Genomic DNA, 144179 nt, shown 5'->3' on the forward strand with positions numbered 1-144179 from the left:
ACATAAACACATACATAACCCCCGGAAAGTGCGGAAATGCCAACGCAGTAAAAAAAAAAAATCTTGCAGAACCCAGCTCAGGATGAATGCCCGTGCGATTAGCATTGGAACCATTCCTCGACATACTTTATGGTAACCGCCCAAACGCGAAATGTATGAGACGGGCTGCTCTCTCGTGCTCCCCACAGAATACGCTGCGCCAAGTAGCACCTCTGCTGTGAAGTCCCCGCATGAACCGTGTGCGAATATATATGTAAACAAGATTGTCTGAATATATATGACGCGGGTGCGACTCCGGCCAGCACCGGAAAATTCGAACTATATATTTTTTTGTCATTGAAGAGTGGCATATACACATGGTTCATACGCAATGACCCAAACTTGCATCAAAGACGTTCGTTGAAGAGCTGGCCATATCCAGTTACCCTTAGTTAGTGACCCAAGGCGGCGTCAAAAGACATTCATTAAACAGCGGCACCTACCTTGCGGCACATGCACATACCCAGAGCGCAGACCCATTGACCCATTTTCTATACATCTATCCAATGGTCGACATGTTCATCGGTTCGGCAACACTAGTGGATGACACTGCACCGTAGTGGATGGCAGTGTAGCTATATAGTTTCACATATCAGTGAACATTGATCCAAGTAGGAGTAACAAAGGGATTTACGGAAGAGCGCCACGTAAGCAGTGGGCACATATCGAGCAACACAAGTTGCCGTGAAACGGGTAAACCGATGAACGACACAAGCGCGCTATCACACGCCCGCGACCGGCCTCACAAACTGGTTACGAACCCGGTTCTCTCATCATAGCAGCCCGATGCCCTAACCATAGGACCATGGACTACCCACTTAACAAAGCTGGCGGGAAAACGATTAGAGGCATCAACAGACAGACAGGAAGCCCTCGGAAAGTCCGGGAAGTATTCTAAGAAAGCCGCATTAAAATAATCGCGAACTTATCTGGAAGGATATCTTCGCAACTGCGGCATGCTGCGCTTAGCCTACCTGATTTGACTTCGAGCAATACAGCCACGAAGTCATCGCAATATGCCAAACCCGTTTCTTTTCTCCGATAGTGTAGTATCGGTTCAAGACGCGTGTTGTGGTCCATATATTTTCACCCCTTCAGAAGTAGGGAACAGGCGTGACCTTTAAGTTGAATCGCCTCTGCCATCGTTAAGGCATTCGCGCAGTTCTGGAGCAGACCGTTCAGGAATGGCGGGAAACTTCGATAAGCGAGAATGCATGAAACTTCGTTTTCTTCACAAGCCGGCAGTAATCGACGAGACAGATTTCGAGCACATGCAATGCTTCGTGCCAGGCCGCCTCGGCGGAAGCACCATACCCGGACGCTGATTGCGTCGTTATACCGGGAAGATCGCAGAGCGCCCGCGAAATGCCTCGATATAACGCAACATGCCGCGAGCCAAAGAATGAGCGCTGTTGGACATAACGGCGGCGCTTCACGATAATGGGCGTCTTCCGCGATATCAAAGAGCTGCTCGGGAGGCGATGGATCCCCTGAGCGTTATTTTAACGTTGAGTACACAATAACAATGCAACAACAACAAGGGACGTGATGGTCATTGCCTGGCTTGGAATAATGTGACGTGTTTGTGCGAGCCCATGTATAAGAGTGGCCTCTTTGTGTCCAGATTGAAGGAGAATCTTACAATGTTGACTTGTGAAGCAACTAAAGTAGCAAGCGAGGGTTCGCATTGTGTGAAGGCGCCGTTCCTCTGTCTGTCAGATTTATCATTCTAGATCTAGAATGTGTTCATGCATGTGAATGACATCCTTGCGTTTAGTGGCGTCATTTTCGTCCTTTTTTTTTCTCTCTTCTTGTTTCTTCTTGTACGTTTAAGTTAACTCGTTTATTAACAACCATAATTTTCAGCTCGTTCTCAGTAGATCGTGTAGGAGTGCAAGAGTCGCTAAGCACGCGAGGCCGCGGGATGAAATCCCGGCCACGACGGCCGCATTTCGATGGGGGCGAAATGCAAATACGGCCGTGTCCCGTGCATTGGCGGCCCGTTAAAGATCTCCTTGTGGTTAAAATTAATCCGGAGTGCCCCCCTACGGCATGCCTCATAAACAAATCGTGGTTTTGGCCCGTAAAACCCCAGAATTCAATTGAAGGAGTACAAGAGTCACTGTAAGGCGTTGAGTACCTCCATGAGCTCTTTATGAGCCAAGGCGGAGCTTGTATTACTAGGCAGTCGCTTAAGCCTTTGGTCCTGTATCACGTGGCTTAACTACAAATAAGGAACCAGCGATCGTTAACAGGACAAAAAAAAAAAAAAGAAAAACATCCGCGACAAGCTTGTACGGTGCCACATATTGGAGAAGTTGCATGGATGTTGAGTTTGCTTCCCCGCATAGCGAAATTTGTGGAAGGTGGTGGATTTCAGATCCTGCTCGAGGTTTCGGTACTGCCATCGGGTCACTATCATTTGCTAACCCGCACGAGCTGTGGTCCCATCGGGTGCGTTGTCCACATAACTTAATCTCTAATTCTTGCACGCATGCTGAGACGTGGCCGGATATCTCTTTTCTAGACGCCGGTAATGTTATCGATTGATAACTATATGAAAATGCATTGAATCTAGGCTTAGGAGTAGAGTAAACTAAGCGAGTTGATACGTGTCCATGTTATACTTTTCCGCGGCAAAATCATCCTACATGTGTTTGCTTCAGTGACGTCGACCAATTTTCCAGAGAAATAAGTGAGGCACACCACATAGAAAACGGACGACTTGGGTGCATCAGGCCTGAATATTGCATAAAAAAGAGATATGATTTCTAGACGAGAAGGTATACCAATCCGTCCATGCGTATTTGTTTATTTACTTTCCGGCAAATACTGTTCATTTTTCGTTTGTGCCTTTGTAACGCCAGTTATACCCTCCCCTTGAAAGAAATTGTGGGCAATATTCAAGTGCGTTCAGTTGATAACATTCAGGTTCGTGTGGTCTCCCTTCCGGCCTTGCTTAACTTTTGCACTGAAACGTTAAACATTAATTATTGAAGCAATAGCTCTGCCGCGAACTGAGGTTTAGGTCGTGCACTCGAGAGTCCTGAAAAGTACAACTAATAATATCATTAAAAACACAGATTGTGAGCACGAAAATTGATTGTGACCCCCCCCCCCCCCCCCCTCTTCTGACAGAAAGAAAGAAAAAAAAAAACACGCACATAAAAGAAAGCTTACGCTGTAACATTGTCTATAACGAAATATCCTTAGTTTACCAAACGAAAACAGGATGAAATCTCTCCAGCTGCCGTCGCTAAATTAGCAGCACTTCCCTGCCCCCAGCTGGTGCTGGCCTGTTCGAGACGGCCACTACCACCGACCACGAAAGAATAGTGCACAATATCGCCCACATAAATTGCAGCACCTACGTCCACGTAACTTTATGGTTCGAACGTCCGTGAAGAAACCCACTTTGAAAGAGTGGATAGGCCGTTTCTCTTTTAAACGCACCTGCATATTTTTTTTAGAACGTTTAGCCTCTTTCTTGGCAGCAGCAAGGCGGATTCTCCTGGCGAACGCCAGTGCCCAATTCCAACGACGCCTCCGTGAGGGCATCAACAGCGGCCTCCTCTAAGCAATCACAGGCTTCTTTCGCAAGGTCAAAGGACTGGCCACGGTACGAGGCTCTCGTGTCCAACAGCGCCCGATACGCGGAGGCAATGCGTCGGTAGATTTGATCGCTGAGGGCTCTTCACCGAACAGTCGCCAGCGGCTGCTTCTCCGAACGTCCGCTCAACGTAGGCGTACGCGCGGCGGACCATTGCCAGATCAGTAAAAACGAGCGTTTGGATGTGGCAGACTGATTGAGAGAGATAAAAGTCGCCGGGATCCTTTTGAATCTTGTATGTGGATTGAGACGAGGAAAACATTGGTTATCTTGTTCCTTGGAGCAGGGCGAGCTTTAAAGCACTGGGTATTTTCACACTGCCTTTTCTTTTGAAACTGTATGCTTTACGAGATTAGGTTTGTTGAAAATGAATCCTATCGTAAGGCTTTCCTTTCACCCAGTGGGGGTAGCAAACCAGAAACTCGCCTCTGATTAAGCTACCTGCCTTTCCTCTCTCTCTTTCTCTCGTATTCTATGATAGGGCTTTCCTGTCAATCAGTGGTGCCTTGCGGTGGTTACGTTTTGCCAACATGGTCATCTACTGCAGGACGAAATGCTCTTCTAGCAATCTGTATTGCCGCTATCTTTTCTCTTTATTTTTGTGCCAGCCGACCTTGTCACACGAAACAATAAGCCACGCAAGACGGAGTCGGCTTCATTTGGAGCAGCGCGGTCGGAAACGCAACACAGCGCTGATTCTCAGCTAAAGGTTCCATTTGAAATGAAGACGGACAAGGGATAACGTAATTAAAAATGTGTCGCATAAAAATATTCGAGGCTTTGTTAGGTGGCGAGTAAACGCTGGGCAGGAGATTGTATGCCAACGCGTGCGCGACGCTCAAAGAAATAAGCAATTACACTCGAATGTCGCAACGACGAAATGACGCGTATAACGAAGGACTGAGTATGTCCCGGCTGAATTTCCATCCTTCATGTGTACTGCAAACGCCTCTACAACGAAGACCGCTACAACGAATTCATCTGCGCAACGAATGAATTTGGGTGCCCCCACGACTGATCTGTCGCTTTACAGCGAACACCACGCAGCGGTACCACTCTGCCCTGCGCAGACGCTACTCGGCTGAGCTCTGCGCAAACAGCAGCGCTATAGCGACGCACTTGACGAGCGTTAAAATGCCAGCGTGCTAGTGTTAGTCCTGCTGTATTAATGCAAAAGCATTATAAATGTGTGTACCATGAGATAGAAAAACCGGCGTTGTCCTCAGCGAGTGCTACTAAAAATTATCATCAGCATATGAATTAAGGTGCATTAAAGTTTGTTCAAATTAGAGCAATGTGGATTAAGGTAGATCAACGTGGATTAAGGTTGGCCCATAATAGAGCAAGGTTGATTAAGGTCGATAAAGGTAGAGTTGTGAAGGACACGTGACAATGTATGACGTCACGTATCATGGACGTAACTAATTAATTAGAGAAGTCGTAAGGCATTCACATTCAAATCGCGTAGGAATACTTAAGTGACTGTCAATTTTTGCTTCAGGAAATGCTCAACTCGTACACTGCTTGGTAATAGCAGTCATGGGTGCGGCGGCCGACGAATACGTCGCAGTTGATGATGTCCGAGATGATCGAGATGATCGGTTGATGACCGACGACGTTCTCAAAACCTTCTAGTGCGGAAAGGACGCGAAGGTCAACGAAGGCAACAATGATAAGGAAGCTTTAAACGAACATAAAATTTTGACGGCCTGAAAGATGAAGCTGCGTTCGATGATCTACAGCTTTGCCTGGCTTCGCTCTCCCATTTCGCCGAATAGCATGCCGCGAACCTCGGTGAAATGTGACCGTCCGCAGTCGCACAATCCGCCAGACAAAGCATGCGCAAAAAATAAAAAGATTGTTTCACTAAGTATCCCTAGAATTCATGTTAAATAAAGGTTTTCTGTTGTTTAACGCGTTTGGACATGCTCTACTTTAAGCGGTACGGTGCGCGATGTTTGCAAAGAAGTGACTTGTATAAAGAGGAATGTTGGACGTCCGACGCACTTCGTTTAAAGGCGTTTGACTATAAATAAATAAATAAGTCCAGTCGGCAGTGTAAAGCCAGCACGCCAGTAATAACATCAATTACTAGTACTCATTACTACGACTACTAATGATTCAACCAACTATATTTTTTCCGGCGCAATTTTGCACTTAAACACTCGTGCTGATGAAGAACTTCAATCATGCAACAATCGAATGAGATTCGCGCTCACAACAGCGCAACATTATGCAGCGCCTTGTTTTACCCTGTAATTCCTAAATTACATGCATTTCCATGTGAAGGAAAATTGGCAGAATTTGTTGAGCGTTATTTCCAGCCTTGCGAGATCATTTATACAAAAAGAATGCAATGAAATGTTATTTGAGTCATACCCTGATTAGTATAGTAAATGAATTAGTAGTTGGTTTGCTGAACTATCCACAACTGGGAAATTCACTCCAGCATATAAAAAAAAGTGAGCTTTTGAGTTAACCTCCGTTCTAATTATGATCAAACTAGCCCTCATCAAGATGTTAGTCACGTTACTTTGCTTTAAGCTTCCCGCGCATGAATCAGAATTTTTGCGGCATCAAACTCAGCGTAGCAGACATGATACATTTCGCATCACAGGGTGACATTACATGTATGAATGCTTAAACATACTGGAGTGCATAGACCGCCTCGCTTGGACTTTATAGTTAGTCATTATGCCGTACGTTTCTAATTTTCCTAAGGTACAAACACGTCACTTGGTTCTGTTGAGTTTGATCCAAATTTAAAGCGACTCGGCACTAAAATTTTCGAGCAGCCAGCCAAGCCTGCCTAGCGCCCCGAGAAAAGTTACGTTTGGCGCCAAGTGTTTGTGGCGCCATCTCTCAGTAGTGATGAAAATTGCTCAGGCAAAATTTCTCCGAGGACTACTAGGTGGCACTAACTATGCGGGAAAACGCGACTGACGAAACTAAACACTTGATTTGTTTTCTTTAATATAAATATAGGTTGAAAAACACTGTGCAGAAAGCTAGGGCAAGGTATTCCTAATACTGGCTTAAAAGACTCTTATATAGATCAGAGAGAGAAAGAAAGAGAGAAAAATATGAAATGTTTTCATTTCCCTTGCGCTATTTACTGGAAGACACTAACAGGTACGAAACGAATACTGGTTGTAAAGAGGACATGAAATGACACGGGTGAGCGCGAACTTCGTGTCCATTTACACACCGACTAACCCAATTCATCGCTCTTCTATACGAAATGTTTCCACGACAAGTGCACTCGATGCGAAGGACGCACTCTTTGTCTCACCACTCTGTCTGATGTTTTCTAAAGCATGTAGCAATGAGCTTGTCTAAGATATTTCAGACTGAAGCTGGCTACTTTCGTTTCTTTTATTTCTTGCAGGTGAAGTTATAGAAACACATTGTATCTATCCTGCTGCGGACTGTTCCATCACCAGCCAAGGTGTTTCTAAGCTGCAATGAGAAGTGGCGTGCGCGGACTATTTTGACGGTTACCACGTGACTATTGGAGGAATCTGGGTGCAAGGCGTTTATAAAGAACCTCGGGTACACGTTAAAGACGTTCGCACAAAGCTGGCCTTGACACGCAACATCACTGCGGAAATTTAAGTGAACGGTGTCGTGGACGTGACAAAGCACGGCGTGATGTAGTTAGCCTGGATTGGTGAAAGGTCCAAGTTTGAGGTGAACTATATACAAGGTGTAGAACAAAAACAACATGCAAATGAGCGTACAGAAGGAGGATAGAAAGCAGAAGGCTGTAGCAAAGTCTCAATCAACTGTTATGGAGTAATTGCTAAAACACCGCGAGAATGATAATATACTTTTTTTTTCAAGAGTCAAGTTTATTAAGTTCATAGCAAAAAGGCAACGTACAGATAAATATACTGAAGGAGGTCCGACGGCACTAGGCTGCAGGGGGACCTTCTGTTCAAGGTTACAAGTGTAGTGGCTAAAGTAAAACAGCATTATAACAGTAGTAAACGTAGTTGAATTAGAACAGGAAAATAAAAGTAGATAAATATAAAATACCGAAACGAAAACTCTAAACAATCAACATTATTCTGAAGAGATGAACATAAACCTAATAATTACCCGCCGCGGTGGCTCAATCAGCTAATGCCGTTGCGCTGCTGAGCACGATCGAGGTCACGGGATCGAATCCCGGCCGCGGCGGCCGCATTTCGATGGAGGCGAAATGCAAAAACGCCCGTGTGCTTGCGTTGTAGTGCACGTTAAAGAACCCCAGGTGGTCAAAATTAATCCGGAGCCCTCCACTACGGCGTGCCTCATAATCAGAACTGGTTTGGCACGTAAAACCACAGAAAGAAGAAGCAGAAGAAACCTAATAATTCAGTAAGTAAGAAAACAATTCTTCCTTAAAACTACCAAGTGATGAGCAGTGTTTGAGATAAGTTGGTAGAGTGTTCCAAATAGATAAAGCAGAAAAATATGCGGTATGTCGACCATAATTAGCCCGTATTACAGGTAGTAAAAAAATTCCATCTGACACAAATCTAGTATTACTAGTGTTAAGAAGATAAACAGCACGAAATACACTTGATGGTATAAGATGATTAAATGACTTGAACAGGATAATGCGAGATGGTACTTAAATAGACTAGCAATCGAGAGCATATCACAACTATGAAGCAACGAAGAGACACTGCTGAGATATGAACTGAACGTTATTATTCTAATGGCTTGATTTTGTATGCGCTGTATTGGGATAAATGAGTTAGGTAAGTATTGCCCCATGTCGTGATACAATAGTTCACGTGACTGTGAATAAAGGCATAGTATAGTGCAATTAAGGTCGGAGTGTTAAAATGACGACGTGCTCTGATTAAGACTCTGACGCCATAAGCTAGTTTTATTCGTAAGTGCGCAACGTGTAATTAGCGTATTTTAAAGTGACATCAAGAATAACACCCAGGAAGGTAGCAATCGTTAACGGGAGCAACTAGCATGTCATTAAGTTTGATCGTAGGGTAATGTAAAGGAACCTTTGATTTGAATGGAAAATCATGAACTTATAGTATTAGAAGGATTAATACTGAGAGAGTTACATCGGCACCAGGTTAAAATGTTGTTTAGGTCTGTGTTTAGTTTTACAGTCAAAAGTGGATGGATTCGTCAGATAGACTTAATGATATTAGAACGACAAAATGAAAGCAGAAACGGGGGAAAATACGAGAACTATAAACAATGAATAATATCCTAAAACGACCAGTGGGGACAGTGGAACTTAATAATTCAGGAATTACGGTAGAAAACATATCGGGATGACTGTCACCGTTAATGCTCTCAGCATTGAAACAATGTAGCGTCACACCGTATTGCCACCGCCGAAACGCGCCATGGATACGCGTAGTGCATCGCCTATAGAGGCGCCACTGATGGCCACCTAGCGGGCGTTTTCGAAAGTACGTTCAGAATGCAATAGCCAACCCTTTGCAGCAAGGAGGGATGAAGTTTGCAGCTGAGATTTCCCTTTTGTTCAGGTGCCAGGACGCTACTTCAGCGGTGCCAGCTGCAGGAAAGGAGCGGGCCTCTGTGAGAGCGGTGTGTACACGATGTTACCGGCGTTTGGGAAAACAACCCAGTTCGTATACGTGTCAGGCGCGTCCCGTGTTAAGTAGTCGCTTCGTTGTGTTGACTAACTGCGATTCCTAGATCATTTTGTATTGTTACCTTTGCCGTAATACTGTTTCCGTACCTCGATAATAAGCACTCGTCGTTAGTGCAGACGTATATCTGAAACGACTTACACGACGAGATGGCTACACACATCGCAGCCATCTTGCCAACGGTGAATACACGTGACATCGCCGAAATGCTGCCGTCAAAGTGGCCTCAATAAGATTAATTCGGAATGTTTTAATGAGAATGCATACACTTAGCCAGCGAAGTTACCAACCGCACGGGTGAAGAAAGGCGTTAGTTGGCCCCTAGTGACCTGCTTGGAAACGTACAAAGCTAAATACTATTGAGTTTGTTTTTTCAATGCGACAGCTGGACGGTGCGTTGCCACTGGCACAAACCGATGGACCCAAGTCGACGTCGTACAACTTCACTGAAGAGTGTCACATAACCCGTGATCGTGAACTATCTTAAGAACACTAAACGCATAATGAGTATGAAAACAGTGCTGTTCAAGTGCACCATGTGATGAACAGCGTTCACTGGAAGGTGCTAGAGTGTTCCAAATAGATAAAGAGGGAAATTACGGGGCATGTCGTCTCTACATGATCAGCTCATATACTATACGCACTAAATATTTTCTATTTGTCGCAAGTATAGTAGCATTAGCATCAAAAAGAACAACACTGCAAATTACACTTGAATGTGTAAGGTGATTCACAGACGAGAATGCGTTAGTGGCACGGCGATGTTTCAGCTACATAGGAATGGGCAGTATATAAAGACCGAGTCAACAACAAAGCTCTGCTTCTATAAGAACTGAAACTTTGTGTGTTTACGTTCGTATGTGTGTTTCAACTTTGTGAGTTTCAATTGTGGACCTAATTTTGTGTGTGCTGCATATAAGGTGCGTTAATTGCACTTTTGCAATACCAATAACGTTAAGTCTCACAATGAATGTACCGACTTGGAGAAGCAAGAAACCAAGCTGGGACGAAAGGCCGGTGGCGACACCATCTCGACTCTTCGGGCCCCGGCTCCCTAGTGACGTCACAAATTTTGGCAGCGTCTCCTCAACGCAAGGATCCGTGCATAAATGAAAATTGGATTGCATTAACAAAAATCAAAGGCTGATTTAGGAAGTTTTTAAGCAGTGCGACAGTTGCCAATCAGGTTCAGCGTGATTAACCTCCTGCCTTTCCCTTAATTGTGAAGTTTCTCTCTCCTGAGAAACTTGTTTACACGAGAAGAGCCCAAATACGCAAAAGTGTGGTGAAAAGTGCTGCATCGTTTTAAAAGCCGAAGTATTCCTTTGAATTTTCTCGCTAGCGACGAACGTTTCCCCGCCATATAAACGAAAATACAACTTTAGAAACATTTAGCACGGCTAGCTAAATTACTAATGTTCTTTGCTGTGCCTTTGTTCAGAAATGCAAAGGACTCTGCACTTGGACAGAACGCGGTAGCTGTGTGTCTTAAACGTTTCAAACGCGTCAGTGCCTGCGAGTAATGATTTGGAAAAAAAAAAGCTCACAAGCTGCTCTCCTTTTGTGGCATATTCAGCGCCGCCTTGTAGCCCTCGGAGAAATATCGCCTAATCAATTCTCATAGCAGCCGAGAGATGGCGCCGTCAACCTTGGCGCCATAAAGCCCCTTTATGGCGCCAAACGTAGCTTTCTTGGGGCACTAGGTTGCTAGTGTTATTTTACTGCGACGTACTTTAAGTTAGGCTCAATATATACGAAATAACACAGATAATTTTGAACACAACTAAGTGACGCGACAGTCACGCCAATATCTATAAATGTACGCCGAAGTCGCCAGGGGGCGATAAAGATTAAAGTAGTAAGCACAAGGCTTTGCCCAGCCGTTTGGATTCTCGGTGAGCGCGTTCGCTCCAATGAACGATTTATGCAGAGAGAACGCGCGCAGCGGCGTTCCACATGAATATGAGCGACTCGTTAAAGGTGTGTTGTAACTACTGGGCAAGAAAGGCAGGTGTCATCATGCGCTCCGCATGAGTGCCAACGGGCGAAGGATGGAAATGACATGGTCAATTTGAAAACGCTGCGTTCTCGCCCTGAAGGAATCCGGAACAAGTAGAGGAGCGAATAAAACATATAAATGCCTTTTAACAATGATGATATTGCCTCAGGAGAGAGCAAATGTTGTGTAATGAAGTGAGCGTTTGGTTCATGCAGGTGCATTTTTTTTTGCCACTCGCCCCTCTTTCCATTCCCCTTCTCCCTTCCCCAAGCGCAGGGTAGCCAACCGGACTTTTGACTGGTTAACATCCCTGCCTCCCTTATATATACGCATGCTAAGATCACCTGATATTGCAAGAAGACAGAGAGAGACAATAATATATTGAAATGATGGCTAGAGGCCTATTCGGGTAAGAGTGTAAGGGGAAAGAAGCTAAGTACGGGGGCTCATTATGGAAGTTTCACACGCGAAGCTCCATAATGAGTTAAGTGTTCCTTTGACGCGAGCCCGTCGCCGGACACAGCTTTCGAACTCGCACCAACTGGTGCAGCGATTTGGGCCGCTATAACGTAAAGCTATTCCAATCTGTTTCTATTCCATTTGTGCCACTGGCCCTCCACGATTGGTCAAGCAATTTTTGGGCTACCCCCACTTCGCTTGTCTGTTACACGACGTCACTAAAACCGCGAAAGCTCCCTCCTAATGTGATGTGTACACACTGATTATGCATGATTAGGCCGACCAAACAAAAAAATTATTATTTTCGATTCTACACCTTTTCGCCATTAGCCCTCCGCTATTGGTAAACATTTTTCGAGCTGCGCCCACTTCGCCTAACATCTCAAGACTGCGAAAGCTATCCGCGTCAAAATGACGTGTCTTAAGATGCCTTATTATGCCGAAAAGAAGTATGTTTTATTCGAAATATCCGAAGATTGCCCTGTTCTGTAAGGAATAAAAATTCGACAGATACACTAAAGACTGCTTACTTGTGGGAATGCGAAAACATTACAGGCCCTTTGGTGAAATGTTCTTCGATTTATGTTTTCGACATGCATTAGAGTTCTTTCTGCTGATCCGGTGTGCATGCGATTCAGTGTGTGTGGGCATTTTTTGTGTTCCTTTGTTTATTCTTAATGATTCATCAGAATCATTCTCTAGCAAACCAAGCCTGATCAAAAGCGAGAAATTGGCAAGTTGATAAGGAAGCATGGCTAATTCGGAGCGCAAACTACTGGAACACGGGCTAAGGCAAAAGAAAAAGACAGGACACAGCGCTCAAGTCAAGACACAAGCCAAGACTGGTCCGCATCACGCAGATGCCTACTGGAGTTGACTCTACTTAATTTTTTTTTTTTGATAATCGCTCCGATCGATCGCTGACATGGGTTTTACACAATAAGATGGTATGCAATGCTCTTCATAGAAGCAGCAGGTCAAAATACAAAACACGTGTAAGCTGGTGTCGACACATTTTCACCAAACGTTGGATGAGAAGTCAGTCTTTAATAGCACGTATTGTCGAAGTACAAATGACCCAATCTAGCAGAACAACCACCACAGAAGGAATACGTGTTTGATTCTAGACCGTATAGTGTAATAACACTGGGGGCTAGCGAGCCATGATTTATAGCCTCACCGAACCTTCTCACCAAACTGTGCAGTCAGCGCCTCGTAAAATAGAGTGCTACATTTGTCTCAGTGAAGGAAGTTCATGTCCGGCCACAGGTTGGCGATGTCGTTGCCTTCGGTTTTTCTCCTGAACTTCGCGTTCAGACGTTTGAGGTGTTTTTGAGAGAAATGGTTCTTCCAGTCTCCCACAATTCTCTTCCGGACGTAGTTGATGCTGTTGGCCGCGTCCTCGCCACCTGAATGAATTCCGCGATGAAATTGCCGGAATCCCTCGAACTCCGGACCTTGGAATTCGAAGCTGTCGCGAAAGAAATCGCGGATCATGTCGTTGGTGTATTACTTCATTTCGTCCACGCTAGTGTATTTCACGACGTCGCCGAGCCTCTTCCGGTCGTCTTTAAGGAGATTCGCTTCGTATTTCTCTCCCATAAAGCGAGCGATCTTCAGTATAACGTCCTCGGGGTTGCGTTTGAGGTCCTCGTAAACAACGAAAAGAACGTTGGGGTTCCGGCTTCGCTCATACCAGTCCTTGTAAAAAGTGAAGTAGTTGCCGCTGTTCGCGTAGCCGCTCATCAAATTCTCGAAGGTGTCCTCGAAGATGCCGTTCTAATGGTACCCGTAGAATGTGCACCAATGATAATGAAGCGAAACGATGACGTCACGCGGGTTGCAGACCACCGCAATGTATTTGGCTTCGGTGCTGTATTTGACTAGCTGAGTGGGAAGATGGGTCTTGATCGCTCCGGGCTTCTTCATCCACTGCTCGCACTCGGCAGAGGATCGTGGCGCTCGACAGAGAAATAGAAGACCATGCGAATCGGCTATCTCAGCAGCAGTGGGAAGCCACGTGCACTCTAATGGACAGACAGTTCGGAATGTGCAAAACTTGGAACATACTCCGACGCCTCCTCGACACAGAAGGCACAAAAACAACCCAAAGACAAAACCTGCAACGGATACTACAAAACCACGGAGGTACAGAGGCAGAACTCCTGCGAGAGCTACGCAAGATATACGTTGGAGATGCAACAAAGACACGACTACCAGAGTACCAAGGGAACGATAACGTCGACCTCGACGCCCCCATAACGGAGGCAGAGATTCGATACGAACTCGGACGACTCAATCCGAAGTCGGCCCCAGGTCCCGACGGTGTAACAAGTAAAGTACTGCGAAACTTAGACGACGAATCCATCAACGCTCTCACAAAGTACATAAACGAATGTTGGGAGAAGGGGACCATATCCCAGCAATGGAAAACCGCCCAGATAAAATTGATACCTAAACCTGGCAAAAAGCCACACAAAGAAAATTTGAGGCCAATCTCATTGACGTCCTGCATCGGAAAGCTAATGGAAAAAGTGGTTCTAACGCGTCTCGGCAAATACATGGACGATCACGGGCTACACCCACACTCCATGATCGGCTTTAGACCAAAACTCTCGACGCAAGACGTCATGCTGCAATTAAAGAACCAAATCATGGACGCTGAAACACACACCCTGGATACAAAAGCCATCCTGGGTCTCGACTTACAGGAAGCGTTTGATAGCGTGACCCACGAGGGCATATTGAGCAACTTGCAAAACCTCGACATAGGCCAAAGAGCATACGACTACGTGAAAGATTTCCTTGCTAACCGTAAAGCCATAATCACAGTCGGGGACGAGAAATCCGAAGAAATAGAATTAGGCAATAAGGGAACACCACAAGGCTCAGTGCTTTCCTCCGTTCCTATTTAACGAGGCGATGCTCGGCCTGCCCACAGAACTGGAACGCATCGAAGGACTTCAGCACAGTCTGTATGCGGACGACATCACCCTATGGGTGACGGGCGGAAGCGATGGCCACATAGAAGAGATTTTACAGCAAGCAGTCAATACGGTAGAGCGATACGTGGAGAACAAGGGCCTAAAATGTTCTCCCCAAAAAATCGGAGCTACTACTCTACAGACCTACAAGCAGAGGACGTAAGCGCAATCAAGAGCGGCCCAGCATCACAATCTCGGTGGGGGGTCATCCAATTCCCCAGGTACAACACCTTAGAATACTGGGACTCCGAATATCTGAAAATAGTCATAACGGAGAAGCAATAAGAGTACTGGATAACAGCACCAAGCAAACCATCAGGTTGATTCGAAGAATCGCCAACAAGAACTACGGTATGAAGGAACACAACCTAGTGCGGCTCATCCAAGCATTCGTCGTCAGCCGCATAGTGTATGTGACCCCATACCTCAAGTTACACGTGGCAGAAAAACAAAAGGTAGAGTGCATCATCAAAAAGGCATATAAACAAGCCCTCGGCCTACCGATCACCACGTCTAACGAGAAGTTCGAAGCGTTGGGAATGCACAACACGCTAGACGAGCTCAATGAGACTCATATACAATCGCACAATACGAAAGAGTGGCGCAACCTCGGTATCAGGTACGCTGGACAAAGCGAGGATAAATACGACATCCCAAGAGAAATCAGAGAGCGCTTCATCATAGCCCCATTACACAGAAACATGCACCCCGACAACACCGAGAGCGGAGGAATGCAAGAGCGAAAGCACTGCATAAGAAGTTTCCAAACGATGCGTACGTGGTCTATGTAGACGCGGCGGAATATGCAGATGGTCGACACATGGCAGTGGTGGCCTCAAATAAAGCGGGCCACTCGCTTGCCAGCGGCACCATTAAAACAGGAAAATCGGAAATCCCGGAAGAAGCCGCCATGGCGCTGGCGCTCGCCTCCACAACGGCCAGCGTCATAATCACTGATTCGAAAAGTGCGCTTCATAACTTCGCTAAGGGAAGGGTCTCGAAAGAGGCGCTAAGGAACATGAGTATCTTTCGCGGGGAGCGTGACGTTCATGTCGTATGGACGCCCGCCCACTCCTCCCTCCCGGGCAACGAAACCGCACACATCCTAGCTCCAGAGTTAGCGAGCCGAGCAGGAGCAGAAACAACGCGGGGCGCGAGTGTGGAGAAAGACCGCATGGTCACTTACAATGAAATCGCCAAACACTCCAGATTAGGGAGGCAGCGTTACCCTCCACCACACTCCTCATTAAATAAACACCAGGTGAAAGCATGGCGCCTACTACAAACACCTTCCCAAACCCGATCGCTTTTATTCATTGCTATCCAGAGCTCTACTCAGATAAATGGAAAGACTGCAATCAGCGGGCGGACCTCAGACACATAATCTGGGCTTGTCCCGACATAGTGGAGTGGTCAAACAACACATATACGAACGCGGAGCAGTGGGAGACCGCGCTGCTCAGCTCAGACAGCGAGCACCAACTGAAAGTCATCAGGCAAGCCGAAGATGCCGCTAGGACCCAAGGGCTCCTGGCCGCCATCTAAGGGAAAACTCCTCTTACACTTGCCGTTTTCAATAAAAGTGGTTTCTCTCTCTGTGTGGGAGTGCCCAGCACAGTAGAAACACATTAACACCACGACCCTCTCGTCAAGGTTGCGTGAGGCTCTGTGGAGCTCCGCCTTCGACGACCAAACCTGGGCGATCCAGTTAGGCCCGGGCATAATAAAGTGCTGGTTGTGTAATAAAAGTTTATTCCTCCTCCTGTAAACTTTTTAAACTGTTTAAGATAATCGTTGTGCGTGCTCACAGAAGGATCTGCTTACCAGTTCATCAATTATATAAGAATGAGCGCTTGCTGACGTTTTGTACAAATCCGATCAGTAAATTAATAAAGCATACTCTTGCTTTTCAGTATGATACATTTTCGGGTTGGCTTTCTCCGAAAAGCAAAGAACAGAGGAGACGTCCGAACCACTGAAGCGTGCATTGGGCCGCACTCGGAGCTTCCAGAGGAACGGGCTTTATTTAGGAGGCAGTTATACATGACCGGACGTCTCTTATAAGACGCCTCAATCAAACGCGCCGCGCGATGCCAGAGAGTAGGAAACAAAGACGATGTGCGCACAGGGCGACCTTGAATCGGTATCGCAAGGGTGCAGCTCTACCATGAAGATCATGATAGAGACATGCAAAACAACAGCATGCTCCCCCCTCACCCCCCCCCCCCCCCCCCCCCCCCCCCCCCGCGCACATGACTAGGCTCGGAAAGCCGAGCCGAAGAAACCATAAGTTTTCTTTCAATTTTTTTTTAATTTCGCAGTGAACACGGCTGTTAGAGTAAGGTTAAGAGGGGCCAACTCCGACTTCTCTATTAAATTGATAAATGTAAAATTCCTAAATACTCCCTTTATACAACCCATAAATAATTTTGAGTGAAGTTTGTTGCCATTTCAGCGAGAAATCTAAATTCCACCTACAGTCGTAAACAGTTTTACTACGATTACAATATATAGAAACTTGAGGCGAATTTTCAGTCATTGTATCGATGTTTCGTATGAAGTACAAGTGCGATAAGGTAGCCCACACGTGCCGTGTAACGCAGGTGCGAGGGAAAGCGTGATAAGGTGAGCCGAGAAGGATGGTGGCTTGATGCGCGTTCAAGGTCACGTCATGAAGCGCACGATGAGGGAGGAAAGTGAGCGACTCCTCCTCTAGCCGGCCATGGCTACGCGCAGCTGTACCCGCAGCTGAGCGCATAGGTAGTGTGTGCTAGAAACATTGCACGGGCAGCACGCGCGCGTTTGCGCTGCGGCGGGTGCAATGTTTGGGGCGAGGCAATGCGGCTGTTGGTGGCGTTATGCACGCTGTCTTGTCGAGCGCTTAGTGTTGGAGGATTCGAAAACGCGGTGAAGCGAGATGCATCACGAAGCGCTCACTCGCCGCTGCCGCCGGTCTCCATCGCGCAAGCGGTGTGACACGGAGTGCTCACGGTCATCGAGTGAGATATGGTCATGTTTGCCTGGGCGTGCGTGACACCGTGCTTGGCAATTTAACTATTAACCGAATGCTTACTCCATTTCACACGGCCTATAAAGCTATGACCCTGAGTTCAAGTAGTTGTCTAATACGTTAATATCGCTATCAGTGCTCCACTTTACGGGCGAGACATTGACATATTATTATTTAAACATAACACGGCGCATGGTGTGTTTCACAGTATGAGGCTTTTAAAATAAGAAGAAAAAACAAAGAATAAGCAAGTAAGCCGAAACGCGATGCGACGTCTCAACCTGCTTTGTACTGCTGGCGTGATGACCTTAGCACACGACGACGTGGCAGTCGTAGCCGCCCATGTAGACCTCTTCCTGCGCATGTTGCCGCTTGTACCACGAGGAAAATAGCAGCCCTTCGTGATGCCATTCACCTCCTACTTAAGTAACAGAACCGTACCGAACATTGTGGCGACGATATTATTACGTGTAGCTGGCTGCGTTGCCGCTCATCATTCTAGCGTAGACTTTCACTTCTCTCCTGTCGTGGTAATGGGGAGGCCGCGTTTACGGGGGTATGAGTCATTGCTTAAGGGGATATGAGCCGTTCATTGTCTCACGTAACGGATAGATTTAATTTTGAAGCAATTTAATTTCGAACACTCATAACCGGTAATATGGCGGGCGAATGCGGCTAACCACTCCGCCGAGCAAACTCGAGAAATCGAACGCATGCGACAACGGCGGAATGCGGGCATATACCGTTTGTGACGTCATTCTCTTCGTCGCAGCCGAATGTGTGTGTAACATCATTAATACCTAGAAAAACGTAACCAATATTTGAGGAATAGTTTAATGAACCGTCGGGATTAACCCAGTCATAAACATCGGGGCCACACGTTTCAGCTTCGCTGGTTAACCATCTGTACGCAGTGCTCGGGCGGTGATTTTTCATTAAGCTTAGCCATATAAAGCTTCGGTTTAAAATTACGTCAGAATCCATCCAACGATAACTGTCGACGGTAATGCTATTACCATTCGAGTAATGTAGTGGCACACCTCCTCGCTGAAGTCACGTTTATTTGCGCTGGGATGCTCGGCGCGCTCGTGCCAAAGTCACGCAGTCCGTCGCCGTTGTCATCTTCTTATTTTTATTTGCGATTCGACGCACCATGCTCGCGTCGTCACGCGCACTTGACACATGACAGATGGGCTCGGCTGGAATTTTTTGCTACGTGTAAGGAGAATGATTGAGTGCGCCTGCACCGTCTTCATTAGTCTTCTTCTCCTATAGCACTCCATTTCTTCTCGTGTTTAGAAGATGGCGCTGGCGCCGTCTTGTTTTCTTCCCTGGATAGATTGACGCTATTAATTGTGTAGCCCAAATATGAATTTGAGAAATGACGAAGAAATCGAGCAGTAAGAAGCAAAATGCATGTTTCAATGGAGACCAGTGGGTGCGTAGGTAAGAGGATCAAGAAAAGCCGAGTCTTTCCAGTTCACCGGCAACTCAAAATTTCTTACTTTTTCCGCACCCTAGAATTTTCATTTCTAGGTTTAAACTCCTGGATTAGTAATTCCCCCATCTTTATCTGTCCCTCTTAACCGCTCTATTAATTTCCAATCCAATGCGGGTATGCGCCACGACCATTCTGGTCAACAGCAACAACAACAATAACAGCAGCAACAACCGGGTGGCAGAACTTCGTCAAATGATTACGAATCGCACTTTTACTTCTCGAAAGGAGATTGCGCGCTTGGACTTGTTCACTCCAACAAACACCGCAGGAAGCCGCTTAAGGCTTACTTCGCAATACAGTCGAGTGCCTCCACAACTAGCGCCTCTACAACGAAAGGACCCGTATAACGAAGGAACAATTCTGCCCCGGTTCTATTTTGAGCTGGGCAGTGCGCGATCTCTGAAACGAAGTTACCTGTATAATGAATGACTTCGGAGGCCCCAAGCGCTTCGTTATAAAGGCGTTGGACTGTATATTTGACCAGCTATCACATATGTGCTTCAGTTACGGGCGAAACTGTATTTTTGTAATACATCTCGCGTGGGGCACACGATTTCAAATGGTTGCACAGGACTGACGGGCCGAACAGTTATTCGCCGTGAATTCTGCCAGTTCAACAATCCATCTGTTCCACAATATATCCGGTGAACAAGCATCCGCAGTCTACCAGAATGACGTCACTCTCTGCGGAAGTATCACGTTGCATCGCATTTGCTGTCGTTACTCAGGAATTATGGTGCTCTGCTGAGCACGATCCGTTATCGGCTGTGTCCCGAGAAACCTCTCTGTAACGCTGAAGATTAGTGTGCAAACATGCGTGTGCGCGATGGGCGATGCGTACAGTGTTCTTACTTGTACAAGACTGGTTCTTGCTCAGAACACATGGCTGGGGCAGCCAAGGTATCTTCTGGATTTAGTAGTCTATGTGGCTAGCCTGCGGAGGGAGCGTCACAACTTCAAAGCCTGGATGGTCGTCACGACAGGTTGGCTACACCATGTTACGTGTTTAACAACAAACCCAATTCACGACGTTTTGAGAGCATACGCAGTGGCCCTGTCGGTGCCACGACAACACAAGTCCTCGGTGCTCTCTTTTTGCACTCGTCTTCAAGGCAACATTGTGGGGGATGGCAAGGACAATACGTTTGGACTGATTTCGCCTGCGATTGTGAAGGGAAAGCTCGGGGCATGTCTGCTCAACCGCACTCATGTTCTGGAATTCCTTGTTCTCACCTTCCTGCCTCTTGATCTCGAGGGGTAAGGGGGGATTGTCATGGTGCAAACACAACACACTTCTTACCATGGCTGTAAAGCCCGCACATGCTACATACTGCCAGCATGCTTTGCGGCAGCCGTGGCGTAGTGATACTATTCGTGAAATCCGTTTATTTGTTTGGTTAGAACTGCTTTCCCTTGAGAACCATTTGCTGAAAATGAATGTCGCACAAACAGAAGTCCCCTCCTTGCCACTGCGTGTTAGTATACTGCAGACAGATATTACTGCGACAATAAAGACAAAATACACTTCACATTCAAACGTGCGCGTGTATCGAAAGGGCTTGATCGCTCGCAAGAGACGAACAAGCTCATTCATAGCTGCACTTTATTTCTGAGTTTCCTAGGTCTGCGAGGCCCGCAGGGGCCGTCGCTGCAGTTCCACGACGTGAACTTATGCGGCACCCTGCGAAGTGCTCTACAGAATTGGTTTAGAATATTAGAAAGTGACCTGAACTTGAAGAGACCTGAACAAAATAGGCATGGAATGAAGAGTGTCATATAACAGTGGCAACCGTAGGGTACAGACGTCCTGAGAAATGTGTTCTTCCTAGACGCTCGTGGGACCAGTTCGGAAATCACAGCCATTTATCATTAGACACAAAGGGTTAGCCAGCGCCTATACCGAAGCGTAATGACTAGAGAAAAGGCTCTTGCCGAAGCCGCAAGAATAAAACGCAGAAAAATGTGAAGAAATTGCAGCTGCTGCTACAACTTCGTCCTCGTTGAGACGCGCACAAGGAAGCGCATTTCGCGGGCCCTTTCCATCTGTGCCAAACCATGCGTGGCAAAGAGTCACTCATTCGGTCGTAAGCAAACTGCGGAGAGGCGGACTGGTCTCCTCTCGCTGGAACCCATTAACGGTGGTTTGGGACACCATTATTCAAATGCGCCCCGATACGGCCCTTCTATCACCACGGCCGCCGAATTCCGCTTCTTTCTATTCCCTTCCACGAATACAGCGCCAACTTGGCGGCACGAAACCCTTATGTGATTCAGCCCCCGCTCTTGCCTGTAGCCTTGCGTGGCGAGGCAGCTGCTATAAGGCTCCAAGCATGAAACCATTTGTTTCACCACCTTGCACTCGGGCTTTTGTCGACAAGGATCAGAAAAAAATAGAAAAGGGAATGAAGAAAAGGAGCAGCGACTGTTTGCGCTCCGCCTGGTGACACAATCTTTACGGTGTCGAGACCCGGCGTTGCGGAAGTTTTATACCTCTTCCTTTTTTTTTTGTCATTGAGATGAAGCTGGATGGGTGGCCTTTCCTGTAATTTCGTATAAAAAGCAGGTGAGAAAGCAGACTATAGGCCACAGGGACGGACACTGCTTTCGTTCTACTTCTCGCCTCTGCGAACCAAGCGCCGTCGGTTACTTTGCCTGCAACTCCGTGGATAAAGTGTCTTACTTGCCGCAATCAAAATGAGGAATCAAGTTGTGACCGTGATCGTGGTGCTATGTTTCACATGCGCGGCTGTGGACGCCAACGGTGAGTGGCTGCGCACAGTTTGGGCAGCTTAGGATTCACTGCAGAGTGCCGCATGTGTGTCCCAGTATATTTCTGTCACAGTAAACGTGCACTATGCCAGTTTACATATACATACGGCTACAGTAAACCTTACAGTGTCTTTGGATGGTTTGTTCCTAACTCATGCATCTGGCGCGCCAAAGAACTACACATTTCACATGTCAGGAACGACACGGACCAACAGTTTGGGAACTTCTAGTTTAACCACTGGCACAGGAAGAAAATGGCAACAATTACTGAGCAGTGAAGATGGGCATCCAAGCAAAGATAAACTTTGAGCACTGCTTGTACAAGAGTTCACTCGCTGGTGTGACCAGAGTCGGTAACTGATGCGAAGGGGCACATGACACTTAAAATTTCTTAGCGTAGTCATTTACTCTGCTGTAGACCCGGTGTGATTTTCTAACTTGTTACGAACCGTTCCTTACCATAAATGCACCATGTGCGGAAACGACATTGTTCACAAAACAACGAACGGATTATTAAACGTAACAGCAGGCAGAATGACAAGATAGAGTAACTTCCACAATTTCTCGATATCACTGCTTATACATATCAAGTGCTTTTAGCTCAGTAGCTGCAAAATTAGTGTTATTGAGAACCTAACGATCCATGTCTTAACATTTTACTACCTCTTGTAGAGGGTAGCACGACCATCTCTTGAAGTACCGCAACGTATAATGACCGGAAACGTGGTACGGCATTTGTACGCATACTTTTGTCATGGCTAACGTCATTCAGTCGAACTGCAGTGAAAGTGCGGTAAGCTGTGTATTTATTAGTACTAATGGCCAATCTCTGCAAAATAAACATGTTTGAAAAGTACAGTGGATGACAAGCGAATGTTCTTATTTCAACAACTTGTGAGCAAGAAATAATTTTCTGTTTGACCCGTTTATTCACATTCTACGCCGTTGTCTAAATGACACTGCACTAGCGAACAGAATGGCCAGGCAGCTTGTCAACCATGGTCGAACAAGGCACCTTGTCTTCGTGATGTAGAAAAATTACTTCCTCTCGTCCAACCTCGTTTCCTCGCTATCACAACTAATATACTTCCCGTTTTCTGACCATTTCGACTTCACTTGTTCTAATTTATGCACCCACTTATTCTCCTTCTCCTTTGTGGATGGGAGAGAATTGGCTATGGACCGATGCCAGGGAACGCAGTTCTGGCCCTGACAAAAAAAGTCATAGGCCTGCGCGGCACACGCAGCACAGTCACAGAGTAAGCTGGTTGAGCGGCGCAAGAGTAGCTCCAATTTCGGCACCACGCACAACAGGATCTTCGCGGAAAAGTGTTTTCGCCTCGATTTTCACGAGAACGATCTGAACTGTCAGCCCGGCGTCGACGGCGAGCTGCGGCTTGTAATGCACTCTGCACAGCAGTCTGCTGAGCCCGATGACGCCTGGTTGTAGCCGCGCACGTAGCTATACGTTTCGCTCCTTCAGCAGGGGTTCGCTCCTTGCGAGGAGACGTCATAACGTGTACCGAAGAGGTACCCAGAATACGTGGTGCACATCTAACATCAGGATAGTGTTGATTGCGCGCCTCGTCTGAATCGCATCTCGTCGTCTGCGCTAGCGCGCGCGGCGGTTGCAGGTACTTTAACTAGATGGCGCCACCATACTGGCAGGGGCTCGAGTCGTCTGCGCCTTCGCGCCGCGCATTTAAGGGGAATATTTCTGCTGCGTGAGAGCAAGCGCTTGCGTGGATCAGTGGTAAAGTATCCGACTCCCACGCAGCGGGCCTGGGCTCGATCCCGGCGGAGAGAGGGCACCTTTTTTCGCATTTCCGGCGATAGCGGTTACGGCCCAACGCCGGCGGCGGCATCATTGCGAACCGAAACGGCTATTGGAATGAGCCGATAACAGCTTACGCTGTAAAATAAGTTCTCTTGTCGATAAACGCTTGCTCTAGTGCGATTCCTTGTTCGACCACATTGATCCCTTGAAGTAGCCGTGTTCCCGTGATCCACTATCATGCTCAGAAGCAAGGCAGCCATGCAAAATTCAAAGCAGTTGACCATTAGTACTTCTATAGCTACAGACGACTTCGTAGCTGCCTTGGCTATGATACAACAGCAATTGATAGTGCGAACATGTCTCGACGACTTCAACGATGATATCGCTCGCTGAAAAGAAAGTCCAATTGAGTGGCGAGGGTACTACGACACAATGGCAAGAGTGCAGAGCACGTGATTTGGAATTGTACCTATTTCTGAAAGTCCATAAACGCCGTAACATGCACATCAAATCGGAATCATATTTACTATTTTTCATGTGCCGAAATTCCGGAGTCCCAGCCTGAGCAGAGGATCACAATTATTTGGTTTTACTAGGATCCCATTGAAAAACACGCAAGGTCCATTTTGATTTTTAGGAACTGGGCATTATACGTGACAGCTTCTTTTTACTTTAGGAATAGCCAGACTAAAAGGAACCATTCGAGTGAGTGAATGTGTGATTGAGAGGGAAACCCGACTGAACGATGACTGCAACCTCGAAGTCTTTCCATGTCGCGTAGCTCTGTTGATATCCACAACTTCGCGTAGCTTCCTATTACGCGATATCCAGCTGATGCCAACACAAAATTTCTAGCAGAGCAACATAAATATGGTGAGGATCAGTGACTAGACTTCAACGGAGACTTGACAGTAATGTGGAAGATGCCAAGTGTTCACCAGTGCCCATAGTTGTGTGACAGGTTTTCGTGTTTCAAGGGTATACGCAACTGGATATAAGGGACGTCTTAGAATTATCGCTTACGTCCGCCAAGCCTGAAACAGTGTCCGCGATGGCACGATTCTTTTCGCACTCCATGCGGGACCCTGTTGCTTCAATTACTGATCACATTTAGTCTTCACACAGATAAGGAAAAGCAACGTCGCAGACAACTAGAAGCGAACAAGAAATATACAGCATAGATGCAATGAACACTGTGCCCGGACATGGTATCAAATCAAACTCATCATGAACAGCGAAGTCACTTATCGTATTAGTTTAGCAGATCGTGATTGTTAACATCTCGAAGACACTCACCGGCTATCAGAGACGCCCAAATAGGGGTCCGGATTGATACACTCTTTAAGTGTACACAAACCACCATATACTATGTCACTGAAATCACGAAAAAAAAAGGCGTGAGGATATCTCTGACAAAGTACACATACTACTAATGCTTCTTTTCTTTTTACATACAGATATTGCATGCATGAATGTGTAGATATCTTATACCCCCGTCACACCGGACACGTTTGATCAAAAGGACGATGCTTTCCCGTCCACGTTTTTTCGTGCATAGCAAAAAAAGAGGGTATGCAAATTAGATCGCGATCAAGCGTATATGCACTTTAGATCGCGATCGAGCCCAATCGGGGTCGATCGCGATCGCAAGTGCCCCGTGTGACACCGCCATTGCTTGCCTTTGTGCGTGTTCGCCTTCTGGTGTCTGTAGTTTAGTTTGTTTTGTCGAAGATGAACGGGTGCGCGGAGCTTACCAAACGTTCTTCTCGGCTCTAGCTGCGGTGGAGGCCGTCCTCGAGCAACTCAAGTCTCTGGTGCAAGACTTCGTACCCGACAAAGCCAAGGCGCAGCAGTACATGGAGAAGATCGACACCGCGCGCGAGTGCCTCTCCATCGCCAAGGGAATAAACCCGGACGTCATTAAGCAAGTAGGTACTTGTCAGTATCTCGAAAACAAACAAACAAGCAAACACAAACAAGCAAGAAAACATGCACGCATACATGCACCCGCACACTCGCTGACACTTCCTCTTGTTTTGACTAAAAAAAAAAAAATCAAACCCTTCCGATCTCATGTTTTTCTCGTTCATAGCAAAGGGGCTACTTGGCGACGACCTCCTAGATGAGTCGAGATCGTCATTGTGATTCATAACTTAACGCCTTAAATTATATTGCCTTTGGCTTCGAAGGAGTGTAATTGATTACACAACTGCAGTTTCAACTCTTATTGCACAATCAAGAGCTGTTATTTGTTGCGAAACAGCAGAGCACCGACGACAGTCCAGTGATTATACACTGGAGGTCCTGCGCCGACGCGTTTTTGGCACATTACTCGATATGGCCATACTGAGAGTTTCCAAAGCTGTAAAAAAATTTGCTAACATGTAGAATATGAATAATTGTAGAAGGAAGGCACGGAATATCGAATCATAAACTGCTTAGTACGCTGTTGTTCTGCAAACAGAAAAATATACACAGAGAAAACATGGTAACAAAATTCAAGTAATTTTTTACTCCGATTACACGCAATGCTTTCTTAAAATCAGGTCACCTGGGTAGATTGCAAATTAGCAGAAAGCGACAAGCCACCCAACTGGCCGCAGTGTTTGCAACCGCCTCTCGAAGTGGCCAGTAGACAGCAATGCTTAGTCCTTTTCCAAAGGCAGTAAAGGTGAGATAACCATGGTAAACTTGTGTTAAAATGCAGTTAAATAGTCCATGGAAATCAATACAACATTCTCGAATCGAGTGCAGCGATTTGCAATGGAAGTGATCAATTCGCATACGAAATTTCGAATTTCCGGACAGTCCTGCCATCTGCTTTTCAATTTTGTTCTTCCAGTTATCCTATCAGTACCTACTAGAAATTAGTTTATCTTCATGTTTTAATAACTGCTATAAATGCAGTATGAATTTACTTATAACTATACCATCCCTCCGTGGATAATGAAGCATTGGTTGACTATTCATGGTAATAAACCGACGAAAGGCATACTGCTGAAAGGCCAAAGTGCGCATTCATATTCAAAAACGCGCCTTTTGGAAGTCACTCCAGATGTCCGTACAAGAATGCGGGAAAACAGAATAGTGTCTGCCGGAGCTCGTTGGATGAAGATTGCACGAAAAAGAGTTCCAGCAAGAAGCAATAACATGGACAGCAAGCAAGACGGCATACGACACACTGCTGGAATTCGGGGCGCGTAGCTGTCACTGGAAATGGGATTCTGCTTTGCGGACGCATCGACTAATTCCTCAACTCTAACGATGAAGTGCAGTAGTAACATTCCTTTTTCTTGCCTACTGCCTTTGCGTGTCTTCCATAGAATCATTCACTGCTGCCCGCTATAGGAGCTCCGGTTGGCGATCTTCCAAATTTGCACATCGTCTTAAGTGCCGGATAGGGGACCCCGTTAATACACCACTGCATACTGTTGCGTGCACGGTTTCCTCCGTTTGCTGGGTGTTGATATGCGTATACTCAGTGCTGTTGATACCGACTTCTCTTATCCACAGTTTGCTGATGGCATCATTCCGACGGTCATGGAATGCGGCGGCAAGCACATGGGCATCGCAGACACTACAGAAAGAGAGGCCGCGGTGAGTTAACTCCATCCCTACTTCAGTCCTTTATTATTTCAACTCAGAGAATAATTCACAAATGAAAATTAAAAAAAAAACACCAAGAACGAGTAGAAGAGCGGTTGAATGTGTGCTGTTTACAGATCACGGTCAGGCAGTGCTGGTGCCACATTTTCTATGTGCTTAGATAGGTCATTCTCATTTTGCGTGCTTTGACATGGAAGAACGTTAAAAAAGTGCTGCTACAACTTTGTATCAGTATTTGCTTTAACTTTGTCGCCTTCGTATGCAATGCAGCAAAATTGACTTGTTTGAAGTACTCACCGCATTAATTAAGAAGGACACGCGACATGAAATAGTCAGGGCGTGCTGTCACGGGAAAAGACTTTATTGCTGCAGGAAATATCTACTAAAGACATTACTGTAACATTGCCTGTACAAACAAGCAGGTCTTTTGGGTTATTCTTTATCGCCGACCGAAAGTCATCACTTCAAAGGATCGGGATTATTGTATGAACGCAACGGAAGCGAACAAAACTTAATCTTATAGCAAACTTATAGCAAACTTAATCGATAATGTAAATGGCAGAGCAGCCCAAACTACTGATACCTATCATTGTATTGCGTTGCTCATGGCGAATACTTAAATAACTTGCAGATGAAGAGCTGCTTCCAGGAGAAGGCGAACAAATTTAAGGTAAGTTCCACATCCTTCCTTTAAGGCAGCATCAGATAGATGATGCCGTGTAACAATACTTGTCAAATGTCAACTTGCAGTTCGGTTAATCAGCTTCCATCGCCTTCACATCTCAAGCCAAGGGATTTCAAGAAAACTACTCAGCTAGCTTTTAGTAATTAACGACCAGAAAAATCTGGGCAAGCTGCGGAACACGGGCACTCACACAATGACCAGCGCGTGAGTTGTGTGCGAATATGTAACAGAGAGTTTATATTATCAGTGTGTTTTTCAAAAATAAGTTTTATGGCAAGAAAATAGCTGCAGTGTCATAGTTCTAAAAAAAGACGGATTGATTAGGATCGGCGGGGTTTTTGCATGCAACTGCGTCGAAATTTGTTTTCTATGTACTGTACACTACGCACGAAGTCGAGGGATCAAATCCAGGCTGACGCAGCCTCATTTTGAGGGGAGGCGAAATGCAAAAACGCCAGTGTATCTTGCATAGCGTGGACGTTAAAGAACCCCAGGTGATCAGAATTATTCGGGAGTTCCCTACTACGGCATGCCTTACAATCAGATCGTGGTTTTTGGCATGCAAAACCGCAGAATTGAATCAATTAGGCTATGTACGCTGAAAACTCGGGAATGCCATAATAAGCTGATCGTACATAAAACGCGAGGAAACTAAGGCAACGTTTTCAGTTCACATTTATACACGGTAAATACTCGCACAATAGAAACCACCGCCTGACACTAAAACAGCCACTGAACCAGGCATCCCCTAAGTGCAATCGTAAGGCGGCAAACACAGCTTGGCAAACATTTTCCTTGTCGATTTGCTGCAGCAGGTGCTGAAACGCGCCGACAGCAACACATGTGAGCTACTCCGTCTGGATGGCTGAGCATAGTCATGCTTGACTGCGAGATAATGGCAGGTGTTGTACGCCCTGCAATGCCCCCCTTCGACATTATGTATGAAAGTCCTATCGTTTTACGCGCTAACTTCGAAGAAATAGCGCGGACTTCATAAACAATACTTATGAAATCTGTAAGAATTGTTGAGCACATGTATGGAACGCAAATTGAAATATTGTAACACAATATGAAATGTTTCGATCACTATAGGGCGGTGGCTCCTCCATATCATATACTTATGCTAAAGGTGCACTGGGAAAGTACAAATGTAACACTAGTCCAAACAAACAAGCGTGACAGCTATGACAACTGCACAGTGAGCAAACTACGTCGCAAAATTGGCTATTTATTTATTCAGCGATTGCATATTCTCGAGTATTTACTCATAGTTCGCACGGCGCATTCATGTATACCTTCTTTATTTGAATCAGCTCGGATTGCATATACAAAAGAAGGGATCGCGAACACTTGCTGAAAAAGACGAGCCTTCCAGCATCAGCTATCTAAAACAAAAATGGGGAAACGCACTCACGTTCAGCGCTATACAGGGTGCGTCGACATCAAATAGTCTTAATGAAACGATTGTACGTTACATTTTATTTCTTCTCACCTCAGGAATCCAGCGGAATGTCACCTGACGACATCAAGATGTTCGACGATACCGGAGTGAGTAATCCTGGTTATTGCCGGTCGCGCCGCTGTCTCGCGACACGCTATCACTGTAAAATATATTTACACCCTTAAATGTAAATGATGGTGTAAATCTTTCAGTAACTCACACCCTTAGATCAAAAAAGGATGTAAGGGTTTGAGTTAGACACATTTACACCCTTATTCACTTCAAGGTTGTACACGGATTTTAGATACAGCCGTTTAAAGAAAGTGCTGTGTGCCTTACCAGGGCTGAGAGCTTCGTTGTTTTTCGAACAGTAGGGAGCCGTCTTGCATGTCTTTTTAATAGTGCTATTCGACGCTGCTGAGAAGCGACGCGTATATTTCGGCAAGCTACACACCGACTGGGCGAGAGACCGCTCGTATAGAATAACAATACATTGGGATCCCAGACTCTACTTCAAGAGTGACGAAAAGCTGCTAAATTCGTGCTGCGCGTCTTCGAAATGGCTGGATTGTGTGACTGCCTTAGGATGCACTGTATGAGCTAGCTGTGCGTAGCTTCTTGTAACTTTGCTTTATTTATTTTTTTATTTCTTACTGTTCTTGCTTAACCGTTTCCCTGCATCAGGGTGTGTTTGGAAACCAAGCGTAACTTGGCCTTTTGTTTTCTTCTGCTCTTTTGTAGCCAAGACTTCGTGGTTAGTTAAAAATATTGTCAAAGTCACGGAAAGGTGCACCATATCTCCGCTGAGGCTGAAATATGCGATGATCCCACGCCAGGTCACTGGTTCGATTCCATGCCGCGGAGGCCGCATTTCGACGAGAGGGGTAATGCAAAAAAAAAAGCAGAGAAAAAAAAAAAGCGGTAATGTTTCGCGTTTCGTGAGTACGTTCGGACACCTCCACGACGGCGTCTCTCATCAGCCACCGTGGAGCTTCGGTAGTCCAAAATCCACAATTAATTTAATTTTTAAACATGCGCCTAGTGTCGACGAAAGTAAAAAGAAAAGAAAGCTAGGTGCCGGTATTCCAGACTAGAAAGGCGATGTGAAAAAAAAACAAAAAGAAACACACCAGGTACTTCGTTCTTATAGGTGTGAGTCAAATGAGCCTTCACGAAGCTCTATTTCGTCAAGAAGCCTATAGCAATATAGAATATTGCTGGGGACATATTCTGCGGCGCCCACTTCGGCGATACTACCGCCTTCGCATGACGTAGTGCTCAACCAGCCAATCAGCTCATCTTATTTGGATCAACCCGCCAATCAGTGCGCGCCTGACGGCCGAGGCGATACTATGGCCTCATAACCAGACCTGGTTTTGGCACCTAAAACCCCAGAAAGAAGAAGATACTACCGCCGAAAGTGATCGTCGCAGAATACGTCCTCTGCTTGCGGAATTGTAAGTCGTGTCCGCATGCTACAACGTGCTTGTGATTTTGAGCTCATTTCGCAAAATACTTGTTTCGTTTTTCAGGCTTGCATCCAACAAAAAGTGCAAATGTGAGTTTGGTCGGCCGAGAAGCTGTGAAGCACTCTAGAGTCCTGTCTAAACCGGCAGTACGGAGCAGCACTTCGTTGTTGTGGGCACCTGTACTAGAAGAAAATAAAATATGAATCAAATCAATTCATTGGTGTCTCAGGATGATGCATGTAGTATATACCAGGTTTTTTTAGACTAAACGGGACTTTTACAAGAATGCCTGCGGCAGATTGCGCATTTATAATCATTCACTGAATTATTCGAAGAGGCAGACGTGACTTGCACAGTAAATCGAAATACATAAGTGACTACTTGACAGAGTTTACTAATTAAGATTGTAACTAATTAATTTACGGGAGGTACTTCAATTTACGTGTTGTAAATTTCGAAGGCATATATACTTCGAAGGAATTCAGAGGATGACACCGGTTTTGAGATACGTGTCGTCAAAGTTGCGGCAGTAAATGCACTGTTGTTCTACTTGCTTTTTTATCAAAACGTTGTTTTATGAATTGAAGCACGCAAGTCATCGGAACACCCGCCGTGGTTGCTTAATGGCTGTTGTGTTGCGAAGTCGCGGGATCAAATCCCGGCCAGGGCAGGCCGCACTTCGATGGGGGCGAAATGCGAGAACACCCGTGGACTTACATTTAGGTGCACCTTAAAGAACCCCAGGTGGTCCAAAACATTCTGGAGTCAGCCACAACCGCGTGCCTCATAATCAGATCGTTGCTTTGGCACGTAAAATCACACAATAAATTTTTAAAAAATTCGTCGGCCCTTCCACTCCGTGAAGATTGATGATAAGCGAAGCTTGTCCCTTTGTATACCTAACCGTCCCCTTTGCCATCAACTTTATGTTTACTGGAATGTGCCCTTGTTCTTCATCCTGCCTTAGAATCTGCTCATTCATTCATATTTGTGTCGCTGTTCGTCGGAGTGGATCACACTGATGCGGGACATGTTGTTGTCGAAACACAAACGCTTGCGTTCGATGTCTCGAGTTTGCTCGGACGGCGTGGTTAGCAGCATCCGCCCACCATTGCTGCTTGCGATTCTTCAAAATTAAATATTGCTTTCAAATTAAATCTGTCCTTCAGGTAAGACAATGAATGGCTCATACCCCCTTAAGCAATGGCTCATACCACCGTAAACGCGGCCTCCCCATTACGACGACAGAAGAGAAGTGAAATTCTAGGCTGGAATGATGAGCGGCAACGGAGCCAGCTGTGGAAGAAGACGACGACGCTTGAGCCGTTGCTGATGATGATAGTTTTTTGCGTACATGGACGCCACCGAAATCTGTACCTTATAATAGGCTTCCCTTGAAAAGTAAGTGATCGGAACACCAATGTATTTGATGGCACATTTTGGAAATTATTATCTCGAAAGTGGTACCATCCTTAGAATTCTTTCCAAGTGGATAGCTCTGTGAACTCGCCGGTTGCAATTACAATATGATTTCATAACGCATTGCGACTCGGAAATGACTGACAAGCTGTGTTAAAAAATTGGCAGTAGCTCGCTACCAAATTGCAAATTACTGAATGAGAATTATATGTAAATCCAACCAACACGGTCATGAATCTACTCGAAAGGGTATCATCCTTAAAATCGTAAAACGTGAAAAAATGGCTCTAAAGCTTTCGAGTAATAGACAAGACGGCACCAGCGCAACTAAATTCGTATTCGATTTGGTGATATCTTTATTTGATGGGCATTAAATTTGGTTTTATGCGTCAAAGAGAACCGCGTAGCTTTTACATATAAGCCGCAGCTAGCATGCTTCCACTTCGGCTACGCACAATGTTTTGCACTTTGATTCGTAAATGCACTGATCAGCTACATTGCGCTATCAAATAAGGAACAGCAAGCTCTGGAAGAAGCGACGAAATAGTCTTCTTGCATTGAGGTTGCATTGAGCAAACTCGAGATTTCAGCGCTCGAACAAATCAAAACTGTTATTCCTACTTGCATCACTGAGTCAAAATACAAGAAGAACACACTAGATGGGTAAATTAGGCTTGTTACTATTCATTTCTTCTTCTGAGAAAAAGTGAGCAGAATTGAAGAACATCCCCCTGGGAATCTTAATCCAAAAATTACTGCAATGATGTGCAGCGATCGGGCAGCAATTGTAATGGGAAGCGAGCATAATGTCCTTGCAGACCAGCGCGCAATTAAAGAACGTGGCAACGCCTGCGCTATCGGTAATCATCGCGTTCAAGTAAATGCTTGCTGGAGGTTCACCGCAGCGGCCGTGTTTATTCGGCCAGTGTACTATCGGCGTCGAATGAAACTTCAGTTAAAAGAAAGGAAAATATAGCAGTATAGGGTGGCCTTCGTCACGCAGTGTGGTAAAACCGGATGTGCGCGCCTGTCAGTGGTGATGACTTGACGGCGCACTATATACCTTCAGTTATGCATCAGCCACGCCACGCGCTCCGCTGTTCGCATTTCATTTGACGCCGATTTGCGACGTCATTTGACGTCGATTTGTGCCTGCCGCTCTACGAGACACGCAGTGCCAACATGACCAAACCTTCATTCTTTCCCGATTGCTACGATTTGCCGCTAATCGCGAGGAGCTCTGGTTACAAAGCGGATCATATTGAATCGGCGCTCTGCTCACGAATAAACGTTCCTCATATAAGGCTAGCTATGACTGTTATTTAGAGCGTATGTTACCGTGTGGGACCGCATAGGCTCAGGTGCTAAAGTTATAACACCATGAGCACCGTTTTATCATTCCTTAAGTTCCCAGCGCGTTTGTGCGGTCGAATGAGCCATTGGTGCAGGGAACAGGCGTGCTACGTGTCAGACGACAAAAAGGACAGCGTAGACTATGTTAGAAACTGTAGTTGAAAAGGCGCGTTGTAAAAGGGGTGAAAAATTGTCCGTGCCATAGCAACCTGCGCACGGATGACAAAAGTTAATGCAGCCAAATACCTCGAAAGTAGGAGTATTCACCTAAGTATTGCTTCCGGTGTATGTCTTCAATGAGCCTGCGCTATTCTCACAGAAAAGCCTATGTTAACCGTATATAAGCTATTGAAGAATCTAAGTATTTAGGACGAGCGCAATTATTCCGTAAGGAAGCACGCATATGTCCACGAAGTGTACGTGTTTGAAGAGTGCGCATGTTTTGTTTGCCTCATAGTGTATGTACCTAATTACACAGCGTGAAAATTTTGGTCAAGCGACAACGCACGGCTTTTTCTGCTGAACAATTGCTCTAACTGAATAAGCTACAAAGCGAATGTCCTGTTCTTGAAGAATATGACATCGCTTAAGATCCGCGCTACCAGCTGCCCAAAAAATTTGCAACTAGGTGCGAATCATAGTGTGTCCGCAATGTAGGCATCTAGTGCGTCCCTGACTGTGGCCAAGTAGTGCAGCCGTCATTAGTGGATAACCTAGCTGTAGGCATTGATGGTTACATACGCAACGAAATTCTATAACAGGCCTGAATTGAAAAAAAAATGCATGCAAAATGACTACGTTTCGAAAACTTCAGTGCAGCAAATATGTTTACTTTCACATCGAGGAGGTCGCTGAACAGACTTGCCTTCGATGCTCACGGCAGACTCGCCGCTGAAAACACACGAAGCTCGAACTCCCACTCCTTTACGCACGTGCATCGACTTGAACTGCTGCAACGACAACGGCTGTGGTTACAAAGTTCTAGAAAGAAGGCCTTCGGCTAGCGACCGTTTTGGAGTACAAACGGACATCGCAACTGTGGCGGCATGCCACGCTTCAGCCCTCTGACGCACAAATAGGAAAGAGGGCTACGTGTGGTAAGATCCAGCATCTCAAATGTGTATCGCTTGGGTGATCACAAGAGAAACCGTAACTTCGGATAACAATTGCAAGACTGATTGGTAATAAACTTGCGCCATCTACGCGGAGAGGACTTTGCGCTGGCTTTTCCAGGAAATCGGCGAACAAAATAGACACCCGAACCACTGGAGCGTGTATTGGGTTCCATTCGAAGCTTTTAGGAAAAAGGATCTTTATTTAGTAGGCGATTATATATAGCTGACCATGTCATGTGAACACACAGGAAACAGCGCCAGAGTGCATAGAAAATTGCATTCGGCCGGTTTTGCAAGGGTACAATTCTTCAGAATGACTCTTTCAACCAAGTGCTGCAAAACGACAGCAATGGCTGTTAGGAATGCAGAGCGTAGTAATAGACATAACCAGCTCAGACATCCTTGCAGTGTGATCGTGACGTCACTACAGAGAGGACTGCGTCGTTTCGGACAGCATTTTGCGGCGTAAGCTTGACGTCGTGTAGCTACGACACGGGCATTTCTGTCGCAATGGCATGAAACTTAGTCATTGGGACGTCACTTGAGGTTTTGGACAGTTCTTTTTTCGAACTGTGGACACGTTTTTCAGGTATTTTATGCGTTGTTGAAGTGCCAAGGAACATATACCAATAAAAATATGTTTGATTGTATCAAGTGAATCCCCTGCCATATTTTGTGCGCTTTGTTGAGTACGTCAAGAGACATAAATGTTCAGCAGGTGAACACAAATGTCAGTGATTGGATTATTTTATAGCCACTGTAGCCGGATCCCGATCCTACCCAGGAATTTTGAACATTGCCCCCGGGGAAGTTTAACTTCAACGCAATGCACCAGCATATAACTCATGGGGTCACAGTTTTAAAAATGATATTTCACATGGTCTTCCGAATTTCAGAAACTTCGAATTGGCAACGTCGAGAGGGTACGCCTTTCTAATAATATGCGTATTTACGGTACTTATTCGTAACTTTCTCGCTGCTTTATAGTAGTATATTAATCCTTACCAGAACACTGTTAAAACTGAGAAAAAGCGTTACGTCTAAATACTGTAAACACGTATGTTAATAAAGCAATGTACCGTCTTGGTGTTGCTAACTGAAAGTTGTTGAAATTCGGGTGTTCTTCTGAAGTATGATCTTTTGAAAATGCTGCCCAATGATTTACGCTGGTGCCCTGCGGTGAAGTTTGAGAGTTAGCCGAAGGGGCAATGTCAGAAATTCCCGGACATGTGGCGACTACAGCGCGTTTGATCATACTTTTCAGTGCATGGTAAATATCCCAAGCCTTTCTTTTATTTCATGCAAAATGTAGGGTAGTGGCGGCGCTCATATTCCAAATACAATTTTTGGACAGAAATGTCGATGGAATGACGCTTTCAAGAGAAGAATATCAGATGCGTAAACGCTCGGTATTTGATTGATTAATTACTAGTTTATTATGGATTTATTTTGTCTGTAGGTGTGCTGGTGGAATCTGTACAAGCGAGTGTGTCCTTTTATTTGTGCGGCCTATTGCGTCACATTACGACACAGGCGTCGAGCTTCTGTTCGCCAGGAAGGGTAATTTTCTTGGCGAGAACTCCTACTTTGATGCTTCATCACCCCCAAGAAGCATTATTTGCTAAGCAGAGGCAATATTTCCGCCACGACTGAAGAGTTAGTTCTCTGGATTAATTTATCCTTACCGAAGACACCGCATCAGAATATTGGACATGACACCGAGAACGTTACCGAGGGCACGGAGTCTATTGATGAAGCAGTGCCTGTTTTGTACATTCGCATCATTCATGCCAGATTTTCAGGCGCTTGTAGTTCTCGTTAATAATCAGCCGCTTGGAAATGAACGTTCAAGAATTTTCTTGAAACGGACTCCGATCTGTATCTTCAAAGGTCGCTCCGAAATTCGTTGAACTATAAATATCCAAAATGTAATCTGCAATTGACACTCTTGAGAAACCGAGGCATCTTGAAAATATTTACTTGTAGTGCACATGTGTTCGAACAGCTCATAGTTATTCACTAGTGACCATGACGAGTGCTGAGTTCGCTGTTAGTCACAATGCCATCATCTTCGGAGGTGGTGGTGAAAGCATTTATTAGGCCATGGAAGGACAGGAGGTACGCTTGGACCAGCCCGTAAGGGACTGGTCCTTACAAATAATAGGTGGAGGTCCCTAGTTGGGGACCCCAGTGGCGGTAGCCGCAGCCCGGGCAGGTCTGACTAAGGCTTGTTGGGCCTGTAAGTCATGGCAGCCGAGCAGGGTCGCCTCGGAAAATGCAGAACCCTTTTACAAGCCAAGCTTGTCTATGTCTAGCCTGAACGTCTGTGTCTGTTCACAGAAACTATCATCATCAGCAACGGCTCGAGCCAACGTTACTAGAGTAACGTTGCTTCGAGCATCATCGTCTTCTTCTACAGCTGGCTCCGTTGCCGCTCATCATTCCAGCGTAGAATTTCACTTTTCTGTCGTCGTAATGGGGAGGCTGCGTATACGGGGGTACGAGCCATTGCTTAAGGTGGTACGAACCATTGATTGTCTTACGCAATAGACCGATTTAATTTTGAAGCAATTTAATTTCGAAGAATCGCAAGCGGCAATGCTGCTATAGCCCCGCCGCCGACGAGCAAACACGAGACATCGAACGCAAGCGTTTGTGGTTCGACAACTACTTGTCCCTCATCAATGTGATCCGCTTCGACGAACAGCGACACAATGCCTTGTAAGTGCTGAATTAAGATTATACGCTACTTGTGGAGAAGACCTTGGTGAATTTAGAGTTTGCGGTACGTGTAAGGAGTATTTATTCAAGGGAAAAACTGCCTGTGTTCTGCACTGTGAGCGGGTACGTATACCCGCTATTTGCTGTGATGGTGATAAGCTTCACTTATCCATCTGCACGGAGGGGAAGGGCCGACAATTTTTTTTTATTGAGATAAACATAAACAGATGAGTTGTCGCCATTTGCTGGCGATGGGTGCCCCTTTTCGGTTGATTGATAAGACAGGCTAAAAAAGAAAATAAATATAAATGCTTCATTTGGTAATCTTTTAAGAAAAAGGAGGAGATAACTAAAAAGAAGCGTTCAAGAACAAGCATGAAAGATACATGGTTTTCGCGCGCCCTCATTGAAATGCTGTGCCTCTCAGTTGTGACCATATGATTAACACCTCAAAATAAGGCTTTCTAGTTATCAAAAAGACAACTATGATAACGACGTTTCATTGCTACTTCTATATAAGCATTGCACGGCTGCGAAATTCGCTCTAAAGTTCGTCCGAAAAAAAATTTGAGGACACTTTTCGCTTAGGACGCGATATATTCTATTGACTCCTAGCTTCCCGACGCTGCAGCTTTTGCAAAATGACCGGGAAACGCTGGCCCCGAATTTTATGACGAAGGCGAGCTTCCTTAAAACGCGGCCTTTGCGTGGACCGATCTTGGAGATAATTTGCTGTTTACTTCACATTTTTAATATTTCAGTCTGAAGATTTAACATAATTAAAGCATGCGCTGTGGGTGTTTTGTTTCAAATTTGTTTGTGGGTTGTCATCGCAAATTCCGAGGAATGTTGTAAACAAATTAGACGCAGCAAATATGATGTGGAATTTAAATTTTTAGATAATTTGCTTTTTGCAGGATTGCCAAGATCCGCAAATTGTTGTAAACAACCCGGCAACTACACGCTCAGCGACGCCTATATTTTGCATTAATTAGAGTCAAGGAATTCCATTTTAGGACGCAAAAAGTCATTCATGTACAACCGTAATGTAAACCGCGTTTACATTACGGTTGTAATGGGAAACCATAATGTAGTGTGGGCTCCGGACGTGGCACGGACAGTGAAACAATTTTATTACTTGCGAGAGCATATAGCCTACACCACGGCTAACGCTTAAACACTCTCCTTACACACTCATAATTGCGCTGCCTTCTTTTGTTCCTTTTATTAAATCAGTATATCTCAGGTACGCTAATGAGCCGCTAGTGGGTGCATTTCCAGTTAATATGTGGCAGCAATTCGTGCTCAATTGGAAACTAACTTCTGCACAAAAAGCAAGAAAAGTGTGCAAATTGCTTTTTCGGGCCATGAAAAAGACACGTCCACTTCTCGACGAAACGTTGTATCCGGCTTTCACCTTGTTCTCGTCGTCTTGAATCTCCCACATTCCCCATGTTTTACGGGCTTGTGGCACATTTTGTTATAAACTTTCATCTGCGCCCACATAGATTTACTGCGCATTCTGTACAAAGAGCGCTAGCTAAGGTTGGTTGGAACGGATACAAGATTGCTTAACTCCACAGGATATATTATCCGCGCGGTGATCCAACACGGGCTTTGAAATCTAGATAGTGTGAAAAATTAGACCGTTGCGTGACTTTGTAGCGCGAAAAGCGTGTGCCAATGCATACACTACGCGAGTCCTATGCTACTTTGTGTGGTAACATGTGGCAATATACGCTAACATTGTGGCCCTTCCCGGGATGATTCACCGTGCTGTTCAGCAGGTGGTTTGTAATTCTTAGCGTTGCCAGGGAAATAACGTCGGTCACGATGTCACTTCGTGCCAGTCCCGACTTCATGGCGTCGTGGCAAAAAAAAAAAAAAAAAAAAAAAAAAAAACATGCTCCTTCATTGCTGAAAGCACGGCCGGATCTGGCGCAATCAAATATGTACCGTGACTGTACAAGCTCGATGCGGAAATTTATCCTGCTATTTTGAAGGGATGGCGAATACGTATACGTTTGTACTTGACGGTACGAGCAAGAAACAGATGTCTGTATTGTATAGGGTTGTCCTACTCGTTGATCAACAAAAAGAAATTTCCGCCGTCATTACAGCCGGCCGGCTGCGCACAGGGCAACATGCCTTTATTTGACGCTGTTTTTTTTAATTGGTTTTGTTTATATGCATTGCAGAAAATGTAACGAACGAAAAAAAAAAGCTACGTGATCATCGATACTCACTGGGCTGACTGACCGAAAGAAGCGAAGAGTGGGTAAATGATTAAAAAAAACAAAAAAAAACCGATCCCTTTCTTTGGCCCAGAGAATTCTGTTGAATAACTGCGGCCTTACGTCTAGGTTTAAATCCTGTTTTATGCCTACGTTCTGTGTGGAGTAAATCTCTTTTAAGAGTCTAATTATACATCAAACGACAGCTTTAACGGCAAACGCTCTGAACCACCTTACTCAAAAAGCACGAGTTAATTCATTCCCTTCTATGAATGCAGAGTACCGTATTTAGGCCACGTGTCATATCAGAAAATTATGGCATATTCGACTGGATCCTACGGCGCTGCGACAATAGTTTGGCGCGATATGGCAACCTCTTAAGGAATCCTGCTCGAGCCGAAAGTTCAGCTGCTCTCAGAGTGATCGGAGAAGCCACGGGACCATAATTCTGCCCAATCGTGGTCGCGCTCCCAGCTTAGAGGTGAAATCGCCTATGAGGGCACAGAGCTACAGCATGCCACTCGTACTAAAACAGAAAAATATGCTCCGGGTGCTAGCATACCCACAAATTTCAGACATTTCCCCGTCAGCATTAAGCGAAACTTCACGGCATTGCACCAGCGTAACTGAATAGGCAACAGTTCTCCAGAACGTATATTTAAGAATATCGGCAGAACAGGCGGGAATATCCACCACCACACTGCAAGCTTAGTAGAGAAGAAGCCGTCATACTACGCAGACTTGAGATTGGCAATTACATCCACGGCACTCAACTACGCGCGATCTGCCCCTCAACATATACAAGAGACTGCCAATTCTGTAATACGCCAAACCCCCTTTACCACATGGTCTGGGAATGTGCAAAGAACCCGCGCACAACGCCCATCCAAGCACCAGCAGAAGACCAGTGGGAGGCCCAGCTGACAAGCCCAAGACCTGAGGACCAGCTACGGCTGGTGTACAGGTCCACAGCCACATGGAATATGGTGGCCGCCCCATACGAGCGTTAAAAGCTTGGGGTCCATAATGCCATTTATTCACTCACTCACTCGCCGAATTTCAGCGAGTTTCAACCAACAGTGCCGAGATGGTACACCCTTCTAAGAACTTATATATATGCGGTACTTAGTCATAGCATGCGTGCTTAACCGCCGTGGTTGCTTAGTGGCTATGGTGTTGGGCTGCTAAGCACGAGGTCGCGGGATCGAATTTTCGCCACGGCGGCCGCATTTCGATGGGGGCGAAATGCGAAAACACCCGTGTACTTTGATTTAGGTGCACGTTAAAAAACCCCAGGTGGCCGAAATTTCCGGAGTCCCCCACTACGGCGTGCCTCATAATCAGAACTGGTTTTGGCACGTAAAACCCATAATTTAATTTAACATGCCTGCTGTGTTAAAACAGTGTCTTATTCAAGGAAGAACGGTGAAGTGGCACGACAGGAGCAAATAGTTTTGTACACTCAAGGCAGAGGGCACTTTCGCTTGAATACGCGACAAATTTAAGCCGTAAAGCGATTTATTGGAGCTGGCGTAGGAAAGGCAATGGCGGAGCGAGTGTGATTCACTCTGTATGCACGCTCAGGTTTTTGAGCGCCAGCAGGCAGCGGGAGAGCTATGCAAACAAATGTTTCACATTGAAGGGCTCTGGAAAGCGTAACTGACGCGGAAAAAGAACGCATATGATACCGACCTTATGGCGCCCAGCCTTTCATGATGTTGCCATTGTGATCAGTTGCCTGGCGTCTGGCCCCGTGAGCGAGGTTCTTTACTAACACACAAACGCAGACACGCACATGCAGACGCACACATGCAGACGCAGACGCACACACGCGCACACGCACACACACACACACACACACACACACACACACACACACACACACACACACACACACACACACACACACACACACACGCACGCACGCACGCACGCACGCACACAGAGACACGCACGCACGCACACACACACGCACAGACGCGCAGACGCGCACACACATATACACACACTTGTACGCACGCCTGTAGGCTCGCACACGATCACCCATGTTCGCACACACTCACACGAGCACATGCATGCATGCATGCAAAAATTGTACGCATACAAGCACACATCCACACGCGCGTAATCCGACACACATACGACGCACCCACAATACACGCGTGCACGCGTGCACGTACGCATATTCATGCAAGTACGCAGAAACACGAGAGTCCACAAAAAAAAGAAACACCTGCACATGTGTTCATACGCGTATCATTATTTCCCCCTACCTGCAATAAGCCTCTCAAAAGCTGCGCGCAGAAGCAAACTGAATGACACTCGTTCTGCCATAACCATTCCAACGCCAGCTGTAATAAACGACATTACGGTTTAAATTGGCACGTCATCTTCAAGTGTTCACCGCCCATCTCTGATCAAAACAGTGATTTAACGCAAAACAAATTATAACGGCCAAGTGCTGTAAATGCATACGTTGTCAGAAGGGAGTACGTGCTCGGCGCTGTTGGTTGAAACTTGTCGACACTCGACCGATATTTTGAAACGCATTCTCTTGAACATTGTGGGCATTCAGTTACGGCGGTGCATTGCCTTGAAGTTCCACAGAATGTCGAAGGGGCAATGCCCAACATTCCTGGACATGATATTGAACAGCCGAACTTAAAGCGCGCCGCCGGAGCGCGCGAATACGACCCGTCGCATATACCATTTATTTCTGCACGGATGATGCATGGTTGAAGTACGTTTGAACACCTTTTCTAACTTTTTTTCCATGGGTAGCAGTGGTGCCATCGCGTGGATGTTCATTCAAGACTGAGTAGTTGGAAAAGGCCTTTGAAAAGCGGTATCTTGTGCGGCGGGAAACGCGAGTTTCCTCAACGATCTCGAATTCCTCCAGAATTGCCTACTTGGTTATTACCGACTTCATCGTTGATATTAAAACATTCTGGGCATGCATATAGAGCAGCGGAACGAGCATAGAAGTCGCTCATGGTGCTACAGTTTCACGAAGAAACGAATGAAACAAGAACCAGTAAGTACGACAACGTTGAACCGCTATTACGACTTCACCCTCGCTGAGGCCCGCACAAGGAAGTGCATCTTGCAAACTCTTTCCACGTGAACCAAACCATGCGTGGCAAAGCGTAACTCTTTCTTCCTAAGAGCACGGGCAGAAATGGACCGGTCTCGTCTCGGGGAAGCTACTAATATTTGTGCAGGACAGCCTTCTTCAATTGAGCCCCGACAGGGCCCATTATTTCGCCGTCATTACGAAATCATTCGCTTTCTAATTAGCGAGATCTTTCGGGAGTAGTACACCCTACGTGAGTCAGTCAACCTACGCGTTTGCTAAGCCTACAGCTCTGTCAAGCAGCTGTTGTTTGCCGCCGACCATGCGCCATTTTATTTAGTCATCCTCCCTGCAGCTTATGTAAGAGAGGAGCAACCATGTAAGAGAGAAGGAAATCATAAAAAAAGACGTAGAGGAAAGGATGACTGTCAGAACTCGGTTTTGTGACATAACAGGTCTTGTGACATGTTATTGAGAGGGAGGCTTACAGAAATTTGTTTCATTTTTTTTTGTTGGAGCAAACAGTACCTGAATCAGCTACTTTCCTCCTATGCCATATAAGTACAGGTGGTAACGCACACCAGACCACACAGGTGGAAGCCTCCCACAACCCACACCATTGTAGCTCCTCAGCATCTATAGTCGCTGCAAGCCAAGTTGCGGAGTAGGCTCTTGTGTTGTTCTGCAGGGAAACACTCTCCTTCTCCTAAAAGAACATGAAGCACCAAGTTGCGGCAGTCTTTCTGATACTCTGCTTCACCTCTGCCGCGGTGAACGCGAATGGTGAGTACTGCATTGCTCGTTTACGTTTACGATGCTGAGTACAGCATCGTGCACATTGGGTAGTATTTCACTATTTATCACCAGAGCTCTGCATAGCGCCGTCGAGATATTCGTGAATATGAAAAGAATATCAAAGAATTTGAAAAAGAAAACATAATAAATCATATTAGATAAATCCCGAATGTCTACTACAAGGTCCCTACACATGTTCAAACCAACGGGAGGCCGTAGATTTATGATATGATGCATTGGCACGAGCATGATTGGCTGCATTAGTCGCATATATCTCTCTTCTCGTATTCGACTGCTTCAATATTTGGAATGGGACTTGTTATTCTGTATATGTATGCGCGGGGGCTTTAACATTTGCCACCTGGATTTACCGACTGTCGAGCTTCTTTAGGAGCTACCATGCCTTTTATTTCTGCGATAATACATAGAGCAAAATATGGTCCAAACTAACACGGAAGAACACCGGATATTTTCGTACAGCGTATAAAACCTTAAAGTCAAAACAAAGAAGAAGCGCTGTTGCATCAAACGACTACGACCAACCGCAAGTCCACGAGCAGTACGACTGAATACAAAGCACGTAACGACGCTGAAGCAGGAGGCCCGGGCACGTGATCCAACGTTACACATCATTCAGGCGTTGGCGGAAGGTGGCGCCACGGTATGTCCCAGCCACCAATACTGAGGTGGTTGATGGGAAGTGACAGAAAAGTTTTCATATTACAGGCAGCGCAGTAAGTTGGCTGAAACAATGACGTGAAATTTCACATATATATCCCGTATTTTTGCGACGAATGGCTCAGATTAATAAATATACTAGATACGATATGAAATGGTGCTTTACCGACCAAGCTTAATAACAGCAACAGATGTCAGAATTAGAGCGATAAATCGCCAATACGCTGATTATCAAAATTTTACTAAGCAACTCTCAATTAATGACTCTAAAGTACATGGTGCAATTGCAGTCATCGAGCACTGAAAGCATAACATGTTGCTAGAAGCTTTGAAAGGTTATGCTACGTACGAGAAATAACTACTCTTAACCTGCCCCAAGATGCATCGGTGTTTCAGCTGATACGTTCGCACTCTGTGGAAACATGACATAGGTGAAATCTTATTGGAGTAGCAATGCATTTAATTCTACATTAAGATCCTTGCGAGTTCCAGAGAAGTTATAGTTTTGTTTATTTATTGTGAATCGGTGGTAGGTGAGACTTAAAGAGCACCGCTTCGAGAAAAATCCTGCAAGTGTGTACCAATATATCTGATGAAACACCGTTTCTGAAGCAGTTCTATGCATAACCGAAGCGACGCAGTTCTTATTCTAGTGCTATAGGCACCGCTGCCAACACTGCATTGTTGCATGCTTTTGACATTTTTTTTTCAACACTTAAGACGAGCGATAATTGACACTATAAAATCACTTTGCGCCGTTAAAATGTTCTTTAAAAACTCCGATTTTATTCATTTGGCAGCGAAAGCTCGAATAGACTAGCAGATAAAATACAGGCAAGAGTTCCAGATTTCTAATTTTGCGCCGAAATCTTAGCGCCGGTACGTCAGACTGACGACACAGATTTCAAAATATTTGCTAGTTTATCAGTGGTTTTTGGTGCAAGAAGAGTTATCGAAACTTGCTAGATTGAGGCTTTTGTTCCAACAAGATGCGATGTGATTCTTCTTTATCCATATACGATTATAGCCTAATATAGGCCTTTTCTAAATTCATTACGTAACGGGGAGTAGGTTCAGAATCTTCAGGAAGGCGTCACTCGGCACCCTTTTTTAATTTTGGCAAGCAGCCACGAATTGTTTGCCCACTCTAATTAACTTAAACAAGCAATAAAAGAAGCTGAAAATAAGCAGTAAAATGTGGTTGTATGCAATTGGTATCTAATTTCGAGTGGACCCCAGCTGACTAGAATATCTTTCAGGTTCGAAGAGCCGGTGCACTGAGTTTTTTGGAGTGGAGCATGTTTGTTATTCTTCGGTAGTCATCGACTGTAAGCTTTCACACATGAACATTTCTGGCGCACAAGCCATGCAAACGCAAAAAAAATAATGAAAGCGTAAATGAACCATGAAGATCCAGCGCAATATTGGAATCTAAATGGCGTTAAGTTTTTTTTTTTTTTGCATTAGCGAGATAGCACTTGCAGCGGATCACACGAGCAAAGCCTCGTCGCCTGTAGCTGTAGACTATGTATATTGCTTCTCGAGGGAATAACTCTGATGAGAGGTTTATGCACACAGAAGTGCACGAGAGGTAACAAAATACATATAAAGCTTCCATACCGCTTGTATCAAAGTGTCACATACCGATTCTGTGAGATCGGCCAAGAATTGACACATACCCTGCTGGCACGTATACTCAGTTACCCAAGTTGACGTGTAATACCAGTGGGCGGAAGAGGAAAACAATGTTTCGGTCAAAACAGCAGCAAAAGAAAGCCGCGCATTTCTCGAGCAGCGTTCTTACATTTCGCAAGGTACACGCAGTAGCAATGCATGCCTGCCATCTGCTGAACATTATCGGCTGACAGTGCTGCGTGCACTGTCAGCGGTTGCGCGACCACCTGTTGTGCGACTGTCCTCAGTATGAAAAATATGTACAATTGTTCTCCTACACATTACGAGAACCAAACGACCGCGCTTTGTTTAGAGACAACATTAAATAAAAAATGACTAACGCCGTTCCCTGACACACAAGGTGCTAGAACGTCTTTTAGCATCAATGGGCTTGTGCGATTGCGTTTGACCACATCGCCCTTTCATTTTGCGTGTGCGTATTCAGAACACCCTCTCGCTTCCTCTCTCATGTTAAAGCGAAGCTTTCTTTCTGAGTTTCAGGCACTTTTTCGCATGTATATCTGGCCTCTGAGGCCGAACACGTTTAACGGGATGACGCCATCTAAGCGAAGTAGTTTACGAGTTACCGTTTCGAGCATAGAGTTTCATACAATAATTACTAGAGGGAACTGTGGCACTAGCCACTAGGGCAGCCGCAAGCAGGTAAATTTATCCAGCATGGGATTGATGTTTAGTACATAGATTTGCGTGAACTTCGTCCTTTTGGGCATCAGACGGCCTTGTGACATTGCAAGCGCATCATATTTAACAAAGTACGATGTTATAGATAATTAATTAAACATTAATATAACTAGGACTCGAACACACAATCTCTAGCACAAAAGCCTGATAATGAAACCATCATGCCCCGAACAAACGTATCGACAAGCGGCATAGAACAGCTTTCCTAGCAGGCATGGCAGCGCGTTGAGACGCTTGGCGCATTTCGATCCGCAGTTGCACTAGAGGAACCCGACGCATCAGAAACACCACGAGTGCGACACGACACTATGGACAGCACTGAAAATTTAAACAGATAACATATATGATGTACGGTATGTAAAGATGTGTATATAATATCCAGCCTCTATATAATTCATTGCAAGCGAAATCATTTCCTCGTATAACATGCTGCTCTAATACTGATATTGATACCTCGAAAACCACACTTCATATAGACACACACACACTTTTCATAAGCCAATCATGCCAAGAATGTTTCGCGTTACGTACAGGGTCGTTCAGTGTAAGAGGAAACGCCTCATTAGTGTCCAAGTTGGTATAATTTTAACATAACCTGCTCCTTGTCGGGGGAAATGCGCTGAATACGACGCCTGGCGATGATACCGATAAAGGAAAATAATTGTTTTTTTTTATTTGTGCTGAACATCAACTGCTATAGGCTCTTGAATACTAATGAGGTGTTTCCCCTAAAAGTGGCGGGCCCTGTAGATGTGAACTAGAGTTGAGTCTGTTTTTCTATTAAATTCGCCACCTTTGTAGGGTAGCCACTTGTGTGCTTTTCCGGTTAACCTTCTTGCCTTCCTCTGTGCACATTATTTCTCTCTGTCTCGAATGCAGAAGCCGTGGACGCCGTCGTCGAGCAACTGAAGAACTTGGTGCGACAGTATGTGAAGGACCAGGCCAAGGCCGATGAGTATCTGAGCAAGATCGACAGCGCGAGCGAGTGTCTCTCAGTCGCGAAGGACATGAACCCTGAAATCATCAATCGAGTAAGTACACTGCCACCTCGGGCGGTGGCATTTGCAGCGATTCCTACAAGTCGCCGTTGTTTTTTTAACGCGATAGCGTTAAGGGCCTCGTGTCGTAGAAAATCCGGCGTTGGTGTCGGCGTGGATGTCGGCGTCCTTGGCGGAGAAAATCATCCCGAACCACCCCGACCGCGCAGGCTCTCCACATGGTGCAAGGTGTTAGTGAACAAAAATTGAATTTCTCACAGTGAAATCCGCCAGAAAAACGGTAAAGTACGATTAACCACAACCTACAGACATGGTGGCGGCGGACTGTTATTTGAATGTACGAGAAAACATAATTCTGTTACGACTAAACTCAAACACAAACCCCTTTTGCCAGCATTTCTGCCATACCAACAGCGGCGCGCTCGGGTAGGCTACTCGCGAAAATCTTATCCAGATGGCGCTCGCATCTTTGGCAGATCAAATTGAGACTTGGCCTGCCTAATGCGTTTTCAGTACGCACGCGCGTCGGGGCAATAGCAAACAATTAATAAAGTAATAAAAAAAAGATTCTAGGGCCTTCACATTTTAATATAAGATGACTTATATTACCCCTATAAAACATCTTCCCAGCAATGCATGTTTGTTTAAAAGTCAAGCCGACTTTAAGGGGGTTGGTGTAAGCTTGGTCTTTGTAAGCTGGCTTTCCCACGTTCTGTATTGCAGTGAAGCCTACTCAAAGAAAAATGCAATGCCTACGGGGATTGATTACGCTGTCGCGTTCCACCCTTAAAGGCGAAGCTTAAGCGTCCTCCATTTTTTCTGCTACGCGCTTGAGATGAGTGAACCATGTGGCTAACGCAATGGTGAACTTGGAAACACTTCGAAAAGGCTATTCACTACCCTCCTAAAAAGAGCTCATGCAATTGGGACCCATGAAGACATTCCTCAATCAGGTGGCGTTGTAGCAAGTATCATATGAATGCAGCACAAGCAAGGAGTCCTCTGTTTCGAAAAATTTCAGCAACATTTATCTCTATACGGAGTAGGAAGCTGTACACTGCGTGGTTACAACTTTCCAGCCGTCACTTAATAAAATCTATCTATCTATCTATCTATCTATCTATCTATCTATCTATCTATCTATCTATCTATCTATCTATCTATCTATCTATCTATCTATCTATCTATCTATCTATCTATCTATCTATCTATCTATCTATCGATCGATCGATTGATCGTGTGTATCGACAACATGTATCGACAACATGTATCGACAACATGTATCGACAACATGTGTGTATGCATTCACTGCCCCCTCCTATGCTCCTGTCTGACGTGTTTTGCTGATCGTTGAGTGACTTACTCAAAATGGCTTCATTTACGTACAGTTTGCCAAGGGCGTCATTCCGACAGCCATTGCATGCGGTGGTGAACATATCAGCATCGAGGACCCGCAGCAAAGGGCCACTGCGGTGAGTACGAGGCTTGGAACCAATTATTTTTTTAAACCTCACAGAAGCTCTCGTCGTCAGAAACGACTTACTTGTGAGAAAGCTCGCATCTTACACCTTATCTTTAATGCTGATCTATCATTTCCTTTTCGCCTGTGGAACCATTATTCTTATCCTGCCGTAAGCGTCGCCATTAAACCACATCTTCAGAAGAGCTTTCAATATTTAGCTCTTGCTTCTTCGATTTAACTCAGCCACTGCCTGAGTAACGTACAAAGAAGTCCAATCCACTTATAACAGGCGGGATGTGGATATGTGAGTAAAAAAAAACAAACAAAAAACGCAAAAAAACGTTCTAGGCACATTTATTGAATGTGATACCGGTAACTTTGGGTCGACAATATAACTCATTTTTTGCATTGATACAGAGGTGTCAGAAGCGTTTTAAAGTTGAGCTAGTCGATATGAATTCGTTGTAGCTAAACAACGTAAGGTAACAATACGTACACGGTAAAGATGGGACAATGCAAGGCGCTGACCTTCGACTGAAGTGAGCTGGCAAATACACAAATGTACATTCTGGATATCACCGTTATCGCACAAAAACATAAACACGAGACAAAGAAGAAATCATGTCTTGATTCCAGCGAAGCCACCTCCTTAGGCTAAAACATGATCGAAGCCTGGATTACGCACCCGCATTGAGTCACCCGCATTAATAATATTAATACACCCGCATTAATAGTATTAATACACCCGCATTAATAATATCATCAGCCCTAAATGAAATTCAGGGTTTGATGGAATCTCGTCTGGTGGGGAAGAGGCATATTGACAAAAAAAAAAAACACCGACTAAGAAAAAAAATATTAGTGAAAAAACGGGTGGATCCTCAGTCCAGGACTCCAGTGGCCACCGGCACGCACCAGGCCTGGTTGAGGAAGTTCAATTGAGTGTCCAGGTCAGTCCGGGTTAGGATGGCTGCCCAAGGCTCCCTAAATAAATTTTGTCTAATTGGTTTGAATTTGAATTTTGGGGCCGTGATTTGCCTTCCGCGTCACTTCAGACAAAGATGGCCTCCCCCCACACCGGCGGCATTGGTTGGCATATCTGATTGGCCAGAATGGCATGCCCACCACCTCGGGTATGGGTAGGTGTTTATCAGGATTTTTCTGTATAGCCGAACCTCATCCACTGTTAATTGCGGGTCTGGCGCAGCGAGTTCTTGTAGGGAACGACGTTGTTGTTCTAAGACTTCGCACGCTAGTATTTTCTTCTTGTTTTCGGTTGCGATGTCTTTCTTTGCTCGCATTGACGCCTAGCGATTGAAAGCGTCTGCCCCTGCGTTGCCGGTGACACCAATATGCCCGTGCGTAATTCAAAGTGATGTTCTTGTCTTAATCGACCACCCAAGACGTTAAGGGCGATGCCGAGGATTATTCTGTGGAGGAAGAGTCGGCAGGCCACCTGGTAGTCCGTGAGGACTGTAGGCGGGTCTGCCTTCAGCCTCTCGTGTCTTTCTCGCCAGGGCTACTGCAGCCGCCTCCGCTGTGCTGCTACAGGCCGTGCGGACAGAAGCTGTTGTCAGGTTTCTTGGTCTCCAAGCAGCCACGATTACATGTCACCTAATGTCGCGTGCTGCGTCTGCGTATATTGTATCGGCGTTATTGTCGAATCGTTTATCTAATTGTTGGGCTCGGGCTTTACGCCGGAGTTCATGAAGTGTTTGGCGATTTTTGGGAAGATAGGGGAGATTTTGAGTTTTTCTCGAATCTTCCTTGGTATGTGTACCAGTTCGGTGCAGCAGTATTGTAGGTTTATCGGGTATCCCAGCTCCTCTGGGACCCTCCTGTCGGCCTGTGACATATTTAGGCGTCCTCGCTGTGTGTCCATTATGATTGCTCTATGTTCTTTAAAGGTATTGTACACCGCGAGAGCATCAAGTCTCTGTGGATTTGGAATCTCCATGGAAAATCTAGAAATAAATAATTTAGGGAGAAAGTATGCTCTTATTAGATTATAACATTTGTCTTGTTTCAACGCTTTTCATATTTCATCGTTGTCTAACGCCTACAACGTCGTCAAATAATGTAATTTCGTCGATTAATGGCAACGCAAATTGATAAAGCAGAAACTGGCCACACACTAGACATACCGAAGAACAAGCCTAATGGATTGAAGCATTAGGTAGTACTGGGGATGAAAAAATGGGACTAGCTGACTTAAATTACCTTAATTTTCAGATAAAGGACTGCTTGCTGGAGAAGGCGAACCAGTTTAAGGTAAGTTCATTTTCTCTTGCAAGCACACCTGTCCTGAGATGCTTGATAAATGAATTCGTTAGCTTTGAACGACCCTTACATTTGGCATTCCAACCTGTTAGGTCACGTTTACGAGCAAATGCATGATTTGAATAGACTATTGCGCGTAAAGCAATAGGAGGCGGTGAAGTTGGCTTCTCCCTAGAAATTATTGCAATGTGGAGAAGCCAGCTTGACAAAGTCGTCGCGAGCGCATAAAGCACGCACGCACGCTCTCGAAGAGCGTCAATGAAAGGAGCATGTCACCAGTAAATTGCACCAGCATTTCACCAGCATGTCACCGTCACTCGACTTAATTACGCCTGACGGCTGGATCAATGCATGCACTGCGTGAGAAACACAGGCCGCCTGAAACGTACGACATGCCGTTGAAGAGCTAACAAAACAGAGATCATGCGTTGTAGTGAAATGCGGAATAGAAGTGCTATTGCTTTTCCACATTCTCTCTATAAAATTTCCTTGGAAGAAATAGAGAAGCCGCAGTGATCCTGTAAGGAGGAACCAGAAAAAGATGACAAAACAAAAACATTTGTTTGCAACATGAAAGACTTCAACAGGGCGGGAGAAGCATGTTAACGATCGAAAGCGTCCGTCAAAGAAACAGCAGTTTAGAAGAATTCCAGACGACGCTGCTTTTTGTTAAAAAAATGCGATAGAAGCTTGGAATGTCACTTCTCCAATAAGCAATAAAACGACACACAGAGAGAAAGAGAGAAATGTCAGCCATTAAGATTTGAGAGTTCCAACTGTGTGAGAAGCAGATTCGGGTTCGTTCGAGCACAAGAGAATGCGTTGACACTGAATGTTTCAACGCAAGAACTGTAGTTTCACTACATTTTATTTCATTCTAAACGCAGGAATCCAGTGGAATGACTCCAGATGAAAAGAAGATGTTCGACGATGCTTCAGTGAGTTATCAGCCTGGATTATCACGTCAGCGCTTTCAAAGCTCATTCATAACATTTAGTGTGTTTCATTAATTATGCTAACGAAGATGAGAAATTTACATTTACTGGAAGTTTTCCGTGTATTTCGTTCTTCTCAGTAGCCCGCTTCCAGTCCCAGAGACACGCACCCGGAAACAGATGGCGTGACTGTCGAAAACCGAGCAGACAGTTAGTAAAGCACACCAAATATTTAGCAGTGACGAAAGTGATATCAAGCTGCAACGAAAGTAAATGAAAGAAACAGCGTCAGAAATTCAGATAGATGTTCATTTTGAGACCAAAAAGAGAAGAAAAATAATGAGGAAACAGGCGCCAATGACACTTTTGCCGTAAATGTGAGCATAATAAGGCTTCGTTAAACACTGTTACAAGAAAAGCAGGACCTACACCACAGCAAAAAAAAAAAAAAATGGCATGTTAATAGTCTTCGTCAGCACTTCATAGCAGAATATGCAGCAAAAATAATCTACAATGTGAGACTAACATTACCTCCGCGTTTTATTTACAAACTGTTTTGAAGAGAGACTCCCTTCATGCATAAAGATATATGCCCGATGACGTCGTTTTATTGTGATAGCAATTATATGGACACTCCAAGCGCATTTTTGCCGTCGTCGTCGTCGTCGCCGTGAGGCTCGGTATAAAGTCCAACGCCGATAAAATTCTCGCCGCTCGCCGTACGTTGTGTGCGGGAGTGAAAGCGTGCGAGGGTGAGCCGGCAACCGCAGCTTAATCTCGCGCACGCGTGAAAGGAAGGCGGCCGGAAACAGGCGCGGTATTAGTTTGCGGGCGAGGTACGGGGAGGAGGCGACGGAGACGGTGGGGTGGTGCGTTCTGCTCTTGCCGCTGCTGCTCACGGAGCTGCCGCGTGGGTGCCTTTCTTGAAAGCTATCTGCGATGTGGCTGAAGTGTGCGCCCACGCGGGCCTCATCTTCAAAGCGATCTGCGATGGGTACAAAGTGCATGCGCCGAGTGCCGGTAGCTTCTTATGCGCTGTGCTTTCGACGTTTAGTTCGCATTGACGCGAGAGCCAGCACGAAGGTCAATTTGCTCGCTGCCGCTGGCAGCGCTTTCTCACTCCAACGTTTTGACGAGTTTCCGCGGTCATCGAGCGATACGTGTTCATGCTTACCTTTGCGCGCGTGACACCGTGCTTGTTAGTTTAGTTAGTAAGAGAATATTTACAACTTTATACGACCGATAAACCTACTATCCTTACTTCGTATAGCTGTCTACTAATTTGCTATCGCAATCGATGCTTCACCTTTCGGACGAAACTGCGACTTTAAAACACCCTTGAGAAACTGCTGGAGGGACTACTTATACTGTGTTTAAGTGTCTTGGAAGAAGTATTTAACAAAGACAGCAGACTAGTGCTTTTTTTCGAGACTCACATCCCAATTTCCTGCGGAGTTGTTTCTTTTTAGCAGTTCTACAAAGAACTTCCGTTGCCTGTAAGCGAACCACACGTCTAATACGCTGTCCTCATAGGAATCACCACTTTGAAAATCCGTCCGCGAATTACACTTTTATATTTTAAATATATTACTTACAATGGCTGTTATTGAGAGACACACGTTTCTCTTCAGGTGCTGACTTACCAAAACCGTTCACGTCATTTTTCCTAAAGTTGATCTCGGTACCATATAAAGCTCTGCCAGTGCAGCGGGCTAAATTCTGCGCTGTTCATAAAACACATCTATAGCTCCCCAGAACAGCAACATAAGTAATTTATAGTAAAGGCCGTGATTAACCCACATATTTTGAACTTTCCGTACTCATCCGGCATCATATTCGACTCATATTAAGCAAAACTGCCTCACTTAGATCACCGAGGACACCGGGGACATGTAACGCGAATCTCGCATAACGAATGAAGATAGTGAAGATAAAAACAAAAAACGTCGGTTCAGTAACTACTTGCAGTCAATATTTACGCAAGAAACTGTAAAGTTACGTAACTTTCCGGTTCCCCCCCCCCCCTCACTCACACATACAAACTTACACCGAATGTGAACTCGGTGTCATGTACAGTTCTTTTAAGACTCTCAGAAACATTGCAGATAACAGCCGTTTGACACTCTTCAACGCTTGAATAAGCTGTTTTCTACAAAGGCTGTAACGAACCTGCGCAGACAGCACGCTTATCGTACACCACACACAACATACTTTCTACCTCAACCCACTCTAAACGTCCCTGGCATAGTTCACTAAGGAGGCGGGAGAAACCAGTTACACACGTCGTATGACTAATGAAAATTGGAAAAAAACCGAGAACTGAGTAATTATTTCCAAATGACATGACTAATCTACACGCTTGTAAATTCCGTTACGCCTCAGAAATAGCATGACCGTAAATTCCTCTGAATACTAAATTGCTGTCGATTTTGGTCCTCCCAGGGCAGGAGGGAAACTTCGTAAGCGTTTCATATATCGTAGGCCATAAACGAGGATCTAGAAATTTTGCATTACACGATTAAAAACCCACACAATTTATAATATAAGAGCGTATATCCCCCAATATTTGCCACAATTACTCAAAACATAAATTTCGTGGGTAATCTAATTACCTTGTTTGAATTATGTTCTCAGTATACCTTGAAAACAGTCATACAACGTTTTTGAGCACTTTTAGTCACACTAGCTAATAGCTTCGCTTGTAAAACTTCTAAGTGCGTCATATTAAACCGATTTAGCAGAAAGTATCTTCAATTCGCGTAGAAATTGCAGTGAAAGCGGAGCTTAGAGGAAGTAGGAGATTTCTTTTATGTTGTATGGAAAATGTTGCTAGATCCGGGGGGGGGGGGGGGGGAGGCATTGAAAGTAGGCTGGTGATGAAATTAGCAGCAAGTCGGTGGTAATCTTAAGCAATGTTATTTGGCAGTTTAGTAAGGAATTCCTGCATTGGAAAGGCACTGCTCCATTCCATGTGCATGCCATCACGCTACGGCTTACTCTTCGGACTTTTGCATCTCTTCTTTTGTTTTCCAGGCTTGCATCCAAAAGGTGGCTGAAGGCGTAGTTTAGTCTGACCAGAAACTGAGCAGAACTGCAGAAGTACAGCAGACCGTAATAGACCGGAGCGCTTCGACGCGCCTTTGCCACATGTCGAACAAAATAAAATTCGAAGAAAAAAACTATGAGCTGAAGCGCTCACTTCTTCCGCTCAATCCTTTGTTCACGCAAAACACACTTTGAAACATGTTCAACTGACACCCAAAACACCACCGACGTTCGCAGATGGAAGATTCCAGTGATTAGCCGTGGCAGAACGCGGAATGCCCCTGATGCCAACGTTACAAGGCGACTTGTTTTCAAGTCCCCTGGTCGTAACGAATGTCCCAGTGTGGTAAAAAGCCGGCCTTGTCGTAACGTTGACATCAGCGACGTTGCTTATTATGCTGTATACAGTACTACAGTACACAGTACTAACACTACGGTACTACAGTACTACAGTACTAATGTACAGTACTAGAAAACATGAAACTGGCCCAAGTTCTTACCAATTGAGGACTGCGGAAATGAGCGTTTTAGTGTTGAGGTTGTCGATCTATATAACAGCTCGAAAGGACACAAACGTTTGTTTCCCAGGCAGCACGCCAAGGCTGGCCCAAACGTGGGCATATCACTGCAAACACCGGCACATACATTGGCCCGCTACCGACCGCGTAAACCAACTCTACAATGAACTAATGCCGGCTTGCCATCAGTGCTCCTAGCGTGGATCGCGACTGGCAGCGCCAGTATGGGCGAGTAGCTGGCACGGCAGTGCTTAGCCATTTTAGTGGCCCACCTTGTCCACTGGCTGCGCCAGTATTAGCCAATACACAACTCCGCCGTTTTCAGCCAACTTAACGCCACGCCTTACCGACTGACGTGGCAGTATTGGCAGATTGAAAAAATATATTCGCGATGCGATTTTTTGCATGATTCAAGATTGTAGAAATGCGAGCTGAAATTTCGCATGGTAGCGGCGATCCCCCATGCAATGATCTACTAAACGTTTCCCAAACAACGATACTTAGTTTCTTTATTACAGCGGAGCTGTTGAAACGCTAGGTTCTGGCTGTTTGTGTGCGTAGGCCAAAAAGATGGTGGCCAGCCCAGAGCTCTCGGCCAGCCGATCCCGGTGATAAAAACGGTGATAAAAGCGTATCACCGGGTATGCCCCAGCTGCGTTTCATCAGAAGTGTTATAACGTATTGTGATAAAAAATATCGTAATAAGAAAATTAAAACCGGAGTACATACTTTTTTAGTATGGATTGCGGTTTGACGTCACGGGCTCTATAGGCAAGCCACATAACCTTATCTCAGTTCCCTTCCGCCCGTTCAATGGATAGGCCGCGGGCTGTGAGGACTGCGGAGGAACAGGGCGCCTAAGAACACCGTCGGGAGCAGAAGCGGGAATGTGCGTGCCACAGGCAACTAAAAAAAAAGAAGAAAGTTCATGACGTCTTGAGGTCCGGACAGGTCCTGTGTTCACAAATGCGAAAAATGCTAGGCTGTGCCTTATATACGTAATTGATGGCGCAAGGAACTGGTGTGTATGTCGGGTAGATTCCCACGTGTCCAACTAAGCGGCGTTATAGAGATAGCCGAAGGGGCAATGTCAAATATCCCTGGACACGTGGGGACTACAACACGCGTGATCGGATTTGACAGTGCATGTTAAGTATCTAACTATTTTTGAATTTTATGTGAAGTGTAGGGCAAAGGCGGCCCTCACATTTCAAATACAGTTTTTGGACAAGAAAAGTTGATGAAATGACTCTTTCAAGAGAAGATTATCAGGTACCTAAACGCTCGGTAATTGATTGATTGATTATTAGTTTATTATGGATTTTTTGTCTGTATATGTGCTTGTGGAATCAGTGCAAGCGAGTGTATCCTTGTATTTGTGCGGCCTAATGTCGTGCCAGTGGGATCGGCTGACCACGAGGTGATTGAGTCACATTAGGACACAGGCGTCGAGCTTGTGTCCGCCAGAAAGCGTAACGTTCTTGGCGACACCTCCTGCGTTGCTACTTTAGCGCTCTTATGAAGCATTATTTGCTAAATGCGGTTGAAGCCCCGATGGAAGAGCTTGTTCACTGGGCATTTACCCTTACAGAACACACCACGTCGGCATATTGGGCATGATACCTAGAACGCTGAGAAGGACACGGAGTCTATAGATTAAGCCCTGCCTGTTTTGCATATTCCGCATTATTCATGCTAGGCGTTCAGGTGCTTGTAGTTTTCGTTAATAATCAGCCGCTCGGAAATAAACGTACAAGAATTTTGTTGAAACCGACTCCGAACTGTACCTTTAAAGGTCACTCCGAAATTTGATTGTGGAATTACAAATATTATCCGAGAAGTAAACCGCAATTGATACTCTTTAGATACCAAGAAATTTTGAAAATATCTCACTTGTAGTGTGTCGAACAGCGCATCGATATTCACTCTTGACCGTGATGAATGCGGTGTTCACTGTTCGTCACAATGTTATCTTCGGAGAACACAAAACCCTTTTCTTTTTTGAGATAAAAATAAACAGGGGAGTTCTTGTCCCAGTTTGCTGGCGATGGCTACCCCTTTTCGCTTGATCGATAAGCTAGGCTAAAATATAAAGTAAACATAAATGCTTGCATTAGGTAATGCTTAAAAAAAGAAAGAAGGAAATGAAACGAAAAAAGAAACGTCTAATACACTAAGAGTGAAGGAACATTTTTTTATTTTTTATTTTTTTTTTTGCTACGACGCTCCCCCATTGAAGTGGTATGCGTATCCCGTTCTGGCCAAGTCTATAGAATCCTACCAGCCGTGGTAATGCCTCAAAATAAAATTCCTAATTACCATCAAGAACACGGTGACTAACAACGTTTCAGTAGTTTTGTATACTTCTATATAAGTCACTTCTGATAGCGCACGCGCTGGGAAATTGATCATTGTTCGTAAAGTGCGCTCAAAAGAGAAGAGTTGTAACACGGACAACTGAAAGTTTGTTTTCACACCACAGTATGTGACCATTAGTACGGGTTCTCATCTTTTATTCTTGACAGTTATAAAATCTGTTAACTGAGTGGGCGTTTTTTCGGGTACCTTGTACGTGAAATAGCTAGTTCACCGTTTTGATGCGAAAGTGTCAAACGGCTCATTGAGTGAAACAGCCGGCGGCGTCTGTACCAGCGAAACTTCCCATTGGGCGCGACGCCACGTCATCGGAGGATCCCTGCTGCGGAGGAGAGTGGGCGAAAGGGAACACTTGCCACCGCTGCGCTGCGTGAGGGGAGAGGGCATAGCCGCGACGCCACGTCACCCTCGCTCTCGGAAGCCTCTGTTATCCGCGCGTCCTTTAACCGCGCAAGCTCTCGCCTGCGTTTTAAATGCACCTCTGCAAGGCCAAATCAAAACAGGCTCGCTTACCCACGAGGAGTTCATAACTCGAAGGACCGCTCAGCGGTGCTCGATTGGACGTTAATGCTTTCGCATTCGCAACTCCGAAAAAGTGCTTAGGTGTGCTCGCACTTTTTTTTCGTACATAAAGTATTTTAGAGTTGAAGTGATGGCGCCAACATCGTCCATGTGCACTTTCGTTTACCTACTATCTCCTCCGAGATTTTCATCGCCCGTGGGAGCCCTTAAGATACCGCAGGCCGTGTCGTGAGCTACGCGTTTTGTGCTAGACACGCCAGGGAGCGCGCACAATACCGCCGGCGAATTAGGCGAGGTCTGAAGTGGCAAAGGGTAAAAGAGACATGTAAGGAGCGTTTATGGATTAGCGGCACACGGCAGGGCAAAACGACGTGGCTGGGAATAGCTTACCTATGGACAGGTAGTGATAGCAGAGAAAAAAAATAAGGAATTGGTTGATTTGATTAAAAGCTATATTAATGAGTTCAAGAAATTGGGCCAGGTGATATTCGTGGGAGATATGAACGTGCACATGGACGATTTAGACGGATATACTGATTACAACGGTTATCTAGTGCTGGATCTGTGTGATGAACAGAACCTCATAGTAGTTAACAGGGAGAATAAGTGCCAGGGACAGGTAACGTGGCAATGCGGAAACAGGCAGTCATGTATCGACTACGCCTGAGTCTCAGAAATGGTCTACGAACAACTAGACCAAATGGTAATAGATGAAAATGGAAAACATTGCCTGGGTAGCGATCATAGACGTTTAGCATTAAAGTTTGGGAGAGATACCAGAGCAGAACACGAACCAATAGCCTCAGAATTTTTAAAAATGAATAGCAAATAATAGAGATTGCAAAAAACACAGAGAAGAAAATTGAAGCTTTTCCTACAGCACTCTGCGAATATAAGGAACTGTTAGACATTATGCAGCCGGAAATAAGGCAGACACAGCAAAACAATTGTTGGATTGGAAAAAGGAAATCACGTAATTGGTGGAACAAGGAAATAAAGCAAGCTATATATAAGCGTAAACAGGCGTCTAGGAATAATATGGAAGCCAAAGAGTTGGAATTACACGAAGAAGAGATGCTCCTTAGATGGCACACATACCGATAAATGAAAAGGGTGGCTAGTGAACTCGTGCAAGAGAAAATTAAATGCGCAAGTGAACGTTGGGTGCATAACATTCACAAAAGAGACTAAGGCGCCCCAAAAAGATTCTGCAACCATTTAAAAGCACTCGGAGCTCAAACTAAAAACTCGCAAACGCTATAAGGGACGAAGACGGTCACATCTAGGAAGGAGACGATGCGCTGCGGTACATCAAAGACGTTATTAGGGATAACCTCGGCACGAGAAAAAGCGAGGTTCACACAACCGATCCAGCGACAGCAGAGAGGCCCGACAGATCAAAATTTAGCATAGAAAGCTTTTATTGGAAAAAGGCAGCCGAAAATGTCCCTAACAACATTGCAGCAGGACCCGATGAAATCCCAATACAGCTAATCAAAAACCTCGGCCCAAAAAGCAAGGCACTGCTGACTAATGCCATAGAGTAAGTAATGAGAGCGAAGAAAATTCCGGTTGGATGGCCCGAAAGCAAGATGAACCTCATCTACAAAGGCAAAGGAGACAAGGATAAGACGAGCTCGTACAGGTCAGTTACAGTAACGTCGGTGATATACAGGGTGTCCCAGCTATCACGCAGCACGATTAAAAAAAAAAAGATGAACGGGTTTACGCGAAGCAAACCTAGTGTGTATTGTTTCCAGTACAGTGGAGTTGCCGCCAGTATTTTTTTTCGTTACTGAGATTTAATTAGGTAATTGTAATTAATTATGTAACTCGAGAAGTACTGTCATAATTATCAAAGTGTCAATGAGAAAGTTGTAGAGCAACATGAAAAACTACCGATACAGCTTTCTGTTGCTCAATACGTGCTACATAAAAGTGTTTTTCCGAGCGTGAAAGAAGCCCGCAAATGCACGCAAGGTGCCTCGAGCGGCCAGTCGCGCGGCAATTCTGCGTGTATTCGCGGGCTTCCTTCACACTGGGAAGGTGAAAAAGGTAATGAAATGGTGAGAATTCCCCAAGGATTGAAGCTAGAATGTCCTCTGTCTCCATTGTTGTTCGCTATTTATGTTAAGGGTATAGAATGATGACTGGAAAACAGCGAATTAGGGTTTAATTTATCCTACATGCGTAATGGACAAATGGTGCAACAGAAGGTCCCTTGACTGATGTAAGCAGATGACATAGTGCTACCAGCGGACAATAAAAAAGATTTACAGATACTTGCGAATATCTGCGGCAACGCAGCGACAAATCTAGGCCTTAAGTTTAGCACAGAGAAATCAGAAATTATGATCTTTAATGAACAGTCGAGTAATTACGTGGTGTGAATTCAACAGCAAGTAATACCCATAGTCAAGCAATATAAGTACCTCGACGTATACATAAACGAAGGAAAGACTTACTCAATCAACCAAAAAGATAACCTGAAACTAAAGGGGAAGCGGAATGCAGCAATAATGAAACACAGAGCACTGTGGGGCCACAATAAGTATGAGGTGGTGCGTATAATCTGGAAAGGAGTAATGGTGCCAGCGCTAACATTCGCAAATGCCATTCTGCGCTTAAAATCAGATATCTTGTCGGGTTTGGAAGTTAACTAAAGATCAGTAGGCCGGTTGGCTTTGGGAGCCCACGGTCATACCACAAATGAGGCAGTGCAGGGTGACATCGGTTGGGCCTCTTTTGAAGTCAGAGAAGCACAGAGCAAAATTAGTTTTGAAGAAAGGCTCAGGTACATGGATGAAAATAAATGGGCGGCTAAAGTGCACAAGTATCTCTACATGAAAAGCGTGGACACAGAATGGAGGAAGAGGTCAAGGAAGTTGGCAACCAAGTACAGGATAATCGAAACTGTAAATAGATAACCCGGGGTCATCAGAAAGAAAGTGAGAGAAATAGAGACCGTGAATTGGATGCAAAGAATGGAAACGAAAAGGACAATGGAGATTTACAAGAATGAGAAGAAATTAGAAGGGAAAATCTCTACGATAACACAAAGGGCAGTACCTTGTTATTTGAGGCTCCAGCCGGTTGCCTAAGAACCAAAACATACCGGCGCAAATATTGGAACTATATGAGGCATGTGCATGCTGCAGTAAAGATCCGGAGACCACTCAGCCCATACTAATGGGGTGCGAAGGGATTCACCCAGCGAGAACCGTAGGTAACGTACAACTTCCAGAAGCGCTTAGGTTTAAAGTGTCAGGAAACATCAACCGATCAGCCGTAGAGATAAGCAAGAAACGATTAGAGTATTGGTGGAAAAAAAGCAGGGAAGAGATTGATACGACCTGATCTCTTAAAATCATAGGTAGCGGCACAAAGTAGATTCTGGAAAAAAAGAGATTAATGAGAGGTGTACAAAAATTTTAGATAATGAACATCTATAGTATACCTGATTAAATCAAGCAGGCTAGGTGACTATTTGTCACCACCACGTTTCAAAGGGGATGCCATTGAATCATCATCATCATCATCATCATCAACGGACGCCATCTACCGCGCATCACGTGGTGTGTGCAAGACGACTGTATGAATGTGACGTCTGTAATGCGACGTCTGAAATGCGACTTCTGAAATCATAATGTGCAGTGGCCTCCCGCACATTGTGGGGACCGCGTACCAATTTTGTCACTTGTGAAAATACCTAGCCCAAACCACAGCTAATGTTTAAACACTCACTCGTATCTGCCCTTCCTGTATTTATTATTATTATTATTATTATTATTATTATTATTATTATTATTATTATTATTATTATTATTATTATTATTAAATTGGTACCTCGGACGTACATTTCTGAGCCGCTAGTGGGTATTCTACCTTAACTTCCAACAGCAATTTATGCTCAACTGGAAACAAAAAAAGTGTGCATCAATCTCTTTTTCTGCCTTGTGGCACAGTTTTTTATACACTTTTCTTTTTGCCCTAATAGATATACTGCGTATCCGGTACAAAGAGTCAGCTAAGGTGATTCGGGCGGATATAATATTCCTTAACTCCACGTGATATATTGTCCACGCGGAGATACAACACGGGTTTTGAAGTCTAGATCGTCTCATAAATTAGACCAGTGCGTGGTTTGTACCGCGGAACACAAGTGGCAATACGCACACAATGCGACTCCTACGCTACTTTGCATGGCAACGTGCGGCAATACGCTAACTTCGTGGCCCTTCCCGGGATGATTCACCACGCCGTTTAGCAGGTGGTTTATAATTCCGAGCGCTGGCAGGGAAATAACGTCGGTGGTGATATCACCTCGTGTCGGTCCCGACTTCATGGCGTGGTAAATAACGTGCACCTTCATTGCTGAAAACGCGGCCGGATCTGGCGCAAGTTAACATATACCTTGACTTGGCAAACTGGATGTGGTAATTTTTCCTGCTGTTTGAAGTGATGGCGAATACGCATACATTTGAACTTCATGGCTCGAGGAAAAAACAGATGTATCGATTGTATAGGATTGTCGTACTCGTTGATTAACACAAGCAACTACCAACATCGATACTGCAGGCCGGCTGCACACAGGGCAACATGTCTTTATTTTATGTTTTTTTAATAGATTTTGTGTGTATGTATTACAGAAAATTCCACGAATGAAAAAAAAGTTACGTGCCCATAAATCCTGATTGGACAGACTGACCAAAAGAATCGAAGAGTGGCTATCATTAAAAAAGTCGCAGTTTCGTCCGAAAGGCGAAGCATCAATTGCGATAGCAAATTAGTAGAGAGCTATACAGAGTAAGGATAGTAGTTTTTATCGGCTGCATAAACTTGGATACGTTCGCTTACTAACTGAATTAGCAAGCATGCTGTCAGCGCTCATAAGCAAACATGAATATATCACGCTCGATAACCGCAGACAACCACTGTCAAAACGCTGGCGTGAGCAAGCGCAGCGCCAGCAGCGGGCGAAGGTTCGTGCGATCTATCGCTTCAACAAAATGAGCGACAAAAGCATAGCGCATACAAAGGTAGGAGCCGTGTTCAGATCGCTTTCAAGATACGGTGCGCATGACCGTCCGTCACCGTGCAAAGTACACGTACGAATTGCTCGCATCGCAAAAGCCGCACTCCCTCCTTCCCGTGCTGCCTTCCCGCCTTCCTCCTTTCGCGTGGGAGATTGACCCGCCAGTTCCCCTTGCGCCCGGTCGCAAGATACGCAGTTGGTGCCGCTGCTAAACGTCACCTCCACTCCCTCCTTCCCATCACCCCCAGCGGCCTTTCGCACGACGGAAGATGTCGCGTTTGCTCTCCGCCGTGCGTTCGCTCTCCGTGAAAGCGCGCGTCCCTCGCGCGTTTTCCCTCGCACATACAGCATACGGCGGGTGGCGGTGACTATCGATGACGGCGATGACGGAATCTCACGGCGACGACGACGACTACGACGGTGACGGCGATGGCAGAAATCCGCTTGGAATATTCATGTAATTGCTATCGCAATAAAAAGGAAAACAAACCAAAACAAACAAACACGATATGTTTCTTCCGGCCAAAGAATTCTGCTGAATAGTTGCGGTCTGACGTCGGGTTTATATCCCTCATTAGGCGTACGTTCCATGTGGAGTTAGTATATTTTGGGGGACTAATCATAAAAGGGACAAGAAAGGACAGGTTTAGCCCTAAACAACGGTGAACTTTCCGAACCAACTTGCTCAAAAAGATGCCTCTCCATCCCTGCTCTGCGAAAGTGTATGTCCAGCGACGCTGTGGAAAACCGCCACTACTACTGTTGAGGGGCGTATTCGTAAATACGAAATCATTACATGGAGCGAAAATCCGACGTTTTAACATACGATGGTACCAAAACTCAGGTGACGAAGTGGTGACGTCACGTTTGAGACGACGTCGAAACGTGAATACGTCATCACCTTAAACGTCCCGTGATGAAGTAAAAAATTATGGGGTTTTACGTGCCATAACCACGATCTGATTATGAGGCACGCTGTAGTGGGGGGTCTCCGGAAATTTGGACGACCTGAGGTTCTTTAACCTGCTTCTAAATCTAAGTACACGGGTGTCGCTGATGACATCGTCACGTCAAACGTTACGTTACGTGGTAACGGCATCATCAAGTGATGGTGTCACCTGATGACGTCATGTTTGAAGCGGTGGCGAACACGCATACATTTAAACTTCATGGCTCGAGGAAAAAACAGATGTATCGATTGTATAGGATTGTCGTACTCGTTGATTAACACAAGCAACTACCAACATCGATACTGCAGGCCGGCTGCACACAGGGCAACATGTCTTTATTTTATGTTTTTTAATAGATTTTGTGTGTATGCATTACAGAAAATTCCACGAATGAAAAAAAAGTTCAAACAGAGCAGCAAACAATGCGCTTCCCGCTTCTTTGCACAGTCTCCAGGATGGGCCTACTTTCTTGTGTGAGCATGTGCACCCGGACACGAAAAATCCCGACAAACTAGAGGCTAACAGCTTCGCTTGCAAAGCACGAGTTTATTCATTCCGTGCTATGAATGCAGATTACCGTACTTAGCCCACGTGTGACACGAGACAATTATGGCACATTTGACTGGCTCCCACAATGGTGCGCTGGAGTCAAAAGTTCACCTTCAGAATTCTTCCCGATCTTGGTCGCACTCCCAGCAAGGAGGTGAAAGCGCCGGAGCTGGAGCACGGAACCCATAACAGAAAGAACGTTTGCTCCGGGTGCTCCCATACCCAGAAATCTTGGACATTGCCCCGTCAGCATTCGGCGAAACTTCACGGCAATGCACCAACGTAACTGAATTGGCACAGTTTTTAAGAAACTGTATTTCGAAATATCGGCCGAGTTTTTTCGAGTTCCAACCTACATTTCCGAGAGGGAACTTCTTTCTAACAACTTATGCTTTTACGTCACTTAGTCGTAGCATGTGTGCTGTGTTAAAGCATTGTTTTAGTCAAGGATGAGCAGTGAAGTCGCACAACAGAAGCAAATCGTTTTGCACCCTCCAGGCTGAGGGCACATTGGCTTGAAGAGGACGCGCCAAATTTGAACCGTAAAGTGATTTATTGGAGCTGGCGTAGGAACGGCAATGTCGAAGCCAGTGTCGTTCACTCTGTATGTACGTGCAGGTTCTTGAGCGCCAGCAGGGAGAGGGTGAACTACAGGAACAAATGTTTCACATTTCAAGGCTCTTGAAGGCGTAGCTGACGCGGAAAAAGAACGCATATGATGTCAACCTCACGTCGCCCAACCTTTCAGGATGTCGCCATTGTGATCAGTTGCCTGGCCTCTGTCCCCGTGAGCTTGGTTCTATTGCGGCGCACATTGGCACGTACGCACGAAACACACTCGACTCAGACCTGACCCCCCCCCCCCCCCCCCCCCTTCGACTCACGCACCCACACAGGTACGTAAACAGACACATACACGCCTGTAAGCTCACAGACGATCACCCATGTTCGCACACATTCAAACGTGCGCACACATGCACGCAAAAAATTGTACGCATGCACATACGCATCTACACGAGACACATACGATGCACCCACAAAGCACGCGTGCACGCAAATCCAAGCAAGCAGGAACATTCAAGCCGTCACAAACGCGTGCGCACCTGCGTCCATACGCATATCGCCCTTGCTCTCTCCCTCCTACATACCTCTCAAAAGCTGCGGGCGCAAGTGAACATAATGACACTCGTTCTGGCCTAACCATTGCAACGCCAGCTATAATAAATCAGTTTACGGATAAAATTGGCACGTCTTCTTCAAGTTAATGCGCTCTCTGCGCGTAAGGTGGAAAGCTATTTCCTCCTGTCATCCCTAAATCACTGGCTTTCTAATTCACGTGCTACTTCGGGAATAGTACATCCTATGCGAGTCAGCTAGCCTCCGCCTTCGCTAAGCCATATAGCTCTGTCAATCAGCTGTCATTTGTCGCCGCCCACGCACCAATTTATTTAGTCGCCCAGTCAGCAGCTTATCTAAGAGAAGAGCAACCGCTTCCCAGAAGAAATCATAAAAACAAAAACAAAAATGGAGGAAATGATGAAACTAAGAACTCAGTCTTGTGACAGAACAATCTTTGTGGTATTGAGAGCGAGCCTTCCAGAACATTGTGTTTGATTTTTGGGGGAGCGAACGCACGTGAATCAGCGGCCTTGCACCTGCGTCACATTAGTGCAAGTGGTAACGCCCACCAGACCACGCAGGTGGAAGCTAATTACGCGCTATTTCGTTAACTGGCTAGAAGAGTCCGCTTCGCGGAAAGCACACCATCGTTGCTTCTCAACATCCATAGTCGCTGCTAGCGAAGTTGGTCAGTGGGCTCTTGGGCTGTTCTGCGGAGAAACACTCTCCTTCGCCCAAAGGAACATGAAGCACCAAGTTGTGGCAGTCTTTCTGGTACTCTGCTTCACCTCTGCCGTGGTGAACGCGAATGGTGAGTACAGAATGGTGAGAAACACAAAAATACAACGCAATATTTGAACTAAGGGACGTCAAGCTTTGTTTTGTTAGCGAGATAGTAGCGGAAAAATACGAGCAAAGCCTCGAATGGTGAGTACAGCTTCGCTCATTTACGTATATTAGGGTTGGGTACAACATCGTGCACATTCCGTTGTATTTTGCTACTTAACACGTGTACTCTGCATTACGCCGTCGAGATATTCGTGCAAGTGAAAACATAACAAAAAAGTATAACGAAAAATATAAAATACACATGTTCAAGTCTACCCTAAAACTAATATAAAGGAATGATTTCGTGTCTCACCCCCAGGGACAGATTGATTGACGGAGTTTTTTTTTTTTCTCGCGCCTGCTACTTGTCAAAGTTAATTTTTAAGCAGATGGGAACAAGGCATATCCAAAGTCTTACGAAACTCTAAGTAGAGTTAGAAATGAGCAAGCAGCGTGCTTCGTGGCAGCATGAAAGTAAGGTCAGCATTGAAGTCGCAATTGCTCCTCGTACTATAGTCGGTGACAACTGAAGAACTACAGATATGCTCGACCCACAAGAACGCTGTACACCTGCGCTTCCCGTCTGAAAGAGGGCCGAACCAGCTGGAGGCCACGCGCAGCTTAGTGACATTGCTCGTGTAATGTAAAGGCTGGGTAATTAGACAATAAAGCTCGTTGTTTCAAGCTAAGAAAATAACTATGGCTAGCACGGATATTAGGATCGCCCATAAATTTGCCCTTGACATTCAAGATTTATCCTGAAACCAATGAGATAACGAGATATCTGCACAAAAAGAAAACACCTGTTTTATATACCCAATGCCGCTTGATGTTAGGTATGTTAGCTTGAAAAAGGCAATAAAAAGCAGGAAATGAGCAATAAAAATTCGTTGCGTGTAATTCGCATATTATTGTGAGTGGACCCCAGCTGGCTAGGTTCTCTTAAGATTTTAAGGGCTGGAGCACTGCATTTTTGTAGGTGGAGCATGCTTTTTTATTCTTCCTTTGTCACCGACTATGAGTTTACATACATGAGCATGTACGGCGTACAAGCCACGGCAAAGAAAAAAAAAAAGAACTTAACCTTGCAATCGGTCGCGCTACGCTTGAAACAGCGAAGCTGGGCGATCGTAGCCCAGCATTTTCCGGAAGTGTGCGCGAACTTTTCATCTTATTACTCATGACGATGATAATTTCTTTTCGCGCGTCTCGGACTTACAGCCGTCACTGCGCGTTGCATAGCGCAGCTTGCAACACCGACACCGCGTTGCAATGCCAACACCGCGTTCCACCACGTTGCAATGTCGACAACGCGTTCCAGCAGACCCGCTCCGTGAATGCGTCTCTCTCTCTCTCTCGCTCTCATTTTCTTTATCTCTCTCCCGAGCATAGCGCGCAAAACCTCTTCTCCTCACAGAGCACGACTGCGTGCGAACGCTCCAGCTGTGGACGAAGACGGCGACGCTCGAACGCAATCATATGGTTTGCACTTCACTTTAATTTTGTCTTTAATTTATGAATATGCCCTCTCAAAATTTCTCTTGGCATTGAGTTGACTATTGCTTTGCGTTAAATGCTTGCCTTTACCCACATTTGGTATTTTGTTTGACGCACATTTCAAATAATCTAATGTGGCGAATCCCCACTGTCGGTACGAGCCATGTTTTGAGGCAACAACAACAACGACAACAACAAAACATAAATGCATGTCCTGCAAGCGTGGTTGTATAGCGGTTATGAAGCTCGCATTGTAACTGTGGGCCCGCGGGTTCGCATCCCGCCTCGGCATTAAAGTTTATTTTCTTTTGCTTCTTTCTTCATTGCTGCTGATGATAACTTCTTGGTGGGCACCACAAATTCCGGCTGCCTTAAACAGCTTTGCTGGCAAAAAAAAGAAAGGGGAAAAGAAACACAAAGATCCAACGCAATATTTGAACTATGTGACATCAAGTTTTGTTGTGTTAGCGAGATAGTAGCGGATCATACGAGCAAAGAAAGCCTCGCCACCAGTAGCTGTAGGCGATGCATATTGCTTGTCGAGTGAATAATTCTGATGAGAGGTTTATGCACATAAAAGTGCCCGAGAGGTATTCAAATACATGTGAGGGTTCCATACCTCTTGTATCAGAGTGGCACATACCGATTCTGTGAGATCGGCCAAGAATCGAGACATACCCGGTTATTGTCGTGCCGTGTAATACCAGTAGGCGGCAGAGGAGGACATCAAAACAGCATTAAAAGAAGCCGCGCATTTTTCAAACAGCGTTTTTACATTTCGCAAGTCACACGCAAAATCAATGAATGCCTAGCATCTGCCGAACATAATTGACTGAAAGTGTTGCGTTCACTGTCAGCGGTTGCACGACCACCAGTTGGGCGGCGGTTCTAAGTTTGGAAAATACAGACAATCGTTCTTCTACACATTACGAGAACCAAACGACCGCCCTTTATTTAGAGACAAAATTAAAAAAAAAAAACATAACACGCCGTTCTTTGGCAGTCAAGGCGCTAAAACGTCTTTTAGCCTCAACGGGCTTGTGCAATCGTGTTTGACCACGTCGCCCTTTCGTTCTGCGTGTGCGTATTCAGAAAACCCTCTCGCTCCCTCTCGAAGTGTACTTTTCCGGTTAACCTTCTTGCCTTCCTCTGTGCATCTTCTTTCCCTGTCTCGAATGCAGCTGCAGTGGACGCGGTCATCGAGCAACTGAAGGACTTTGTGCGACACTTTGAAAAGGACCAGGACAAGGCCCAGGAGACGCTGAGCAAGATCGACAGAGCGAGAGAGTGTCTCTCAGCCGCTAAAGACATCAACCCTGACATCATCAATCGAGTCAGTACACTGGTACCTCGGCCGGTGGCCATGCCAACAATTCTAACTAGCCGTGATGTTTTTTTACTGCTACACGCTTTAGCTGAGCCTTCGCCGTGAACCATGTGGCTAGCGCAATGGCGAACTTGGACACACTTCAAAAAATGCTATTCACTAGTCTCCTATAAAGACTTCACATGCATGCGGGCCCCATAAAGGCTTTCCTCAATCAGGGCGCATTGTAGCGAGTATTACATGAGTTAAGCACAAGCAATGAGTCCCCTGTTTCGAAAAATTTCAGCAAGTAGTTTCTCCATGTGGAGTAGGAAGCTATAGAGTAAGCTCAGTCTTCATCTATCTATCTATCTATCTATCTATCTATCTATCTATCTATCTATCTATCTATCTATCTATCTATCTATCTATCTATCTATCTATCTATCTATCTATCTATCTATCTATCTATCTATCTATCTATCTATCTATCTATCTATCCATCTATCTATCTATCTATCTATCTATCTACTAGATAACATGTGTCTATGCACTCACTACCCACTCCTATGTTGCTGCCTGAAGTGATTTCCTGATCATTGGCGTCGTTTACGTCCAGGTTGCCAACGGCGTCATTCAGACACTCATGGAGTGCGGTGGCAAACATATCAGCAGCGAGGACCCTCAGGAAAGGAAAACTGTGGTGAGTACGAGTTGAGAAACAGATTTTTTTTAACCTCACAGAAGTGTTCGTCGTCAGAAACGACTAACTTGTGAGAAAGTACACATCTTACATCTTATTTGTAATGCTGATCTATTATTTAGTTTGCGCCCTTGGAACCGTCATTTCTAACCTGCTGTAAGAACTATCATTAAACCAGATGTTGAGCTGGCTTTCTATATTAAGCTCTTGTTTCTTCTATTTAACTCAGCCACTGTCTGAGTAACGTACAAAGAACTCCAATCCACTGAGAACGTGCGGGGTGTGGACACGAAGTCTCGAAAAATCCGCCGTGGTTGCTTACTGGCTATGGTGTTGGGCTGCTAAGCTTGAGTTCGCGGGATTTAAGTCGGGCTGCGGCGGCCGCAGTTCGATGGGGACGAAATGCGAAAACACCCGTGTACTCAGATTTAGGCGCACATTAAAGAACCCCAGGTGGTCTAAATTATTCTGGGGTCCACCGCTACGGCGTGCTCATAATCATATTGTGGTTTTTCAAGTAAATCCCCATAATATATAAGAAGTCTAGAAAAGCTTACCGGTAACATTTACTGAACGTGACACCAGTAACTTTGAGTCGACCATATAACTAATTTTTCGGATTGATAAAGTGGTGGCCGAAGTGTTGAAATTTGATCTGCTCGATATGAATTAATTGTAGGTAAACAAGGCAAGCAACCAAGACATACACGGGAGAGATGGGGCAAGAAAAGGCGCTGACGTTCGGGTAATTTAACTGGCAGATGCACATATAAGCAGGATGTCGCCGTTATCACACAAAAACAATCGAAACATCAAGCGAAAAACGAAAACTCGCGTCTTATCCATCTGAGCCACCTCCTTAGGTTAGAACATGATCCAAGCCTAGATGACGCACCCATCGCCCACTTTGATAACATGAGAACCTATAAATGGAATCCAGGGTTTGATGGAATCCCGTCTGATCGGGAAGAGGCATGTTGAAAAAAAGAACACCGACAAAGACAGACAGACAGACAGACAGACAGACAGACAGACAAGACAAGACAAGACAGACAGACAGACAGACAGACAGACAGACAGACAGACAGACAGACAGACAGACAGACAGACAGACAGACAGACAGACAGACAGACAGACAGACAGACAGACAGACAGACAGACAAGACAGACAAGACAGACAAGACAAGACAAGACAAGACAGACAGACAGACAGACAGACAGACAGACAGACAGACAGACAGACAGACAGACAGACAGACAGACAGACAGACAGACAGACAGACAGACAGACAAGACAAGACAAGACAAGACAAGACAGACAGACAGACAGACAGACAGACAGACAGACAGACAGACAGACAGAGAGACAGACAGACAGACAGACAGACAGACAGATAGACAGACAGACAGACAGACAGACAGACAGACAGACAGACAGACAGACAGACAGACAGACAGACAGACAGACAGACAGACAGACAGACAGACAGACAGACAGACAGACAGACAGACAGACAGACAGACAGACAAAACTTTACAAAGAACCGACCAAGAAAAAAAATTACAGTGACGTTTCACTTCGTGAACGCAGCTTACGCGCATGCGCATGGACGCCGCGAACATGCACAGCGAGCACCACGGCGTCGAAGCACAAACGGACAGGGCGCGAACGTGGCGATTCTCTTCTCCAACTGCAGGTGCCTTCCTCCTCCGGCACTCCCTTCCCTCGCGCCTTCAACATGATGTCGCCGATTTCACAGATGGGCCAGCTACGCTTGCGCGTAAAAAAAAGAAAAAAAACATCTTGTGAAAACCTTAAAAAAAAAAACGGCGTGGGAGCCTTGTTTACAATCGATGACACCATCAATTTCTTGATTATCTAATTTTGGGATAGCTGAGTAATCTAGTGAGAATAGTGAGAATAAGCACGCTCTCACTAGATCACAAAACTTGCCCTGTTTTCATTTCTTTTCGGATGTTTAATTAATGCCTAACGCATGCAGCGTCGTCAAATAACGTTATTTCTTCGATCAATGGCCACGCAAAGTGATAACGCACCAATTGACCACACAGTATGTTCGCCAAAGAACAACCCTATGGATTGAAGCATTAGGTAGTACAGGGGAAAAAAGGGTCTAGCTGATTTGAATTACTCAATTTTTCAGATAAAGAACTGCTTGCTGGAGAAGGCGAACAAATTTGAGGTAAGTTCATTTCGTAAAAGAATGAATAGTTGGGCGAGTTGGTACGGTAACATATTCTTGGTTTAAGCGCGAAAGAAACATGGATGGTGGAAGAAGACAGGACAAGCGCTAACTCACAACTAAACGTTTACTGGAAAGAACAAGATATATAAGTGGTTGCAAAAACCGTAGCAAATTACATGGTCCCACTGCTTCTCATCTAGCCTCGCACTGTTTTACGTACGGTTGTGCGCCATTGTTTGAGGACACAAAAGTCCATTCTAGACACAAATGTCAAACTACAGGCGAAATAATTGAGGCATTTAACATAAAAAGACTAGGAGAAACTTGTGTTAGCCAGCCATCCATATTATTGTCAGAAGGTGGATTTCAATATTGGCTTCAGCCCGTGCGGCAGTGCGAAGTAGTGCTTTTTCTTGTTTGAATTTTCCGGCTTCACTATTTTCTGACTTGTTTTATCTGTTCACTGTTATCCTTTAGACCATGTGATGTTTCTATGCTACGGTTCTTGCAATCACTTTTATGTCTTCTTCCACCGTCCATGTTTCTTTCGCGCTTAAGCCAAGAATAAGTTCATTTTCTCTTACGAGCACACCTGTCACCGAGATGCTTGATAAACGAATTCGCGAATTTCGAACTTGCAATATGATTAGCTCACTAACCTTATACCTGCGCAAAGAGACTACAAGAAGCGTAGCCACTATGCTGTTTATTGTTATGTTTTCTTTACAATAGAAGTCGGTCTCGACATTATGATCAAGCGGCCGACGTCACTAACGGACCAGTGGGCTCGTTCTGTTTAACGGAAAGCTACAATTCCAAGTCTTACGCAGCTACAGGTTGTGAAGCGAAACTTTCTTTATGAAGCCTCGCGCAGTTTCCTAACCGTGGCTGCTGAGTGCTGATGTTGTTTTGCCAAAAATGGCTGCGGCTTAGCTCAGCTAACCCTGGATATGCAAAGCGAAAGCTTGGTGTAGCCTGGTTAGGTCTTGGTTTCACTTGGTTAATCTTTTATTTAGCTGTAATTATTATACATAGGTATAATATATTCATCGTAAAGCCAGGTATAAATTATAAGCCGACAAGTCCAAGCGTTTTCCGATCCGAACGGCTCGCTCTTCCTCAGTCTCCGACTCTAGCTTCATGCGCTTGGCATTCTGGACCCTGTCCAGTGAAGCAGCTCGCCGGGCGATATCTGCGGGGTGGTCATACGCCGCTTGCCGAGGACGGCTCAAAGCCTCCCGCTCCTGCGAAACGCTCAGAGAAGACGGCCCGGCCTCGTTCTCATCCATGGCCAAGCTCGCACTGACTAGGCGAGCGCGGCGCTCCACTTAGCCAGGCGCTCGGCGAGTCACGTGGTCAGGCGGCGACCCAGCTGCGGAGAGCGCATGCGCCAAGCTGGCGGCGGCGGCTAGCGCACGCGGCGGCGGCGGAACTCGGCGCGACGGGTTTCGTGATGCGTTGCCAAGGCTATGGCGCAGCTGTGGTCAAATGAAGCTCAAATTGCTGGCGGGGGCGAAGCTCGGCTCGACAAGGTTAGTAAAGCTTTCGCTTTAATACCTCATAGTTAGACAAAAATTATTTAGGTGTCCGATGGATCGGGCCTCGGTCCACGAGCACAGCACCCCGATGCTTTAACCACTACAGACACTAGGCCGCAATCGCGCGTATTCTTCTATCGTGCGAATATCAATAAGTTTTTCGTGATGATCATCACGTGTGTCTCGTGGGATGGCACGGATGCGCATGCGCACCTGCCCGCGCGCCATGTTTGTTTACGCCACAGCCGCTGGGATGAGATGACCAAATGCATAGCGATTCGTTAACCGATTCGCGAAAGCTTCTATAGATTCAAAGATGCGCGTTTGATCTGCGTTAGCATAAGCTATCTTGCAGCCGGAAAGACCTTACAGAACGTCCAACTTGGAACACGCGTGTCGACGTCTGCGAAGGTCTCATGGCGGCTTGCGCGTCCTTATATGCATTCGCTTACGACGGCGCGAACAGTTGACACTCTAACGCGTTAGGTCACGTTTACATGGAAATGATTTCGGTGAACAGGCCATCGCGCGTAAAGCAGTAGAAGCCGGTGAAGTTGGCTTCTCCCCACAAAGGAATGCAATGTGGTGAAGCCTGTTTGGCAACGTCGTCACGAGCGCATCAAGCATGCACGCACGCCCTTGAAGAGCGTCGAAAGGAGCTTGTGATCAGCCAAGTATATTCGATTTAATTACGCGTGACGGCTGGATCAATGCATGCACTGCACAAGAAACGTACTATATGCCGTTGAAGAGCTAACAAAGCAGGGCACGGGCATTGTCGTGAGATACGGGATGGAAGTTCTATTGATTTTCCGATCTCTTTTATAAAATTCCGTGAACGTAATACAGAAGCCTCGGGGATTCTGTAAGAAGAAACCAGAAAAATATTAGAAAACAAGAGAATTAGTTTGAAGCATGAAGGCCTTCAATAGGACGGGATTAGCATATTAATGACCGAAAGCGTCCGACAAAGAAACAGCAGTTTAGAAGAATACCATAGGAAGCTGCTTTAGGTGAAGACCAAGAATGTGATAAAAGCTTGGCACGTCACTTTCTGTAGCAATAACATTATTATCTGAGAATCTCTCCTAATTCAATTAGTAGGTAGTAAATCTAGTGACTACAAAGTGCATGGTTTGTTTAAACAATAAAACGACAGCGAGAGAGATAAGCCATTCAGCTTAGAGAGTTCTTACTGCGTAAGAAACAGGCTCCGTGTTCGTTCCAGCCGAGGAGAGTGCATTGACGCTGAATGCCTGAACAGAAGAATTGCAGTTTTGAATTCCTGAACCGAAGAATTGCAGTTTAACCGCATTTCAGCTGATTCTCAACGCAGGAATCCAGTGGAATGACTCCAGAAGACAGCAAGATGTTCAACGATGCTTTGGTGAGTGACCTGCCTGAATCATCACGTCAGCACTTTCAAAGCCCAAGCATTACAATTGGTGTGCTTCATTATGCTAACGAAGATGAGCAGTTTATAATTATTGAACGTTTCTTCCTGTATTTCGCTCTTCCCAGTAGTGCGCTTCCCACCCCAGAGACATGCGCCCGGAAGAAGATGGCCTGATTGTCAAAACCCAAGCAGAAAATAATAATGGCGCACCAAATGTTTAGTGGTGACGAAAGCTATTTCTAGCTGCAACGAAAGTAAATGAAAGAACAACGCCAGCCATTCAGATAGATGTTAATTTCGGGACACAAAAAAATTAAGTTTTTTCGATGTGTGTAGGAATAGTATTTTGGAAAGCAGTGCTTTGAGAAAGTAGGAGACTTTCTGATAATGTATGGGAAATGTTACTAGATCGGGGATTTGGGGAGGGGGGTTGGCAAATTAAGATAGGACGCTGATAAAGTTAGCAGGAAGTCGGTAGGAACCCTAAGGAATGTTAAGAGGCATTTTAGTAACGAATTCGTTCATTCGAAACGCACTGCTCCATTTAGTGTGCATGCCGTCAGGCTACGACATACTCATGCATATCTCCTTTGCATATCATGCATATCTCATGCATATCTCTCATGAATATCTACTTTGCACATCTCCTTTTGTTTTCCAGGCTTGCATCCAAAAGGTAGCTGAAGATTAGTTTAGTCGGAACCGAAAGTGAGCAGAGCTGAAGAACTGCAGGAGACCGTAGTAGACCGGAGCGCCTCGAGGAACCTTTTCCACGTGTCGAACAAAATAAACTTCTCAGAAAAAGACAATAAATTGAAGTGTTCCCTTTTTGCGCATGATGCTTTGTCCACGTAAAACACACTTTGAAACACATTTAGCCTACATCCAAATCAAAAGAGAGGTTATCAGAAAGAAGTTTGAAGTGATTAAGAGTGGTAGAATAAGGAATGTCACTGATAGATCTGCACGGGCCGGTTTTTCAGGCCCCGGGCCGGCCCGAGCCCAAAAGTACCATGCGTTGGCACGCCCGGGCCCGGCCCAGAGATAATAAACCTGGCCCGGACCTAGCGCAGACCCGAACGATTCCTGCCCGGCCCGACCCGATCCGGCACGGCCCGGTTCTGTTCAACCCATTAGCCATTGAGTCTATACGAAGCTAGGTCAAATTCTCGGTTATTGTGAAGATACTGTCATGTGATCAACGGGCGTCGGGCGTCTTCAAGCTGCATCAAACCTGATAGCTATTTGCCCTGCGTCCCATATTGCTGGCTACTTTAACGGTGAGAGAAATAAACATTTCATTTCATTTCATTGCTAGCCGACCCCGCACAGATTACTATGCGAATATTTGATATGAAGACATACATATACAATGAACAGTATGGAAAAAAGGGATGGAGCGGGCTGGCAACAGCCACCGGGAGTTGCACAACGCCTCCTTACATTTGGGTAGGAAAATATAGAAAAGTGCATCTGTTGGTCACCATGCTAATGCTTTAAAGTGTGGTATGAACGGTCGTACTACATTTTCTAAATAGTTGTGCGCGAATAGACTATAAGCAAGGCGTAGGTGACTTAAATGCGCTGGTATATTGGCTTTCAGGAATAGCATGATACACAGAAACTTGAAGTTCTTAACGCGATAACGTTAAGGGCCCCGTGTCACAGAAAATCCGGCGCCGGTGTGCGATGTCGGCGTCGGTGGCGGAGAAAATCATCCCGAACCAGCCCAACCACGCAGGACCTACACAAGGTGCAAGGTTTTGGTGAACAAAAATTCAATTTCTCCCACTGAGATCCGTCAGAAAAACAGTAAAGTACGACTTAACCACAACCTGCAGACATGGCGGCGTCGGAATGTAATTTGAACGTACGAGAAAACATTATTATGTTACGAGGAAACACAAAGACAAACCCCTCTTCCAGCATTTCTACCAGTCCTACAGCCGCGCGCTCGGGTAGTTTCACTAGCGAAAATGATATCCAGATATAGCTCGCATCCTCGGCAGGTCAAATTGGGACTTCGCCTGCCTGATGCGTTTTGGACGCGCGCGCGCGTTGGGGCAATAGCAAACAATTAATGAAATGATGAAAAGGTGCTTATAATACATAATAATAAATAAATAATAGAAAGAATCACCAATTTATTAAACATAATTTATTAAAAATTTATTATTCATATTAAACACACACTAGAGGCTAACAGCTTCGCTTGCAAAGCACGAGTTTATTCATTCCGTGCTATGAATGCAGATTACCGTACTTAGCCTACGTGTGACACGAGAAAATTATGCCACATTTGACTGGCTCCCACGGCGTTGCGAGAATGGTGCGCTATGAAAGCCGCTTAAGAAAGCGTGCTGGAGTCGAAAGTTCACCTTCAGAATTCCTCGCGATTTTGGTCGCACTCCCAGCTGGGAGGTGAAAGCGCCGGAGCTGGAGCACGGAACCCGTAACAGAAAACAAGTTTGCTCCGGGTGCTCCCATACCCAGAAATCTTGGACATTGCCCCGTCAGCATTCGGCGAAACTTCACGGCAATGCACCAACGTAACTGAATTGGCGCAGTTTTTAAGAAACTGTATTTCGAAATACCGGCCGAGTTTCATCAAGTTCCTAACTACATTTCACCCGCCGTGGTTGCTCAGTGGGTGTGGTGTCGGGCTGCTGAGCACGAGGTCGCGGGATCGAATCCCGGCCACGGCGGCCGCATTTCTATGGGGGCGAAATGCGAAAACACCCATGTACTTAGATTTAGGTGCAACTGAATTGGCACAGTTTTTAAGAAACTGTATTTCGAAGTACCGGCCGAGTTTTAAGTTCCAACCTACATTTCCGAGTGGGAACTTCCTTCTATCAACTTATGCATTTACGTCACTTCGTCGTAACATGTGTGCTGTGTTAAAGCGTTGTTTAAGTTAAGGATGACCGGTGCAGTCACACGACAGGAGCTAATCGTTTTGCACCCTTCGGGCAGAAGGCACATTGCCTTGATGAAGACGTGCCAAACTTGAACCGTAAAGCCATTTATTGGAGCTGGCGTGGGAACGGCAATGTCGGAGCCAGTGTCGTTCACTCTGTATGTACGCGCAGGTTCATGAGCACCAGCAGGGAGGGGGTGAACTACACGAACAAATGTTTCTCATTTGAAGGCTCTTGGAAGCGTAGCTGACACGGAAAAAGAACGCATATGATGTCGACCTCACGGCACCCAGCCTTTTAGGATGTTGCCATTGTGATCAGTTGCCTGGCCTCTGTCCCCGCGAGCTAGGTTCTTTACGGTGCACATTGGCACGTACGCACGAAACACACCCACTCAGACCCGACCTCCCCCTCCCTCCATTCACACGCCCACACAAGTACACAGACAGGTACACAATTGCACGCACGCATGTATGCTCACACACGATCACCCCTGTTCGTTCACACTCATGCACGCAAAAATTGTACGCATGCAAATACGCATCGACACGCACGCACACACGCACACCGACACACATGAGATGCACCCACAAAACATGCGTGCACTCAGATGCAAGCACGCAGCAACACCCAAGCCGTCACAAACGCGCGTGCAGCTGCGTCCATGCGCATATCACCCTTCCTCCCTCCCTCCTACATACCTTTCAAAAGCTGCGCGCGCAAGCAAACATAATGACACTGGTTCTGACGTGACCGTTGCAACGCCAACTGTAATAAATCAGTTTACGGATAAAACTGGCGCGTCTTCTTAAAGTTAATGTGGTCTCTGCTCGGAAGGTGGAAAGCCATTTCCTCCTGTCATCTATAAATCATTCGCTTTCTAATTCACGAGCTCCTTCGGGAATCGTACATCCTATGCGAGTCAGCTAGCCTCCGCCTTTGCTAAGCCATATAGCTCTGTTATGCAGCTGTCGTTCGTCTCCGCCCATGCACCAATTTATTCAGTCGCCCTGTCGGCAGCTTATGTAAGAGAAGAGCAACTGCTTCACAGAAGGAAATCCTAAAAACAAAAAATAGAGGAAATGATGAAACCGAGAACTCAGTCTTGTGACAGAACAATCTTTATGGTATTGAGAGCGAGCCTTCCAGATCTTCGCGCTTGATTTTTTTTTTTTTTTTTTGAGCGAACGCACGTGAATCAGCGGCTTTGCAGATGCGTCATATAAGTAGAAGTGGTAACACACACCAGACCACGCAGGTGGAAGCAAAATCCCGCACTAGTGCGTTAACTCGCTGGAAGAGTTCGCTTCGCGGAACGCACACCATTGTAGCTCCTCAACATCCATAGTCGCTGCTAGCGAAGCTGCGCAGTGGGCTCTTGCGTTGTTCTGCAGATAACACTCTCCTTCGCCGAAAAGATCATGAAGCACCAAGTTGTGGCTGTCTTTCTGATACTCTGCTTCACCTCTGCCGCGGTGAACGCGAATGGTGAGTACAGCATTGCTCGTTTACGGATATTACGGTTAGGTACAACATCGCGCATATTTCGTTCTATTTTGCAACTTATCACGTGCACTCTGCATTGCGCCGTCGAGATATTCGTGCAAGTGAAAATACAACAAAAAGTGAAGCGAAAAATATAAAATATAGCTGTAATCTCGAATGGCTACGACAAGGTTCCTACAAATGTTCAAGTCTATCCTGAACCGAAATATTGTTACGGGCTTATTTACAGTTAGAACGTTGTAGCTCAGTGGCCAGGGTAACACCATCTACCGAGCTCCGAGACACTTCAACCTCCTCTTCACCAACCAACGTCAGTTTGTCCACAGCGGTAGAAAATCGTACGTGACATTAACCCCCGGCGGCAGAAGCATCGTCTCGATGCTTCTTAGGGTGTCGAACCAGTGTGCGAGTTATAGAGCTTTAGTCGCGAAACATGCAAGTTATCAGTTTGTGTGTGTGTGTGTGTGTGTGGGGGGGGGGGGGGGGTAGAAGACTTCAAAGTCACATTAGATATCTCATATGTGAGGCTGGTGATTTGGCGACGAACTCGGTATGGTCCGTCGTATCGCGGCAGCAGTTTTTCGCAAAGTCTGACGTGACGGGAGGGTAACCAAAGCAGGACATGGGACCCAGGGCTGAAATGAGCATCCCGACGACGACTGTCGTAACAGTGCTTCTGGATAGTCTGAGATGCCAGAAGATGGTCACGGGCAATACGACGTGCTGTGGCCGCGCGAACAACGGCGTCGTGAGCATAGAACATGGTAGTGTTGGCCTCAGAAGGGAGCAGCGAGTCAAGAGGCAGGAGTGGGTCACGGCCATATAGTAGATAGAACGGGGAATAACCAGTAATATCGTGACACGACAAATTGTATGCAAACGTCACGAAAGATAAGGTGCAGTCCCAATCCCGGTGATCATCAGACACGTACATGGAGAGCATGTCCGTGAGCGTACGGTTGAGACGCTCGGGAAGTCCGTTTGTCCGTGGGTGGTAAGCCGTCGTGAACTTGTGGGACGTTGAGCAAGAGCGAAGAAGATTGTCGACAACCTTAGAAAGAAAACAGCGGCCTCTATCAGTGAGTAGCTGACGTGGGGCACCATGATGTAGGATCACTTTATGGAGGAGAAAATCAGCCACATCAGTTGCGCAGCTCGTAGGGAGGGACCGCGTTATGGCATAACGCGTGGTATAGTCCGTCGCAATGGCCACCCACTTGTTGCCCGAGGATGAGGTTGGAAATGGGCCAAGGAGGTCCTGGTCGACGCGGAAAAATGGTTCGGGTGTTGCATGTAACCCCCCCCCCCCCCCCCCCTCACGCGTCCAGCCTCACCAGTCCAACGTGTTCCTTCCGTGCTCTGTTCACATTGTCATTACAATTCAGGAAGTGGCTTGAGGTCGAATATTTCTGATTAATAAAAACACTCTATTCAGCGTTTTACTCAAAGTAATTTAAGAGTGAATGAATAAATACAAGACAGTGATAAACTTTGTCATCATCCTTGGTGTCATTATATTATTATAATTATTAAGCATTTCATTTGCTCTTGCATTCCGCTGGCTAAAGCAAAAATGAAAAGTGATTGCTCCCCCCCCCCCAACCACACTACAAAAATTGAACTAGTTTAACTAGTTAAATAAATGAATTGGAGGACGTGTATCCCAGTAGCGCATCCAGAGATCCTGGGTGCGCTACTGGGATACAGATCCTGTGTGCGCTACTGGGATACACGTCCTTTTTGGTAATCTTATTGAGGTGACGGTAATCGATACAAAATCTCTAGGTATTGTCCTTTTTTTAACCAAAACGACAGGTGAAGCCCACGGACTGCAGGAAGGCTCGATAATATCTTTGGAGAGCATTTTGTCCACCTCCGTTTGGATGACCTGGCGTTCAGCCGCTGACACACGGTAGAGCCTCCGATGTATAGGAGGAGCGTCACCACTGAGGATGGGATGGGTGACGACACGGGTGCGACCTAGCGGGCGATTTCCAAAATCAAAGATGTGTTCATAGGACATCAGAATGCGGCGAAGGGCATCGGCGTAAGCAGGTCGTAGGTCAGTAGCTATCATTGGCGTAAACTTGTCATTGCGTGAAGTAGGAGGGTCGGAAGCTGCAGCAGTGTCGAACCGTGGTTCGGGCGTAAGAGCAGCTACTCCACAGTCTTCCAAGGGGGACAGCACAGCGAGAGATACACCCTCAGGAAGCACTTGCAGACACGAACCAAAGTTCAGAAGGGGAAGCCACGCTCGCTTGTTGACAAGAGTTACAATTGAGCTTGGTATTGCTATTTGACATGCCAGGAGGACGTCGCAAAGTGGGGACACCACGTAAGGACTATCTCGAACTGGTGGAGAAGGTGACATGAGGACGTAGGTGGCAGCATCAGGTTGCAGTCGAACAAATTCAGTAGAACGAAGTCGGGACTTATGGTCATCGGTCGGGTCGACAAAGTAATGGGGCAGTTTTAGGCGAAGGGTGCCGGTAGCACACTGAATAAGTGCTGATTGAGCAGTCAGGAAGTCGGTTCCAAGAATCACTCCGTGGGGACACTGGGCCGGTACAGTGAACAGGACTAACACGGGACGGCCGGCAATGGTAGCACGGGAGGCGCACATTGCCATGACGGCTGTTGTACTGCCAATAGTTACTCGGACGGCAGGCGACTCGGCAGGTGTCAGGACTTTACGGAGACGGCTACGAAGATCTGATCACATAACCGACACATGCGCGCCAGTATCGATGAGGGCTTGAATGGGTACATCATCAACAAAAATTTCGACAAGGTTTGGTCGAGCAGCATGGGTCAGCAGAGGCATTGCAGTCCAGTCGTCAACGAAGCCTCACCTCCGGGGTCTGCATTGTTTAGTTTCCCGAGAAGCGGCCCGCGTAGGACGGGGACGAGGGACGTTGAGGTGTAGGCGAACGCGACTGACGGCGTTGCGGCGAGGGCGAGCGGCTAGTGGTGTTTCCCCGAGAGGAAAGGTCGGCATGGTATGGTTCAGAAAGGGGCGACAGAGACCGAGAGTCTCGGTCGAAGCGGCGATCAGCATATGGTCGAGGCGAGGAGTACCAGCGGCTACTACGGCAGTGGCGGGAGATGTGACCGACCCTGGAGCAAGCAAAGCAAATTGGCCTGTCATCCGGTGTTCGCCACTCAGAGGGGTTCCGATATCGATTCGGGAACGACTGGCGAGGTGCAGCAGAGGCAACGACAGGAGCGGTAGGGGTGGGACGTGGGCGGATGGCAGGCTAGATGTCCATGTTTGCAATTTCTTGGCGGACAACAGCTTAAATGAGCGAGATGGTGATGTCGTGCGTATGGGGACAGTGATAACTTGGAGCCATAGCATCAAGCTCGCGACGGATTACCTGTGTGAAGCTTGGCGTGGTAGGCGGATGTGATGCCGGAAGGTTGTTGCAGGAGGAAGTGGCAGCCGTATTCGGAAGTCGGTCGAAGCGTTCTCCGATGTGTTTGCTCTTCGCTGGCTCAAAATTCCGGCATTCCTTTATGATGGACTCAACCGTTAAGCAGTTCCTGCAAAACAGGAGGTTGAACGCATCGTCCGCGATGTCCTTCAAGATGTGTCCAACCCTATCGGCCTCCGGCATGTCCGCGTCCGCTTTACGGCAAAGGGCCAGAACGTCTTGAATATACGCGACGTACGATTCGATTGGTATCTGGGCACGAGATGCTAGCCCTTGCTTGGCCTCCATTTGACGTCTCAGAGGTCTTCCGAAAATATCGCGTAGCTTTTCCTTGAAGGAGTCCCAGCTTGTAATATCGGTTTCATGCGTCTCGCACCATGCCTTCACGGTTCCTCCCAAGTAAAAGATCACGTTGGCCAGCAAGTGTGGCATTCCACTTGTTGTGCTTACCGACGCACTCATACGACGTCAGTCAGTCTTCGACGTCGACCTTGCCAGTGCCAGTGAAGATTCCCGGGTGACGTAGCTGGGTTAGTACCACTTCCTCTGGAGTCTGAGCGGCGGAGGCAGTGTCAGTAGTCATAACAGCGAAACCGATGCGACGCCCGCTGCGAAGATCCAGGACCGGCTTGTGGTGAGGTTAACCCGCACCTCCACCAAAATGTTACGGGGAGAAAATATATGTATTTAAAATATATACAGTTAGAAGGTTGTAGCTCAGTGGCCAGGGTAACACCATCTACCGAGCTCCGAGACACTTCAACCTCCGCTTAACCAACCAACGTCATTTTGTCTACAGCGGTACAAACTCGTACGTGACAATAGTGTGTTTTAGCTGAGCGCTTGCTGGCCGCTCCGCTCAGACCCGGCATATGCTAGCAAATTCCACACAACCGCTTAGCGGGAACGCTAGTGCGCTTGCTCACAACGCTCATACCGTGAGCGGAACGAAGATCGCATCCCTCGCTCCGCTACAAAGCCGACTGAGCGGGGCGTGACAGCGTGTCTACTTGGCCTCTTCGCCGTTTTGCAGCCGAGTTGATAGCGCGTCGGTCGCGTCTCGGCAAGACGCGCTTATCAAATGCGAAATCTACGCAGTTCCCAGCAGTATCTCAGAGCGTGAAATCTGAGCGTAGGCGGCGCTCTGCTAAAACTGTCTAATATAAAGGAACGATTTTGCGTCTCAACCCCAGGGACTCATTGATTGATGGAGTTTTTAACGCGATAGCGTCAAGGACCCCGTGTCGCAGAAAATCCGGCGTCGCTTTTATCAGAGTGGTACATACCGATTCTGTGAGATCGGCCAAGAATCGACACATACCGAGTTAGTACGTATGCTCAGTGACTCAAGTTGTCGTGTAATACCAGTGGGCGGAAGAGGAGAACAATGTTTCGGTCAAAACAGCATTAAAAGAAGCCGCACATTTCTCAAACAGCGTTTTTACATTTCGCGAGACACACGCAAAACCAATGCATGCCTAGCATCTGCTGAACATTATTGGCTGAAAGTGTTGCGTTCACTGTCAGCGGTTTTACGACTGTTCTAAGGTTGTAAAATACAGACAATTGTTGTTCTGCATATTATACGAGAACCAAACGACCACCCTTTATTTAGAGACAACATTAAAAGAAAACAGCACGCCGTTCCTTGGCAAACAAGGCGCTAAAACGTCTTTTAGCCTCAACGGGCTTTTGCAATCGCGTTTAACCACGTCACCCTTTCATTTTGCGTGAGCGTATTCAGAAAACCCTCTCGTTCGCTCTCGAAGTGTACTTTTCCGGTTAACCTTCTTGCCTTACCTCTGTGCACCTTCTTTCCCTGCCTCGAATATAGCTGCAGTGGACGCCGTCATCGAAGAACTGAAGGACTTTGTGCGACACTTTGAGAAGGACCAAGCCAAGGTCCAGGAGGCTCTGAGCAAGATCGACAGAGCGAGCGAGTGTCTCTCAGCCGCGAAGGACATCAACCCTGACATCATCAATCAAGTCAGTACACTGGTACCTCGGCCAGTGGCCATGCCAGCCATTCTAACTAGCCGCGATATTTCTTACTGCTGCACGCTTTAAATGATTCTTCGCCGTAAACCACATTGCTAGTGCAATAGGGAACGCGGAAACACTTCGAAAATGCTATTCACTAGTCTCTTATAAAGACTTTTCGAGCACGTGGGCCCCATAAAGACTTTTCTCAGTCAGGAGGCATTGTAGCGAGTATTATATAAGTGCAGCACAAGCAAGGAGTCCTCTGTTTCGAAACTTTTCAGCAAGTATTTTCTCCATGCGGAGTAGGAGGCTATAGAGAACACTCAGTCTTCATCTATCTATCTATCTATCTATCTATCTATCTATCTATCTATCTATCTATCTATCTATCTATCTATCTATCTATCTATCTATCTATCTATCTATCTATCTATCTATCTATCTATCTATCTATCTATCTATCTATCTATCTATCTATCTATCTATCTATCTACTAGATAACATGCTTCTATACACTCAATACCCTCTCCTATGTTGCTGCGTGAAGTGATTTGCTGATCATTTAGCGACATACTCAAATGGCGTCGTTTACGTCCAGCTTGCCAAGGGTGTCATTCAGACACTCATGGAGTGCGGTGGCAAATATATCAGCATCGAGGACCCTCAGGAAAGGGCTACTGCGGTGAGTACGAGCTGAGAAACAGATTTTTTTAAAACCTCACAGAAGTGTTCGTAGTCAGAAATGACTAACTTGTGAGAAAGCACACATCTTACATCTTATCTGTAATGCTGATCTATCATTTCGTTTGCGACCTTGGAACCGTTATTTTTAACCTGCTGGAAGCACTATCATTAAACGACATCTTGAGACTGGCTTTCTATATTTAGCTCTTGTTTCTTCTATTTAACTCAGCCACTGTCTGAGTAACCTACAAAGAAGTCCAATCCACTGAGAACATGCGGGATGTGGACGCAAAGTCTAGAAAAACCCGCCATGGTTGCTTACTGGCTATGGTGCTGGGCTGCTAAGGTCGAGTTCGCGGGATCCAATTCCGGCCACAGCGGCCGCATTTCGATGGGGACGAAATGTGAGAACACCCATGTACTTAGATTTAGGTGCACATTAAACAACACCAGGTGGCCCAAATAATCAGGTCGTGCTTTTGGAACCTAAAACCCCATAATATATGAGACGTCTAGAAAAGCTTTCCGGGCACATTTACAGAGCGTGACACAAGTAACTCTGAGTCAACCATGCAACAAATTTTGCGGATTGGTAAAGTGGTGGCAGAAGTGTTGAACGTTGACCTAGTCGATGTGAATTCATTGTAGCTAAACAAGACAAGGAAACAAGACATACACGTGAAAGGTGGGACAAGGCGCTGACGTTCAGTTAATTTAACCGGCACATCCACGTGTAAGCAGTATATCACCGTTACCACACGAAAACATAAGAAACATCAAGCGAAAAACGAGATCTAGTGCCTCATACAGCTAAGCCCTCTCCTTAGGTTAGAACATGATCGAAGCCTAGATGAGGTACTGATCGCCCGCTTTCATAATATAAGCTTTAAATGAAACCCAGGGTTTCACGGAATCCCGTCTGGTCGGGAAGAGGCATGTTGAGAAAAAAGAAAACGCCGACCAAGGTGAAAAAAAGTTACAGTGACGTTTCACTTTGTGAACTCGGGTTACGCGCAGGCGTATGGACGACGCGAACATGCACAGCGAGCACCACGGCGTGGAAGCACAAACGGGAAGGGCTCGAACGCAGTCGCTACATTGATCTCGATGGTGCGACACCTGGTGTGCGACAGGGAAAACGCAAATTGCTACACATGCAAAGAGGAGACGATGCGAACATCCACAGTGAGCACCGCGGTGTCGAAGCACAAACGGGAAGGGCGCAAACGCGGCGATTCTCTCCTCCACCTCCAGGCGCCTTCCTCCTCCGGCACTCGCTTCCCTCGCGGCTTCAAACATATCTCGCTGATTTCATAGATAGGCCAGCTACGCCTACGCGTAAATAAAAAGAAACATTTTGTGAAAACCCATAAGACGATTTAAATCGGCTTCCACAAGGCAGCCTTTTTCACAATCGATGATCTCATCAGTTTTGTTATTAACTAATTTAAGGATAATTTAGTAATTTAGTGAGAAGAGTGAGAATAAGCATGCTCTCACTAGATTACAACACCTTTCTTGTTTTCATTTTTTCTGACGTTTTATTATTGCCTAACGCATGCAGCGTCGTCACATAACGTTATTTCTTCGATCAATGGCCACGCAAAGTGAAAAAGCAACAATTGACCGCAAAGTATGTTCGCCAAAGAACAAGCTTAATGGATTGAATCATTAGGTAGTACTGGGGAAAAGAGTTTAGCTGATTTGAATTATTCTAATTTTCAGACAAAGAACTGCTTGCTGGATAAGGCGAACAACTTTAAGGTAAGTTCATTGTCTCTTACAAGCACACCTGTCAAGAGATGCTTGATAAACGATTTCTCGAATTTCGAACTTGCAGTACGATTAGCTAAGTAACCTTACCTGCGCAAAGGGACTGCAAGAAACGTAATCGCTGTACTGTTTATCATTATGTTTTCTTAGCAATAAAAGTCCTTCTCGACATTATGATCAAGCGTCCGACGTCAATAACGAACCAGAAAAGCTAGAATTGCAAGTCTTACGCAGCTACAGGTTTTGAAGCGAAACTTCCTTTATGAAGCCTCGCGCAGTTTCCTAACCATGGCTGCTGGGTGCTGATGTTGTTTTGCCAAAAAATGACTGCGGCTTAGCTCAGCTAACCCTGGATATGCAAAGCGAAAGCTTGGTTTAGCCTGGTTAACTCTTGGTTTCAGTTGGTTAACCTTTGATCTAGCTGCAGTTATTATACTTAGGTATACCTTCATCGTTAAGCCAGATATAAACTATAAGCCGTCAAGTCCAAGCGTTTTGCGATCCGAACGGCTCGCTCTTCCTGAGTCTCCGACGCTAGCTTCACGCGCTTGGCATTCTGGACCCTCTCCAGTGGAGCAGCTCGCCGGGCGATATCCGCGGGGTGGTCAGACGCCACTTGCCAACCACGGCAGACGCCACTTGCCTGAGCGTTTCGCGAGAGCCTCCCGCTCTCGCGAAACGCTCAGTGAAGATGGCCCTGGCCTCGCTCTCATCCATGGCCAAGCTCGCACTGACTAGGCGAGTGCGGCGCTCCGTCTTAGCCAGGCGTGCGGTGAGTCACGTGGTCAGGCGGCGACCCAGCTGCGGAGAGCGCATGCGCCAAGCAGGCGGCGGCGGCTAGCGCACGTGGCGGCGGCGGAACTCGGCACGACGAGTCACGTGATGCGTTGCCAAGGCTATGGCGCAGCTGCGGTCAAATGAAGGTCAAATTGGTGGCGACGGCGAAGCTCGGCTCGACTAGGTTAGTAAAGCTTTCGCTTTAATATCTCTTACTTAGACAAAAATTATTTACGTGCCCGATGGATCGGACCTCGGTCCACCACCACAGCACCCCGATGCTCTAACCACTACAGACAGACACGAGGCCGCAATCGCGCGTATTCTTCGATCGCGCGAAAACCAACTAGCTTTTTGCGATGATCGCCGCATGTGTCTTGCGGGGTGGCACGAACGCGCAAGCGCACCTGCCCGCGCGCCATGTTTGTTTACATTAAAGACGCAGAGATGAAACGGGCAAATGCATAGCATTTGCTTAACCGATTCGCGAATGCTTCTGCTTTACATAGATTCAAAGATGCGCGTTTGATCTGCGTTTGCATAAGCTATCTTGCAGCCGTAAAGACCTTACAGAACGTCCAACTTGGAACACGCGTGTCGACGTCTGCGAAGGTCTCGTGGCGGCTGGCGCGCCTTATATGCATTCGCTTACGACGGCGCGAACAGTTGGCACTCTAACGCGTTAGGTCACGTTTACGTGGAAATGATTTCGGTGAACAGGCCATCGCGCGCAAAGCAGTAGAAGCCGGTGAAGTTGGCTTCTCCCCACAAATGAATGCAATGTGGTGAAGCCTGTTTGGCAACGTCGTCGCGAGCGCATCAAGCACGCACGCACGCTCTTGAAGAGTGTCGGAAGGTGCTTGTGACCAGTAAAGTATATTCGATTGAATTACACTTGACGGCTGGGTCAGTGCATGCACTGCGCAAGACACGTACTATATCCCGTTGAAGAGCTAACAAAGCAGTGCATGTGCATTGTCGTGAAATATGGGTCGGAAGTTGTATTGATTTTCCGAATTTTTAAAAATAAAATTCAGTGAAAGAAATACAGAAGCCTCAGGGATTCTGTAAGAATCAACCAGAAAAATATTAGAAAACAAGAGAATTAGTTTCAAGCATGAAGGCCTTCAATAGGACGGGATTACGATATTAATGATCGAAAGCTTCCGACAAAGAAACAGCAGTTTAGAAGAATACCACACGACGCTGCCTTAGGTCAAGACGAAGAATGTGATAAAAGCTTGGCACGTCGCTTTCTGTAGCAATAACAGTAATTAGTACGTAGTAAATCTAATGACTGCAAAGTACATGGTTCGTTTAAACAATAAAACGACGGAGAGAGAGAGAGAGAGAGATAAGCCATTCAGCTTAGAGAGTTCTTACTGCGTAAGAAACATATTCCGTGTTCGTTCCAGCCAAAGAGAGTGCGTTGACGTTCAATGCCTCAGCGGAAAAATTGCAGTTAACCCCATTTCATCTCATTCTAAACGCAGGAATCCAGTGGAATGACTCCAGAAGAAATCAAGATGTTCGACGATGCTTTAGTGAGTTACCTGCCTGAATCATCACGTCAGCACTTTGAATGCTCACGCATTACAATTGATGTGCTTCATTATGCTATCGAAGATGAGCAGTTTATAATTATTGACACTTCTTTCCTGTATTTCGCTCTTCCCAGCAGTGCGCTCACCACCCCAAACACATGCGCTCGGAAGCAGATGACGTGATTGTCAAAACCGAAGCAGACAATTAGAAAGGCGCACCAAATCTTTAGTGGTGACGAAAGCAATTTCTAGCTGCAACGAAAGTAAATGAAAAAAAAAAAAAACGTCAGACATTGAGATAGATCTCCATTTCGGGACGCAAAAAAAGGAAAAGTTTCGATGTGTGTAGAAATAGTAGCGAAAGCAGTGCTTTGAGAAAGTAGAATTCTTTATAATGTATAGGAAATGTTACTAGATCGGGGGGGGGGGGGGGGGGCAAATTAAGATAGGGCGCTGTGAAAGTTAGCAGGAAGTCGGTAGGAACTCTAAGCAACGTTAAGAGGCACGTTAGTAAGGAATTCCTGCATTCGGAAACGCACTGCTCCATTTAGTGTGCATGCCGTCAGGCTACGACATACTCATGCATATCTCCTTTGCATATCATGCATATCTCATGCATATCTCTCCTGCTTATCTACTTTGCATATCTACTTTTCTTTTCCAGACTTGCATCCAAAAGGTAGCTGAAGAGTAGTTTAGTTGGAACCGAAACTGAAAAGAGCTGAAGAACTGCAGGAGACCGTAGTAGACCGAAGCGCCTCGACGCACCTTTTCCACGTGTCGAACAAAATAAACTTCGCAGAAAAAGACAATAAATTGAAGCGTTCCCTTCTTCCGCACGATGATTTTTCCCCGCAAAACACACTTTGAAACACATTGAGTAGCCTACATCCAAACCAAAAGAGAGGTTAGCAGAAACAAGCTTCAAGTGTTTAAGGGTGGTAGAACCAGGAATGCCACTGATAGATCACTACACAGGCCGGTTTTTCTGGCCCGGGCCCGAGCCCGAAAATACCATGTGTTGGCACGCCCGGCCCGGCCGGGAGATAATAAACCTGGCCCGGACCCAGCCCAGACCCGAAATATTCCTGCCCGGACTGACCCGACCCGGCACGGCCCGGCTCTGTTCGACCCATTAGCCATTGAGTCTATACGAAGCTAGGTCTAATTCTCTGTTATTGTGAAGAAACCCTCATGTGATCAACAGGCGCCGGGCGTCTTCAAGCTGCATCAAACCAGCTGTTTTCCCTGCGTCCCATATTGGTGGCAACTTTAACGGTGAGAGAAATAAACATTTCATTTAATTTCATTGCTAGCCGACCCCGCACAGATTATTATTCGAATATTTGGTATGAATACATACATGTACAATGAACAGTTAGGAAAAAAGGGAGGGATCAGGCAACGCCTCCTTTCATTTAGGGAGGAAGATATAGAAACGTGCATCCATTGGTCACCATTCTAATGGTTTGAAGTGTAGTATGAAGCGCCGTACTACATTTTCTAAATCGTTGTGCGCCAATATACTAAAAGGAAGGCGTAGGAGATTTAAGTGCGCTGGTCTGTTGGCTTTCAGTAATACCATGATACACGGCCACTTGAAGCTTTTTATTAAAATAGCAATTATACAAGGTGTTTCATAGAACACTTTCAAAAATTCTTAAAGGTTGCCTCTGGGAGAAAGCACAATTCTAGTTAATGCGCTGGTCTACTCGACGAGGTGGACATTACTTGCACAAGAAATTGAAATGCATAACGGAATAATTATCAAAAAGTAACTAATTAAGTTTTTAAACTAATTACCTGATAGCCCATATTGCTATTTACAAATTGTAGCCGTGGAGTTCGCAAGGCGAATCCACTTGCAACGAATTCTCGGGTTGACACCAGTTTCGAGATATCAATTCCCGAACTTTGCGGAGGAATGCAATGGCGTTCCAGTTAGTTTCTTAACAAAACGTCGTTTTATGCATTGAAGCGCAAAAGTAAATGGAACGCCAATGCATTTCTCCGCAAAGTTCGGGAATTAATATCTCGAAACTTGTGTCATCCTGAGAATTCGTTCCCCGTGGACCCGCCTTGCGAACTCCACGGCTACAATTTGTAAATTGAAATATGGGCCATTAGGTAATTAGTTAAAAACAGAATTATTACATTTTTGTTAATTAGTCGATTATGCATTTCATTTTTGGGGGGCAAGTAATGTCCGCCTCTTCCAGTAGACCAGCTCATTAACTAGAATTGGGCTATCTACTACAGGTAACCTTAAATAAATTTTGAAAGTGTTCGCTGAAACACCCTGTATAGGACACTCCAAGCGCATTTCTGCCGTCGGCGTGGTCGTGGTCGTGGACGTCGCTTTGAGGTTCCGTATAAAGTCCGAACACGGAAACATCGTCAACGCGCATCGTGCGCTGTATGTGCGAGTGAAAGCTTGCGAGGGTCAATAGACTTTCCCACAAACCGACAGACACCACTGACCTAAAATTTACATAGGGCTGCAGTTTTTATATTGTTCAGTTTTATGGAGTTGCAAATAGCATTTCCGGGCCTAAGCCGGGACCGACTGAGGCCCGGGCTCGGGTCCTCCTAGGCCAGAGCCGGGCCCGACACGCGGGCCGGGGCTTTTGGTCAAGCCTGGGGCCGTTCAGTTCTCTGGACCCCGATGCCAACAATACAACAAGGGGACTTGTTCTCGTAGCGTTGGCTTCAGCAACATTCCTTATTATGCTGACAGAAATATAGAGTACTATAATACCTAAAACTAACACAAGTGCTTACCGGATGAGAACCACGGAAGTGAGTGTTTCAGTGCTAGGTCGTTGATCTGTATGAACGCTTGAAACGACACAAACGTGTTCCTCCAGGCAGCACACCAAGGCAAACAGCTGCACAAACATTGACCCGATACCGATAGCGTTAACCTCCTCTACAATGGCCTAACGATGTCTTGCCAGCAGTATGCTCCTAGCGTGGCTCACGAATGGCAGCGCCAGTATTGGCAAGTAGATGGCACTGCAGTGCTCAGCCAGTCTAGCGCCCCACCTCGTCCTCTGGCAGCGCCAATAGATAACTGCACAATTTCTAGCTAACTTACTATCACGCCTTATCGACTGGCTTGGCCATATTGGCACATTGTAAAATACATTGGCGATGTCATTAAATTTTCGTACGATTCAAGATTGCACAAATGCGAGCGGAAACTTTGCATGGTGGTACGATGCCACATGCAATAATCCACTAAAAGTCACCAATTAAAGCTGCATAGCGCCTTTATTTGTCTTAAAACGTATCGATGCAGCTGGTTGCTCCGTTTCCAATTCCGGTAGGACACCTATCAAGATATGTTTGTGACGACAAAGGATGTTGGAGGCTGGCCTGGCAGACGAAGCACTTGGAAGAGGCTGAAAAGGATAAGCGACATCGGCGTAAAACCTCCTCCCACCACTATAGCGTGGCCGAGGGCGCCTGGCAATAGAGAAACATATAGGCAAAGAGAGGACACTCCCGTAGAGCCCTGCGGCCGAGCTACTACACTGCCGCCAGTGCCCTGAACGGCTCGTCAGACCGCTAATTTTGTATTCCGAGACTTTGTACGCGTGGTTTAGCTCTGTTTTAGTTTTGGTTTAGATAACAATGCATTCGATTCTGGTATACCTTTGACTGTTAAAATGCTCTACTACGTCGTCTATAGTGGAGCGCCAGTGCTTTAATATTTCATTTTCAAGCATGCCGTACAGTCGCGAGCAAAAGTTTGAAGGCCACGGCATCACCAAAAAAATTTAAATATATTCCAGCGCAGCTCCACGGCCTCCAATTGGCTTAATGCGTTGTATTGGTCAAACACGTTCACATAGGCGTGCGCTCTTGATTTCAGCCGGAATTCCCAAGCTGCGAAGAAAGAAAAATAAAATCGTGGCACCTTTGGTCCACAAACTTTTGCTCGCGACTGTACATACAGCGGTAATAGGCTCGCGTTTCGCAACCTTCTTACTGGAAAAACCGCGATGCTTCTCGAAGAACCTAAGAAAGACTGAATTAGCTCGTGCTGATTGGAAAAATAACGCGATCAGAGCTGTTTTCATTGCAATTTTTGCCGTTCTTGAGCCTCTTTTCTCAGTTTAACACAACAGGAAGCAGTGGTCGCATACAATAAAGTTCAGTTTTTCTTGTTTACATTGGGATGTGCACAGAAAAAATACTGGATCACACATTTCATAAAGGTAAACACACATACCAAAAACAGACCGTCAACAAGAATGTTTTAGCCATGACAAGCAACGCGTCAAAACTGGCTCTTGCGAACCGGTTCAAGCGCATGCAATGTGCACATCGATCATCATCATCATCATCATCATCATCAGCAGCAGCAGCAGCAGCAGCAGCAGCAGCAGCAGCAGCAGCAGCAGCAGCAGCAGCAGCCGCCACCGCCACCTATATTTATGTCCACTGCAGGACGAAGGCCTCTCCCTGCGATCTCCAATTGTCCCTGTCTTGCGCTAGCAGTATATACAGTGCATATACATATACAGTGAGGTAAGCAGCCATCACAAAAAGCTCGAGCCGCGCCAAATAAAACGTTTGTGCGATGATGCGGGTGAGTCATACATAACAAATTCTGTGCTTTAAAGCGAACGTGTTCAGGGTGACTTTTGGAAAATTACGCGTTGGAAGTAATGTACATGCTCTTCCGCAAAATACAGGTGCAAAAACAAACGGGTGCCTGCACGCTAAACGGACGCCACGGCTCATATTCCATGCTACCCATGCAAAACACGCTCACCCTTGATAGCAAACGTCTTGCTAACAATGTTATAAACTCACGAAACAGCAAAAGTATATCTGCCGGCAAAAGGAAACAACTCACCGCAAAAGCGAAGTGACGCATTGAAAAGCGCGGTGGGGTGGGCGTAACCGGCGACACATGACTGGAGCCCGGTGTATGTAACCCGGTGGATGTATGATAAGCTGTCTACCTTTGAGGTGAAGTGGATGCGGACATCGCTACGCCGTCTGGCGGGTGGTCAGACCCTTACTTGCTCGGCCGCGAAACGGCTCGAGTGTCCGCTCTTTACGAAAGTATGTTTCTCTATGGCCTGGCCGGCATCTTTTTACGAATCTCCTTTTTTCTTTCTTGGAGATAAACAAACACTTGCTTCAGGCAACAAAATTAAGAACAATGTTTATGACGTTTCGAGATCCGTAAGGGTTCCTTAATTGTTCTCAAATGCGAAAGAGGCTCGACTGTGCCTACGTATTAGATGGCGCAATGAACTGGTGTGTATCTCGGGTAGATTCCCACGTGTCCAATGAAATGTATGATGTGTAGATTAAATAAATTAGCCGCGTGTCTTTGGGCTGTGTTATTTTTGGTCTGTTTGACATCCTGTCCGAAGTTACATACCACTCCCGGGTAAATATGACGTCCCAAGGGATCCTTCATGCGAACTAGTTAGCTTCTTAACTTACTTGTGGCCACGTGAGTGATCTGAACGGTGTAATCTTTGAACGCTCTTGTAAGTGTTACGAGTCTTCCGCGTGTTCGACGGCGACCCCTCCCTCTACACAGATATCGTCCGCACACAATACATGCAGCAAGTAGACAAGCAGTGCAACAAGTAAACCAAGGGCACAAAGTCAGAAATTAAATACATATCACCTGTTGTCACTCTTCATAGCCGCATGTTCACGAATGCCCTTTTGCTTTATGCAGGCTTTACGACAGTTAAACTGCATGGTTAATAGTAGAGTTCATTATAATGGAGGCCACTTTCCGCAGACATGTCCCCCCCCCCCCCCCCCCTCAATTCGAAGAAGTTGGCTGCGCTAACAAACATACAGAAAAGCACTTAAATTAAGCAGAAAAAGATGCTGTGTCAAATTATGATATTTATATTGCCACCAGGTCACGAGCTGCGGCGAGCGCGAGCCAGTATTCAGGCAAGGAGAGAAGAAGAAGAGGTTTTTCGTTTTTGGGGTCAGCCATCTTCCTGGCTAGTACTCGTCTCTGCCGGTGCAGTATACTTCTTGCTCTGAAGGCCTTCTGTTGCACGAGACAATATGTTCAAGAGCTAACTAAACAATTATGGCGAGTTATGTCTGTCCTCCATTACAAAACTTCTCGGGTGTGCCAGTGGACAGCTGTACTAAGCCTTTAGCAATGTATAAGCTTTTAGAACAGGGCTAGCAATTAAAAAGGCTGCGCTATTTTATACTTGTCACCCAAGCTACAGAACAACTTGATCTAGCGATGCAGAGACTTCTGAACACAAGTCAGCTCGCAGAATTTATTTCATCAGTAAGGAACTACGACGGTCCAACTTTCGCCTTCTTGAGCGCCCCACCTGAGGCGTGTCGAGCTGCATGTTTTCAAACAGAGGCGTGCGTTTCAGCTGACGCTAAATTAGACGATGAAGCGGGGCAGCGCCGGAGGTCTACGTGGAAAGGAGGCGCAGTGTTATATCCATCATGAGCGCAATCGTTAGTACAATATATCTGTGAAAAAAAGAAACACACCTATTAACCAATGCGCCTAATTCGAACAATATATTTGAGAACAAAAATTAAATAACTGCGCTTACCTCAGTGATATGTTGGTTACTTCTATTCACGACCTTATTTCGCAGTAAAGACAGTTTTCCGACTGGTGCTGTATTGCGGCGTTCAGCTAGTTCATTATGCTTCACTCGATAGCAGTGTGCCGGCAAGCTTGCAAATCGTGGAGGTCACGCCGCGGATACTGAACACGTTGCAGGGCTGGTTGATGCGTGTTAAGCAAGCAAAACGTGGTGCAAGCGAAGTGGACAAATGGTTAACCCGACGCTCACAGGCGCACTGTATAGAAGCAAAATGTAAACGAGAAGGAAGGCCCTAGGGTGGCTTGCTCCTCCGACAGACCCAGTGTCAACACGTTCTTTTGGCGGTGGGCGAGGCCGGCGTAGGGAGCAACAAAAGTGACAGAGGATTCACGTTCTGTTCTGCCCACATCCGGTTCTACGTAGCAGCGCAGGCTAGGCATCGCGCGTAATACACAGCCCGTACCATCTATGCAGCACAGTGAGGGGAAGGTGGGAAAGCTGTGGCAGAAAATGCCTGCGTAGTACTGTGACGTCACTTCGCCCTCTCACTCGTGGGGCAGCTGTGCATACTATGCGTTTGCATGCCGAACTGCCTGCGCCCAGTCACTGCAGCTTTTTGTTGAAGGGAAAAACGAATTTACAAAATGCGAGCGCGCATGGCTACAAAGCCTACAACATGATGCGCTGAATGAAAAGCAGGAATCAATCCGGCTGTTCTGCCGGCACAAGTTTCATTGCTGAAGAAAGAGATAAATGAAAGCCAATGACGTCAGCACTGCTACACGCAAATTTTGTTACTTCAGTAGAGCTGGTGGAAATGGATTGAAAAAAAAACGTAACTTCAATACGTTTCTGCCAGTGTGGACCACCAGAGCATTCTCGTAACGTCTGCTGGCAGTAGTTCAAAACGACTAGCGCACGAACTCTGATTTTTAGTTTGCAGTAGCGGTTGTGGGTGAACCAGCAATAGCACTGGTGATTATTTTCTTAAATTTTAGAGCTGAAATGTTCAAGCTAATAAATGTCACTGTAGAAAAAGTCAAAATGCTCAAAAAAGGCTTTTTTGTTCTGCTTCTCTGGAGAGAACGGTACAACGAGACAAAGTGTGCACAAAGTGGTAGTCCGGCGCAGACGATCATTCGCTCACATGTCCCATGCATTTGTTGCTTCATGTTGAATAATACAAGGTCCCTCAGACAAAACCAAAAATGGATAGAAATAAAACAGTGGCGGCCGTTCGTAAGAAACCTCGTGACAGAACTTTGCGCCGCGCATAACATAAGTGATGCTCAAAAAGCAGCCACAGAGAACTTGTTCAAGTTGGCCATATAGAAAAAAAATTCCAAATAATGTCCTCCGACAGACAATAACTAATATCTGCCTTATATCAGGTGATAAAGTGCTACTCGTGACAATATGGTCACGGGACCATCCCGCCGCCAACCATGCTCCTGGCGCTTCTCTGGATGAAGTGGTGTCAGGGATGCATGTTTACAGCTGTTCCAGTGGAGGACCACACTATCTACTTTTTGAGCGTGGCACCTCTTAATACATTTGTGCTTTCTTTCTGCGGGAAGAAATTTACGCCGGCGGTGCCATTTGGTCCTAAGGGGGTCAGTGTTGAAGTCCGGTTGAACAGTTTTTCCAACTTTCTCCAAGGGTGCCAGTGACGTTATCAAGGGGAATTCATGCATCGTATTAACAGTACATGCCAAAGCTCTATAAGAGAATTAAGAGGGAAAATACCTGGATTACAAGGGAAATTGTACATCTAAAGCGAAGATTGAGGCGGGAACGTGGGGACTGACTGTCGTGTATAAGCCCCGATAAGATCTACATTCAGCGCATGAGCCTTATCAAAGAGTCTAAAGAAAATATTTACAATGAGTCGGCTACGAAGCTTCTTAAGAGGCACCTCAGAAGTTTTGGCTTTATGTCAACCCGTCCACAACACCACTATCCTCGGAATCAAGTGGTACTGGTGCAATGCAAGTTGATCATTTTAATTCTTATTTTACATCCGTTTTCACTAAATATAACGGTTATACACCTCACCTTACCAACACGCGTACTAGACGACCTATTGCTGACATTGAAGTTATAATGAAAAAAAAAAAAAAAAAAAACTCCCGTTGGGAGAAGCCTTCGTCCTGCACTGCAAATACCAGGCTGATGATGATGATGATGATGATGATAATGATGATGGTGAAATCTAACTGCGCGATCATTTTCGCATTCCACCCTGACCGAAAGGTGGCCGTCGCGGTTGGAATCGAAACCGTAAACTCGAGTTCGCCGCGCAACGCCGTATCCAATGAGCTGCCGCGGCGCTTGACAAAAGAAATCTGATAGTCACGTGACGTAAACGCAGTAAAAAAAGCTCCGAACATATATCCCACAAAATACATTGGGACATAAAGTCATCTCACATAAATGTAGAAAAGACGTCAAAAAAGCAGCTGGGTCACATAAAATTTTTTAATTATGGGCTTTTACGTGTGAAAACCACGATCTGATTATGAGGCACGCCGTAGTGGGGGACTCCGGAAATGTGGAACACCTGGGGTTCTTTAACGTGCACCTAAATTTAAGTACACGGGTGTTTTCGCATTTCGCCCCCATCGAGATGCGGCCGCCGTGGCCGGGATTCAATCCCGCGACCTTGTGCTCAGCAGCCCAACACCATACCCACTGAGCAACCACGGCGGGTAGCCGGGTCACATAAAACACATCAGAATCTGTGTTCTACTCACATAAATAAAGTAAAGACAGATCACAGCCGAGGTCACAGATAATATAGAAGGCAAAGTCGGCGCTTATAGATACACTAAATAACACAAGCATGAATTGATATCATATAAATTTATGTTATTCGGTCACAGAACGGAATACAAGCCACAATAAATATTTTTCAACCACTAACTTCCTTCAAGAAATCTCTGGAGTGTTATTAGCGCTTGCAATTGTAGTATATCTGTTGGGCATGGATACAGGATCTTTATTGGGCTTGCGCAAATGGATAAAATTACACGTTTAATTACTATGTCGCGGACATTCTTTTAAAATATTGTGTATGTCATCATCCGTGGGGCCACAAATGAATTGTGGACAATCAAAGCGACATATTTCATGCAGAAAATGTCTTTTAAACGTGATACCAAGCCTACAGCCAGAAGCTAGAGTTTTCGAAAGACCTGCTGGTATCTAGTCTACGTTGGATATAAGACTCAAGCAAGGGTACATGGTAAATAAAGCTTAAGATTTCGAACTATAGTCAAACCATGCTTCTCTGCAACCACGGGCCATGTTAAATATGGCGCAACTTGCCTAGTGACACAGGATCGAAGTCACAATGTGCCTTTGTCCATATGGGCTTGTGATCCTTCCTCACCGGCTACAACACTGCTTAGGGTATTGCAGAAGCCAGGTCCTTCTAGGACATCATTATGTGAAGTTCTTTAATTGATTTTGTAACTTTTTAGAGTTTCATTACCTAAGGTCATGTTCGTCTAGCTGATGATGAGCTTCCTCGATGATAACCAATTCTTCCAGAATGTCTTGCTTGTGTATCACCACCTTCATCATTATTATGAGAACATTAAGGGACATAGAAGGGGCTCTCAATTAAGCAATAAGAAGAAAGAGACAATGAAACAAGAACAAGCAAATATTACAATGTTTCACCGCTATTGCGACTTCATCGTCGCTGAGTCGCACACAAGGAAACCCATCTTACAAATTCTTTCCGCGTGTACCAAACCATGCGTGACAAAGCGTCACTCATTCTAAGTACCCGGGGAAAGGTTATGTGGTCTCTTCTCGTGGAAGACGCTAATATATGTGCGAGACCAGCGTTATTCAAATGAGCCCCGATGTAGCCCATTCTGTCACCACGGTCACGAAATTTTGCTTTCGAATTCGCGCCTTGTTCCGGAAACAGTATACCATATGTGAGTCAGCTAGCGTCCGCGTTTGCTAAGCCTAACGCTGTCCAGCCGCTGTTGAATGTCCCCGATCACGAGCTGATTTGTTGGCTGTGGTCGATCGCATCACAGGAGGAAATCAGCAAGAAAGAGAAAAAAAAACGAAAAGGGAAGAGTGACTGTCAGTGCTCGGTCTAGCGACACAGCAATCTTTATGCCGTTAAGAGCAAACCTCCCAGGACTACTTCTTTCAACTTCTGTCTTTTTTTTTCTTTCCCGAAGCAGATGCAACTGGATGAGCAGCTTTCCGCCTGCATGCGGTATAAATGCAGGTGGCAACACACCAGACTGCACAAGCGGAAGACAATCCCGCACACAGTCGCTCGAAGAGTTCGCCTAGCGCAACCCACGTAACCGTGGTTGTTCAACTTCTAGTCTCTGCTAGCGAAGTTTGGCAGTTGGCTCTCGTGCTGTCCTGTGGATAAACGCTGTCCTTCGCCGAACGGAACATGAAGAACCAAGTTGTGGCAGTTTTTGTGTTACTTTGCTTCACCTCTGCCACAGTGAATGCAAACGGTGAGTACAGCACTACTCACTTATATTAGGGTTGACTTCAACATCGTACTATATTTGCGTATACTTTGCTGCTTAACACGTGTGCTCTGCATTGTACAGTCGAGATATTCGTGTGGCTAACCGTCTTTGGTTTGTCTTCATGAACTGAAGCTTTGCCGTAACATAAATGAACTTGATTTTACGGCACGAATGTAATTCGCTTTACGGCATGATGTACGACATGATTGCTATTAGCTTTGTGCCGGCAGAGCGACACACCACTCTTACAACAATATTTCGTGAGATTACCAGAATAAAGAATATTATGACACATTATCATACCAGTTCCTTGGCGCTCAGTATCATTATAATGCTTGCTGAAGGGCTGAAGGAAACGATAGGTATATGTGGCAAAGCAGAAATACCTTTACGATGCGGTACTTGTCGATAGTTGTCACAGTAAAATTAGAATGACGATAAAGCTTATTTACTATATTTTACAGTAGTGAGAATATTGTTTTGTTGAGGAAGTATTGTACACAGGGAGAGCAATTTTTTGTTTCGTGTGTGTGTTGAGCAATTCCTCGCAGGCGGTCACAGCAGTACTAAGACGGTGGAAGAGAAGGCAAACCTAAGAACGCGTGATGGGACTTCTTCATTTACATAGGAGTTTTCCTACTTGAGGCGGCAGAGTACATTGGCTGAGACACTGGTGTGAAATTTCGTTTCTATATAACGTGTTTCTGCGATGAATGCACCAGATTATTAAATACAGTAGATTCTAGACTAAATGATAACGTTTTGCGGATTAAGCTCAATAATCTGCGACGGACAAGAGAATTTTCGTGATAATACACCAATACAATTATTACATTGTCTTCAGTAAACAACATTCAAACATTGATTTACGGTAAATTGCATAATTACAGAATTTAAGACATCGAGCACTGGAAGCATGCTATTTTGCTTGAAGCTGTGACTTTTACACTAGCTGCGAGAAATAGGCACCCAAACCTGCAACAACGTGCAACAGTCTTCCAGGTATTATGCTCCCACTCTGTTGAAACACGCAGCACGGTGAGATGTTACCTGAAGCAGCAATGCATTTAATTGCGCATTTTGAGTCCGTGCGAGTTACAGATTTTATTTTCATATTTTTTGGTCGGTCATGAAAGGTCAAACCTTGAGAGCCCCGCTTGGAGAACTGTTCGGCTAAATGTACACCAAAATACCCAACGCAGTGCTGTTTCTGAAGCAATTGTATCATTAACCGTAATAACGCAGTTCTTGTACTACTGGTATAGGTAGTGGTACCATGCACGCAATAAAACTGATCGATCATGCTTAGGTAAAAACTAGGATAGCATAAAATCGCCACGACCACTATGCCTTTTTGGGTGCTTCTGACTAAATGTTTTCTGTAACTTAAAAAAGGCTTAACTTCACTTTAAAATTAGTTTTCACTGCTAGAGTATTCGTCACAAACTCAATTTTCATTCTAATGGCAGGTAAATTTTGACTATGCTGGCCGGAGAAAATAAAATACACCATTCTGCATACATCATTTCGCGTCGAAAGCTTAGCGCCGGTACGTCAGCCCTGACGTTTGCAGATTTCAAATTATTTGCTCGTATTTCGGCGGCTCTTGGTGCGAGAATTCACGAAACTTGTTGTGTCTAGCCCTTTGCTGTAACAGGACGGGACGCCACTTTTCTTTCTCGATGAACGATTAAGTATGACGACCCTGTGAGTACGCTCGGGATCTTCGGGCAGGCGTCAATAGTCAGTTTTTTTTTTTTTGTTTTGGCACCCTTTGTCGGTTATAGAGCCTCCTCTCACAGTAAAAGTAGTGTTAGGCTATTGCAAAATTACAGTCTACTAATGCAGCTTAACGTACCATTACTCTCAAGTGCCATTCAAAACAATAGCATTTCACAGGCAAAACGCGCCTGTATACAGTTTTTCCTGCACAGTTTTGCATCATGCATTACATGTAAATTCCTAGTGATGTCACTGGCGCATATAAGTGATATTGGTGGTGAACTCATAGTGAAACCAAAAAAACCTTGCAATGAACTGTCAGCTGGCATTCGCTTAACGTGTATATATAACTACGACTTGTACCTTAAAGCGATCGATGTCACCAGTTTAATACATACTTAAGAGAAAGCCTGTAGGGGTAAAGAGCCTCTCGAATAGACCGACAAATATCGCCGTGGATTAAAGTGCATTCACATTGATACTAAATATACACGAACGATTTTGCGCCTTTATCTAAGAACAGATTGTTTGGCGCAATTTTTTTTTCTGTTGTATTACTCCTCCAAACTGCATTTCACACAGATACAAAAGCCATATTCAAAGCCATACGAAGCTCTTAAGTAGAGTTGAAATGAATAAGCAACGGGCTTGGTGATAGCATAGAAGTAAACTCAGCATGGACGCCACAATAGCTCATCATGCTAAGTTTACCCTTATCATCTCCGGAGAAAAGAAGTCACGGCTCAAAGAACATGTAGATCGAACGCAATATTGAAATACAAGTGGCGCCAAGCTTTTTTTTTGTTAAGGATGTAGCAGCAGGAGCGGATCATACAAGAAAAGCCCTGTCGCCCGTGGTTGTTAGCTGTCCGTGCCACGAAGGCGAAGGTGATGTGTAATATGATTGTCGATCGGAGAACGTTGATGCGAGGTTCTTGCACAGAGACGTACACGGCACATATTCAAACACATTTAAAGCTTCTATACGACTTGTGTCACGGTGACAAAATACCGATTCCGGGAGATTAACCAAGAATAGGCACATACCCAATTTGCACGTACCCAGGGACCCAAGTATTCTATTTGGACACACACGCAGAGGCCCAAGTTGCCGTCTACTCTGCGAGACAGCGCTCACAAAGCGGAGGGAAGAGGACAAGAAAACTTCGGTTTAAAAAACAGCGGATGTCAACCAGGGCTTTCATTTTCGGCGCAGCAGACGCAGACGTTATCGGTAGCATCAGGTTGAACATTATCCGTCTGACAACGCTGCATGTACTGCAAGCAGGCGCGCCACAACCTGTTGCGTAAAAGGCATTAGTTTGATAAGGAAATGCAATCCCTTGTGGCAAATCCTCCTGAAAAAAAAAAAACGGACAATCGTTCACCTACACATTAGCAGAACCGAACGACCTGCCTTTGTTTTTAACTACATTTTAGAAATATGATCTCGGCGCACATCGGCTCACAAGGCTCTAAAGGCGGGTCTTTTAAAATCAACGGGTTTGTGTGAGTGCGTTTGACCACGGCGACCCTTTCCTTTTGCATGTGTATTCACGGAGCCCGTCTCTCAATTTCGGTTACCTTCTCCCTCATCCGCTTTGTAACGTAACAACCGTACGCTTTTCTGGTTAGCCTCCCTGTTCTCCTTTCTGCATATTCTTTCTGTCTCTAATTCAGCTGCAGTGGACGCCGTCGTCGAGCAACTGAAGTCCTTGGTGCGCGAATTCGTGCCGGACCAGGCCAAGGCCCAGGAGTACCTGAGCGCGATCGACGGCGCGCGCGAGTGCCTCACAGCCGCCAAGGACTTCAACCCGAAAATCGTCCAGCAAGTTAGTACCACGCCTACTCGATCAGAACTCACAGCGGCCGTGTTGGTACACTGGAATCTCAGGTGTCGGCCACAGCGGCAATCCCCAGTAGCCGACATTGTCCACACCACTACACGTCTGAGATGAGCAGAATTATTCCCCGTGAACCATGTCACAAGTGCAATGGAGAACTTGGAAGCACTTCGAAAAGACATTTCACCAGCCTCCCATAAATACCTGTTATGCATTTGTTCCCCATAAAAGCTTTCCTCAGTAAAGAGACATTGCAGCAAATATTATATGAGTGCAGTACAAGCAAGGACTCCCCTTTTCGGAAAATTTCAGCAACTATTTTTTCCATACGGAGTAGGAGGCTATAGGGACCACAAAGCCTTCACTCAATAAAATCTATCTATCTATCTATCTATCTATCTATCTATCTATCTATCTATCTATCTATCTATCTATCTATCTATCTATCTATCTATCTATCTATCTATCTGATAATGTTTCTGTGCATTCTCTACTCACTACTATGCTACTGCCTGACCTGATTTGCTGATCATTGGTTGACATGTTCAAATGGCTACAACATATGTGCAGCTTGCCGACAGCGCCATTCCGACAGCCATAGAGTGCGGCGGAAGACATATCGGCATCAGGGACCCTGTGGAAAGAGCAACCGCGGTGAGTACGATATCAGGATCAGATTTTTGGTTTAAACTCACAGAAGCGTTCACCAATATTAACGACTGACTGCCGATAAAGTATACCTCTTACCCGTTATGTCTAAAGCTAACCCACTGTTTTGTTTGCACCTTCGGAACAGTAAAGATTTATCCTGCCGTAAGCATTGGCATTAAGCCACATATTGAGACAGACTTTCCAAGCTTAGCCCCCGTTTCCTCCACCTCAGTGTGAGTAGGACACAAAAAACTCCTATTCCGTCAAAACATTCCGGATCTGGATTTGCAGCCAGGTAAAACTCTACAGGGAACGTTCATTGATGGTAATGCTAGTACCTTTGGGTAGATAATGTAACTAATGTTTGAGATTCGTAAACAGGGGGCACAAGTATTGAAAGTTGAGCTTGTCGGTATGAATTAGTTGTAGCTAAACGACGCAAGGAAACAACACGTACACGAGAAAGATGGGACAATGCAAGGCGCCGACCTTCGACTAAAGTTAACTATCACATGCACAAATGTATAGGCAGGATATCACAGTTATCACACAAAAATATAAGAAACAATAAGCGAAAAACGAGAAAATCATGTCTTACCCAGCGAAGTCACTTCTTCGATCAATGGCAACTCAAACTAAAACAGCAAGATCAGAATGTACACTATATTTGTCAAGTAACAAGAATAATTGTCTGAACTATATTTGCCAAGGAACAAGAATAATTGTCCGAAGTGTTGAGTAGCACTGGAAATTTTAAAAAAATGGGACTCGCTCACTTGAAGTACTTTCATTTCCAGATAAGGGGCTGCTTGGTGGAGAAGGCGAATAGCTTTAAGGTAAGTTGATTTTCTCTTACAAGCACAGCTGTCACGAGATGCTTGATAAATAAGTAGGTGAATGTTGAAATTACAGTATGATTAGCTCGCTCCTATTCCCTGCTGCAATGAACTGCAAGAAACATAGTCGCTGTGCTTTTAACAGCGAATCTGTTTAAGCCGGGGGTTAGTGCGTATAGCGTAGACCAGAAATATAAGCCGATCCTGGCGGTTGTGCAGAAAGGCTCCAAGCGCAATGACACATATCCCTGTGAACTAGCGAAGCTGTTTGAGCTCGAAGATGGTCCGTCGAGTGTACGCCGCAAAACCTCCGCCTGGCGATGACGTCACCGTGCGTCGCCTAGCAATGCTTCGCCCCAGCTGCGCCTACCGCGCCGAGCCTCGCCACAGCTGCGTGAGCCGTGATGTCATCGCGGACGCCGCATCGCTTCGCCTTAGCTTTGCCGAGCCATGACGTTACAGCGCTGTGCGGAGTGGTTGCCGCGGCTGCGCAGAGGCGGAGCTAAGCCGTGACGTCACTGAGCCGACCCCCGGGATATATAGCTCCGCCTCACCACCGCGGCGACGCAAAAGCCCCGCCATCTCCGCGCTGAGCACATCTCGGCGAAGATGGGGCGGCCAAAGAAGAGGAAGCGCGGCACGAAAGCCGCCGCGCCGCTACTGGAGAGCGAGTGAGACGACTCCGGTCCGATCCCGAGTATCGCGCCGCCGAAGCGGCGGCGAAACGTCGGCGATTCGCAGATCTGGAGTTGCGAGCCCGCGAAACCGAGCAAAAGCGTTTGAGCGTCCAGAAGCGTCCATATACTTTAATGACCAAGTGTTCGCTGCTCCTTGGGCTGTCGCTGATTCCGGGGTGATCTTGCGCAAAACGTAGCCGAGTCTCGAAGCATAACCTCACAAAAACTTGGCCGAACTGAGATAAAGCTAGGTGGGGTCGACAGCTTCGCTGTTTGCCCAGTCTTCGCACCACTAGTGTGAAGCTGCCCCTAATTTTTTTTGCCATTGTTTTCTAGCGTCGACATTTTGGTCAAGCGTCCATGTCCACCAGTGGGCTCCTTCTGTCAAAAAGAAATGCTAGACCTCCAGCACTTACACAGCTACTGTTTTTTTTTTTTCTATAAATTGTCCTGCTGCAGGAAAGGACGTTGCAGAACGTTCAACCTAAGAAATGCATGTCTAATCTGGAAATGTCTCACGGCATCTTGCGCGTCTTCATGTATTCGCTTATAACGACACGTACATGTGGCGTTCCAACGTGCTAGGTCAAACACACGTGCAAATGCTTATAGTGATATGCTTATATAGAAAATGCGTAAAGCTATGCGAAGCAGTGAAGTTGGCTTTTCCTCACAAATATTTGCGCTGCGTAGAAGCTAGGCCGTGGCAATCTTTTCTCCAGCGCATCACGCTTGCATGCACGCCCTTAAGATAGTGTCGAAGAGGGACATTCGCAGGCTGTCGCCAGTAAAGGACTCGACGTCATTACGCGTGACATCCCGATCAATGCATGCATTACACGCTTCCAACAGGCTACCGACAATTACGGTATGCCGTCGAATAGCTAACCAAACAGAGCAGATCCGTTGTCGTGAAATACACGATGGAAGTTCTATCAATTTTTCGCATTCTTTAAAAAAAATCACGTGGAAGAAATGCAAAGTCTCAATAACTCCGTACAAAGGCGACCTTGGAATAATTAGAAAACAAAACAATTAGTTTGCATCGTTAAACGCTTTCACAGGTTGGGAGAAGTATAATAACGATGAGACACGTCAGGACCAATGAAACAGCAGTTTGGATGAAAAAAAAAAAACACACACACACACACACACACAAAATGCTGTTATAGGTGAGAAACAAAACAATGCAACGAAGACTTGACACATCACTTTTTTGGCAATTACATTAATTATGAAGAAGCATCTCAAATTCTATCGGTACATGGTAAATCTAATGATGCCAAAATGCGTGCTTCGATTAGACAAGAAAAAAACACACACATACAAAGATCAGCATTTCAGCTTCGAGAGTTCTCACTGTGTATGAAAGAAATTAGTGTTTGTTTGAGCAGGAGAGTGTGTGTTGACGCTGAATGTTTCAACGGAGGAACAGCAGCTTTACTGTATTTTATTTCAATCTCAACGCAGCAATCCATTGGAATGACGCCAGAAGAAATCAAGCTGTTCGACGATGCTTCAGTGAGTTACCTGTCTGAATCCTCACGCCATTGCTTTCAAAGTTACAATTAGCCTGCTTCCTTATGCTAACTAAGATTAGCAGTTTATCATTGTCCGTAGTTTGTCCCTTTTTCCTGCTCTTCCTAGTAGCCCGCTTCGCGTTCCTAGGGACATACACTCGGAAGCAGATGGTGTGATAATCAAAAAACATGCACACGAACTCATCAGTGGTTATAAAAGTTGCTACAGGCTGGTTTAACAAGCGTCCACCTTACATGGGGCAAAGAAATAGACACGAGGCATAGCGCTTGTGTTGTGTGGCGAAACGTTTCGCCACACATTAAACATAACAAGCCTCTCATTTTGCCGGAACTCGAGCTTGGTAGCTTGTACAATTGTTTCTTGTACCTGGGGAACATTGCGAATAACGGTAGTATGACACTATGGAACGCTTGAATACGTAACTTTCTACAAATGCTGTAATTAACCAACAAATTTTACATTTATCATATGTCACTGAAAACTTGTTTTCTACTTTAGTCAAATATAAGGAACGTAACTGGCATAGTTCACCTAGGAGACAGGGGTAATCAACTAAATGGGTCTTACAACGCATGAGAATTGGATGAAAACGAATACTTAAAAATTATTTTCAAAGCCATGCATATAGTTAAACCACATACTTGAGTCCTACGATGCGCGTTACCGAAAGCATGACACTAATTTTCCGCAAATATGAAATTCGTAGCATTTCTGGTCTTTCCAGTGTAACGGGGAAACTGTGCAAGCGTTTCATATAACACCACTAAGCGGGCCATAAACGAGGCTTTAGCAATTTTCATTTAGCCGCTAATTAACACACACTATTGAAAATTTGAAGAATCCATCAATGGTTGCCCGCTATTTCCTTATGGACTAGAAATCCTACCCCGAATTTTCTCTTATCTGGAGTACCTCTGTAGCAGAGGACGTGGCCGTTAGTCAGCACTGTATAAGCCTCACCAGTTCTTCTAACCTCACTAAGGCCAATAACATCCCAGGCAACTGCCTGATAATTCTCAAATAGCCCTGCTAAGCTAACCTCACTCGAGAGGGTCAGGCTAAGGCTACAATGCTTTCAGTATTGCATAAAATATTCAGCCAGGTAATTTTTGATAGAATCAGGGCAACACTTTACTTCAGTCAAGCAAGAAAATAGGCTGGCTTCAGGAAGGGATATTCTACGATGGATCATATCCATGTCATCAATCAGGTAATCGAGAAATCTGCTGAGTACAATAAACCCCTCTATATGACTTTCATAAATTATGAAAAGGCATTTGATTCAGTAGGGATAGTAGCAGTCATGGAGGAATTTCGTGATCAAGGAGTCCATGAGGCATACGTTAAAATGTTGGCAAATATCTAGATTTAACAGCTACCTTGGTTCTCCACAACAAAAGTAGAAAGTTACCTACCAAGAAAGGGGTCAGGAAAGGAGACACAATCTCTCCAATGCTATTCTCTGCATGATTAGAAGTATTCACGCTCTTAGACTGGGAAGGATTAGGAGTGAGGACTAACGGCGAATATCGCAGCAACTTTTGGTTTACAGATGACGTCCTATTCAGAAACAATGGGGACGAATTACAACAAATTATTGAGGACCTTAACCGAGAAAGTATAAGAGTTAGGTTGAAGATTAATATGTAGAAGACAAAGTCTGGCAATTCCAATAGCCTGGCAAGGGAACAAGAATTCAGAATCACCAGGGAGCCTCTAGAGCCTGTAAAGGAGTACGTTTATCTAGGTCAATTATTCGCAGGGGACCCTGATCATGAGAAGAAAATTTATAGAAGAATCACATTGGGTTGGTGTGCATACGGCAGACATTACCAAATCCTGACTGGGAGCTTACCACTGTCGATGAAAATAAAAGTGCACAATCATTGCATTCTACAGGTGCTAATATATGGGGCAGAAACTTGGAGGTTAACAAAGAATCTCGAGAACAAGTTAAGGACCGCACAAAGAGCGATGGAACGAAAAATATTAGGCCTAACACTAAGGGACAGGAAGATAGCGGTGTGGATAAGAGGGCAAACGGGGATAACGATATTCTAGTTGACATTAAACGGGGAAAATGGAGCTGGGCAGGCCATGTAATGCGTAGGATGGATAACCGGTGGACCATTAGAGTTACAGAATGGATACCAAGCGAAGGGAAGCGCAGTCGAGGACGGCAGGATACTAGGTGGGGTGATGAAGTTAGGAAATTTGCAGGCGCAAGTTGCAATACGCTAGCGCAAGACAGGGGTAATTGGAGATCACAGGAAGAGGCCTTCGTCCTGCAGTGGACATAAATATAGGCTGGGGATGATGATGATTGAGAATTTGACTTCGTATATCCCCTAACAATGGCCACATGTCCTCAAAATATAAATGTCGTTACTCCTTAATTCTTGTGTTTTTTTAGAAAACCGTGAAAACATGCATATAACATTGTTGAACTTCTCTGTAAAAATGTTGAATTGCAGCATAATAAAACATTGCTACGCAGAAAATATAACTTAAGTTTCTGAAGAAAGTATATTGAAAGTAGTCTTTAGAGGAATTAGGAATAATTTTCCTTCATATTCTATGATAAGTATTACTACATAGCAATGAAAATATAATGCTAATAAAGTTAGACATTTTAGTAAAGAATACCCTTATTCGAAAGACACTGCATCATTCAATGTGCATGGTGAAATTTATGACATACGTATCAGACGCTTACAACTCTCATAACTCTTGTTTTGTTTTTCCAGGCTTGCATCCAAGACAAAACTAAAGGACTAGTTTAGTCGGAGCCGACATTGAACCGAGATCGACAACCTTCATGGACCGTATTGACCGCAGCGCCTCGACGTGCTTTGCCAAGTGTCAAATAAAATAAAGTTCGTAGAAAAAGAAGGAACTGAAGCGTTTGCTCCTTCCGCACTATGCTTTGTCGCCACAGAACACACGTCGAAACACATTCAGCTGAGATCCAATACAAGAGAGAGGTTTGCAGGAAGATGTAGGCTTGAAGTGATTAGCAGTGGTAGAACAAGGAATGTCGCTGAAGTTTCCCTTGTTCAAACTTTGGTTTCAGTGACATTCCATATGCAGCTGGTAGAAATACATGGCAATGGAAAGCATAAAAGTCCCCCAAGTATTTACCAAATGAGGTCTGCAGAGACTAGTCTTCCAGTGATCCAGGTTGTCGTTCGATACGACAGCTTTAAACGAGAGACAACTTCGTTTCAAGATGTGTGTGTTCGGCGAGGAGTGGTGGCCATGTCTGGCAGTTATTCAACCGTCCGTGGTCACGGGAGACACGAGAAAACGACGCAACCTTGCCGCAGACCATTTAATTAAGTGATGCGCGGATTTATTTGCTACACGTTGAAAATTTCCCGATGTCATGCGCTCACAGGGTTTGGACTCGACGTGAAGCCAAACAATTTCGCAGAGCAAAAGCCCACCCTCAATTGAAGCTGCGCACGAAAGCAAAAGCTAGGAGCCCACCGTTTATGTACGCTGGCAGACAGAGTGGCAGAACAAGGTGAAAAAGAGGAAGGAAATCATTACCATCATCAGAGCACATCATTATTCAAATTCGGACGTAATTCCCCACTAGCTGCGTTTTCGTTTTTATTGCTTGCTTGGCTTCCGCGAAGGGCGAGGCATTCAGACGCACACTACCGAAGCAAATGTACTTGAGCCCCACCCACCGTCCAGGACCTCCTACTGCATTCACAGCTCCAGCCCACGGGTCCATTCGCTTGACTTACTTTTTATTCAAATCGCGCAGTACAAAACATAGACGGCGCCCAATCAAAAGGCAGAGCAGCTCCTGTTTATTGTCTACGCTTCGATACAACATCTAATACCGTGCCAAGACGCATCACTGCGGAAGCACATTTTGTTGTGTACTCAGGTTGGCAGAGTGCTTTCCCCAATAGGCAATATAAAAGCGAACGGATGCCAGTGCGAACCACTCTAGAAGTCAGTGCTGAGGCAAGCGATATAAAGGACGATTGTCGTAAGCCTAACAGAGGTTTTCGATTTTAATTTCAACCATCAGTCAGCCGCCCCCTTTTACACCTCGGCTGAGTCGCTGGATATACGCTCCATTACATCCGGCACACCCTTGGGAGAACACGATGCACCGATTCCTCGCAGTCGCCGTTGTTCTATGTCTCACATCACTTGTTGTTGACGCCAACGGTAAGTCTGATTTGATGCGCTGTCTTGAAACATGGCTGAAAGGTAGTCCCAGTTGTTAAGGTGTGCGAACCACTCCAAAAAGGTCAGTAGCCATCTTTGTGAACACTCTTTGAAGAAAGAAGAACGAAAAATTTAGTATTACTTCTTCGCGGGCTTAATTCGGTCAGGTAGTGCTCAGAAAAATACAAAACAGAGGGACGGACAGACAGACAGTTCCAGCTTCCTCAGCCTGCGCACGATCCAACTTACCTTCAGCAATGGAAGAAATATAAATTGCGTTTAAATGCTCTGGTTAACTCACTTCGGTCATGCGGGCAGTTAAAGCCAGTGAGCATTGCAGCGTCCAAAATAGGGGGCGCTGCGACCAGGCTTTACGCTGTCCATGACGGAGGCACGAGACAGAAAGAAATTAGGCGAGGGTACACAGGACAGCCGTTGACTGACCTTAGACGAAAATTTATAGTTAAAGAGACACTCAAACAATTTTGTACAAACGTACAGATCCGTTAGGGTAGGTCTTTTCGATCATTAAGTAACACATTTAAGCGCTCCGCGTAAAGCGTGTGATTTATTTTAATGTTTTGAATATGTACACCGCTGCCAATCGCAGCGACGCCGCTCTTCTGAGTTCTCAGCCTCCTCCTTGACGTGCGTTGGGTGAGCAATCCGATCGGCTACTCAGGTGGCGTCACGGATAATTTTTGCAACTTTATAGTGAACAAATGGTGTTCGTAATGGTTGGAATGCTGGTTAATTTGTTTATATAAGAAAGTTACAGAAAGAGAATGCACGACAATTTATCAATACACTCAAGCCCTTCCGGCTTACACCAAGTGTCGTCTGCTTATGTTCTCCGAGTTGCGCGGTCAGTGTTGGTCTCGAGCTTTCTTTTCGTGAGCACCATGGATTGCACTTGTAACGTTGTGGGCTGCAAACCTAGCAATCGGCGACATGTGAAGTTGCGACATCGTGTCCCTCTGTAAAGCAGCAGACGAGTGCGGAGTGGCAAGCAGCGCACCGGTCTGCCGGTATCCGATCGGCGCCAGCATCTACGCGGTTGCGGCCGTCACTTCACGCCGGAGGATTACTACCCCAATAGTGTCATAGCGTTTCCGAAATTCGGATGAACGGAAGCGCAAGAGGAACGGGCGTTTTGCCGGATGAGCGGATCGAGGTGCAAATGAACGGGCGGAACGGTGCAGCCGCCTGGTGGCATAGAGCTCAACCAGCCAAACGCAGATCTATTAGTGCTGTAACCAAGTGTGAAACATTTTAAACATTAAAAAAGACGACCTGTTCACGATTGCGCTCCTGCCGAAAGTTTACACCAGCAGCAAAGTAGAGTACACTTACTTAAAAGCTCTGCGCATCCAGGTGACTGCACCGCGCAGGCCGCTGATGTTTACGATAAAGCCCCTTCATCACAGCGGTAGCAGTATGGAGGTACTTTAGTTTACGCCTCCAACCATCCGTAAAAGCGCCCAGCTCGCCTGCGGTTACCGGAATACCGGACACGCTAGGCCGTCGAGACAGAACGTTCCCAACGCACGCTGCACCCGCCCCGGTGTCTTAGCAGCTATGGTGTTGCGCTGCTAAAGACGAGGTCGAGTGATCGAATCCCGGCCGCGGTGGCTGCATTTCGATAGGGGCGAAATGCCGATAGTGCAAGTTTCCCGTGCATTTGGGGCGCGTTAAAGATCCCCTGGTAGTCAAAATTAATCCGTAGTCTCCGGGAACCTTCAACAGAAGTCACAATGAGAGAAAACGTGCAGCCAGCATTCTCGTGGCGTCAAGGTATGCCAGATTTGCCAGCGCACGAAGTATTAGTTGCACCTTTTCAGTGCAATGTACCTTTTTACACCTTTGTCAGGTTCATTTCCCGCGAACACTTCCTGCTCGCGAATAAAAGTGCCAGGCAAGGCTGGCCCTTTGCGTCCTCCCTACGTGTCATTGTTTCCCCCATTTCGGGCATAAATAATCGTCACTGACTGGCAAGGCTACTTTTTCACTTCGCTAGAACCTCTACAGTGACCCAGATGCTACACAGGAATACAACTCACGCGTGAGTGAAAGGCGCCATCGAGACAACGCCACGTGAAATTGAATGCCGACAGGCGCAGCCACACCAGTTTAGGTTCCCCATGAGATAATTGCCTCTGCTAAACGATTTGCATTTGACCAATTTACCGCTTCTAAGAAGGCTAGCAATATTTTTCTGCATAAAAAGAGCAATGATTGGTCGTGAGTCTGATCACCCCACGCGCAGTGCTGCATAAACTACCTCTTGTTTGTAATCGCTTGAGAGATCGTTTAGAGACCCTCTTTAATGCGATTGTTAAACTTGGGCTACCGGGTGTGAGCCACCGGGTATGCGCTACTTTTTTAGTGAATCTCTTTCACGGCAACTTGGCTCATTGGATATTTGCCGCTCTTACTAATAATCATGATCACAAATAAAGCATCAATAACAAACCAATGACACATGTCATAAGGTTGCTAACCACACTAACGCAGCCATTCGTCTGCAGATGAAGGGTGCACAGCTAACTTTTCATTCCTTGAATTGTCCAATCGCAGCTCGCGACCGTCTCAGATCATTATTTAACTATTATTTGCTAAGAAGACACTATGTCATTTGCTTTCACCGAACTAATACTTTTCTTACGGGTTGAGTGCCTGTCAGCCTCTAAAACCAGACAAACACTTGGCAGAAAAGTGTACACGGAATGCCTATACACTGCTTACTGATGCTCTCAGTCAGCGAAATTGGCGCAATTAGAAATATTTGAGTGACAGGTAGTCACACCTGTTATGATCAAGTTTTAGCGGCCTTGTTCGATAACACCGTAGTATCCGACAGAAATTACCGGAGGGAAGTCTGGCCCTGTGATTCTTCAGCAATCGCTGTAATGATGGGTAACACGTGAATTCGTCCAATTGTCGAGCTTGCGGATAGAGTTGATATTACCGACTCAATATAAAAAGAAAAAGCTCCCCATAGCGCCCATGCCTTGAAACTGGTAACCGCATTGGAGCCACCGTGACTGCCTTGATAAAATGATGTCGGTACACAACGTGATAGTTTAGTGAAGGTGCAACATAAAAGGTTCATCGTATATAACAAAGCTATGTTTGTCGCGTCTAGTAGGGGTAAAATTGAGTTCTCAGTACGAGTCAACAGCAAGCGCAGACGACCAGACGTGATTCCGACGAGACGCACGATCGGACGCAATCCAGAATCTCGCTGTATACGGTGGCGCCATCTGGTTAGGGCGCCTGCACGCAGTAAATTTCATAAATCGCCAACGGATATTTCCCAAAAATTCACGGAATGAACTTTAAACACTATTGATGCATATGCGCTACGTGCAAATACCTAAATTTGCATTCAGGGAAAACACGGGGAAGAGGTGAGATGGAAATTCAAGACGATGAGCAAAACGAGAACAGGGTGAAAGCAGGAGCGAACGTTTCGACAAGTGGACTTGCCTTTTTCAAGGTGACATATGCCCTCCTCGGCACAGTATATATAGGTACGGTGCCGTATATATACATATACGTACCGAGGAAAGCATATGTCGCCTTCAAAAAGGCAAGTCCACTTGTCGAAACGTTGGCTTCTGCTTTCCCCTTGTTCCCGTTTTGCTCATTATATTTGCATTATATTTCGAGCAGTCGTACCGTTATATAAAACCAATTTTAGCCAATCTAGAGGTAATTACGCTGGCCCCAATGAGAAGTTCGGACATATAGCTAACATGGCGGCGCCTTTGCCGCTTCGCGCCGAGCTTTTCCTCTAACGTTAGTGCACTAACCCTACGTGCTTTAGGCTGCATGCGGATGTTCTTGTGGCGTCGGATATTACGTTTTATCGTCCTAAATGTCCAAGCAATCGTAACTTTTCTAAACATAGCAAGGCAACCAAGTCTCTTTTAATTCCCATGATCATTCTGAATTGCTGCTTTTGTAAAGAAATATTTTTGTTGAAAATGATGCTCTTGCCAAGTCACACAGCAGTTTGAAGACTGAATTAGAAAGCCTAAGCGGCAACCAAGTATTACACCCATCATTATCATGTTGGCTGAACCTACAAGAAATAGTGATGACCGAAATATGGCGACCATGACGCGCATCCGGCTCCTGCCAATCGCTTTCGGCGCTTGCAGTACACAGAAGCATGGCCTTCGAGACAGGTTACCATTACTCCATGGGTATTGTCAGTAAGGATGGGAATGGAACACCTCCTACAGCACCCGCCGTAAACACTCGCGCATATTTTTCTAGAGTACTTTTCTGGGGAAATTCCATGAAAGAAACAATTCATATCGTTGTTTTGGCTATAGTGCTCGCTCTAAGAGCAACCGTTTCGCCTCGCAGTTGACGTGATCATCGACCGGCTCAAGTCTCTGGTGAGGCAGTTGGTGCCAAACGAGGCCATGGCGCAGCAGTTCATGGACCGCATCGACAGCACACGGGAGTGCCTGCTTATGGCCAGAGACATCAACCCAGCCATAATACAGCGGGTGAACTTGCCTTGTCCCGTAGTCCGCGGAATAATATTTGCCATTTCTTTTTCTCTCACTTAACGCAGCTTGATTCGTGACAGATAAACAGTTGAGTGTGAAGCGTAGTACGCGCACAAATAGATTGGGACTAGACATGGGGACATCACCGAGTGTCAGTAGGCCTCACCACTAAATATAATTAAAAGCATAGTTTTTTTTTCCTTTTCTCGCAGTGACCTTATTCTAAAGGGCATTAGTGAACAACGCATATTTTGCTTTGAATTAGCGTGAAAGATGACGGCAACATTAAAGAAGGAACGACGCGGGCAGATTGATAGCCAATAACGAATAGCGCAGCGATGGAGCGTAATCACCAGTTCACACTTAGAGCGACGAGTGTTCAATAAGGCAGTGACGAGTGGAACTACTACTCTGCTCTCAGGGCAACGTTCACAAAGAAGACAAATCTCTCTTGGGAAGCCTACGTCTATCCGGAATAGTACTGTGGTAGAGGCCGTTAGGTGGCGCATTTGATTTTTTTACAGTATAAAATGAGAATTGAAGTGCCTGTTAATCGCGCTACTAATTACGCTTAGCGGCCTTCTCACAAATTTGGTGCCATAACCAATACAGCATATGCGAATTCAGTGACCGAGGCGATGTTTTAAGAAAAATCACCAGCCCTTCCCCTGTCGAGAAAATGGGGGTAAGCGAACCTTGTCGTGTGTGTATACATGTGACCTTCGTGGTGATGTTTTTCTTTCTCTCTCTCTCTCTCTTTGTCTCTCTCTTTATTTCGCTCTCCATCTTTCTCCATCTTTCCCTCTTTCTTTCTCTCTTTCACTCTCTCTTTCTTGCTTTCTCTCTCTCTCTCTTTTTGTCCCTGTTATGTGCCATTGAGCTTGGACCCTTTCTGCACTATCGGCAGGATCGGCCCACTTTTCAGCGTGACACCACCACCACCACCGCTGACGCTTGTGAGCCTATAAAGCTACGCTAAAAAACAGCCATGGTTCGTGCGGCTGTTGTGCAAAAACCTGTGCAGTATTTACAATGCGAGCGCCCTCTGGCTCCTCAGGCTGGGAAGAAACCCCCTTTTTATTGCCAATGGTGCCAGACAAGGACAAAATGTGACAAAGTGTTTGAACTATTAGTGTAATTGCCATCGTTCTATACAGACAGACCCATTCTTTTCCCCTTTCCACGACGATGCCCACACACAGAAAGCAGGACAAGACTAAAAGGCTGCGCACGGCCTTGTTCATTGCATCGCTCATGAAACAAGACAATGCGAAAGCAGTCACAAACGACTGTAAAACACTCTTGACGCATTTCGAAGGTGAACAGTGTCGTGCACGTGTGCTCGAATACTGATCCTTGTCACCGCAATCATCCAGCATCATTTTACCGATGCCAGTGTGCTTTCAGTGACTGTCGACTTGGATAGCGTCACGTTGTCGATCTGAAACCATACTAGAAACGTCGTAGAAATATTTTTTGTCGCCAACAGGGAGTATCGCTTTCGATCTTGTCCAGTTCACAGACGGCATCATACCGACGGCTACGGAGTGCGCCGCCAGGACTATAGGTATCTCCGATCGTACCGAAAGAAGCAACGCGGTGAGTGCCGAATGGAAAGCACTATATATCCTCAAGCTCTCATAGTTTTGTCAAAAAATTCAGATGCATATGTCCTTAACTTGACGCGTAAATCATACATTGCAGTTAACAAAACACACTTGTGACCAGCCCGGCCTGCTGTGAACGGCTTGAGTCAAAGACATGCAGCAACTGAAATCTGACCTATTTATTCGAATCAAGGTCGACACTTATCGTAGGCCAGAACTAAAAATGTCCGATGGTTCGAGAAGTGCACGCCGGCTCTCACCTCTCTTCGTGCGGCGTCAAAAGTTCAGCTTTTCTGCATGATTTAGCGTGGAAGCTTGGGCGTGTTGGTCTTGTTGACTTTGTCATCTAGCGGAAGAGGTCGTGACGTAACGAAGGGGCAAATGTTCAAGTAGAGTGTACTAGAATGGGGGGGTGGGTGGAGCGGACGCCTTGGCAAGCGCCGCGGGTGAAGCAAAAAACGTCGAAATTGTGGCTGCGCTGCCGTTGCCTTATTCTGAAGCTCCGGCCAATAAACGTTGACTCCTGCTGTTTCGGCAGCGCCCATTGGCTGAGGCGAGCTCACGGGCTGAGTAGCTGCCTTCTGCACCGTCGTTGTCGCGTCGTTTGCATTCTTTCCGCCGCTCTGCTTCCATCTTATATACAATGGATCGGTGGGGAATAATATCAGTGTTGCCGCCACCGAGCATCTCAACTAGATGCAGCAGAGTAAAACACCTGTCAAAGCTCCATGCAGCTGCGGTAGGTTCTCCGACGCGATAAGCGCCCGGCCGGCGCGCAGGGCCGCTCATTCAGGAGAAAGCGACGGTGGCGCTACCAGCTTTTCAATAAAAAAAAAGCCTCAGCGGGGAGCCTGCGTTGCACCCACTCCCCCTGTCTAGTACACTCTAGTTCGAGTATAACGAAGTATGCTTCCTTAAGCCGGTGACTTCGCAATATATACCCCACGCTATATTTGTAAAGATACGGCAACATGTGAGGAAGCACGTATTGTGTAATTAAAATGGCATAAGTGTGCCCTTCACACTTAGAACACTGCGCGCTAGGGCAGTCATCAGATTTTTGAAGAATTCCGGGCTTTAAACGAGGATAAGCCCCTGCTCACAAAATGAATTAAATAAGGACACTCTCTTAGCCATGGGTAATATGGAACTCATCCAATAACACTATGACATGAAATTTTCAGCGCTGTATTTTTGTACTTTGCAGCTAAGAACTTGCTTTCAAGAGAGGGCCGACAGGTTCAAGGCAAGTATATTGTTCTTATTTTGTTCTGTAAAAACTGTTCTTGTATTTGTTTGCAGTAGAACCCATCTATATATTGTTGCTTAGTTAAATATTCCTTCAAATTACTTTGTTTCTTGATGATCTCCATAAAATATTAGCACCACTGAAGGCTAGCCCCACCTCAATCAACATAACGACAAGTAACGTTTCTGTAAACAATTCAAAAATTGCAGCGTAAGAAACGGCGCAGGTATGGTGCACTGAATAGGTCGACCCTGCTCTTTCCTTACATTCGAGTGCACACCAACAGACCCGAATAAGTTCTCTATTACAATTCGCACGTTCCAACGCCCTGTCCACAAGGAAGTCAAATGACTTCTGTTTCTTTGTGAAGTAGGATAAGCGTTCAGTACTAATTAAAGTTTTGACAGGAATACCAAATGCACAAAGCATCCCGTATTCGTCTGCACGAGTAATTAATACCTAATAGCCAATCCCAGCCAAAATACGCTTCAAACATGGCGACTGATCTAAAGAAGACAATGGTTTAAAGCACAGCTTTAGACGAATCACAATTTGTTAAGAGTTAGAAAGACACCACGAGAGAGAGAGAGAAATTTATTTATAGAAAGGCAGAGAGGTCGGCCTAAGCCTGCTATTAAAACCAAGCTTTGTCGTTTTCCAATAGGCAACCAGCGGTATGACACCCGACGAGATGATCATGTTCGACAATGCAGGGGTGAGTGTCTGGAGTGTCGTATCATTAGTTAATGCAACTGCTCGTGACAAACGTGGTGTGTACTTTAGACGGGTATATGGTAAACGTAGGTGTATTGACATATTGATGCGCACTCATGAGCATGACGTCCAACCTACCCTTCCTCCCAGCATTCAAGCCGGTTTAGTTGAATGCAAGCGGTGATCATTTCACCATTATTTATATATTCAAATTCAGGTTTATTAACGAACGATGTCACTTTTACGTAACAGTACATTCACAATTTTTTTATGTACGAGATATTTCCTTTCGGGTATTATATATTTAAGTGTAAGTACGATACTGCCAGTCATTTGAAAAGTCTGTGACCGTGAGTGGGAAATACAAAGCAAAAAAAAAAGTCACAGGCCTGCGCGGCACACGCAGCATACTCACAGCGTAAGATGGTGGAGCGGCTCAAAAGTAGCTCCAATTTGGGCACCACGCACAACGGGATCTTCGCCTTATTTTGACGAGAACGATCTGAACTGTCCGCCCGGCGTCGACGGCGAGCTGCGGCTTGTAATGCTCTCTGCACAGCAGTCTGCTGAGCTCGATCAAGCCTTACATCTGCAACTTACGCGTCGGGCACGCTGCGTTTACAGGCACCTTAACTAGATGGCGCCACCATACTGGCGGACGCTCGGCAGCTCGGTATCGCGTTGATTGCGCGCCTCGTCTGAATCGCATCTCGTCGTCTGCGCCTGCGCACGCTGCGGTAGCACGCGCCTTACCTAGATGGCACCACCATACTGGCGGAGGCTCGGGTCGTCTGCCCCTGTGCGCTTGGGAGCGTGTTATGGCATTTTTCCGCTGCTCGGTAGGAAGCGCTTGCGTGGCTCAGTGGTAGAGTATCCAACTCTCACGCAGCGGGCGCGGGTTCGATCCCTGCGGGAATCGGGCTCTTTTTTCGCATTTCCGGCAATAGCGGTTACAGCGGCGTACACCGCCGGCGGCGGCATCGTCGCAAACCGAAACGGCTCTTGGAATGAGCCCATAACAGCTTACGCTGTAAAAAAAAAAAACACGTTCCACAGGGTGTGGTTCGGAATATACTACCAAATGTGCAAGTAACACCAAGCAATATGACCAATATGGCAATGTATTACGTAACTGTTGCACGTTGCAGCACATTTAGTGCGATGAAATAGAACATAGAACAATTAATATAAAAAAGCATATACGAACCCGGGAAGTAAAGACTCGTGTTAGTACACTAACAATTGAGTTTATGTGCCATTATAAAAGACTAAGAAGACGGGCATGTCATTACATTGACGGGGCACTATCCCACTCTAGAGTGCTGTTAATAATTTTTTTATACCTTCAAGACGTGTCTTTGAATTTCTTTGAACAGCGGGAGCGCGCGGAGCGTCTGGCTATCGACCTCCTATACAGGGTGATAATTTTTAAGTTTTACGGAATTAAAAAAAAACCTATTGCAGATAACATAATTGTAGTCCTTGAGCTGCATTACTTCGAGAGGCGGACATTACTTGCATGAGAAATCGTAACACACATTCAACTTATTAACAAAATTTTCCCAATAATCTTCGGAATTAATTACGTTACGGTACCCATTGCAATTTACGAATTATAGCCGGTGACTTTGCAATCCGTATCCGCTTGGAATGAATTTCCAGAATGACACCAGTTTGGACATACGAGTATGCGCCATCAAACTCGCCGTAAAAATGCACTGTTGTTCCACTTACTTTTTTGCCAAAATGCTGTTTTATACATTGAAGCACAAAAGTAACTGGAACGCCCATGTGTTTCGTCCCACACTTTGGGAAATACCTCGAAACTGGTGTCATCCTGGAAATTCATTTCAAGTGGATGCGTCTTGCAAACTCACCGGCTACAATTCGTAAATTGCAATATGTGTCGTAAAGTAATTAAATAAGAAGTTCATTAGTCAATTTTCGCTAATTAGTTGAATGTGTTTCGAGTTCTCGTGCAAGCATTGTCCGCCTCTATGAGTAACGCAGTTCAACGACTAGAATAATGTTATTTGCAACAGGCCATTCTTAAAAATTCCGTAAAACTTAAAAATGATCACCCTGTATATTGACAATACGCGTATTCGTCCCTTTTTCATAACATGACCTTTCATAATATCTTAGTGTAGTGCACAAATTGAACGACGTACAGGGGACCAGCAACACGGATAAGCATCGATAGAGCCGCATCCAGCCTAAACCTGTGTGTTGTCATGTTAAATGGATATATATTAACGTGTCGTTTAGCTTCATTGTTTTTCGCACCGCTACTGCGTGGCAGAAGTAGGGTGGGGCGGGATTCACGTGAAATCTGTATAGTCTTTTCAGTATCATAGTGTGGCCCTTTGGGCAGCTTGAGAACGTTGAAGGTTACTTTGAAAGAAGAAATAAAAAAAGAACTTCAGGTAGGCTGTTTGCAGTTTTCAGGCAACGACAACAACCTCATTCGTATTTATTCAGCCTGCTTTGATGAGCCCGAGATTCTGCTTTTCTCCACATTGTGGCCCTACGTTCTTATCTGAAACACCTTCATATGCAGTCCAGTAATAACTTTCTTTATACGTATCACCCCGAGACCAAGTCCGTTAGCGGAAATAATCGCTTTTCAAGTCGCTTCAGTTGCAAAATGAAAAACTATTTTTTTGCTTAAATACCACGGTCAGATGCCGGAGGCAGAATTTCCGTGTACGTCGACAAAGTAACCATCTCCTCACGTTTCATATAACAACTTGTTTACGCAAACACATTCTGTGGTGGATTGGCATTTCGCTCTGCATCATGAATTTTATTGCATTTCATGGTATGTGAAACTCACTTCATGGTTGCCTTTTGTCGGCTATGACACGATGACCTAACTCACTTTAGTGTCCGTTTTCCTAAAAACTGGACGCAACAATTTATTTAAACCACCATTTTAACATAGTTCCGCATTCATCTGACATGTCTGACGGCGATTATGTTACGTAACAGATTCCTATTAGAATGAGTTAATGTACTGTACAAACTACTAATGTGCAAGGCGACTCACGCGGATTATATGTTCAGCTGCATTCTTACTGATTCCACATATATTCCTTCACCATTACGAAAACCTATGGAATTACGTTTTCACGGAGTACAGAATGTTCGAGAGAGGATGCTACAGAGCGACTGCTGCAAGAACAATTTTTGTTCTAAGATGATGTAATAGGAGAGGTTGGCGGCTTTAGATGGCAAAGAAAAATGTTAACCCAAAGTTATGAGGAAGTGTGTCACAGATTGCATCAATGAATTATTCAGCATAAACTCAAAGTTCATGCGTCTAGGAACGCACCGAAGATAAATACGTACAGTGTCGCATATGTAAACACAAGTAAATCGAATTTTCCGAGAACACATAGAGAAGTTCAGTTTCACAGATGAGTACACAAAACGTGAGTACACATACATAATGCATATACATAACTATTTTACAACATAACAAGCTTAAACGTACATCATACATGTCTTTCAGAGGAGTCTAAAATTAATTATAACCCAAGAACAGCCCTCCAGGTCACTGTGTTTTTCTCTTGTTCATTTGCCTTCCAGCGCTGCATTCAAGAAAGAGTCCAACCGTGAGAATCAAGAACGTGGAAAACTGGACTGTTGCACCGCATGCAGTCTGTGTAGTTAGGAAAACATCTGCAGCTCGGCTTTGCCGCAGCTGGTCAACCATGAATGAAATAAATCGTGAAATAAACAAACTGTGAAGTGTCAAGTTGTCTTAAACACTCGCACACTGAATGTATGAACTTGAGCATACTTTACAATTAGACGCGTGGCCCCCTGCGGTGGTGGGAGATGCTAATAAAGCCGTCACCTCGAAAGAATTAAAACTGATCTCGCATGATATGAGAATCTTAGGAATCGCATGGATTGCCGATTTTCCGCAAGATGACCATTTCATCTGTGCTTGTTCTACAGAACATTATATAATTGGAGTAGTGAGTAATCATTGATCCGAAATGATTAGGCAGCTCGATAACTACATTTGCACGTGTAAATCTACTTACATCATTCACCTGCCTGAAAAGTAGTTACTCATAATTTACTATATCCCATTTCATTCCTACAAGTCCTGTCTGGAGGAGCTCACAAGTACTCGATGGTGACTTTATTTTATGCAAATGAAACTAGTGCGAATTCAAAAGAAAAGGCAGAAAATATGCGTAAAAAAAACCTTTGTCGTGGACTACGGACTTGCCAGCGTGTGCGATCGGGGGAATTTATTCTGTGAACTTTGTGTAGCGCGTGTACAGAAGGTAAATTTTCTCCGTTGCAATTTGCCAAAGAAACGTTGTCAACAGCCACAGTCCGTCCCTGAGCCCCCCCCCCCCCCCCCCGCCCTCCCTCATTGGCTGCCGCAAGCAGATACCATGCTCTGCTCACATGCTGGCAAGCGTGTGAGCATGATATCCTCTCGAGCTGAACTTCACAGGTGGTGACAATGCCACAAATCTCATCACTTCTCGCAATGTCAAACTAAAGAATGTGTGGAAATCGACAAACTCCACGAGGCATTTCACAGGTTATGGAAATGGCTGATCATGGGCAGAAGCGTGCACAGCGTAACTTCGCACAGCTTCACAATGCTTGGTATATTATAAATATGTAGCAAACGAAGATGTTGAGTAACTTTGTGGAAATTTACTGCGACCATGTGCTTGCAATATATATGTATTTCAAAAAATTAAAGGGCAATAGGCCAGGAAGCTTAAATTCAGTAGATGTCACCCCAAAAGTATTGTTTCAGGCAGTGGCGGTGCATGGTATTTATCTTACTAGAAGAATGATGCACCTACACGACATGTTTGAAATGGCCTTAACTGTGCAGTGCGCCAGCATTTTAAAACTGTCTGTCTGAAGAAGAGCGCCACCCGAGTTATAGAAGCCTCTCAAGCAGTGATGGTTTAAAACAAGTCAGCTTACCTTGCTTTGCACAGAATGGAGTACCAGGTGGCATCAGCGATGTGGATGGTTAAGAGAACAAAGAAGCTTTGGCCATAAACATACATCATGTGGCAGCGATAAACACAAAGAAGCGCTATAACTATGCGCTGCCGGATTTGAAGTCTGCTGTAGACTACTTAGCGCACTGAGAAAAGCAGGCCTCCTTGTTATGGAGTATGAAGTACACAACTTATAAGCGAGCAACATGGAGAGAAAATCACCTAGAGATGTGAAAGCGCACTAAAGTTGTTCACACAAACCGTACCTATGCGGCACCCAAAACGAAAGCGTGACCTTAGAACTCACGCGAGCCGGGTTTTCAAAAAAATGTGTCTGCAGTCATTCACCAGCAGATCATCTGTTGATGACAACTTTTGTTCTGCGATAAAGCTTCTCGTGGTGAAATGCCTAGGCTGCCCTGCACAGAAAAATGACAAGGCCTAAAAGCAAAAGATGTGAAAATAACGGCATCCGATAATGTTCAGCTTAGTACCTGAAAGATGTTAGAATAAATGCAAGGCACCCCTTCTAACACTTGATCAATTTCGGTGTAGGCTAAGGACAGGGCCATTCCTGCAGCATTACATGCACCAAGGAGGTTGAAGTGTAGGTATGACTAACTCAACTAGAATGAGTTTCATCGGATGAATGAAGCAATTTCTTGGAAGTTTATGAAGATCAACAATCAAAGGGATATTGGCGAAGAGAAAGTCTCTGTGTCTCCTGGCCTATTGTTTTGTAGACACATCTGCACCTATGTCCCTATGCCCATTCGGGGATAATATAAACTGATAGGTTGGCTGCTAAGATATAAAAGAATATTCTGCACTTCACTTTCTGTGGATGCATGTGTTTATATTTGATTGGCGATACTGTCACGTGTAATGAACAGTCACTGCAAACAATATTTTCACTGAGCTATGCTTACGTACATATTCTTAGTTGGTGTTGCACAGCAAGAACGTTCCAAGTTGGGAAAGCACCAAATATACCAACGAATGAGCACAGACACATTCCATCACCAATGACGTTTCATCGAATTTTTGTTCAAAACGGAAATAAACTGCAGTTTTGACTGAATCAGAAGTGGCAACTCCACGTCATTGTACTAATGTAGCAGTGCGTCTTTGGTTCGGCTGGGTCAAGCAGCTATGTAGCTGTCGCGGGTCTTAATAAAAGGGTCTCCTGTGCATCACATTGCTGTGATGCTATTATTTAATTATGCTACAAGCGCCGTCAAAGACTTGAAGATAACACATGCATTACATCACATGTCGTAAATACAGGAAAAACACTGGGAGTAGAAGATTAAACCGCGCCAAATAAAAGTAAAGTGAGAGCGAAAACCGCTAAGAAGCTGTAAGGTCGTTGTGAATATGCGCCGTAGTTAACTCATGTATGCAGTCTTTGTGTTTAGTTTGAATGCGTGGTCGCTCGCCTTCTCTGGGGTCTCTGTGTGTTTGTGTATTTGTTTCCTTGCGATGTTGTGCGGCTAGCTCGCGACCGGAGTCGCTTCCCGAGGGCGCCTGCAAAGCGGCGGTGGCCGGACGGGGTTCGGGGAAAAAGGGAGCGGCAGGGGTTCTCGCGCACTGGGTCTTGCGAGTGCCATAAATCGCACGGTGCGCCGCTAGAGGCATCTGGAGAAGGGAGTTTTTCGGGAGTATTTGGGTCGGGAGCGAGACGGCGTGGGCAGCTCGGCAGGTTCGAGTGGCGCCGACCGCCGGTGTGAGTTATGGAGCCCGGACACGTGGTCCTGGGGCTGGGGGTGAGAATGTGCGCGGCTGAGCAGGCAGTGTGGTCTGAGACTTGAGAGACAACGGACCGATCTCCCAAGTGCCCGATCGGGGCGACGGACTGCCCCGAGGCCTTTGCTCAGCCGCATTCATGTGTGTACTCGCTTTCCTTGTTTATTATATACTCGCAGTGTAACCTCTGTCTTCTGCAATTAAATTCACTTATAATTATAGACATCCACGATTTCGAGTCCTTGAACACCGAAGCTCGAGAACAGTGCAGCGGCTTAAGGAAAGCCGACGAAGAGAAAGCAAAACAGCAAGAAAGAAGAACCCGGCGGTGGAAGACGGAAGAAAAACCTTACTGGCGCAGCCCGACAGCACATCTGTTCTCGGTAAGCCTTCGGCGGACGGCAGCGGCAGAGACAGGAGGTATCCGATCAGAACGCACGAAGGTAACAGCACTGCAACGACGTCACCATTGTGCCTGGTCAGGCGAAGAATCGGAAAGCGAGGGTGCTGCTCACGTGAAGGCGAGTAGCGAAGATCAGCATCAACGGGCCAACGGACCGAGCCCAGACTGTGCGTCGACGGACTGACGCATGGGGAGCGCTCACTAATGGACTTGTGAGTGCGCATCGGACAGTGCAATCCACTGATGGACTAGTGGCCGCACTTCATCAGCCTCTGATGGACTAGAGGAAACCCGTCGAAAGCTGCGTGGTGGTGACGACCGGCGAAAAGCGACTCCTTTCATCGGCTTCCAAGGACTGGAAACAAGGTGGGTGGCTTCCCTGCATGGTTCTCAGAGACCACTAGCTGTGATCATCTTGGGACTAGTGGGTGTTGATCATGAGTAGTGACGGGGAAGCTACGGGGCCGAGTGATGAGGTGGGGTCGGGCACAGGAGCAGACAGACAACAACTCGAATTTCAACATGAAACTCAGATAGCCTCAATGGAATTAGAACGTTTGAAGATTCAATTGCAAATTGAGCAGCAGAGAACACGGCAGCTTGAAATGCAGGAAAGTATAGACGATAGAACCCCAAACAGACGTCCGGAATCTCGCGAGGAGACCCTAGGTCGTTTTTCCAAAATGCTCAGAAGCCTTCTAACTCCGATCCCATCGGATCCAGAGGTTCCGGTGTGGTTGGAGGGCATTGAGGGCGTCTTTCGGTCGTACGGAGTGCCCGAGAGTATCAAAAGCCATCTCGTACTGCCGCTGATCGCAGGGAGGATTCGGCACATTTTTTCGAAGCTGTCGACTGACGAACTGAACAGCTACAGAAAAGTAAAGGAGACCATTTTGTCCGAGCTGAGGCTGTCGCCGGGCGATTATCTCAGACAGTTTCGGTTTGCAACACCGATGCGAGACGAAACCTGGCAGCATTTTGCATCTAGGCTCGAGAGCTATTATGCCTTCTATACGGCAGCGCGAAACGTAAAGACTTTTGAAGAGCTGTTTGCGCTTCAAGTCGCCGACCAAATTAAACAAACCTTGAGTCAGGAAGCGTGGAAATACGTTAAGCGAGAAGAGGGTAACGGATGGGCAACGCCGCATAAAGTTGCAAAGTTCGTTGAGGCGTACGAAGATATCGAGGGTAAGGGGTCTGCGCGGAGGCCGGTGACAACGTCGAAAACAGCGGGAGAATACGGCCGCGCAGCGAGCACAACAAAGGACGCGAGCGTTGTTGCACCGTGTGTGCCGTCGGTGAACAAGGGAGCCGCTCTGCAGAAAACGCAGTCCGCGTGCTTTGTGTGCAGTGGACCGCACTACGCCCGAAACTGCCCCAAGAAAGTGGCGACGCAGGCAAAAACCGTGCACCGGGTTGTCAAAGACCGGAATTCGGAAGCGGTGCCCGGTCGTCAACAGGCGGTGTCTCTCGAAAGCAGCGAGCTTGGGCCCGCCTGCGGTGGCACAGCAACCAAAAATAAGAGAGAACGAGATATACCTGCTTTGGAGTATGTTAACTTAAGGTGCGGCGATGTTCCGGTTAGGGCACTGGTTGATACAGGTGCAGAGATTACGGTGCTCCGAGAAAGCGCCGTGCCCGAAAGCGCAAAACATGAGATGGGAAATGTGACGCTGGTAGCGGCTTTCGGCGCAAAAGTCGTGGCGAAGTTGGCGCGCGTGAGGCTAAGCCTGGATGTCGGCGGGAGTGTTCACATAGCAAGGGAAGTGCCTGTAATGTGCGCGTTTACTGAGGAATTAGCGACGGACGACGCTGACTGTCTGCTCTCGGCAGAGGCATGGCACATGATTAAAGAAGCATGTACCGGCATGGAAAGCGGGCGAGTGTTCGAGGCTGGTTTGGACCTCACCTCCGATATTTGGGGAGAGGAGCAGAGCTTAGGCGACCCTGCTACGAGCGCAAACGTAGACCAAGCTGCCAAAGTTGGCTTAGTGGCGCAGGGAGAGGCGAGCTTTGACTATGTTAGAACAGAGCAAAATCAGGCCTTTCGGGAGGCGCAGAGAGCAGATCCGAGTCTATTCGATGCATGGAAACAGGGTAAGACAGGCAGCCATGGAATGTTTGTTCGCGACGGGATACTTTTTCACAAGGACAAAATTGCCGCCAGGGTCTATGAGCAGCTGGTTCTGCCTAGTGAGAGAAGGAAGGAGGTCCTGCTCCTTGCCCATGAGTCACCATGGGGTGGGCACCTTGGTATAAGGAAAACAGCCAATAGGATAAAGATGTCTTTCTATTGGCCTGGCGTTGACAGGGACATTAAACAACATTGTCAGACATGCCACGGTTGTCAGGTCCGGTCTGACCGTAAGATCATAGACCGTGTCCCGATCACGCCGCTTACCCGGCCAAGCTACCCGTTCCAGGTAGTTAACATTGATGTAATTGGGCCATTGAACCCACCATCGGCACGGGGACACAGATATGCTCTGTGTGTAACGGATTTGCATACCCGATGGCCAGAAGTGGTGTGTTTGACATCGCTCACGGCGCGAAAGACATGTGATGCGCTACTAGAGATTTTCTCGCGGACCGGTGTCCCAGAGGTGATCTGTAGCGATCAGGGAACTAATTTTGCGGCACAGATGACTCAGATTTTCTGCGAGAGAATCGGGAGCTCACCGCGATTTTCCACCCCAGAGCATCCGGAAAGTAATGGCTCCGTAGAGAGATGGAACCGCATATTTAAAAATATGTTGTTTCATGTGATCGAGAGAGATAGGAGGAATTGGGACAAATTTGTGCCTTTCTTGCTTTGGGCGTATAGAGAGGTGCCCCATGACACAACAGGCGTTTCCCCGTTTCAGATGTTGTTTGGTAGAAGCCCGACAGGGCCGCTGTCGATACTGAAGAAAAGCTGGACAGGGGAGGTCGACATACCAGATAACCTGAGAGAATCAGCAGGTCAATACCTTGAGAAGTTGCGTGAGCAGCTGCAGCTAGCTGCCGAAATGGCAGGACTGACGGCTAGCAGGCAGCAAGACGCGTACGCCTCCCAGTACAATCTCCGCGCCCGAGTAAAAACGTTCGACATCGGTGACGATGTCCTATTGTTCCGCACGGAGGAGCACGGGAAACTGCAGTCGAGGTGGCACGGACCATATAAGGTAGTTTCAAAACCGCGCCAAAATTCCTACGAGCTAATCGTGGAAGGCGGGAAACGAAAAACCGTGCATGCTAACCACCTTCGCCCCTATCATGCTAGAATAGGGCACACGAGCGTAATCTTCCACGACGATGAAGACTTCGGGGAAGTCGAGTGCAGCCCATCCTTGAAGGAACAGGGGGACAGTGAGTTGCCAGCGACTGCGACAGAACACTTGTCGCCAAGCCACGAATCACAGATACGCGCGTTGTTCCGATCCTACAACGACGTGTTTTCGGGGCAACCAGGAAAGGCGCGGATAGGTGAGCATCGAATTGCACTGTACGAGGGGTACACGCCGAAAAAGGGTCACCCGTATCGCGTACCTGACCTCCTTAGGAAGGAGATAGCCAAGGAAATCGACGAGTTGCTCGCTCTGGGACTAATTTACCCGACCACAAGTGCGTTTGGTCATCCTGTGGTGTGTGTTACCAAGAAAGACGGCTCCCTTAGGCTTTGTGTCGACTACAGAGCATTAAATGCAGGTACCGTGGATGACGCGTTTCCTATGGCTCGCCAGGAGGAGCTTATATATCGAGTAGGGAGAGCAAATTTCATCACTCTCATTGATCTTAGGCGGGGTTATTGGCAGATTCCCATGGGTGAGGAAAGTCAAGACAAGACAGCGTTTGTGACACATTTGGGCCAATTCGCGTGGCGTGTCATGCCATTCGGGTTGAAGAACGCTCCCGCCACTTTCCAACGGGCAATGAACGAGCTTCTCGCAATACATCAGGAATATTCCTGCGCTTATCTAGATGACATAGCCGTGTTTTCCAGAACGTGGGCCGACCATTTGGAACACCTCGAGCATGTTCTAATCGCTATGCGCGACGCAAGCTTGACGGCGAATCTGCAGAAATGCCAGGTCGCGGCGCATCAAATAAAATACCTGGGGCATGTCGTAGGCTCAGGGCAACATGGTCCAGACCCGGAAAAGGTTAGGGCCATTCGGGAGCTACAGAGACCACGCACAAAGCGCGAACTCAGGAGCGTTTTGGGTCTCTGCGGATATTACAGGAATTATGTAAGAGATTACGCAGAGATAGCTAAGCCACTAACTGAACTGACAGGGAGGAAGGTGCCGAATCAAATCCCCTGGGGCGTAGAGGCGGACCGGGCATTTAGCGATCTGAAGGAAGCCCTGTGTAGGGCGGCGATGTTGTCGACTCCAGATTCTTCTAGGCCGTACTGGCTGTTCACAGATGCGTCGGCAAACGCCGCAGCCGCTTGCTTGGCTCAGATGACCGAGTCGGGGGAAGAGCGGCCCATATCATTTGCGAGCCATCGCTTCAACGGCACTCAGATGAGATGGGCAACCATAGAAAGGGAGGCGTTTGCGGTAATCTGGGCCCTCCGTAAGTTTGACACGTGGGTTTACGGTGCCCGAATAAATATCGTGTCTGATCACAATCCTCTGACCTACTTAACTACGACGCACCCCGCGGGTGCGAAGCTTGTCCGCTGGGCGCTGGCACTACAACGGTACAACGTCACCGTCAGCCACAGAAAAGGGACGGAGCACGCGAATGCCGATGCATTATCGCGGCTCACGAGAGCCGATTGGGTGCCGCAGGAAAGCCGTGCAGGGAACCAAATGCAGGAGTAGCCCTTCTCGTGGTCTCTGGGAATTCTGCCCGGGAGCCACCCGGAGAGACTGCATGTGCTTTCATATGAAATGTGCTTTACAGTGTTTTATATCATGTCAATACGGCGTGTTTCTATTGTTAATGTAGCGGTGCACATGTACGCCATATTCAATGCCGTGTTTTGTTTTTATTCTGAAACTTGTCATGCTCCCAAGTGTGTTTTCACGTAAACAATTCATTACTTATTTATCATTTAATTATTCCATTTTGTGGTTTGTTTCCACGTGTGTGCATGCAGGATTCACGACGACACTTCGAGTTCATCGTGCATAACAACCAGTTAGGTTGTAATAACGATCTTGGGTGCGGGGTGTAAGGTCGTTGTGAATATGCGCCGTAGTTAACTCATGTATGCAGTCTTTGTGTTTAGTTTGAATGCGTGGTCGCTCGCCTTCTCTGGGGTCTCTGTGTGTTTGTGTATTTGTTTCCTTGCGATGTTGTGCGGCTAGCTCGCGACCGGAGTCGCTTCCCGAGGGCGCCTGCAAAGCGGCGGTGGCCGGACGGGGTTCGGGGAAAAAGGGAGCGGCAGGGGTTCTCGCGCACTGGGTCTTGCGAGTGCCATAAATCGCACGGTGCGCCGCTAGAGGCATCTGGAGAAGGGAGTTTTTCGGGAGTATTTGGGTCGGGAGCGAGACGGCGTGGGCAGCTCGGCAGGTTCGAGTGGCGCCGACCACCGGTGTGAGTTATGGAGCCCGGACACGTGGTCCTGGGGCTGGGGGTGAGAATGTGCGCGGCTGAGCAGGCAGTGTGGTCTGAGACTTGAGAGACAACGGACCGATCTCCCAAGTGCCCGATCGGGGCGACGGACTGCCCCGAGGCCTTTTGCTCAGCCGCATTCATGTGTGTACTCGCTTTCCTTGTTTATTATATACTCGCAGTGTAACCTCTGTCTTCTGCAATTAAATTCACTTATAATTATAGACATCCACGATTTCGAGTCCTTGAACACCGAAGCTCGAGAACAGTGCAGCGGCTTAAGGAAAGCCGACGAAGAGAAAGCAAAACAGCAAGAAAGAAGAACCCGGCGGTGGAAGACGGAAGAAAAACCTTACTGAAGCCCACAAGAGATTGGCGGCCCAAATCGCACAATAGTGCGCACAGTATGTCTGCAAACACAGCGCCATCTTGCATATAGTAGTTTGGGATTTGGACACCACCAAGTGCTTCTTGCTGCGGTGATACTCAACATGTATGCAACTACAGTGATGTGGCAGCACCTGCGTAAAATTATAATTAAAAAAGTTGTCGCAGTTTCACCCTGAAAGGCGAAGCATCAATTGCGATAGCAAATTAGTAGAGAGCTATACGGAGTAAGGATAGTAGCTTGTATCCGCTGTATAAACTTGGACATGCAGCAGCACCGGCAACACGCAGAACTGTTGTCGACGCCGTCGGCGTTTTGCCCGCGTTCGCATCAAAATGCGTGCGGCGTTGGTGACTGTTGCCGGAGCCTCTGATATAAATAGGCACTTGGTGCCGCAGCTAAACGTCGCCTCCCTTCCCTGCACCTCCCCCCCCCCCCCCCACGGCCTTTCGTGCGTCGAGAAGGCGCGTTTGCTCTACATATATGGTGATTGTAAAGGAGGAAAGAGACGCCTACTTCTGCAGCCCTTAAGGGAGCACGGCACAGAACGCGCGTTTGTTCTCCGCCGTGCGTTCACTCCCCGTGAAAGCGCGCGTCCCTCGCGCCCTTTCACTCGCACATACAGCGTTCGGCGGCGCGCGGCGACGATTTCATCTCCATTGACGTCATACGGAACCTCACGGCGACGGCGACGGCGACGGCGACACCGACGGCAGAAATCTGCTTTGGAGTGTCCATATAATTGCTATCGCAATAAAAAAGAAATTCACGAAGAACTGCACATCGGCATATGAAATGCGCAGAAAACAGTACGACTTACATGAGCGCTTCGCTGCCGTATAGGTCACCCGAAAAAGAGCGAGAGATTCTGGGATGCGCCGTCTGCTAGCTGCTTCCGGTTCGAGGCAGCGCAGCCGCCACCACTGCTTCGCCGTTGAAGCCTCTTGATGCGCTTCAAGTCCGGCTTTGTAATACTCGATTACCCGGTTGCAGGTGCGTACCAAAAGCATGGTCGGCTGTTCAGCCTTTCGTTACTCAAATTCAAGCGTTAAAGGTAAACGCATGTACACTTTCAGTATCCCTTGCTGAGTCAGCTGTGCAGAAGCATCAGAGGCTTGGCTGCCACTTCCAAAACTGTAACAAGGCAGAGACCATCCGTGAAGAAAAAGAAAATGAACGTACAGTGTCACTTATCAGTCGGCAATTAGCTGTGTAAGGGCCGACACGGAATAATTCCCCAAAATATTTCTTTCTCTAACATTGACTCAGGCAACCAGAACTATTTGAGTACTCGCATGCAAATATAGAGGTATTATGAAACATTGTTTTACGGTGCCAATTTAAGTGGTACACAGAGAGATACATAGATAATACTCGGCCCACCTTAGCTCCTTGAACACAGAAGTAATGCGTAGCCGTAATATGTCGGCGATATGGCCATTGTTGACAAAAAAGCGAAAACGTCTAACTACTTACGACTTCAAATGAACCTAGAGGTTCGACCGAGAAATGCCCTTGAAAGCGCGCAAAGTTATCAAACATTTTTATCACTAGATGCGCCGTTATACCGGCGATATTGGTTTTTAGCGACGATCACAGAGCAGCATTTACCAGACCGCTGTAGCCATCGCCTCAGTACTCGATTTTCTAAGTAGTTCTTCTATACGCTTGATAAATTACTGAATAAAGATAACTTTTTTACCTGTCTGACTGACCCGCAGGCAGAGCAGTGAGTGACAGTGCGGCCAAGCAGCGGCAAATGTCGTAGAACTAAACCTGTCAAAAACAAAAAAGGCGGCCAAAATGAACCCCCCCCCCCCCCCAAAGTTGGTTTATGAATAAAAGCATATCCTTGCCTTTCTTGCTTGTCATCATCGCGCCCAGAGTGAACTGAAACCTAGAACTCAGCTGCATGAATGGTACGACATTGCTGGTCGACAAAGAGGACGGAAAGCTTCGAACGACTGACAGTCGAAACCGCGCAGAAAAACATGTGCGCCGGGCATGCCGCTGCGTCGAACCAGAAACTGCCAGCAGACGGCACGCCCCACAATTCCTTGCGATTGCTCGTTTTACCGGTCACCTAGTAAGCATCAGAATATACACGGCCGAAATGTTTGGTGAATGGCGTGAGGGATACATTGGGATGATCATTATGTTAGGCAACAAAATGCACCCCTTGAGTAAACCTTGAGTAAATTGTGACGTCATATTTTAAAAAGCAATGAAACTTCCTAATTATCTTTATTGCCATGCTCTGCTGCGCAGTACTCGTGTCAGCAAAATTGTGCCACGCTATCGAAAAGATTTACGGCTTATCAATAGCTTCCGCAGGCAGTTACAAGTGAAAGGCCATATCGGCTCGTTATCTGCAATTAAAGCAGTATGCATGCTATTTAAATTCCACGTTGGCGTAGAGGTTTTTGTTGTAAATGAAACCATTCAGCTCGATGTCCCTGCAAGTCACTTTGCTTACAAACAAACGCCCAAGTGCAGCTCTGAAGCATTTATGTAAAGAGCACAGGGGGCAGACTTTCTCATTTTAAGGTCACAATTAGCTCGCATGCGCGGCTCCAATCATGACTGAAACCGAAAAATAACAGTTCAGTTACTTTTACGTTTATCAAAATTTCTGAGGATCGGGTCATGTCGCGCTAACCAGAACAATACTCCACTAGAACCGAAATAAATCGGTGCCATGGGAACTCTGAACCGGTAACCAGAACAATAATAACCCGATCTTCAATAAGGCGAATCAAGATAAATCCATTGTCGAATGTTGCGCACTAACCGTAACTGAAAACAAGTGGTTCTGCCGGGTTGCGTCCCTGGTTAAAATTCCTACTGCGTATTTCAATGATAAATTTACGGGCAGAGCGAAACATTAAGAAGCAGTCGATACATCCTTACATTTAGACGGCTTGTTCAGGTCTCTTGATGTCCGCCCAGCATACCTCTCGTTGACGGCAGCCAAGGACCTCTCAAAAAGCTGAAGCTCATCGTCTGACTTCAGGTAGCCATGGGAGTAGCCGTCTTCATGATGATGTAACCCTTGGAGGTACTTTTCGATCATTTTCTGTCGCTCAGGAGGCTCGCTTATTGTTGCATTCCGCGCTTTCACAAGCGAAACAAAACAACGCACGCCGAGAATATGACACGCGCGCCAACTTCTCGCTCATGTGGAATGAGCTGATCGGAACTGAGGCGCCGCACACCGACCGCGCCGCCAAACAGAGAGGAAAAAAAAAGAAAATGGTGATACGTCATCGAGACGAGGCCCCGCCCCTAGACGGATTTGTTGTGAAAACAGTCGCACACACCGTAGTCGCAGCCATCTTTCTAGAGGAGGCGTTGCCCAGGGTTGCTTGCTGCAATGTTTTGTGGCAAAGGCCACATAATTGTTTTAATATATTGAAAAAATCATTTGCGTCATAAGATTAATAACCTTCCCTTATTAGGACAAAATAATATGTGTGTTTTGTAATCTAAAAACGCTTCAAAGTTAAAGTTATTTTGAGGTGCGCAACAGCGGTTTTGGAACAGTGTGAGACGACATGGCGGACGTTAACAGCTGTTTGAAGGTGGCCTTTCAGCGCTGTGCGCTGTCTCGTGTGTCTTCTATGTCCGTGTCGTTCTGCTGGTGCTACAACATACTACAAGAGGCCCTATCAACGAGCCCATATAGTTGTCCTCATCGCATATGCAGTATTCAGAATTCGGATGAAACGAAGTCGTCAAGTCAAGGCAGAGAGACCTTCGTGCTACCCATGCTTAACGTTGGTCTCTGAAGAAAGAATGTGTGTATATTGCTCGTATTTACGCATAAGCGGTTCCTGCACTTAGCAATAATCTTGCACCAAATTTAGCAGCAAGCACCAACTCGAAAGTTCACGTCTGCCCTTGAAGCAAGCCGCAAATGATCTGTGTTCAATTACTGAACGTGCAATTGAATTGGTGTTGTCAATAATCTTAGCGCTAGCCTGGTTCGTTCATCGCCGCGCGTGTGCCGTAATTATGTATACGAGTCCTCTCTGAATAGTTTGAAATGTGTGAAAGCCGACACCACCATTTCTAGGAGCTGCAGTCACTTGTGTACGTAGCACCATAGTATTCTGACATGGGCGTCTTCTACTTTCTTGTCATGTGTCTCGCGCTGTTAGTATACTGTTAATCTGTATCGAGAAGCTTAAGTCAATATGCCGCAGTACGCAGCGCAACGGCGTATTCCCACGGCAAACATTAAATACCTTGTTAGGACTACGTTTGTTTAATAACAAAATAGAACGCTATAGTTTTGTATTCGTAGTGACAAGGGTAAGTTAAGAAGCTATGTGCGACAAACGCAGCGCTTATTCTGTGGACCAGACCACAAAATACACTTCAGCGGTATTTTGTGGACCAGACCACAATATAGGCTTCAGGTTTATTTTGCGGACCAGGGGACGCCAGGGGAGAGCATACTTTTCATCTTGCTTCAGCGATTTAGCTTTACGTTGTGGACCAGAGCCAGACCCACCAGACTGCAGCTATCGTATGCTATGCGCTGTAGCCCATAGCACCCAAGCAACCAACTTTTCTTGACGGTTTTTCTCGCCTGACTGATGTGGTTTTTCATATTAGCAAGTGGAAGCCGCGAAACGGAGCCGTGAAACGCGCAGAGATAACTTGGTTCATATGCCTGATGGGTTTAAAGTTTGAAACCCACTTCACTTCGAACTTTCCTGTCATTAACGTGTTTAGATTCTGGCGATGTTAGCTTGGCAAGTAACGTGCTAAAATTTCTGCTCGGGCGGCCTGTTGGTATGCCACTGGTGTGTATAACATTGCGCCTTCTGCATTACGTGTCCTCTCTCTGGCGTAACGTTATACAAGCCGATTTTAACACCATTTGTGTATGTCTAGCAGACGTGCACTTATTTTATATGATGTTTTTGTAAGACAGTGTCTCCGTACACCCGCTGTTGAAAAAAAAAGATGGGGGGGGGGGGGGGCGGCCTTAATTATCAGGCTGACGTTTTTTTCTACAGATCCTCTATCTGTTGCTAAACAGATGGAACTACATGTGCCATCTCGGCATCCATTATGTTTGTAAAGGGATGCATCTTTTTAACTATTGCTGTTCATAAATGTTTGTCTGCTGTGCATGTACAGAAAAAACCCAGAATGGTTATCAAAGCACACAAATAGCCATGTTAACGCAGATGAAATGAATATTTATTACAATGTATTGTTGGCAAAACAATGATTCTGACACAGGGACCACGATGGTAGCGATGTCAGCGGTTTTGCAAATACCATGGTTCCTACAGGTTAATGGTACAGGTACCATTGAAGAAGTGCCCTTGTATGCATTTCTTATTAGCTTTGAGTGCGAGAAGTTTCTTCGCCTCACCTGTTTCCTCTTCGTTGAGCCTTCTTTGGCGTGGCAGGTGCTGGAAACACTTCTGCAAGGAAGATGAACGAATTCAGGAACACATCTACTGCTGCATGTATTTACTTAATTTGTATGAAAGAATTGACCGAGGGCCCCAGCGTTCTTGTTAGACACAACCGTATGAAGCCAACAGATATCAAGAAAAGCGCAGCTTATTTGTAGTTTTCAATTAAAGTGCAGTTATGAGAAAAAAGGAAACTAATTTCTTGGCTGACTGGCAATGTAAAAGACATACCTCACTCAACGTTTGAGTGTGTTCGTCAACCACTTCAACGACTTAGAAGCATTTCCCATCTTTGGTGGCAAGGAAGCAAATGTGGGCCGGGCAGTTGATCGTGTATGTCCTGTATAAAATGGATACATAGGAGCAGTGAAGCTGCATTCCTGCTGCCACATACATTCACGGCTCTCCCGCGTGGTGTATGCCACACCTGTACCGTGCTATACCCTCCCAACGCCATTATTTCACGATTCGTAAAATGTCAATAAATTGGATTAAATATGGGGAGGAGTCAATAACTTACGTTTGTTTAGGATGAACACCTGTTGACACGGATTTGTGCGTTCTTCCGCCGTGCTTGCAGCTATACGTCAGGCTGTAGTAGGTCAGGTTCTCGTCAATGAGGCGTCTGATGCCTTTCTTTCTTGCAGCATGAACGGTTCGCGACTGACTAATCCGAAATTCGGTGTAAACCGTGCGCTCATAGTCGGCTATTGCCGATTGGATTTCCTCAAACTAGGAGAACTTTTGTCCCGCTTTCATGGCGTAAACCGCACAACACAAACACGTGCTGACTTTCGACGTTAAGGTGCCGGACGACTAGACTAGACAGCGCAGACTTCAATCGATCAATGCGCAACGGGCCGACAGGGGGAACTACTGCACTCCCCCACAAAATAAAGAAAGAAGTGTATTTTGTGCTCTGGTCCACAGAATAAAATGAGAGTTCATCCTGTGGCATGGTCCGCAGAATAGGCACTGCGCTATCCACATATCGGTCAATCTCGTTGGCATGCGTGTGCTTCTACCTGCTTCAGTACATTATCTTAAAAGTGGGGCTGAAAACCCCAGATTATTAAACACACATGCAACTGGAGCAGATATTATGGTTCCTTTCCTGGAAATGAAAGCCAGCATCCCTATCTGTTATGCTATGCCGGTATAACGTAAAACTATTCCAATCTGTTTTTAATCTAGATGGGCCATTAGCCCTCTGTAATAGGTCAGAATGGTTCTCGAGTCCAGCTCATATGAGCAGATGCCACGCACATGTGGGCAGAGCCTGAAACATTTTGACCTATCACGGAAGGCTAATGGCCGATTTAGGAAAATAACAGTTTAGAAAAGTTTTGCCTTTTACCGGCCTAGTCATGTACTTAACCTGTACTAGACCAATGTTAGAGCATGCTAATAGGAGCCATTTCAAACTAGATTATTTCGGCAAACTAAATAAGTGAAGCGAAAACGTCAAAGCAATATATAATCTGGTATTCCCAAACGAATTGTATTAGCAAAATCTTATGCTTTCGTGAATTGTCTGCATTAATCCAATGATCGAAACAGGGAAAACTGATCCCTTTTCTTGCTGTTAAAAAGCTGCTTGAATGTCAATAGCATACTACTTATTGCGCTGAGGGAAACTGTTAAGCATTGACTACATCTCTAAGCTCTTGTGAGCTTTCTTCATCAACAACAATCAACTAAAACTGTTTACCTCTGCAAGTTTCAGAATCCAAGCACTGAGATACTTTTTAGGAGGCCACATTAATTTTTTTTTATTTATAGGAAATAAAAAGTGTGCCTAAGTACAAGTACAGACTGAACACACGAGCGATGAAGGGGGTAAAAACAGCGCGTAGGACAGGATGAAAGCAGAGACGACGTACCAGCGCTATGCACGTCATCTCTGCTTTCGTCCTGTCCTCCGCGCTGTGTTTACTCCCATCATTATGAACTAACCAGCCGAATTCAGCACACTCCTGCAACTGCGGTTGCAGAATGCAACAGTGTCGGTAGCTGCTACGTCGACGTAACCGCTAGGTTCCACATATGTTTCTCCTATAGCTCATGGACCTTAGAGAGTTACATATATCATATTGGCCGGGCGACAAGAAGGTATTTCCGATGTTCAACAGGACGCAGTTTTCCCTCCAAAAACTGCAATCCTTAGTTTTCCGAGTGTTGGTCAGCAAGGCGGGAGATGGGGCGAAGCGGTGATGCAGAGCGGCGGTAGGGCGAAGGAGAACGTCGTCTGGCCGAACGGGAGCCCTGAGGAAGATGTGGAGACGCTGTAGGAGACGGAAAACGACGCTGCGTGAAAGCGGTAGGACCTGGGTAGTAAGCATCGTGTCTTCGGATCTCGTCTCACTCGAAATCGGCATGGCCTCGGCTTGAATCCAGGTGGCGGCGACGGCAGTAACGCGATATGTGGACCCGTATACCGCAGTAAAAGCAGACCGGACGAGGTGGACGCCACGGAGTATACGAAGGTGCAGCATGTGCTCTGGCGCCCATAGAGGCGAAATGGCCGCAGGTAAGGTCAGGAGGCCTAGATGGGACAGTGGCAGGCGGTATAGCAGCGACATCCGCGTATGCGGGCATCGGGAACGCTGCTGGGGCAACAGACGTTGTCGGTGTCGTCATGGCTGCCAACTCCTGCTTCACATGGTTGTGCAATTCAAACGTTGGGGATGGACCGGAAACAACAGTGGATCGCCTCTGTTGCGGTTCCTGAAGTTATTCGCGAATAATAGCGCGGATAAGATCACGTAAATCAGAATGAGATGGCAGGGAAAGGTCGTTGCCATGGTGAAAACAGAGGACTTAAAGCTGGTCCAAGCGCTGGCACGTCGATGTAATTTCTTGAACTGAGGTAGGATTTTGAACAGCTAAGGGGTTGAATGCGATGGAACCAATGCCTTTAAGAATGTGGCGAATGCGTTCGGCTTCCGTCGTTCCCATGTTGGCATGTCGGCATAGAGCGAGGACATCTTCGATGTACGATGTATATGACTCTTGCGGAAGTTGAACACGCGCATCGAGCTTCTGTTTGGCGACTTCAGAATGGTCACATGAAGACGCAAATATTTGCCGCAAGCTGGTGGCAAACGCTCATCAGTCGGAGATGTCGGTTTTGTGGTTAAAATACCACGTCTTCGCAACGCCGGTCAGATAGAACACGACGTTAGTCAACGTCTGCGTGTCGGTCCACTCATTGGCCGAACTCACGCGGTTGTAATTGTCGAGCCAGTCGTCGACGTCATCCTCGCGGAGACCCGCAAAAACTGGTGGATCACGTTGAGGGCTGGTAATGGGGGAGAATGTCAATGCAGCCGATGTCGTGGGTGTGGGAGCGTTAGGGGTAGTGATAGTGCCAGCGGCCGACGCATAGGGGTGGCCGGGCGCAGGCGGCGACCGGAACGTAGCTCCAGGTAGGGCAGGAACGCAGGAGGACGTCGGGATCTTGACACACCTCCACCAATTTGAAAGACGGAAGACGACCAGGACAGGCAGCACTGGCAGACCCGTTTATTCCGCAGGCACGGCCCAGGCTCAAGAACGAAGAAGAAAAACGGGGATGATGATGATTATATACAATTGAGAACGATAAAGTACAATAAATGTGCTTACAATATACAGAATGGCAATGCAAGCCATAAAATTAGAACTGCCGAAGTAGGTGGAGAAAAACGATGTATTGAGGGAACTACAGAATAGGTTCAGGCCAGGGAGACTCTTAGAGGATAGTATGTTAGTACTAACTCAGTGCATATAGATTTCCGTAGCTCAGATTAGCCTTTATCGATAACATTTCTAGATATTAAAAGAGCCTATGACAACGTAGACAGGTAATTGTTATGGGGTATTCTTAAGTACGAAGGCATGGATGACGATTTCGTGGAGCTCCTGAGGGAGATCTATAGAGACAACCGAGTACAAGTTGTATGGGAAGGTCGAAAAGGTAATGAAGTGGTGGGAATTCACCAAGGACTGAAGCAAGGATGTCCTCAGTCTCCATTGTTGTTCACGCTTTACGTTACGACTGGAGAGCAACGAATTAGGGTTTAATTTATCCTACATGTGTAATGGACAAAGTGGTGCCACAGAAGGTCCCCGGACTGATTTACGCAGACGACATCGTGCTACTAGCGGACAATAAAGAAAATTTACAGATACTTGCGAGTACCTGTGGCAACGCAGCGACAAATAAAGGCCTTAAGTTTAGCACAAAGAAAGCAGGAATTATGATCTTTAATGAAGAGACCAGTAATTACGTGGTGTCAGTTGAACAGCAAGTCATACCCATAGTCAAGCAATATAAGTACCTCGACGTATACATAAACGAAGGAAAGATTTACTCAATCAACCAAAAAGATCAC

General features: G+C 46.0%; 3 protein-coding genes and 1 pseudogene across 11 annotated transcripts; 3 read left to right on the plus strand and 1 right to left on the minus strand.

Annotated features, from left to right (window-relative positions):
- Positions 1–12896: 12896 nt before the first annotated feature.
- Positions 12897–13691, minus strand: LOC119466228 (sulfotransferase 1C2-like; annotated as a pseudogene).
- Positions 13692–21795: 8104 nt separating this feature from the next.
- On the plus strand, positions 21796–31192 carry LOC119431372 (uncharacterized). Its single transcript, XM_037698857.2, has 6 exons — positions 21796–21999; positions 25561–25712; positions 27298–27381; positions 28022–28060; positions 29573–29623; positions 31049–31192. Exons 1-6 carry the CDS (start codon positions 21933–21935, stop codon positions 31076–31078), a joined length of 423 nt encoding a protein of 140 aa, XP_037554785.1. The 5' UTR covers positions 21796–21932; the 3' UTR covers positions 31079–31192.
- A 12254-nt stretch (positions 31193–43446) lies between these two features.
- Positions 43447–111887, plus strand: LOC119466233 (uncharacterized). 9 transcript variants are annotated; one of them, XM_049657581.1, is made up of 6 exons: positions 43447–43683; positions 105134–105285; positions 105868–105951; positions 106746–106784; positions 108932–108982; positions 111751–111887. In XM_049657581.1, the coding sequence occupies exons 1-6, from the start codon at positions 43617–43619 to the stop codon at positions 111784–111786; spliced, it is 429 nt and encodes a 142-aa protein (XP_049513538.1). In that variant the 5' UTR covers positions 43447–43616; the 3' UTR covers positions 111787–111887. The 9 variants fall into 9 exon arrangements, with proteins under 9 accessions (XP_049513538.1, XP_049513544.1, XP_049513541.1 ...); XM_049657584.1 differs by lacking the exons at positions 105134–105285; positions 105868–105951; positions 106746–106784; positions 108932–108982; positions 111751–111887 and adding exons at positions 85710–85861; positions 86457–86540; positions 88268–88306; positions 90586–90636; positions 91301–91457 and having other exon boundaries at positions 43449–43683; XM_037726716.2 differs by lacking the exons at positions 105134–105285; positions 105868–105951; positions 106746–106784; positions 108932–108982; positions 111751–111887 and adding exons at positions 47629–47780; positions 49136–49219; positions 51442–51480; positions 52377–52427; positions 55458–55615 and having other exon boundaries at positions 43472–43683.
- Positions 111888–112984: 1097 nt separating this feature from the next.
- On the plus strand, positions 112985–120872 carry LOC119431346 (uncharacterized). Its single transcript, XM_049657872.1, has 5 exons — positions 112985–113194; positions 117572–117717; positions 119236–119319; positions 120535–120573; positions 120786–120872. Exons 1-5 carry the CDS (start codon positions 113131–113133, stop codon positions 120870–120872), a joined length of 420 nt encoding a protein of 139 aa, XP_049513829.1. The 5' UTR covers positions 112985–113130.
- Positions 120873–144179: the final 23307 nt, after the last annotated feature.

This window comes from Dermacentor silvarum, chromosome 10 (assembly GCF_013339745.2).
Source record: "Dermacentor silvarum isolate Dsil-2018 chromosome 10, BIME_Dsil_1.4, whole genome shotgun sequence".
In the NCBI taxonomy this organism is placed as follows: Eukaryota; Metazoa; Arthropoda; class Arachnida; order Ixodida; family Ixodidae; genus Dermacentor; species Dermacentor silvarum.

What these genes read in the sequence shown, in the direction of transcription:
- LOC119431372 (XM_037698857.2), top strand. Translation starts at nt 21,933, where the DNA reads ATGAGGAATCAAGTTGTGACCGTGATCGTGGTGCTATGTTTCACATGC. An exon ending in CGCGGCTGTGGACGCCAACG is followed by an intron (nt 22,000 to 25,560) that starts GTGAGTGGCTGC and finishes TCTCGGCTCTAG; the next exon opens with CTGCGGTGGAGGCCGTCCTC. An exon ending in ACCCGGACGTCATTAAGCAA is followed by an intron (nt 25,713 to 27,297) that starts GTAGGTACTTGT and finishes TCTTATCCACAG; the next exon opens with TTTGCTGATGGCATCATTCC.
- LOC119466233 (XM_049657581.1), top strand. Translation starts at nt 43,617, where the DNA reads ATGAAGCACCAAGTTGCGGCAGTCTTTCTGATACTCTGCTTCACCTCT. An exon ending in TGCCGCGGTGAACGCGAATG is followed by an intron (nt 43,684 to 105,133) that starts GTGAGTACTGCA and finishes TCTCTAATTCAG; the next exon opens with CTGCAGTGGACGCCGTCGTC. An exon ending in AGCTGTTCGACGATGCTTCA is followed by an intron (nt 108,983 to 111,750) that starts GTGAGTTACCTG and finishes TTGTTTTTCCAG; the next exon opens with GCTTGCATCCAAGACAAAAC.
- LOC119431346 (XM_049657872.1), top strand. Translation starts at nt 113,131, where the DNA reads ATGCACCGATTCCTCGCAGTCGCCGTTGTTCTATGTCTCACATCACTT. An exon ending in ACCCAGCCATAATACAGCGG is followed by an intron (nt 117,718 to 119,235) that starts GTGAACTTGCCT and finishes GATCTTGTCCAG; the next exon opens with TTCACAGACGGCATCATACC. An exon ending in AGAGGGCCGACAGGTTCAAG is followed by an intron (nt 120,574 to 120,785) that starts GCAAGTATATTG and finishes CAAAAATTGCAG; the next exon opens with CGTAAGAAACGGCGCAGGTA.